This window comes from Lissotriton helveticus, chromosome 6 (assembly GCF_964261635.1).
Source record: "Lissotriton helveticus chromosome 6, aLisHel1.1, whole genome shotgun sequence".
NCBI lineage: Eukaryota > Metazoa > Chordata > Amphibia > Caudata > Salamandridae > Lissotriton > Lissotriton helveticus.
Window position 1 is genome coordinate 34169849 of NC_136067.1, and position 144179 is coordinate 34314027.

General features: G+C 45.2%; 1 protein-coding gene across 1 annotated transcript; it reads left to right on the top strand.

Annotated features, from left to right (window-relative positions):
• Positions 1-13660: 13660 nt before the first annotated feature.
• On the top strand, positions 13661-110806 carry LOC144762182 (solute carrier family 22 member 7-like). Its single transcript, XM_078647339.1, has 6 exons — positions 13661-14188; positions 27812-27915; positions 57268-57422; positions 74951-75119; positions 82744-82867; positions 110711-110806. Exons 1-6 carry the CDS (start codon positions 13667-13669, stop codon positions 110804-110806), a joined length of 1170 nt encoding a protein of 389 aa, XP_078503465.1. The 5' UTR covers positions 13661-13666.
• Positions 110807-144179: the final 33373 nt, after the last annotated feature.

Sequence of the window (144179 nt, forward strand, 5' to 3'; positions counted from 1 at the left end):
CCCATGCTCTCCACCCCAGCTCTGAATCTCTTGCTCGCCTTTGCGACAAACACTCTGAATTTGCTGAGTAGGCTAACAGAGAGCTCTCATTCCTCGGCAGAGAGGCCTGGGCACGCCGTTTCGGTGAGGGCAACCGGCCAGTAAAACCCTGGCCAACCTTCCCTGTCCTCCTCGTGCCACATCCTTCATCACGGCCCTCCAGAATGGCGGCCCCACTCGAACTACCTCCCCTGAGGAAATTCAGGCGCAATTTATGGAGTACTACACGCAACTTTATACTGTGGGCTCCACCCCCTCGCGCAAGGTCTTTAACCAATATTTCGACACCCTCGAGCTATTATGGCTCGAAAACAATCATCGTGAGTTCCTTGACAAGCCCTTCTCTAGAGAGGAAATACTTGCAGCTATCAATAGTGTGCCCGGCGACAAGGCCCCTAGTTCGGACGGTCTCCCCGTTTCATTCTACAAGACTTTGTCCCCTCTTTTGGTACCGCACCTGGCCGCTACGTATAATGATTCTTTCTAGAGTGATCTCCTCCCACCATCGCTCCGTGAGGCTATGTTAACGCTTCTCCTCAAGCCGGACAAACCCCCTAAATGCCGTGACTCCTACCGCCCCCCTGTCCCTTATTAATACGCACAACAAAATCTTAGCAAAGATACTCGCCTTGTGCCTTCTTCTTCTCATGCCACTCATTGCCCTCCCTGATCAGTCTGGCTTCATTCCCGGACGCGCCACTTCACACAATCTTTGGACCATTTTTTCCATCCTCCATCAAATTAATCCAGCACTCCTCGCAGTGGCGGTTCTTCTTGACGCTACCAAGGCCTTTGATACCCTGGAGTGGCCCTTCCTATTCTTTCTCTTCCCACGTCTTGGCCTTAGCCCTGTATTCATACGCAAAATACTACTCCTATACATTCACATCACCGCCTGTCTTTACATTAATGGACAAATATCTGATCCCGTTCCTAATAGGCGTGGCACCCGCCAGGGGTGCTCGCTCTCGCCCATGCACTTTGCCATCACAGTGGAGCCCCTCGAGGCCAGACTTTGACAACACCATACTCAGAGGGGCATTGGCTTTGAAGCCTGAGCCCTCTTAGTTTCCATATACGCGGACAATATAACTTTATATGTCTGTCATCCCCAAGAAAATCTCAGCCCCCTGGTGCGCGAGATCATACGGTTCGGTGGATACTCTGGTTTCCAGGTGAACTGGAGTAAGTCAGTCCTCTTTCCTCTTACTGACGCCACTACGCACTTCAACCTGGACTACCCGTTCGTCTGGGCGTCTGGTCCCACTCGCTATTTGGGTATTTGGCTTAGCAAGGAGGTGGATGAACTTTGGAGGGCTAACTTTGGTCGTGGGGTGGACTGGCTTGAGTCCAAGATACACCACTGGAACCAGCTTCCCCTATTGTTGGTCAGTCGTAGAGCCATTGCAAAGATGGTGGTCCTTCCGAAATTCCTGTATCTCTTCCTGAACGTCCCTGTTCCCCTAACTTGCCACTTTCTTTGTAGGATCCGCTCGCTGATCATCTTTCTAACCTGGGCTGGTAGACAACCCAGGATCGTGTATTTTACCCTCCCGATGTCATGTGGTGGCCTGGGTGCCCCTAGCTTAAAACTTCATGCATTATGTGTTCAGGCCAGGTTCTTGCACTTCTAGATCCATCCCACTCCTTTCCAGCTGCATGTGGCAGTTGAAGCTGATCTTGCAGCCCCGTGGCCGCTTGACACCGCCCTGTTTGCCCCAGACAAACTCCCACTCACTGAAATAGACACAGTCGAGACCTTGCGCTGGGCCTGGGATGGACTACGCTGACTGTCCGGTGCTTTAATGCTATCGTCAAACAAGATGCCGATTGTTCGGCATCCTGCCTTCCCTCCTCTCCAGCCCTCCGGTATTGCTAAACATGCCACCCGCCTAGGTCTGACAACTTTAGCAGACCTCTACACGGGGGACATGTTCTATTGTCCCGCTACCGTCTCTGGTCCCATGGATACTTTACTCTTTTATCAGCTCCGGGCCATCTGTAGGGAGCTGCATCCCACGTTCCCTCAGCCTCCCCCCTCAATGACCACTCTTGACTTCCTATACTTATCTCCCACTCCTCGGAAGTTGGTTACCAAACTCTATGGTCTCATGCTGTCAGCCACCTCCATCTCCACAGACCCCGCTCGTGTGGCATGGGGTGGGGACCTTGGTGTGGATATTTTCCAGGCTGATTGGCTTTACCGCTGCAACCAAACAAAGTGATTATCTCCGGACTACCGCCTGCGCCACATACATTTTAAATATCTGCTCAGGCTTTATCGCACCCCCGTTCAGCTACACAAATTAGGACTCATCCCCAGTGACAGATGCCTGCACTGTTCTGCTTCTGCTGCAGACTTCTCTCATCTTGCTTGGTTATGTCCAAAGGTCTCCGACTTCTGGTGGGAGGTCTGTACTGCAATATCCGAGATCACCTCCTCTTCGGTTCAGCCCGACCCTCTGCTCTGCCTCTTAGGCTTTGTCAAGTATTGCCCAGACGCCTCCTGCCTCTTGATTGCCATGCTGCTCGTCTTTGCGTGGCATAGGGTATCCATGTGTTGGGGTCGCAAACCTGTGCCTAAGTTCGCCCAACGGCTTGAGGATGCATCGTGATGCCAGACCCTATTATCTGAATTCTGGGACCTTATGCCTACGAGATCTCACCCACTTAACATTTGGGGCCCCTAGTGACATACCTTCATGCTCGTTCACCTCAGAGCCAGACTGCCTCTCCCACGCTCCCCGCTGGCACTCCACCCGGGGCGGCCACCAGCGTAGGTCAGTAGCCGCCCCTTTCCGTGTCCTTACTCCTCTGCGGTCAGGCCTGCTCCCTCTCCTGCAGTTCCCACTCCTACAATGGTTTATTGCCCAGCTGTGCCCACGTAGTGTCTGTGTAAGATGTTGCTCTATGCTGGTCTGTTTTATTGGCCTTCTTTTCTATCCGCAAACGTACTTCTCTATACGGTGCTCTGATTTGATGCAAGAATATATTATATCTATGCAATTTTGTCAATAAAGGTTTTTGAAAATAAAAATATATATATATATATAGTCGCATGCAACATCTTTAATAAATCCAGTTCCAGCAAATTCTCACCACAATATGACGTTAACAAAAACGGCGAGTCTACAGGGTATGGTCCAATTGTCAAGGAAAGGGGCTTGGAGATGGGGCTAACAACCGGTACACCTGAGAAACTTACCGAAACATTGTTCTGACCAGACAGAGACGCTCCCGGGACCAGGTAATGGAAAACAGAGCTATTCATAGCACCTGTATTGACTAGAAATTTCTCAGTGTAACCTTGTAGATCGGCAGTAACATATGGTCCTTGCTGATCTAAAGGCACCGGAACTGGTCCCTTGCTCTGTCCCTGGCTGTCCGAGTTGTGTGAAAGTCCAGTCACACCATCCATGTCACAGTCTTCATGATAGTACTGGTGTACCCCTGCTCCATCTAAATAATTCCCACTCTGTTTATTTCCTCCTGTACTGTCTCTGTGCATGTCTCCTCGTCCCTCTACAGCCACTGCTCCTGAAACCTCTGCCTCTCTCATTTTCTCCTCTCGACTGCAATTCCGGGCACTCGCTCCTCCAATGTCCCTCCTTTCTAGAGTATGCGCACTGATTATGTCCTAGCGGCTCTCCTTGTGCATCCCCTCTACCAGATCTAGGGCCTCGGGGACCCAAACCTGAACCACGTCCTTTAACTCCTCCTCTAGCGATCTGCTGTAATAAAACTCTTGTCTTCAAATCTTTTACTTTCTTCTCAACTTTCTCCTTATTCTCCTTCTCCCTATGTTAATAGTACTGAGCCATACTCAAAACCACTGATGGGGTGGACATCATCCATGTACTCTCTGCCGCTTGTAATCGTGCTGCAATCTCTGGTAACAAATTTGTGACAAATCTATTTACAAATAGTCGAACTCCCCCTTCCTGTGCCGAATCTTGACCATCAAAGTCTAAAAACACCCCTTTAAACCTTGTAAAAAAAAATCAGAGACACTCTCATCCTTCTTCTGTCGACATGCCGTCAACTTATCCCAATCTACTTTTTTAGGCGGGATAAGGGAGTGCATGTAAGTGATGACCCGCCCCAGCAATGCTAGTATTTCTGCTCTAGGCTTCTCTCCAGGTTTGCACTCTTTGTCCCATTCTCTAAGCTCAGTCCATGTTCCACCCAATTCTACTGCGTGATCCTGATCATGTACTTGTCTCCAGACATCAACCGGCAGCAACAGTCCGAAGAACAACTCTATGTCTGCCAACGTCATCACAGTGGAAGAGGCTGCTTCCGTCAACTCCTTATAGCACGCTGTCTGATTCATTCTTGGATCTGGCAATTGACTCCTCAGTGAAAGCACCTCACTCCTCTTCCAAGGAGTGTAAACCCACTGCTCTTGAAACCGAGCGTCAACTCGCTGTCTAATGACCGCATTTGTGCTATCTCACAATTCTGGGACCTCAGGATGATAGATGGGGTGCACCTCTCTCATGGGGTGCTGGGTCCCCAGTAGCGGGACTTTCTGATGTAAATGACCTCTATAACCTACTAGTGTTGTTACATTACTAAATACTAACCCTGGGCAAAGCACTACGCTACGCTCGCGTAGTTTGCGAAGTTTGCGCAACTTCGCACTACGCGAGCTGCACGTAGCACAGTACGACCGCTCGTGATGAGAAACTACCCGTTCGCGTTGAGAAAGCTGCCGCTCGAAGAAAAAAATCTACTCGAGCGGCAGAAAACTCCAGCTCGCACTGTGCAAGATGCCGTTTTCAATGATTGCACAGTGCCGGATGCTTGTTCGCACTGTGCAATCATTGAAAATGCATCTTGCACAGTGCGAACATGCTACTACGCAGCTCGCGTAGTGCTACGTGAAGTTTGCGTAGTGCGAAGTGCACTTTGCGTCGCGCTACTTTGCGAACTACGACCACCCTTACTAAATACTTCATTCGGAGCCATGTCTGTCATGTACACTCTATCTCGTATGTCATAAATAACCTGCGGTGCTACTCCTGCCCAACACTGTTCCCACAGCACAATCAAAGTATTCGACATGTGCTTCACAGCAAGTTGCTTTATGAAGGGCTCATAATCTTTCATCACACTCCAGATATCTTTGGCACCTTAAATCGGGTGCCGAATCGACTGAGCTGCCTGGTTTGCTACAACCTGCCTCTGCTCAAGACCTACCGCATTAACACTTTCCTCATGGGGTCTTGCATTACTGATCGATGATTATCTATATGTCCACATGCCGGAGTCGGCGTCACTGACTGAAGTGAAGCGCTTGCAGAAGATGAAGCAAAAGCAGGGCTAGGTCCCCCACTATAATGTTAAAAAAGGAGGTGTAAGTGAAGGGGAAGTGGGCAAAGTGGTAGCAGTTCCCTGTTGCGGAGGGGGGGGGTCAGAGCAGGAATGTCCTGCAGATCGGCAAAAACAGCCCCTCTTTCTGGGGTAGCGGAGACAGGGACCGTGGGGTATATTCGCTGTGGGACATATGGCAGCGGCGGGTGGGAGTCTAAAATATCCTCAATCAGTTCATCCCTTTCTTCTCTAGCAACGTAACTTTTATTAGCTTGGAACCGGAACCTCCTATCTTCACATTCAATTCCTTTCTCTGTCTTTGCCCAGTCATTAGCGACTGCCTTCTGTGTAATGGTGTGCGTGTCTTTTCTCCTAGCCACCTTCTCCTCCCACAAGCGTTGTTGTCTCGCTTCTTTCTGCCACACCCTCAAGGAGTCAAACAAAGACTGCCCACTCCGCCTAGAAAACATTTTCTCTTGCAAGTAATTTATTTTTTGTTCATCAAAGGAACCGGTAAGTGGCCCCTGCAACTCAATATTGTCTTTAATATACTTGTGCCATAATGTATTAAGCATAATAGGGACACTTCCATGTTTAACATAGATATCGAAACTCGGAGTGCCCTCCGGAGGCGTGGCTGGCTCTCTTCCAACCGCGCGTCTGTAGTGCCGCAGCAGCTTCCAAAACACCTAAGTTTACTACAACAAGGCATTCTATAACATACGAACAACACAGACAATTAAAACATTGATAAAAACAATAACAATTGGTTTTAAATCGAAATTAATTGTTCGGAAGCCCCAAACGCCTCTCACATATGTACTTGCCACATCCGCCTCTTCATGCACACCTGCCTCCGATCCACATCACCCAGCACACACCATGTCAACACTCAAGTATCAATTCCTAAAATCATACTTATTCCAATAAGGCATGCAAATTACAAGGGGTCCTCGGACCTACCAAGTACCAAACCAAGACGGTATACCTCACCAAGACACAGCCCGTCTACTCGTGTCGTTCAAGTTGGGCATCTCAGAAACTGCACCCAAGACAGTCCAGCGACTGTACCAAGACAAGAGAACAGGCCTCAGCCCCCGACCTTTTAGCGAGTTCAATTTCCAGTTGGCCTGACGGAGAACCTGCGCGGCCCTGGACCTTTTAGCGAGTCCAGTTTCCTGTTGGTCCGGCAGGCTTCTCACATGCGCTCCGTGTCTCTCAAGGGTCCCCAAACCCACCAAAACCAGGAGACAGCCCACCAGCTGATGCCAAACCAAGGCATGGTTCATTAACTCGTGTCAAACAAGGCACGCCCCTTCAGCCTGTGTCAAACAAGGCACGGCTCGTCAGCCCGTGTCAAACAAGGCACGAACTATAGGCTCGTGTCAAACAAGGCTGGCTCCCTTTTCCCTGAACCAAGTCACTCACCTGGTGCACGCAGGTCACAGGTTGTTCTCGACTGTCGTCTCTCCAGCCCAAACAGACAGCTCCAAAGTTTCGCCTTGAGGAATCCGGCCAAGGGCCACTAGCCGGGGATCCGCCTGATCGGGAAGGCAGAGCAGCTGAAAGAACCAAACTCGGTCTTGTACATGGGGACCCCGGTCTGCCTGTCCGACCAAGTACCACCCCAGCCCCTACAATATGATTACAGATAAGGGGGCCCTAATAGCGGAGTCCCCGTTCGGCTGCCATCTGAAGGACGTGGCAATTATAGGGCCACGTGGGTAATCACCGCCTACTATGCCTTCCCAAAGAAGAGTCGGTCCGACAGTGGAGAAGATACAACAAACATTTATTAGCTTATATCTCTATAGAGGAGCCCCATCAGAACCTCACCCTAAGGAGAGCATCGAGAGGACTGCCTCCCCACCATTAGGTAATACAGGATAAACCCCTTGAGGGACTTCGGCCTCGCCCACAATGGAAAACTACCAGCCTGAGCCGGACACGAACGAAGGAGGCACAGAGAGATGGGTCTGCACCTGCCGGTGGGTCGTGTTATCAGCGTCTTCCTTATGTGAGAACATCATGAAGTGTATCCTTAGGAATGAATAACAGTTGTACTTCTTATTAGCAAGTGCAGATGCAACCTTGGACATGGCAGAGAAAATATAACAAAATGAATGGTTCTGCTGAAGCAAGCACTTTCATTACTAGGCCAAACATGAATCAAACGCAAACTGGCAGTGATTACGAAATCCAAAATGGAGATGCTCTAGTCATACAAGCCATTCTGCTTTATACAGGTTATAATCGACCACAAACACAACCCTCGGTGTGTGTAATATAGCCACACACGGCTAACTATAAGTAACATACGGCCACATTCATCATTGTTGCCGTTTGCGATTTCTTAATAGCGAAAATTAAGGAACCGCAATTAAGAAATCGCGAACGGCTATGCATTAAGAATTCGCAATTAAGGAATCCCTTCCCATTGATTCCTATGGGCCTAGAGGCCCATAGGAATCAATGGGAAGTCATTCTCAATTTGCGATTGGCAATTTGCGAATCGCAAATTGAGAATACAATTTCAAGAGTGCAGGGGGGTCCAAAAGACTCCCCCCTGCACCCCTGAAATATAACTTTAAGTGCATTTTTCACACAGACATGCCCCAAGGGCATGTGTGTGTTTAAAATGAAACTTTCAAATGTGCAGTTTTGTGCATTTTTGAAAGTTTTCGCAAATTACCATGAAGGTCAACTTCATGGTAATTTACCTCTCCCTATTTGCGAATTAGCAAATTAAAAATGATCATGTATTGCATTTAAGAAATCTAAAATTGCGATTTCTTAAATGCAATCGCAATTTTAGAAATCGCAACATGATTGCGATTCCTAAAATTGCGAAAAACATGATGCATCCCAATTTTGTCAATTGCATTCGCAAACGGCCAAAAATTGGGATTCGCACCGTTTGCGAATGCAATTGACAATGATGCATGTGGGCAATAATTCACTGCATCAGGAGAAAGGAAATTTTAAAACCATCAGCAGTCAGCGTACACTGTCTGCCCTCACTTTTCTGTACTCAATGAGGGTTCAGAGGCAGCGTGCACTGTCTGCCCTCACAGAGGGGCAAGAGGCATCACGCCCCTGCTGCCTGCATCTTTGTGCCCTCACTGAAGGGGGCCAGAGGTAGTGTGCACTGTCTGCCTTCATTTCTCTGCCCTCACTGAGGGGCAAGAGGCAGTGTGAAATGTCTGCCCTCACTGACAGGCCTTAGGCAGTGTGCACTGTCTGCCCTCACTTCTCTGCCCTCACTGAGGGGCCATAGGCAGTGTGCATTGTCTCCCCTCACTTCTCTGCTCTCATTGAGGGGTCGGAGGCAGCGTGCACTTTCTGTGCTCACCCTTCTGACCTCACTGAGGGGCCAGAGGCAGCATAAACTGTCTGTCCTCACTTCTCTACCCTCACTGAGGGGTCAGAGGTTGCATACACTGTCTGCCCTCATTTCTATGCCCTCGCTGAGGGAGTCAGAGGCAGCGTGCACTGCCTGCCTTCATTCTCTGCCTTCGCTGAGGGGTAAGAGGAAGTGTGCACTGTCCACCCTCACTTCTCTTCCCTCGCTGAGGGGTCAAAGGCAGTGTGCACTGTCTGCCCTCACTTTTCTGTCCTTACAGAGGGGCCACAGACAAAGTGCTCTGTCTGCCCTCATTGTCTGCCCTTGTTGAGGGGTCAGTGGCAGCGTGGATGGTCTGTCCTCACGTCTCGGCTCTCACTGAGGGGCCAGAGGCAGTGTGCACTGTCTGCCCTCAGTGAGGGGTGAGGGGCTGCGTGGGCTGTCTGTCTTCACTTCTCTGCCCTCACAGAGGGGCCATAGGGTGTGCTCACTGTCTGCCCTCACTTCTCTGCCCTCACTGAGGGGTCAGAGGGGCTGTGTGCACTGTCTGCCCTCACTGAGGGGTCAGGGGCAGCATGCACTGTCTGCCCTCACTTCTCTGCCCTCGCAGAGGGGTCGGAAGCAGCGTGCACTGTCTGTCCTCACTTCTCTGCCCTCACCGAGGGGTCAGAGGCAGCGTGCACTGTCTGCCCTCACTTCTCTGCCCTCACTGAGGGGTCTGAGGCTGTGTGCACTGTCTGCCCTCACTTCTATGCCCTCGCTGAGGGGTCAGAGGCTTTGTGCACTGTCTGCCCTCACTTCTCTGCCCTCACTGAGGGGTCAGCGGCAGCGTGCACTGTCTGCCCTCACTTCTCTGCCCTCGCTGAGGGGTCAGAGGCAGTGTGCACTGTCTGCCCACACTTCTCTGCCCTCGCTGAGGGGTCAGCGGCAGTGTGCACTGTCTGCCCTCACTTCTATGCCCTCGCTGAGGGGTCAGGGGCTGTGTGCACTGTCTGCCCTCACTTCTCTGACCTCACTGAGCGGTCAGAGGCAGTGTGCACTGTCTGCCCACACTTCTCTGCCCTCGCTGAGGGGTCAGAGGCAGCGTGCACTGTCTGCCCTCACTTCTCTGCCCTCGCTGAGGGGTCAGGGGCTGTGTGCACTGTCTGCCCTCACTTCTCTGCCCTCACTGAGGGGTCGGAGGCTGTGTGCACTGTCTGCCCTCCCATCTCTGCCTTCACTGTGGGGTCAGCGGCAGTGTGCACTGTCTGCCCACACTTCTCTGCCCTCGCTGAGGGGTCAGCGGCAGTGTGCACTGTCTGCCCTCACTTCTATGCCCTCGCTGAGGGGTCAGGGGCTGTGTGCCCTGTCTGCCCTCACTTCTCTGACCTCACTGAGCGGTCAGAGGCAGTGTGCACTGTCTGCCCACACTTCTCTGCCCTCGCTGAGGGGTCAGCGGCAGTGTGCACTGTCTGCCCTCACTTCTATGCCCTCGCTGAGGGGTCAGGGGCTGTGTGCACTGTCTGCCCTCACTTCTCTGACCTCACTGAGCGGTCAGAGGCTGTGTGCACTGTCTGCCCTCACTTCTCTGCCCTCGCTGAGGGGTCAGAGGCAGCGTGCACTGTCTGCCCTCACTTCTCTGCCCTCGCTGAGGGGTCAGGGGCTGTGTGCACTGTCTGCCCTCACTTCTCTGCCCTCACTGAGGGGTCGGAGGCTGTGTGCACTGTCTGCCCTCCCATCTCTGCCTTCACTGTGGGGTCAGCGGCAGTGTGCACTGTCTGCCCTCACTTCTCTCACCTCGCTGACGGGTCGGAGGCAATTTAACAGCCGTTAAATTCCTGCGTTAAGGCAGAGGTAGCGCAAATAATTTTATCGCTACACCTCGTTGTAAATATCGCAATATTTATCCATGGAGTGTTTGGAGGCACTCCTACTTTGCATCTCATTAGCAATGCAAAATTAGGCGTGCTGGGAACGGGCACTAAATCAGCAAATGTGCAGATTTTGGCAGCGCTCGGTATGAGGCTTGGTCTGGGCGACAACCGTTCGTACTGGTCCGAGTCCATCACGTTGACCTACGCGCCTGTGTCTATTGGGGCTTGCACCGATGTTCCATCGGCCTTGATGTTGCACATCGAGGGCGGACACGTCTTTCGTCCTGGCCTTCCTACAAAGGATATGACGAACGTGTTGTTGTCGTCTTCGTAGTAGGTGACAGCTCCTTGGTCCGGGGGTGCTCCAGGGTCATCGTGTTCTTCGAGCATGGGGTGTTGTAGGGTCGTTGATCACCCTCTGGGTGCGCCTCCTAGTGGGCGACCTCTGCCACTGCAGCATACAATGGTGTAGTGATTGGCCTTGCCACATTTTGAGCAGGTTTGTCCTCTCGCTGTCTTGTTCTCTGTGGTGGAACCCACAGTGCCCACACTTGGCAGCAGGCCGACTTCTGGTGCCTCGCTTCTGGCTTGGGGCGGGTCGCCTCTGTACAAATTCTACTGTCTCCTCTTTGACCCGGACTGTCTTCTGCATCGGCCCCTTCTGTGTGTTACAAAGTTGGATGGTTTCCAATTCATCGGCCCGCTTGTCTGACAGTTCGTGAGAGCGGACTCGGGCCAGGATTTCGTCCATAGCATTTTGCGCCGCAGCGCAACGGACTTGCATCCCTGAATGATTTGCGCCCTTATCTTTTTGGTTCAATCGATGCCCGTGCATGCCAACTTCCGGAGGCAGGCGTAGAACATAGCTACTGTTTCCGCCTCAGTTTGCCTGACCCAGTTTGAAGTTCTCGTAATCCGGGTTCATCTGGGGGAGAAGTATCTGTTGAGGGCTGCAATGGTGGCGTCATACTTGTGGGCCGTTCTTGTGTCGGGCAGCGTCTCAAACAGCTTGTAGAGCTCGTCCCCTCTGAAGTGCTTTAGCAGGGAGCACTTCACCGTCCCGTCTGTCTCTCTGGTCCCTGTAAAATAGTGATTGAGGTGGCCCACCAAAGCTTCCATCTGGGCTCAACTGTGGCAGGGTCAGCAAGCAGGCTGCAAGGGGGTATTGGCGTCACTGACACAAGTGAGTGTGGCGCCACTGGTGCTGGGACCTGTGGTTGTGGAGGACCTCCCATGGTGTGATGGGTCTGATCTTTTCTGGATGTGGTGGCATCACTCAGTGCTGATGGTGGGATGGCCTTGTACTTCCATTCACCTGGGATGCTGCACCCTCTGTCTTTGTGTGCCAGGAGCGAGCGCCTTGTGAGCCTTGAGACTGGCCTTGCTCCTCTTGTTTCCTGCTGCCGTCTCCTCGCCGAGTGCTGGGCTGTCCTGTAGTACATCCTTCCTGTTTGTGCACTGACTTTGCTTGGAGTGGTTTCTTTTTTTTCCCTTTCACTCTTCTCTCCTGCTGTCTCAGGGCGTCACTGAGGCCTCTTGTGCAAGTTCCGTGGCACGCTGGGTTGTTACAGACATTGGAGTGGGTTTAGGTGAAGGAGTGCACAGACAGAACAGAGCGACAGCAGAAGGAGTACAATAGCCAAAGTGGGAGAGATGTATGATGGTACACTGCGTGCTTTTACAACGCGTACAGTTACAGCGCAGGTTTTACAACGCAAGTCGTTACAACGACTTGCGCTGGGGGGCACTGGATAGTGAATAGGTTAATTTACTATTCCAACTCCAGTCCCCGTGGATAGTAGGGAAGGTGTTGGATAGTGAATTAAACTATTACCTATCCTAGAGCGCCCATCCAGCGATAGTCTTTGTAATGACTTTCGTTGTTAAACCTGCGTCGTAACGGTACTTCGTTGTAAAAGTTCCGTTGTAAAGGACGTTCCCCAAGTGGGAGCCGCTCATGTGCGTGCCCTTGAGATGTCTTACGGCTGGGAGATGGTGAGCAGGCTATTGGTCAGCAAGACGTCAGCAGAGGGCGGACACAACACTTGCAGCCCTGGCTAGGCAAAAGGACACCTGGCAGCAAGGTGTAGTAGCCCAGAGGTCGCATGTTGTGCTAGACCCTTGCTGAAATGGGTAATTTGCTCAGAGTGCTGTCTTGGGCTGCTTTAATGACCAAACTGAATCTACAGACAATTTAGCAATACTGATGTGTTATACTTGGAACATTTTGAACTGTGTTGTTAGATCATGTTATGTGAATAACACTGTAGCCATTTTGCACCATTAAAGACACCTGTGTTAGTTACCACAAGGGAAGGTTGGGTGCATGCTAGCAGCCGGGGAGCTTGCGGGGCACTCGCTCGTCTGGGAGGGGTTTAAGCAGAGAGAGCTAGGCTGAGCCATACATGTGGGGGAACACCCTCTGGCCAGCGGAGTCCTTCGGAGGAGCCGGCCTTTTATACCACAGCTTCCATGAACTACTCAGATATGTACAGCACCAAGTGAATCCAAGCCACAAATTCCAGCAAAAAAGGTGAATTAAAAAAACTATAGGGGTGCTGATTGCATGGTGTGCATAGTGCGGCCTAAGTTGACATAGGTTGCTCTGTTGTTGTCAAGACCAAGTCACCCTCTATCACCTGAAGGTTTTTAACTCAGCGTTGGCCAGCAGGGGCGGCCTTAGGCATGCGCAAGCCGTGCACCTGCACAGGGCCATCAAGCCAATATATATCCTTAATATAATAATCCTCTGAGGATGGATACATATTTGCGTGGCAGCCCCTGGCAGGGATTTGGCGGCCTCCGGCTCTGTTCCACTTCCAAACTCCCCGATCCCCCCCCTCTTCACTGGCCTCCACGCTCCACCCCGCCCGGAACCTCTCTTCCCGGGCCCCCTACCTACGCTCCTTGCCCAGGGCCACCATGAGCCTAGAGCCGCCCCTGTGGCCAGAGTGACCTCTGTCTGCTGCCCGTTCCTGGCCAGCTCCCTCCTTCCACAATTGTCTCTGAATCTTGTGTGGTTTGGTCTGTAATGAGTAGCTCTTTGAGCATGTGACCTTTCACCTCTCGTTCCAGGAAACACTGCTCTTTGCTCCACAGTGTGGTGCTACTCAGGATGAATTTTGATGACCTCCTCCAAGACGCGGGGGGCTTTGGAAGGTTCCAGGTTCTCATTTTGCTCCTCGTGGCCCTCGGACGGACCAGCCTCCCTCTCCACCTCCTGCTGAACAACTTCCTAGCGGTGGTTCCTTCCCACCGGTGTGTCCTCCAGAACCAGGGTGAGTTTGGGAACCTTACGGAGGAGGAGCTGCTCCTCATCAGCATCCCCAGGGAGCCTGATGGGGCCCTCAGCTCCTGCAAGATGTACAGAGAGCCCCAGTGGCACCTGCTGGAGAACTCTTCCTGGGGCCCACCCAATAACTACACCTGGGGGACACCCAGCAACTACACCTGGGGGATACCAAACAACTCCACCTGGGGGACACCCAGCAACTACACCTGGGGGTCACCAAACAAGTCCACCTGGGGGACACCAAACAACTCCACCTGGGGACCACCCAACGCCACCTCCCTGCAGAGCTGCCAGCGTGGCTGGGAATACGACCACTCACAGTTCACTTCTACCATAGCTACCCAGGTAAGAGCTGATGACATTCCTTATAAATGTAAAAACAAATGCAAAAACAACAATGCAGAACAATGTCATATATTCACCCCAGTACAGAGATCTGGGCCTAAATCCATCGTTTTGTTTACTCACCATGCCATTTCAGTTTGGACCCAGCCATATGTAAATCAGTCTTGACCCTGCGCCCAATGGGAATAGTCCAGCCCGAACTGCCAGGTCAGGTCCTACCTGGACTGGAAACCAGCATCCTAGGACCGGTTTCAGGCTTTCAGCCATCATCAGCCAGGATAGCTTGACTCTAGTGGCTTTCTTATAAATAGGCTGAGGGGGGCCTTGAGTGAAATATCAAAAGTATCAATGCATTATTGTATAAAAATGACAACCAATGTACGAATGAATAGGGTACACGGTCCAGGAGGCCAGAGTGAGATTTTATGGGCGTTGGACAAAAAGGTAAAGTTTTAAAGGCACAATGAGGAAACCCAAGTGTGCCAATACACGAGAGCCTCTGAGACTATCGTGAACGGGGAACATCCATTACGACGCAGTGTTTACACCGCACTACCATTACAATGCTGGTTTTACAACGCAAGTCGTCACCACGACTTGCGCTGGAGGGCGCTCTAGACTAAGGAATAGTAGATTTACTATTCCAACACCTTCCCTACTGTACGTAGGCTGGTGTTGGAATAGTAAATCTTACTATTCCTAAGTCTAGCACCCTAGAGCGCAAGTCGTGGTAACGACTTGCGTTGTAAAACCAGCGTTGTAATGGTAGTGCGGTGTAAACACCGCGTTGTATTGACATACAACCTCGTGATTAGCAATAGCGAAAGTACCCTTCAAGGAGTGAAACTTTGCTAAGATTAGCGGGGCTCGCTCCCTGGGTGTCAGAGTATACTCTAGGGAGCAAAAATCACAATGAGATAGTGGCCCTATAACTGAGTGGCTGGGATTCACATTCATACTATGAGCCTGTGTTCCAAGGAGTGAGCTCTGACCCAAAGAGAGTGCTTGAAGATGCTAGAAGTCCATACTCTGGAGATGTGAGCCAGAGCTAAAGCTTTGGAGGATTGGGCTACTTGTTAGTTCTCTGGAAGAGCATATCCTGGAGGTGTGCTCTAGCAGTTAATACTCGGGAGCAGTGTGCTTTCTGTTTGTACTCTAGCGGTGTAGACAAGTAACACAGCAGTTAATACTCAGAAGGATGCACTAGTCGTCAATAATCTTGAGGACTGTGCTGGCAGTTAGTACTCACGAGGAATTCCCTGGATGTTAATAGCACAGAAGTGTGCAGTAGTACTTATTACTTGGAATGAGTGTGATAATTTTTGTTATCGAAGATATGCTAACTTGGTAACCTGCACTTTTAGTCAATACTGTGGAGGAATGTACTAGAATTTGAAAGTGTGGAGGAGTGTGCTAGTATTTCACATTATAGAGGAAAGCGAGTGTAGTTAGTACAGGGGACGCGTCTGCTAGTTCTTAACACTGCACATAATTAATACTCTGGAGGAGTGCAATAGTTTTTATTATTTCAAAGGAAAGTGACTGTAATTAATACAGGGGAGGCATATTGTGCATGTAATAATTCTATGGAGGAGTCCGCTAGTATTTACTATTACAGAGGAAATTGACTGTAGTTAATACAGGGAAAGAACATGCTACTTCTTAATATTCTGCACGTGAGCACGAAATTAGTACTCTGGAGGTGTGATCTAGTATTTCAAATTATAGAGAAAAGTGAATGTAGTTATTACAGGGTATGCATCTGCTAGTTCTTAATACTCTGTAAGTGAGCAAATAATTAAAACACTGGAGGAGTGCGCTAGTATTTATTATTACAGAATAAAGCGACTGAAGTTAATACAGGGAAAGTCTGTTCTACTCCGTAATACTTTGTAAGTGCATGGAATTAATACTCTGGAGGGGTGTGCTAGGGTCTATTATTACAGAGGAAAGCAACTGTAGTTAATGCCGGGGAGGTGTGTGCAAGTTATTAATACTCTGTAAGTGAGCACATAATTAAAGCACTGGAGGCGTGTGCTAGTATTTAATATTACAGAGGAAAGCAACTGAGGATAATAACGTGGAGGCATATACTAGCTATTAATACTTTGCAATGTGCACGTAACTAATACTCTGGAGGAGTACACTAGCATTTAATATTACAAGTAGAAGCGACTGTCGTTAATACAATGGCAGGGTAAGCTAGACCTTAATACTCTGTAAGTGTGCATGTAATTAATAATCTGGAGGAATACTTTAGTATTTAATATTAAATAGTAAAATGATTGTAGGTAATACAGGGAAAGCTTTGTAAGTGTGCACGTAATTAATACTCCGGAGGAATGTGCTAGTATTTAATATTACAGAGGAAAGCGACTGTAGTTTATACACGGAGAGAGTATGCTAGTCCTATACTCAGTTAGTGTGCATTTAATTAGTACTCTAGAGGAGAGCATTCACATTTAATATTACTGAGGAATGTCACTGTAGTTAATACTGGGAAGCGTATGATAGTTCTCAGGACTCTGTAAGTGTCTATGTAATTAATACTCTCTCAGAGTGCGTTAGTATTTAATATTACATATGAAAGCGACTGCAGTTAATACAGGGGAGGCGGATGCTACTTTTAAAAACTCTGTAAGTGTGCACATAATTAATACTCTGGAAAAGTGCACAAGTATTTATTAAAAGGCATATGATATTTTTTAAATACTCTGTAAGTCTATATGTAATTAATACTCTAGAGGAGTCTACTACTATTTCAAATTACAGAGGAAAGCGACTGTAGTTAATACAGGAGAGGCAAATGATCATTCTTAATACTTTATAAGTGTGCACGTAATTAATACTCTAGAGGAGTGCACTAGTATTTGATACTATAGAGGAAAGCTACTGTAGTAAATACAGGGGAAGCATAAGCTATTTCATAATACTCTGTAAATGTGCACACAATTATTACTCTGTTATGTTATGTTATGTTATGTTATTTAATCTTTTGTATAGCGCACGGCGACTCAAAAAGAGTATCCCGGCGCTTTTTGGTAAAGGAGTGCTGCATCATAATAACATAACACGTTTAAAAGGGGACAGAACAGTGAAAACCTAAAAAGCAGACCAAATAACGTCTACTGAGTAAAAAGCCACGTCTTAAGATCCTTTCTAAAAGCAAGTAAGCTGGTTGCTCCCCGCAGCGAAAGCGGCAAGGAGTTCCACAGCTGTGGTGCAAGTAAACCGAAGGAGCGGCCACCCGAGCGGGCTTTCTTCACTCGCGGGACAACCGCCAGGAGCAGAGACTCAGACCTCAAGGAGCGAGTTGGCTGATAAAAAGTCATTCTCTTTTGCAGATATTTTGCTCCCATCGCATGAAGGGCCTTGTAAGCCAAGGTCAGAGCCTTAAAGGCAATCCGTTTCCGGACTGGAAGCCAGTGCAATGTCTTCAACAACTCCCTTGCACTAGCCCGCCTATTTAAGCCAAAAATAGCTCTTGCGGCCGCATTCTGTACCACTTGGAGCCGCTGCAACAGGTATTCTGGTAGGCCCAAGTAGAGAATGTTGGAGTAATCCAACCTGGACCCAATCAGAGCCTGTACCGTCAGCCTCCTGTGCTCCTCGGACAACAGGGGGAGAAACCTCCGCAGCATCCTGAGGAGGCCAAAGCAGGTGCCTGACACCCCTAAAATCTGAGATTTTAAAGAAAGCCCATTGTCCATCTTGACCCCCAGGTTCTTGGCCGTCTTGGAGGAGCAAGTCGGAGGAAACATGTCAATGGGCCACCAGTCCTGCCAATTGGGCTCGGTATCACACCCAAAAAAAGAGTACCTCAGATTTCTCGGAATTGCACTTGAGGCTGTTTAGTTGGAACCAATGAAAAACAGCCCCAAGGCAATCCCGGATACTCTCCCCGTCAAAGTCTCCTCCTCTCTTACATGAGAAGAGGAGCTGGGTATCGTCCGCGTAGGATACGATCCGAGCCCCGAACGACTCCGCCAACGCCGCCAAAGGGGTCATAAAGATATTAAATAGGGTCGGGCTCAAAATCGAGCCCTGAGGGACCCCGACTCCCAGCGGCGGCATCACGGCGGAATCTGGCGAGGCCCAGACCGTTTGCCGGCGGCCAGCTAGAAAGGAGGAAAACCAGCTGAACACCGTCCCCCGCACACCTATCTCAAAAAGTCTTTCGAGAAGGCGATCATGGGGGACGGTGTCGAAAGCCGCCGACAAGTCCAACATCACCAGCATGGCTTTGCCCCCCGAGTCCAGAACACCTTTGACAGTCTCTGAAACCTCAAGGAGCGCAGTCTCTGTGCTGAGATGGGGACGAAAACCCGACTGGGTGGCATGCAGGATCTCGTTGGTCTCAAGAAAATTGGAAAGCACCACTTGAACATGTTTTTCCAAGATCTTGGTGAGAGCCGGCAACAAGGAAATAGGCCTATAGCTGACAGGGGCCTTCGGGTCCAATCCTGGTTTCTTAAGCAGTGGAATCACCATAGCCTGCTTCCAGGCTGACGGGACCAATCCCTGGCTCAACGAAAGATTAAATAACGGATTCGCCAGCGGATTGATCACCTCTGCCAGTTTCGCCAGAATTTTAGCCGGGCATAGGTCCAAAGGCGAACCAGATTTAAGATTACCCATGAGGGCTAAAGAGGCAGAGGGAGAGATCGGAGGAAACACGGCCAACGTCGGACCTGGCAAGGCTAGTGGAGACAAAATGGCCTCAAAGTTGGTCAAGCCCATAGTCACTGCCGGAGGAAAGGAGTCTTGAATAAGTTGGATCTTGCTCGTAAAGAAATCAGCGAGATCCACAGCCCAGGAATCAGACGGCTTTTCACCCGAGGTGTTGGATCGGGGGGAGATAAATTCTCTCACAATGGAGAAAATCTCCTTGCAGGAATTGGCAGTATGCATGAGTGCTCTTGCATTCAATATTACACAAGTGACTGTAGCTACTACCACATGAGAGAAGTATCCTAGTTCTTAATACTCTGTAAGTGTGCAAGTAATTAATACCCTGGAGGAGTGTGCTAGTATTTAATACTACACAGGAAAGTAACTAGTTAATGCAGGGGAGGCATACACTAGTTCTTAATACTTGGTAACTGTGCATGTAATTAATACTCTGGAGGAGTACGCTAATATTTCATAATACAGAGGAAAGCAACTGTGGTTAAAACAGGGGAGACGTATGCTAGTTTTTAATACTCTATGAGTATGCACAGGATTAATACTCTAGAGGAGTGCTCTTGTATTTAATATTATAGACAAAAGTGACTGTTGTTACTACAGGTAAAGCATATGATAGTCCCTAATACCCTGCAAGTGCATGTAATTAATACTCTGGAGGAGTACGCTAATATTTCATAATACAGAGGAAAGCAACTGTGGTTAAAACAGGGGAGACGTATGCTAGTTTTTAATACTCTATGAGTATGCACAGGATTAATACTCTAGAGGAGTGCTCTTGTATTTAATATTATAGACGAAAGTGACTGTTGTTACTACAGGGAAAGCATATGATAGTCCCTAATACCCTGCAAGTGCATGTAATTAATACTATGGAGGGGTATGCTAGTATCTATTATTACAGAGAAAATCGACTGTAGTTAATGCAGTGGAGGTGTGATAGTATCTATTATTATAGAGAAAACCAACAGTAGTTAATGCAGGGGAGGTGTGTCCTATTTCTTAATACTCTGTAAGTGTGTACTTAATTAATACTCTGGAGGGGTGCACTAGTATTTAATATTGCAATGAAAAGTGACTGTAATTAATAAAGGAGAGGTATATACTAGTTCCTAGTACTATGTAAATGTGGATGTAATTAATGTATTGGAGGAGTGTGCTAGGACTTAAAATTACAGATGAAAGTGACTGTAGGTAATACAGCAGAGCTGTATACTAATTCCAAATACTCTGTAAGTGTGTACCTAATTAATACTCTGGTGGAGTGTGCTACTATTTAATATTACAGAGGAAATTGACTGTAGTCAATACAGGGAAAGAGTATGCTACTTCTATAATCAGCAAGTGTGCACATGATTAATACTCTGGAAGTGTGCGCTAGTATTTGATATTACAGAGGAAAGTGACTGTAGTTAATACAGGGGAAGTGTATGCTAGTTCTTAATACTCTTCAAGTGTGCATGCAATGAATACTGTGGAGGACTGCCCTACTATTTAATATTACAGAGTAAAGCAGCTACAGTTAATTCAGTTCTTAATATTCTGTAAGTGTACACTTAATTTATACTAGTGTGCTAGTATTTAATACTACAGAGGAAAGCAAATGTTGAGGGGGGTTATGCTTGTTCTTAATACTCGGTAAGTGTGCATATAATTAATACTCTGGAGGAGTTCATTAGTATTTATTATTACAGATGAAAGTGACTGTAGTTAATACAGTGGAGGCGAATCCTAGTTCTTAATACTGTATAAGTTTGAATGAAATTAAGACTCAAGAGGAGTGCGCTATTTTTTTAAATTACAGAGAAAAGTGAATGGTGTTAATACAGGGGAGGCGTATGCTGGTTCTTAATACTCGATAAATATGTACGCAATTAATATTCTGGAGGTGTGCACTAGTATTTAATTCTACAGATGAAATAAAGTGTAAATAATACAGGTGAGGCATATGCTAGTTCTTCAAACTATGTAAGTGTGCACACAATTAATACTCTGGGGAGAGAGCTACTATTGAGAAAAAGAAGAAAGCAGCAGTAGTTAATACAGGGGAGGACTTTGCTAGTTCTTAAAATTCTAAGTCTGCACATAATTAATATCTGTAGGAGTGCACTACTATTTAATATTACAGATGAAAGTTAAGACAGGGGAGGATTATACTAGTTCTTAGTGCTCTGTAAGTGTGCCCTTAATACTCTGGAGGAGTGCTCTAGGTAATATTACAAATGAAAGCAACTGTAGTTAATACAGGGGAGGCGTATGATAGGTCTTAATACTCTGTAAGTCTGTATTTAATTAGTGCTCGGGAGGAGTCTGCTAGTATTTAATACTACAGAGGAAAGCGACTGTCGTTAATACAAGGGAGGCGTATGTTAGTTCATAATACTCTGTAAGTGTACACAGAATTAATACTCTGGAAGAGTGTGTTAGTATTTAACATTACAAAGGAAAAAGGCTATAGTTAACACAGGGGATGTGTATGCCAGTTCTTAATACTCTGTTAGTGTACATGCAATTAACACTCTGGAGGAGTGTGCTAGTATTTAATATTACAGAGTAAAGTGACTGTAGTTTAATACAGGGGAAGTGTAGGCTAGTTCATAATACTCTTTAAGTGGGCACAAAATGAATACTCTGGCGGTGTGCACTAACATTTCATATTTTAGAGGAAAGTGACTGTAGTTAATACAGGGGAGGAAATGATAGTTCTTAAATCTGTAAGTGTGCAGGTAATTTGTACACTTTAGGAGTCTACTAGTATTCAATATAACAAAGGGAAGCAACTCTAGTTAATACAGGGGAGGGGTAAGCTCGTTCTTAGTACTCTGTAAATGTGAACTTAATTAATACTCTAGAGTAGTGTGCTTGTATTTAATATTACAGTCGAAAGCAACTGTAGCTAATACAGGGAGGTGTGCGGTAGTTCTTAATAGTTTGTCTGTACATAACTAATACTCTGGAGGTGTGCATGTAGTTAATACTCTGGAGGAGTGTGCTAGTATTTAATATTACAGACAAAAGCGACTGTAGTTTATACAGGGCAGGCGTATACCAGTTCTTAGTACTCGGTAAGTGTGCATTTAATTAATGCTAGCGAGGAGTGCTCTAGTGTTTAACAGTACAGACGAAAGTGACTAGTTAGTAGAAGTGAGCCGTATGATAGTTCTTAATACTCTGTAACTGTGTATCTAATTAAGACCCTGGAGGAGTGAGATAGTATTTAATATTACAGACAAAAGCGACTGTAGTTAATACATGTGAGACGGATGCTAGATTTTAATACGCTGTAGGTGTGTATGTAAAGAAGATTCTGGAGGAGTGCAATAGTATTTCATATTACAGTGGAAAGCGACTATAGTTAATACAGGAGAGAGGTATGCTAGTTCTTAGCACACTGTAAGTGGGCATTTAATTACAACTCTGAAAGAGTGTGCTAGTATTTAGTATTACAGACAAAAGTAGCTTTATTTAATACAGGGGAGGCCTATGCTTATTCTTAATACTCTGTAAGTATGCATGTAAGTAATACTCTGGTGGAGTGTACTAGTATTTAATATTACAGCGGAAATTGATTGTAGTTAATACGGGGGAGCCGCATGCTAATTCTTAATACTCTGTAAGGGATGTATGTCGTTACAACGCATGCTTTTACAACGCATGCCATTACGACGCAACTTCTACGACGCAAGTCGTTACAACGACTTGCGTTGGGGGGTGCTGGATAGTGAATAGTTTAATTTACTATTCCAACTCCAGTCCCCGTGGATAGTAGGGAAGGTGTTGGATAGTAATTAAACTATTCCCTATCCTAGAGCGCCCTCCAGCGCAATGCGTTGTAATAACTGCGTTGTAAAAGTTGTGTCGTAATGGTAGTTCATAGTAAAAGTTGCGTTGTAATGGATGTTTCCCCTCTGTAAGTGTGCAAGTAAACAATACTCTGGAGGAGTGATGCAGTATTTAAGTTTACAGATGAACGCGATTGGCATCTTAAGTGCCCTGCCTAGCACTGCCTAACTGGCATCAGCAGAAAGCCCCCCCTCTCTCCCCCCCGTCCTCACACTCGGCTCTGGATGGGGTTTTGAAATATTAAATGGTAATAAATCACCTTTATTACCATTTTATTTTTCCCTATCTGGGGAAAATATTGGTTAGTGGGGTGGCACTCCTCCACCTTAAGGGCGGAGCTGCCCCTGGCAGGGGAAACAGGATGCAAACAAATGCCCTGTGGAAGGGGTGGAGGCACAGAGGGGCTACGGAGGCTGCAGCATGGCAGCACACGGGAGAAAGCAGGAGAACCGGATACTACATTTACAGGATACAGGGACATAGGGGCATATGTAGGTAGCCATTTGCGATTCGCAAAGGCCGAAATTCGGCGAATTTCGGCGTTTGTGAATCGCAAACGGCGTTTTGATATGTAGGTGCATATTAGCATAATAAGGAATCGCAAAAATTGCGATTCCTTATTTTGCTCAAGCATTTAAGGAATCGCAATTTTGCGATTCCTTAAATGCTATGTAGGAGTCAATTAAAAAATGTGATTCAGGCTTAATGAATCACAAAATACCACCTACTCCAAGTAGATGGTATTTTGCGATTTCCTTTAAAAATGCATTTTTTTTTAAAGTTCAAAGTGCCATGTGGCGCACAGACATGCCCTTAGGGCATGTATGTGCGCCACATGTACTTACAGGCACATTCCAGGGGTGCAACAGGTGTCCTTTGGACACCCTGGCACCCTTGGAATTGCGATTCTCAAATTGCGATTTTCTCATAGAAAATAGCAATTTGAGAATGTATCCCCATTCATTCCTATGGGCCTCCTGGCCCATAGGAATTAATGGGACACTCATTCCTTAATTGCGATTCGCAATTTGCTAATCGCAATTAAGGAATATTAGGTAATCGCAAAAAAATTGCGAATTATTACCTGCATTTCATTTTGCAATTCTCAAATAGCGATTCCTTAAAAATCGCTATTTCAGAATCGCAAAATGGAGACTACCTACATATGCCCCATAGAGTAGGAAGTAGGAACGTAGTAGATGTAGTGGATACAGAGGGGCTACAGAGGGGTTGAGGGGCAGACAAAAGGGCTGCACACAGGGGCTCTAGGGCGGTAGTACACAGAAGAGCTGTTGGGCACAAAGAGGGGAAGTGGCGGCACACAGAAGGTAAGCGAGGGCACACAGATGGTAAGCAAGGGCACACAGAGGGGCTTGTGGATTGTTGTGGCCACAAGGATAGGCTGCAGGGAGAGTGGGAGGCACACAGAGACACGGTGTTGGCAGGGCAAGGGCTACATGGGGAACCTGGCACACACAGGTGCTGCTGGGGGACTGGTGGCTCAAACAAAGAATGCAGAAGGAGAAGTGACCTCAGAGTGTCTGCAGGGGATGGGGGCACACCTGCCATCACAGAACACACCAAGACACTGACCATCATAAGCTATCACACTCACCATCATACACCAACCAACATGTATCCACACAGCACACGCCTTAAATGACTACACAACCAATATCATACATCAAAACGTCTATATCGTACGTCGCAACCACCGTCCTATTCCAATACATCCTCTACCATGCCACACACACACTCACCATCATATAAGCAACATCAAACACCAACATACCCACCTTCATATGACCACATGACCAATATTACACCCTAACAAATCTAACACCATGTCATCTGTCCACTCAGGCACCAACATAAACAAAACTGTGTTTTTTGCAATTTTCACCCCGAGTGGGCTGGGTATGCTCAGACATGAGTCCCAGGCTCTCCACACCACTGGAGTCAAGCTATCCAGGCTGATGAAGGCTGATAGCCAGAAACCGGTCCTTGGATGCTTGATTCCGATCTGGGAAAGACATGGCTTGGTAGTTCGGACTGGACTGTTCCCATGAGGCACAGGGTCAGAGCTGATTTGCATATAGCCAGTGTCTAACCCAGGGTGGTGTGGAGTGCAAAAAAACGATGGATTTAGGCCCAGATCCTTGTACTGGGATGAATGTATGACATTGTTCTACATTCTGTCCATCAACTGTGTTTTTTGCAATTTTCACCCCGAGTGGGCTGGGTATGCTCAGACGTGAGTCCCAGGCTCTCCACACCACTGGAGTCAAGCTATCCAGGCTGATGAAGGCTGATAGCCAGAAACCGGTCCTTGGATGCTTGATTCCGGTCTGGGAAAGACATGGCTTGGTAGTTCGGACTGGACTGTTCCCATGAGGCACAGGGTCAGAGCTGATTTGCATATAGCCAGTGTCTAACCCAGGGTGGTGTGGAGTGCAAAAAACGATGGATTTAGGCCCAGATCCTTGTACTCGGATGAATGTATGACATTGTTCTACATTCTGTCCATCAACTGTGTTTTTTGCAATTTTCACCCCGAGTGGGCTGGGTATGCTCAGACGTGAGTCCCAGGCTCTCCACACCACTGGAGTCAAGCTATCCAGGCTGATGAAGGCTGATAGCCAGAAACCGGTCCTTGGATGCTTGATTCCGGTCTGGGAAAGACATGGCTTGGTAGTTTGGACTGGACTGTTCCCATGAGGCACAGGGTCAGAGCTGATTTGCATATAGCCAGTTTCTAACCCAGGGTGGCGTGGAGTGCAAAAAAACGATGTATTTAGGCCTAGATCCTTGTACTGGGATGAATGTATGACATTGTTCTACATTCTGTCCATCAACTGTGTTTTTTGCAATTTTTACCAACATATTCTAATACATCTTTCTCCAGGCTTACACATACAACCAACATCATAATCCAAACACACCAGGCACGGCCGGCACAAGTAACAGCAGTGGGGCAGTGTGGGTGGGGGGCGGAAGTGGCCAAACAACGGGATAGGGAACGTAAAATAAAAAAAGAAATCAAAACACCTTGCGCTCACTGCATTGCCCAGTCGGAGATGTGACAAGTGCAAGGTAAGTGGTTTAATCTAATTATTTATTTTACTTTCTCTATCGCTTCATCTGTCCACTCATCGCCCCACCCGTGCCCCACCCCAATGCTGTTACCTGTGCCAGCCACTCCTGAAACACACCCACCATCATACTTCCATCAATTTCACCTAAAAAAGAGATTCATGAAATTCCCCCAAAAAACTGAAGTTGAAAGATAGTTAAATTTGACTCAAGTGGTAACCATCGTTTTGCCAATAAAACTGGGGGGCATATTACCAACAAGTAGCGATAATTATCGCTAAATAGGCTTAGCGACGATTTTGTTATCGCTGCCTATCGCTGGATATGTTAGCGGAGAAAACATGCTATTAGCAACATTTTTCTCCATTGTGCTAAAATATCCAGCGATAGCGGCGAAATGCGTGAATATCGCTGAGAATACAGCGATATTCACGCATTAGCGACAAAATGCTCTTAGCCATGTTATCCACCTCCCATTAGATAACATGGCTAAGAACTGGTCTGAGTAGGCGTTGGTTTTTGGCGATAGCGGGAATATTTCCATCGCTACGCCTGCCTTGCTAAAAGCGATAGCGACGTTAGCGACTGCTTTCAGTCGCTAACAGGTTGGGTACGCCCACTTTGCATGTCATTAGCGATAAATATCACTAACATGCAAAGCGGGCCCCAAACCGCTCGCTATCGCCTAAAAGCCGTCGCTAACATCAGTTAGCGACAGCTTGCTAATAGAGCGATAGAATTATCGCCGCTTAGCAGCCGAAAACGGCCGCTAAACCGGCGATATTTACCTATCGCCACCCTTGGTAATATGCTCCTAGAAGTGAAAGGTTAAAGTACTACCTTGTGATTATTTTTGAAGGTATAGTGTTTTTACTTTTCCATTAAAGATTTCCTGCATTAGGACATCTCTTAAGGGGTCTTCAGCTGCGTGTAGTACGTTGTAAGCCCATCTAATTACATTTGCCAGATATGTAGAATAGACAATAGAAAGGCTGAATTTGAAATAAAGCGCTTGAACAGGAATTGCATGTGTGGTATCCTGGTTAGGATGCCATGTCCCTTTCTCAATAACCTGTCTTGCTGCTCAGCCTATGTGGATGAATGGTGAAATGTTGGAGTGTGTGAGGTAATATAGAATGTGTGGGATGCAGGTGGCTTTAATGATTATATGATTTAACCTGATAATTCATCAAAAAACCATCTTTAATCAGCACAACTCGGCTACAGTCTATCATATTACAGCTTGACTAAATGAAATTATCTTCCGGAGAAGCTTCCCTTAAATACATTTAAAACTGACCATTTACCTATGGGAATATATTCGAGGGCATAGGATAAAATACGGGGTATCTTTGCCCGAAAGGGCCCGCTGTGTAGATTTCAAGGCAGACAGGAGTGTTTGTGTGGAAATCCATTGAATCCTCTCCATCAGTGCCCTCACACATGAGATGTGGTACCAGGGGGTCTATACTCTTGTACTCATAGAACATCCAGTGGAGAAGTGTGGCTCAATGGTTAGAGCGGCAGACCCTGATGCAGAGGTCTGGCCCGGGACCAGGGTTCAATTCCCGCCTCGGCGGGTCTTGGGCTCAATTTCCTCGGACCTGATAATTCTCGCCTCGGTGCCTATTCCAATCATGGGTCCCACTCTGCAACTCTGGGCAATAGCTTGCTTAATCTCCACAACGGCCCCCACAGCGCTGGGATGCCTGGCCTCCACCTTGGGGGTGCCCAGGAGTGGACACCTCAGAGGAACAGGCCAGGAAGGGTTCCACAGCGGTATGTGTACAGCGCCAGGACACCCATGGGTATTAGTGTGCTTTACAAGTACAAATTACATCCGTGGAAATGGGAGGTGGTGGGACACCCTGCAGCTGCTACTAAGCATGAATAGCTGGCATGAGGGGCCCAACCAATGCAGAGCAATGAGGGGCACTTGGAACTAATCAGCCGCAGTAGAGGAATCCATCGCTGACATTGGCTCCTGCCTTTCTCTTTCAGTGGGACCTCGTGTGCGAGCAGAAGTGGCTCAATAAGGCCTCATCCACCTTCTTCTTCATCGGGGTCACCGTGGGGGGCATTCTGAATGGATACCTGTCCGATAGGTACAGTATATATTAAAAGTTTCCATAATGTGTGTGTTTCCCTCCCTGCGGTTAATTTCTGGCCCAATACTAAATGTATGCTGCAGATAGTGCACATTGTGGTGTTGTCATCTGGCAACTCCGCTGGTCGGGTGTCAGGATGGCGTGGCTGATTGCGGCCGATAGAATAAAAGCACGGGGTCACATGCATATTGCTGGCATGCCCCTGTCCGGGTCTCCGACTGACGTCACCTCGGACAGGGGAGTATTTATTAATTAGGCAACTCGTGGTGCCGGAAAAAAACATTTCCCCAGATAGTCACAGGGGTATGCAGAGAGTTCACATGGGACAACTCTCTCTGTTATGCTATGTTATGTTATGTTAAATTAATTTATATAGCGCACGTACACCAAACGGTTTCATGGCGCTCAAGAACAAGAGAGGAGCTGCGACTGTGATGCATTTGGCTTACAGATATGCCTGATATACGGATATACTGATATACGGATACTACAGTCCCCGTGGATAGTAGGGAAGGTTTTGGATAGTGAATTAAACTATTCCCTATCCTACAGCGCCCTCCAGTGCAAGTCGTTGTAATGACTTGCGTTGTAAATCCTGCGTTGTAAAGGTACTGCGTGGTAAAAGTTGCGTCATAAAGGATGTTTCCCATGCCTGAGTTTACAGAAAGGTTTTAAGTTTAAGTTCTAAGGATTATCCCACGTTTTGGTCGCTCCTGTTACGTCACAGGAGCGACACAACATTCCTCCCCAAAATAAAAGAACAATACCATAACCACAAAACCAAAACTCCCACTGATATCAAATTACAGTCTCACAGCTGTAATGAATATTCTAGTCCACACAGGAGATGGATGAAGACACAAGGAAAATTACAGTCTCAACACATACTTGCACAGGCCACTAGTCACCTTACTCGAACCACTATCAGGTCCACTCACACCACATGATCTCTCAGCCTGATGGATGGTGTTGGATTTCTGCTTAGACCATACCAGGTACAGGTGGCCCAGCTGGACAGTGACTCAGGAACAGGATCCGATGAGTTTGCTGCTGGCCTGTCCGATTCAGGTCCATCACCAGGCTGACACCCAGATGCACAACTCGCCACTGATTCCCAGTCTGGCCATTCTTCATACCAGCTCCTCTCCGACAGATCCACACTGGAGGCCTCATCAGTGTCCTCCCTCTGATGGTGGCAAAGCTGATGAAATCTCTTGAAGGCTGAAACATGCTGCGTGAGGACTTTCGATCCCCTCTGAGCAGAAACTTTGGTGCCATGAAAAATGATGGTCCAAGGATACCGTTCAAAAAATAACCAGAATTTGCTGTCAGGGCACCAATCTTGAATGAGCACTTCATCTCCCCCTTGCAGATCAGACACCCGGTCTTGTCGTCGATGACTAACCTGATCATTTGACTTTTACCGGCGACCATATACTTCTGACTCGCTAACAGGATCAAGCACCCATGTCGAAGGAGGAGGAATGGTGTCCTTCACCACTCGGCCCATAGACAAGTGTATGGGGGCGTTCCCCATGGCAGAATGAGGAGTTTGTCGATATTCTCATTAGAAAGCATATATTGAGAGCTCCATGGACGGTTGACTGGCCGAGGCAATTTAAATGACCTTGTTCAAAGTTTGCATAAATTGTTCAGCCTCGCCATTAGCCTGACACCACCTCGGAGTGATCATTTTGTGATTGATCCCCAAAGAGAGTGTGGAATTAACAGTTTGTGGTTGGTCATCAGGGTGAAAGTGTTCCCATACTTATAGAGGTGAAAGTGGCGACAACCCCAATGAATGGCAATGGCCTCTTTCTCAATCTGAGAATACCTCTGTTCGGTGCTGGTTAAGGAGTGACTCACAAACGCGACTGGGATCCACTCCTTATACTCATTTGATTGTTGCATCAACACGGCTCCCAGCCCCTTCAGGTCAGCATCAACAGCAATTGTGGTGTACTTTCGAGGGTCAAAGTAAGCCACAGTAGTTTTGGAGGACAGGGCATCTTTACTGGCTTGAAAGGCAGCATCCTGCTCTGGCTCCATGACCAAAGTACCGATGTCTTGGTCAATTTGCGGAGTGGCTGAGTCAGGGTGGTAAGGTCTCTTATAAACTGGCCACTATATAATTGACAATGCCCAAGAAGCTTCTAACCTCAGTCACAGAAGCTGGGGCAGGCGCCTACTTGATTTCTTTAACCTTTTCAGGGTCTGGAGTTACTCCCTCTGATGGAAATACATATCCAAAGAAGTGTAATTTTTGCTGCAGGAACTCACACTTGTCGCAATGAAGGGTCAGGCCAGATTCTTTAATTCTCTGCAGGCTTTTTGCAGTCGGATGTCATGCTCAGGCACAGTTTTGGCGTATATTAAAATGTCATCGCTAACATTGAGGGCACCAGGGAGGTTCACTGGAGATGCCAAAGCTCAGTGACTTGTAGTGTCGCAATCCCACTAGCATAGAAAACGTGGTGATATACCTTGATTCCTTATCTAGAACCAGCTGGTGATTGCCCGACCGTAGCTCTAACTTTTAAAACCAACTGGCTCCACTGAGTTCACCAATCAGATCATAGATGGTTGGTGTTAAATGTCTCTTTCTATTAATCGCGACCTTGGCCATACACATGTCCACACATATCCTCACCTCTCCTTGCTGTTTTGTTTTTCGGGTCATCACAATCAGCGATACACACAGAGTTGGCCCCGTTACTTTCTCGATAATGCCTGCTCTCTCAAGTTTGTCTAACTCCTTCTCAACAAGGGGCTTTAGATGAAACACAATCCATTGATGGCGGAGAGCGATTGGCTTTACTGATGAATCAATATGCAAATGTATCTCTTTGCTCTTCAGGCATCCTATTTCATAGAAGACAGTCGGAAATTTGTTCAAAATTTGAGTAATGGCATCTTGATGTATGTCTAACGAAAATGTCACAATGCCATGCTCTTTAGCCGTCCTGCAGCATCCCCTGACATTCTTCTGCCACATTGATATGAGAATGTATCCACTGCGAACCATAGTTTATGGTGGTTTTAAATTTGCCTCGCTTTTTCAGAGACCGGTCTTGGTCGTAGGCAAACACCTTGATCGCCGCTGGTGCAGCTCTGCGATGGGTCTCATGGTGTTGAAAACCTTGGCCGACACGCTGTTGATGGTCGGCCCGTGTCTACCACAGCCATGGTTGAGTGATTTCCACCCTGTGCTTTGCATTGGGGCAGACGCCGTGTCGTCTGAGCAGCAGTGTCGATGGAGAAAAGCGAGTGAATCGTGGGCTCTTTGACTTCAACATCGTCCATGTCACTGTTCCTTTACTTTACTTCAGCAATAGCATCGATAGTGGTTCGCAGCCCTCTCTCCTTTCCTGAGCGACACATCCTTGCAAAATGATTCATCTTGCCGCACCCTGCGCATTTCTTTCCTTTCGCAGGGCATTCAGACAGGTGATGACTGTTTCCTCCACTATACCCAACGGTGAGTGACTTGACACCCTCTCTTCTTTTGTGCTTGGTAGTGGGGTTTGGGGACACAATGTTAACTGGTTCTGTTTCACCGGGGTTTGTAGGGCAGCGTTTATATGAGCGGCACAGGCTCTGGAAAGTTCTTTCGTTCTGCCCAGTGTGAGTATGTCTGCTGAGGATTTCCTAGATTTCTTGAGGATGCACTCCAGTAATTTTGCTGATGCACATCCCTGAATAATCTGCCCTCTGATTACTTCACTGTCATCGTTAAAACCGTATATGATAGCCAACTCTTTCAGGTGCACATAAAACACATCTATGGATTCCTCAGCCTGCTATCTCGCTTGTCAAAACCTGAATCGCTCGTAGTCCTGGTTCGCCATAGGCTCCGAATGCATAGTGAGCGCAACTATGAGGGTGAAGTGTGTTTTGGGGGCTGCCTCATTAAGAGACTTCGATACCTTGTAGATGTCCTTTCCATCCAAGTGTAGAATCAGCGCTCCTTTCTGGGATGTTTTCAACTTTCGCCGCTTCAAAGAAGAGTAGCACTCGCTCCACCCATTCTTTTCACTTAGGAGCCCGCGCTGTTGGAGCCTCTTCCGCAATGAATGGTTCCACTGCTAGAATATTCGCCTTAGCTTAGCTGTGGTGTTGGGGACAATCTGAAGTGTCTTATTACTCTTCACCACCAGATACAGCCTCTCCACCAGTCCTCTGCCATCTTCCAACACTCCTATCAGGGGGTCAGGGTCGCATTCCCCTACTTCACTAGTTTGTCACTTGCAAAACACCCCCCGCAGGGGTCCTGTCAGCTCACCTTTGCCCACTTCTGCCTGGCATTCACTTTTATTCAGCAGGGGTGGGGAGGGGGCTTTCCACCCATTTGCAGGCCCACTTTGGGCCATTTCCACCAGCACACAGTGCTCCAGCCTAGTTTGATGGCCCACCGTTGTGTTGAGGCTTCTTTTCAGCATCGTGGGAGACGTGCGCTGCACTGGGACGCCAGTCACTTGGCACAGCACATCACCGCACACTTCTCCCTCCTTGTGCACCGCGGTCATGCAGTACCAGGGCAGTGAGAACACAATCCCATCCAGTCGTCGCGTGTGGCAGCCCGGGATCAGACGCTTCCCGGGCACACACACAGCCGCACCTAAGCACTTCACAGGTCTTTAAAAGACCATTTGCATATTAATGTAGAATTGTTGTTGTCGCACCCCTTCTAAGAGCCCCTGCAGCTCCACTCTGACTATTGCTTAAAGATTCAGCCCCCCCTGAAATTGTTTTTATCCCCCCGCCCCCGAAACTTGGCTCTAGTTGCGCCTCTGCCTGAACTCAGAATTTAATAACACATCCTTCAGTGAAGATGGTTTTTAAATTCTAAGTTTGGAAATAGCAAATGTTTTTTTAAAGTGTTTGGTATTTTATGGCTTATACTTAATAAATATACTTTTTTGCCTTTTTTATTATCCTTTGCTGGATGCGACTTCATGATTTTCTTAAGCACACAATGCTAGTTATCTTGATTTAGACCAGGCCCCTACTCAGATAGGCCACACCCCTTTGAGAAATTTGCCACGCCCCTTTTAGAGCACCCCCAGTTTTTTTTCCCACTTAAAGCCCTGCACAGGAGCAACACAACACACAGCAGTGTCTGCTCAACAAGGCATTCCAGCCACTTTCCAGTGAATGGCAACTGCTGGTTTGCCAGAGTAGATACAAGGAGACAGTACATGAGCAATCTTCACAGTGTCTGCACTTCTTCGAAGTGGCTCTCTTGCCAGCCTACTCAACCCACATCAAATGGAAAGTGCCAGGGATCTTTTGGAGCTTTACATCGTCAATAACTACATATGAAGCGGCTTCCATATCTTGTAGATACTTAGCGACTCTGACTGGTTGTCCAAACCTCTGAGAGAGGTTCATTCACTCCCATCATGCCTTGCACATCTGTGATGGAGCCCTTCAATCTTTTAAAGACCCCTCGATATAAAATGCCTATTGTTTGCATTCACACATATTGTACGTTTGGGTTTTTCCAAGAAGCTCCTTTTTTTTTTTTTTTTTTAGTTCAGAAAAAGTTTATTAGGACAAAAGAATTACAACAATGTGCAGAATATAAAAAACAATGAAGGCAGTAGGTTCATATACAGTGTAACAAGTGGGTTTAGAAAATAAACAGAGTATAAACATACCAAATAAGAAATGCAAATACAGTCAAAAATGACGATAACATAAGCAATATTGTACAAAAGAAGGTATAAATAGGAATATAAATTAACACAAAGGAAGTCATGGCAGTTTAGTAACTTCTAGCTGCAGAGGTCTAGGGGTAGTAGAGCATTTAGCATGAGCGTCAATGAATAAAATGACCGGAGCCCATAAATCAGAGCACTTGGATGGCAAATGTGATGGATATACAAATGTAGTGTCTATCCTTGATCAGACAGAAATTTTTGCCGATGGATTGAGGGAACTGAAAGTGTCAACTAGCACAAGTGGTAGCAGCGGGTCAACATTCGTCGCACATTCCCATCATAGATGAGGGAATAAAAGTCTTTCTAAATATTACAAGAAAGTAGAGAGAGAACAGTAATTGTGGAAGAATGGTGGGATTTATGACATTACAACGCATGCTTTTACATCGCATGCTTTTACAACGCGTTTTTTACAACGCATACCATCACAACGCATAGTGCTTTTAGGCGCTGGATAGTGAATTGTTTAATTTACTATTCCAACTCCAGTCCCCGTGGATAGTAGGGAAGGTGTTGGATAGTACATTAAACCTATTCCCTATCCTAGAGCGCCCCCTAGCGCAATGCGTTGTAATGGTTTGCGTTGTAAAAGTTGCGTTGTAAAGGCACTGCGTGGTAAAAGTTGCATTGTAAAGGTTGTTTACCAGAATGGTGCCATAGCATCTCCTAGATTTAGCTCTAAATACAATGCAAGCCCCAGGGTCACCACTATGGACTAGAAACAACAAAAGAGGTTGGAGCTCATGACCAGAAAGTTCCAAAAGTAGTAAAAGAATATTGGAGGAATAGAAATCTTCAAGTGTCAATGCAAGTATTACGGGAGCACAGTAGAACTACGGGGCCTAATACATAGTAGTCAAGAACCCATAGTTCATTATAGCAGGCTGTGGTACACCTTGGTATCGTTATCTCCTGAAGGCAGAACTCTCACAGTAACTTTTCCTCTTTACAATCTTAGGCAATAAGAATAAAACAAAGTGATTTATTTAGACTACATGTTTTTCTGCTCCCCCATGTAAGCTGCACAATTTAGTTGGAAGTCCTGATTACGTTTCCAGCAGGTATCAACATTTGTAGTGTTCTGTAGGTGAGTGACATACATATATATATATGTATTACCTACTGGCGGTCGCCAGTAGGTATATATAGTTAGGATTTTTTCTCTATGGGTTTTTTGAAAATTCTATGTCTAATAACTTTGGCGTTTGTGGACGGAATTGGCTGAAATTTTCAGGAAAATGGCACATTTTGTTTCTGAGCAGCCCTTGAAAATTTGGGGGGGTTCGTCCAGTGGGGGCCGAGAAAAAAGGGGGGTCCCAAAACGTGTTTTTAACATTGAGTTTTCCATAGGGCGGTTGGCCTCACTTTTAGCCCGAACGGCTGAATGGATTTGCACGAAACTTGGCAAAATTGTAGGGACTGGTAGCCCGATGTGCCTTTTGTAGGTCTCAATATATGTGCTCCAGTGGATTTTGAGAAATTAACGTTTAAAAAAAGATATATATCTGTAACAGCGGACCGGGCAGCGGCCCAGGACGCGTACTTTTCGCGCAACGGAGCTTTGTGAAGCGAAGCTGATTGGTTCTCTGGCGTCTGTCAACATTCCAAACAGTCCGTAGCGGCCGCCATCTTGTCTCTCGGTAGGATCGAGAGACAAGAGGAGGCCAAAGCGAAGGGGCAAATGACCATAAGGGGGAATAGTAGATCCTCGCTGACCCCCTAGGTTTGATGTGGAGGTTTTAAAAGGGCCCCGCGGGGCAAAAAAAAATAATAATAATAATAATCGAACGGCTGAATGGATTTGCACGAAACTTGGCAAAATTGTAGGGACTGGTAGCCCGATGTGCCTTTGCTAGGTCTCAATATATGTGCTTCAGTGGATTTTGAGAAATTAACGTTCAAAAAAAGATATATATCTGTAACAGCGCACCGCTTCGCGTACTTTTCGCGTTACGGAGCTTTGCGAAGCGAAGCTGATTGGCTCTCCGGTGTCTGTAAACATTCCAAACAGTACGTAGCGGCCGCCATCTTGTCTCTCGGTAGGATCGAGAGACAAGAGGAGGCCAAAGCGAAGGGGCAAATGACCATAAGGGGGCATAGTAGATCCTCGCTGACCCCCTAGGTTTGATGTGGAGGTTTTAAAAGGGCCCCGCGGGGCAAAAAAAAAAAATAATAATAATAATCGAACGGCTGAATGGATTTGCACGAAACTTGGTAAAATATTAGGGACTGGTAGCCCGATGTGCCTTTGCTATGTCTCAATATATGTGCTTCAGTGCATTTTGAGAAATTAACGTTCAAAAACAAGATATATATCTGTAACAGCGCTCCGCTTCGCGGAGATAAAATTATATCTGTATTACCTAGCTGTTGCTAACACCAGTTAGCGACGGCTAGTAGGAGATAGCGACCATCTTGGGTCCCACTTTGCATGTGAGTGATATTTATCATTAATGACATGCAAAGTGGGCATGCCAAGATGTTAGCGACTGGAAACAGTCGCTAACATCGCTATCTCCTATTATCAACTTTTGGAAATATTCGAGATAAGCGCGAATATCTCCAAAAAGTAACAGCTGCCCTGAGCAGTTCTTAGCCATGTTATCCAATGGGAGGTGGATAACATGGCTAAGAGCATTAGCTCGGTAATGCATGAATATCGCTGAGTTGTCAGCGATATTAATGCATTGCGGTCGTTTTTTATCGTATTTGCGATAAACCTTGATAATAGCAAGGTTTATCTGCGATAATTTCTGACGGTAAAAAAATCTTTGCAATGCATCGTTAGGGATAAATATCGCTTAACTTTGGTAATATGCCCCAACGTCTGTTAACGTTCGATTCGAAGGAAATCAGGAATTGTTGAAAAACATTGTGTGCGCCATCTTGTCTTTTTTCAAATGCCACACTTTTGTCGTGCACGGCAGCCATTTTAGATGCCTTGACCAGACCCACTCTGTGCACGCTGTCGATCCTTAGCATGGCTCCCCACCCTCGCAAGCATCTCACCCAGGCAGTGGTCACCCCCGCTCTCTGTCTTATGCATGGGTAATAAACCTCCCCCCATCTGCGCTGCTCTTCCCTGAGAATCACACCCTGTGCCCGCCCGACACCTCCCTTTCGCCCTATTCACTACCGCACCCTCTGACACTCCTTTTCCTCTGTGTCCGATTGTCCAGGCCGGTCCTAGGCTATCAGCTAGCCCTGCAGATGTAGTTTATGGCCACAGCTGTAAAGAATCACCCCTCTTCAAAGGAGTTATAGTAGATCAAGGCCCACACTCGATGAGATCCGTCACAGCAGAAGCGTTGCTATTATCTGAAAACCATCCTGTATTGTGATTGGGGAGGGGACCGAGCGTGAAGCGGAAGATTCCAGGGATGACTCTTTGTACATCAAAGTTTTTACAATTATGTGTCACATTAAAAATATATAGCACTCCGACAAAGTAGTAAGATTATAAAACTTTAATAATTTATAAATATATACAAGAAAACAAAAATAGTAATAACATATAAACATTTTTAGGGAAAAACAACGAAGTAGCGGTCGGCTGTGCGAATAGTCCCAACGCAGCACAACGTCCAGATTTCCGGCGTGGGGCGTCGCGGGGGGTGGGTCATCAGTAGCAAACTGTTGTGCGAATAGTTCCAAGGCAGCAGAACGCGCCGAAATCTAGATGACACCAAAGTGATGTCTAGTAAGTTGCCACCCAGCAAATAACGGCGTGGGGCGTCGCGGGGGGTGGGTCATCAGTAGCAAACTGTTGTGCGAATAGTTCCAAGGCAGCAGAACGATGGCACCAAGGTGATGTCTAGTAAGTTGCCGCACTGGTTTTGGTATCCTACAATGCTGCTCCGAATAACGGCGTGGGGCGCCCCGGGGGAGGCGGCGTGAACGGGCCTCTCCAGGTGGAGTCTCATCTGTTTTAGTGGGGCGCCCCTTTACCGTTTCAGTTGCCATTCCGTCCGCTTTTGGTCCACTGTGTCAAAATCCGCCATTCAGCTGAGTTGCGCCCACTCTTGCGGTGCAGCGATAGGCGGCTGCCACAGGACTCTCAAAATGGCGGCAGGCTCTTTCCTTTTTGGGCGTGGTCCACTGAAATGGCCCTGGGACACCTTGGAAATCGGACGCTTGTCTGCTAGGTCTTGGACCCCATTCTCGAAAGCGTCCCCTCCGCCTTGAGAATTCATCAAAAGTTTTGGGGGCCCCGACTCCTGCAGGCTTCTGGTGGGGAGCGGCTGCCATGATTGCTCGCGGAATGACCACGACGGAGCTACGAGATGGTGGTGCTCTCATGCTGACGCCAGTTTAGTCTGAAACATCCAGAAACAAGGTGGGGCTTTCATCGTTTGGGGGAAAAAAAAAGTTTTCATCCAATGAAAAGTGTTGTTTTTAGGTCATATGATCAAGCCTTCCATCATTAGGAAACCAAAAGTAAAATGAACCAATGAAAAGTTTTATAAACAAGTCACATGACCTGTTATGCGGCATAGGGTATAAAATGCGGAGAAAATACGTTGGCACGTGAGGCGGCGTCAGTAGCGGACCGATGTGCGAATAGGCCGAAGGCAATACAACGCGCCAAGATCCGGATGGCACCGAGGTGGTGTCCAGCAAGTTGCAGCACTGGCGTGGCCATCCTACAATGCTGAAAGTCGGCGTGGGGCGCCCCGTTGGCCTGTGAGTTTGCGTCAGTAGCGGACCGATGTGCGAATAGGCCGAAGGCAGCACAACGCGCCAAGATCCGGATGGCACCGAGGTGGTGTCTAGTAAGTTGTCGCACTTCTGTGGCCATCCTACAATGTTGAAAGTCGGCGTGGGGCGCCCCGTTGGCCTGTGAGATGGCGTCAGTAGCGGACCGATGTGCGAATGGGGCCAAAGGCAGCGCAACAATATTTTCTGACTGACACCACAAGGCGCTGAGATGCCAAGATCCGGATGGCACCGAGGTGATGTCTAAGTTGCGGACTGATGTGCGAATGGGGCCAAAGGCAGCGTAACAATATTTTTTGTATGGAAGATACCACTAGGCGTTGAGATGCCAAGATTCGGATGGCACTGAGGTGATGTCTAGCAAGTTGCTGTACTGGTGTGGTCATCCTACAATGCTGAAACTCGGCGTGGGTCGCCCCATTAGCCTGTGAGATGGCGTCAGTAGCGGACCGATGTGCGAATAGGCCGAAGGCAGCACAACGCGCCAAGATCCGGATGTCACCGTGGTGGTTTCATAGTTGAGAGGCACTTCATCTGCAGTGGGGCGCCGAGATCCGGATGGCACCGAGGTGATGTCTAGCAAGTTGCTGTACTGGTGTGGTCATCCTACAATGCTGAAACTCGGCGTGGGTCGCCCCATTAGCCTGTGAGATGGCGTCAGTAGCGGACCGATGTGCGAATAGGCCGAAGGCAGCACAACGCGCCAAGATCCGGATGTCACCGTGGTGGTTTCATAGTTGAGAGGCACTTCATCTGCAGTGGGGCGCCGAGATCCGGATGGCACCGAGGTGATGTCTAGCAAGTTGCTGTACTGGTGTGGTTATTCTACAATGCTGAAACTCGGCGTGGGGCGCCCCATTAGCCTGTGAGATGGCGTCAGTAGCGGACCGATGTGCGAATGGGGCCAAAGGCAGCGCAACAATATTTTCTGAAGAGAAGACACCAAAAGGTGCTGACATTCCAAGATCCGGATGGCACCGAGGGGGTGTCTAGCAAGCTATGCAGTTGAGTTGTGTGCGCACTTGCGGCGAATAGGTCGAAGGCAGCATAACAATGTTTTCTGAATAGGAGACACCACAAGGCGTTGAGATTCGGTTACCACCGAGGTGATGTCTAGCAAGTTGCCGCACTGGTGTGGCCATCCTACAATACTGCTCCGAATAACGGCGTGGGGTGCCCGAAGGGGGGGGGAGCCGGCGTGAATGGGCCTTCCTAGGTGGAGGCTCGTCTGCTGTAGTGGGGCGCCCCTTTACCGTTTCAGTTGCCATTCAGCTGAGTTTCGGCTGCTCTTGATGCTACAGCGACAGGCGGCTGCAAGAGGACTCTCAAAATGGCGGCCTGTTCTTTGGATTTGGGCCTGGTCCACTAAAATGGCCCTGGGACACCTTAGAACTCGGACGCTCGATTTTTTTTTCCTTTCCTGTACATGCAAAAAAAGGTAAATGCCCGGTACGTTACACGCTTCATCTGCCACGATGAACTCTCCAGAGGAACCGAAAAAAAATATAGTTGTGGTAACTATACCATGCATCGTCATATGGAGAGGTGGCACCAATTAATTATAGTGCTGCATAAAAGAGAGATTTGGAGGAGAACCCCTGACCTGCTAGTACATTCATCAAAGAAGTGGCACTGAGAGCTTCAGAGGCAAGGGAAACGGTCCCAAATATTTAGAAGAACTTTGGAAAGATTAAAATGACATGTTTAGATTGTGGCAAATTAATTTCATGTGGACAGATGAGTGTTACTCTAATAAATACAGCATATGAACATCATCATAGTCGATGGTTGGTAGAGACATTTTGACTATATCCTGGACCTGCCCGTCCTCGCCCAAAATGGCGCCGGAATAAATGGGACTCGTAACTCCTTGTTGTGTACTGGTTGCAGAACCTTGAAATCACGAGATACGTATGCAGTTTTGAAGCACATGGCGGGCGGGGACGAGAATTGATTGAATATTTCGACATCCCTATTGATATTAAGTTCTGATGTGTTATTGATTACTGTACTGTTGAAAGTTCGAATTAACGTCACCCATGGTACTTGCCCGCAAATGTATATCTAGATAATTTTATTGTAACTGGCCCTGTCGTATTTTAATTATAAAATGTACGTCCACCGATTCCGTAACTGTTAGACACCTTAGTTCTTGCAACCTAATGGCCCGCCCGTTACGTTCCTCTACAGTGTAAATGTCTATTCATCATATACGATTACAGTTTGCTCTGTGGCAGGCCCACGTGGTTATAGGCTCGTATTTGTATAATGAAATTTTCACAATAAAGGTTTTTAAAAGAAAACATGATAGTAGTATATACATTGGTAAAGTTTTTAATAATAGTGACTGTTTTAGAATCATTAAAAGGCAAGTGAAATAAAGCAGACCAATTACATGAAGGGTAAAAGGTATAATACGAAGGAACGCAGTAAAGATAAATGGTCAAGGGCTGTTGTGTTTTCTACTCCTGCAACATAAAGTGATCGATAAGAATCTGATATTCAGGCGTATCGGCGACTAAGACAGCAGGCCGACCCTCTTTTGCTCAACGGCTCCGTCATGGGACGAAGAAACGCTCTTTTTCTCGAAAAAAGAATATATTTTACTTGCAGGACAGTTGTAAAATTTCCGGGAAAGTACATTAGCCTGGAACATTATAACATATATTTAAGAAAAAATAATGTTCGGAAGTAATGAAAAGCGTAATTTTTAGGTCATATGACCAAGCCTTTCATCATTACAATAAGAAAAGTAAAATGAACCAATGAAAAGTTTTATTAACAAGTCACATGACTTGTTATGCTTACGTTACGCGCTGCGCGCCCCGGATGACTTCCGGATGCGCTAACGCGGCGCGTCATATGACGCATTACGCGACAACGCAGGTACAGAATATAGTCAAAATGTCTCCACCAACCAGCGGTCGGAACACAACCCCTTTCAGCAGGCTAAATACTTCTGTTAAATGACAACAGAAGGGACAGGCAACAAGAACCATCAGTCAAAGAGGGGAGGGCTAGTTCTTCTCTACCGGGTTACATTGGGGCGCTACCGGAACTGATCGAATTGGTAGTCTACAGTGTTTCTGGATGTTTCAGACTGAAGCTGGGGTTAGCATGAGAGCAGCACCATTTCGTAGCTCCGTCGTGGTCATTCCGCAACCAATCATGGCAGCCGTTCTTTATCGTTATTTTGGGCGGGGTGGGTGGCGGAGCCGAGCTGTTTTGCAGCCATCATTGTGTGGAGTTCAGTTCATCTCACTAGTTTTGTATTTGTCATGAGGGGTTGTTCCTAATGTTTCTATTTTAGCGAGGTCAAAAAGAGATCCCATTAGTGGCCTACTGATTTTGCTCGATTCGTTTTCTTTTTTTTTACACGATTTTTCGTTATCTGCAAAGACTAAACAGAGTATTGCGACTCTGTGTTTGTTTGTAAATAGAGAATGAACCAAAGAGAACTAATTCTAAAACAGTAAATACTTGGATAACAATCAATCAAATGGAGAGAGAAGCAGGCACGACGGATTACAATGGGGGCAAAGGCCTGCGTTAACTACCTTTCACTATCTGCAAAGAGAGAGTACTCCTAATAGAAATGAGGGGGGGGGGGCACCATTCAAAGCAGATCAGTGTGCATAAACACGAAAATGTTTTCACTTACCACGTACTTGACATTCGACAGCTTATGATATTTGCTATTAAAAAACCATTGAAATTCACTGAAAAAAACATAGGTTATAGACCATATATAGTTAGGAATTAGCATTTACAAAACCTTGAAAATTCACTGAAAAAACCATAGGTTATAGACCATATATAGTTAGGAATTAGCATTTAAAAAACCTTATTTTACTCACACAAAACCATTGAAATTCCATATATAGTTAGTTGCACTAACTATATATCGCGCACCCGCAATCCACTGCTGATCATGTCACATATTACATCATTCATGACATGGTCAGTGACATCACTGATGACATCACTGATGACATCTCAAATGACATCACTGATGACATCACTGATGACATCTCATTTGACATCATTCTTGTGCTAATACGATAAACCTCTTCAGACTCTAATATAACCTTAGATACACTCAGTGTATACAGACACTCACACACTGCCACTCATCCATGGAGTTACTCACACACCCAGTCAGTCATGCAAAGAAACAATCTCACCTCCATTTCTTCAACTATACAGTTAAACACACCTTACTTATTGAAACATATACTAACACATATTTACTCTCTTATACAATCCCTGATACAAGTTCACAATGATCGATACAACTACTCACTCATTCAGTGGCTCTCATGCACAGTTATTTATATATGCCAACTCTCACATGTACTGTGTTTTACATATGTACTTACTATGACATGTAGCATTGAGATATCCATTCACTCATCAATACACTCATGCACACAGTCAACTGCCCATGTAGCTGTTTCCACATGCACTCTTGAACTCATACACCTAGTGAATAAACTGCTCACACATCTATGCATAGAGTCACACACCTTCTAGCCACCCCTACACAAACTCAATCTCCCATAGAAATACTTGGGCAACCAATTAATAACACATATAGCCTCTCGTATAGCTAATGATCAACACATGCAGCAGTTTACAGAACAACAGACATAATGATGCACAAATTAAGACAGTTTAGTCACTAACCCATGCATTCAGTGAGACACATTTAATCACTCACTCATACAGTCAGTCACGCACCTACTAAATCCTTCATCCAGACACTTATACATCCACTCATTCTTCAATATGTAAAACATATTTAAACTTTACAAAAACACACAGACACTAGATGATGTCATCAGTGATGTCATTTGAGATGTCATCAGTGATGTCATTTGAGATGTCATCAGTGATGTCACTGACCATGTCATGAATGATGTAATATGTGACATGATCAGCAGTGGATTGCGGGTGCGCGATATATAGTTAGTGCAACTAACTATATATGGAATTTCAATGGTTTTGTGTGAGTAAAATAAGGTTTTTTAAATGCTAATTCCTAACTATATATGGTCTATAACCTATGGTTTTTTCAGTGAATATATATATATATATGTCACTCACCTACAGAACACTATATATATATAAAAACAGAATGCATGAGAGCTGCTTAAAGCATCGTGGGACCTGCTCCTTTCCCTCCTGCAGACATTGAATACTCCTCCCAGCAGTCTCTGCCACTGGGACCAGACCCTCTTTCTGTTTTTCCGCCTCCGCCAGCCATATCTACCCGCGCCAACTACCGCATCGCTGGACTTGCTCCTTTCCCTCCCACAAACACAGACCACAACTCCAGGCAACCTCTGCCACTGGGAGGAGATCCGCTGCCTGCGTTCACTGGCCATATCTTCCATCGCTGACTTCTAACTCACGGGACACATGCGGCTGTGCCCCTACAACTGAGACATAGGCCACTAGGCCACTAGTCTCTTCTCCCCTGCCTCATCCCCTGCCCATCTCTCCACCATGCCTGATACCGCCCCTGTGGATGTCCACCCCTTCTCCCCTAGCGCCCTGACTTCCTCCAGCATGGAGACTGCAGCGCATCCCCGCAGCAGATGCATGCAGAGGACTCGCCATGCACGTGCGTGTGCCACGCTCAGTGCCAGGAGTCCAACCCCTACGGACTGCCACCGCTTCACCTTGGATGAAGTTCGAGCCCTGAACCCCCAATAGCAGGACAACAGCAACTCCACCCATACCTCACCCAGGACCACCGAAGGTCCTTTCTCCAGCTGGAACTGCTGCTTTACCTGCATCACCGACGATACCACCCACGCCATGCCCATCAGCCACACTACGTCAAACGCACCCACCTCAAGGCTGCTGACTACACCTCCAGAGAGATATACTTCCTGCTGATCATGCATGCTCACTCGGAAAACATGATACAGAAATCTGGGACACCATCATGAGCCATGCCCCGGTCTACAGTTGATGCAGCGCTACTCCAGAAATGTTTTCTAAAACCATATCACCTTTCCCTGAAGTACCAAATCATACATTACTCATCAGTGGGGCCCATAACACTGCGAGTTACTTACAAACACTTTCATCCTACTTCATTGATCGTTGTGATTCAAAGGAGAGCTGCTGGATCATAGCGGAGTGTCTAAATCAAAACTAAATATTTATACTACATACACCTGCAGTTTAAAGAATTTTTACCATGGTTTTTATTAACAAGACATTTTATTCAGACACACCACCAATATAGTCGATGAATCTGCTAGTAAAAAATTAGGCTTAGGAAAATAAAAGACCAGCTTAATTCTCCATTTATCTAAGTTTTTATTCAAAGCAAAGTTTAGCATGTCAAGCATTTTATTCACTTTATTTATTTATTTATTTAAATTAATCTTCAAGAAGGAATTTTTTTTATCATAGACAGTTATATTCATTTAATTCAGAAATTTATTTAGATTTAAGAATACAAGTATTAGCAAAAGACAGATAGTTCCCAAAATTCATTTTCTCCTAACTTCCCTAACTAATAACCTCAACTAAAGCTCAGCCTCACTCAAAGAAATAAAACATTTATTCAAGAGTTCTTACATCTCAGGAAAATCAGCATTCCGACAGCATCTCAGGAGGAAATCGAAAGAGAGTTTTTTCTTAAGGAAAATCATGACTTTTTATACCCTTTTCACTAACTTTATCTATCTACAAAAGTAACTGTCTGCACAAACTCAAGTACTGATTGGACAATTTGAGGGTGGATGAGCATCACCTCATCATCCTAATATTCAATTTCTGTAGCATCAGCTGAATTTAAAGAGCCCTTTGTTTGAGAAAGTCTTTGGCCTAGTCACATACTCAACTAGTTACTACAGGTTCTTTTCCCACAATCAGTAACTCAAATGTTCATTCTGTTGGCAGTCATCAGGACTTCGAGGGTAAGCCGTCCTTGAACTGCTTTCGGTCAGGCACAGGCAGCTCACATTCAATCTCGGCTTCAACCACGCGTGCACAGTATCTTTCACTGTCGCAGTAATCAAAAGCCTCCATTTTTTAGGTAGGCCTCATGAGCCAGAATGGCAACTATCATAGAAACAAACTCAAATAAATGTTAATTATTGAAATATATCCCTTCTGTTTACCTCCCCCCATACTAAGGGTTCCCCTGTTAGTTGTTACCTAGCAAATAAGCAATACATATGCATGACATACTCAACTAACTCCATGTTTTTGCCACAAAATACAGAAACAGAAAGCACATTTATGCCGCTTTAGATTAATTTAAAGCCTCTGCATTAATAAACAACATGACGACATTACTAAATTAGTCAGTTATAGTTTTCCATGCAAGCAGATTAATATTTCCACTGTATTTGTGTTTGCATTTTATACTACGTTGATTAGTTTTTCAAACCACGCAATTAATAAAAGTTACAGTTATGAGGAAATTACTTCACGAGGGGTATACAACATTTTGCTTCTTCACCTCGCTCTATCAACTCCCTCCTTTGGTGATCTTATCACCAAATATCTCCCGAAATTTTGCAAATTTTATCCAAACATGTTTAAAATTCTTCAGATTAGTATGGTTTATACTCTAGTATCTTCTTCTCTAGTTTCTTTAAAGATCTTTTCTTGAAATTCCTCCATTTCTATATCACAGTTTTCTTTTTCTCTTCCTAGTTTTTCTTGAATCGCTTTCTTTATTGACTTTGTAGCATTCTTTCTTTTTCTCTATATGCAGCATAATCTTAGCATCTAAAACACTAATACTATTATTGTTACTGGGATTAGTATTTTACCTATAACTGAACTACCTATTTCTTGAAACCAATGTTTAACTGCTGAAAGACTTTTACCAAGACGTTCAAAAACACCATCAACTTCCAGTGGTTATATTTCCTTATGCAATTCTGTTATGTTTGTAATGTACTTTTCAATATTTTGAGTTTTGTCTGGAATGTAAGTGCAACAGTGTTGTACCTTCAAAATTCCATAAACTCCTCCTTCTTTTGCCAATATTATATCAAGAGCAAGACGATTTTGCATCACCATAGCTCTCATAGCAACCATTTCAGTATTTACCATTAAGAATCCACCGGCTGTGTCTGTTGACAAACGATTTAATATTGTTGACAATCTTTGAATTCGGTTTGCATTAAAAGATATTCCCACTGCTGGTATCAATGCTCCAAAAATGTCACCTATTATCTCAATGACACTCTCTCTTTTTCTACGACTTAAAGGTTTACCTATCTCATAAATTCCATTAGTACCTCTATCTACATGAAAGATTTTAGGAAAGACCAGACCCACGTAGCATGTCCCATACCAATGGTCCGGTAACCTATAGTAAGCTTTGTTCCCACATATAAAGTATATAACAGGGAAAACTGGATCTTTTCCACCTTTAAATCCCCAACCCCCTATTATTCTATAGGTATCTTTATATTGATTCGCTCCCACAAAATAATTGTCATACACAGTGTTGTCTCTTCTAATACAGAATTTCCCTAACAATGGAGTGTCTATATTTATGGCTATGTTCACATTTCTGTCATCAAGATTTTCATCTTTAAATTCCCAATATTTGGATTTCTCATGTTTCACTTTTTCACTACGTTTATAAGCAATTCTTCTCTCTTCAATCATATCCAAAAATGCTTTTTCCTCACTTCTCATTGTACAAGTCAAATTATTTTTGAAAGAATATTCGTGGCTCAATTCATCCATTTCTAAAAAGAATTCCCCCATCACTTTAGCAGGCTTTACTTTATTCATGGCATTAATTACTTTCAACTTTACGAATACATCATCTGAATTTGAATAGTAATACTCTAATTTTCCTGTTTGATTAAACAAACTTGCAATTACACTACACATGACACCATATGTAAGTGGAAGATGGTGGTCCGTCACCCCTTCTGAAACAGATGCAGGTAATTTCACGCACACATAACAGTCACTAGCATCTCCATGGTCTTAACATATTCAGATAACAATCTTGAAAACGTATTTTTAGTGTAGTCACTGATGGACCTATCTTGATGCATTTCTGGTCTATATACATGCTGTTTGTTAGACTTTGATTCAACATTTCATTCATTTGAACTCACATTATGTTTCAACTTCACTAAGTTATCCTGGAAAGGAATGACAATTGCTAAAATTATCCATATCAATATTAATAGTCCAGTACATATTAAACACATTCTACACCATTTTCTAAAGATAGAACATTTCGTTTTATGGTTATTGCTAGACATTTTTTTTATTTCAAACAGTTTTTTCTTTACAATTCTCTTAGACCTTTTGTCATCTATAGGTTTTCACCTTTCACTTACAATATTCTCCTTATATCAGGATTTAAGGTTTTGTCTTACCTTGTACCTTTGATCAATTATCACTTTTCTCAGTGATTCAGTCTTTTACTCACTTTTATCATCTGACTTTGGGCAGTATAAGTTCTCTTGGCTACTGTTTACTTCTTCAATAGGAGGTAGAATGATATACGACCATTCAGGTGACTTGTATTTTTGATTTGGTCTTCTCACTCTTTTTGGCCTTTGAACTACTCCTGTTCTTTTTCCCAACGACTCCTTTTGACTAGTTATTTCATTTACTCGATCTTCTCATTTTCTCGCTTTGTTAACCAGTTTAAATCTCAGTCCATCAGTCTCTTTAGGCCAATTATCTCCTTTACGAACTCTTTTTGTCTTAGGCTCCGTGGTGTTATGCTCCACTCTCCAAGCCCTTTTTCTTGAACTCTTTCTCAATGGAGTCTCATCTGCACTGTCGTCAGTTTCACTTTCAGTCTCTTCAACAGTTTTATATATGACAAACTTTATAATGTCTTTTTCTTTTTCAAGATCAGTTTTCTCTTTTGACAGTTCTTTCACTCTGTTAGGAACATCTCCGTAGCTGGTACTTGGAATCTCATCCTTATTGTGAGTTATTTCCTCTTTTCCAGTGTCAGGATTTTGGTTCCTACTTTCAGAGCTTTCAGACTGTTCTCCAGTATGTTCTTGATCACCAGTTGTATCTCCACATTGCTCAGTGTCCTTACTGGTGTCAGTCTCTACCAAATCTCGATCTTCAGATTGACCTTCAGAATTCGGTATTTCGACAATATCTCCTTCTCCTTCAGACGCAGAGCTAGCATCCGATACTTCCAGATGTCGTCGTTCTTGACGAGCGTCAGTATCTGGATTTCTCTTCGGTTCACCTTCAGAATCCAAATAAGTTGTGCTTTCACCTTCCTCGGTTGGATTCTCAGGTTTAGGCACATGGATAGTGTGGCTTGCATGCATGGAACTACCGGTCTATGATCGTCAAGACAAATAAAAGATGAGGAGACATAGAAAGCAGGGTTAATGCAAACCTTCATTCATTGATACAAAGTGAATCCCATCAGCCCACCACAGTGGAGGAACATCTTCACTTGGGAATGGTTCAAGTTCAAGTTCAAGTTTATTATGTTTTGGAACTCCGAAGAGGTCCACATAAAAAGATCATACTGTGAATTATACATGCATAAACAAATAAAAAACAGCAAATTATCGACAAAAAACAGAATATTCAATATAACCCAATTAATAGTATCCTCTAGTAAATATCTAAGAAACATTTGAAAAAGTTAAAAATACAAAAACAAAACATTTCATTAGGAGGATTATGTAAAGCAATTAAAAAGGAGTTGGCTGTATGAATATTCAATTTTAAACAAATATGTCTTAACCATTTACTATTAGATGGGCGAAGTGCAGGACATATAAAAAGGACATGAATAAAGTCCTGAGTAGACACATTACAAAAATGACAAATTGCTGAGCAATGATACCACCTAGCCTTAAGTTTGTTGAGCGGGAGTAAATCATGCCTCAAGATCAGCCAAAAACGCCGTATAGCATGAGGAAGATTCCAAGATACATATGGTTGCTTACATTTTAATACATAGGTGTCAGTGAGTGGAGATATTCCCTTCTTTGCAAGGATAGACTCCCTGTCCAGCCTGTTTCAGAAGTGATTTTAACTGTAAGGCAGACAGGGTAAAAAGAGTATTCTCCTCCAATTGTAAGAGCATAACAGCCCTTCTGAAATTCTTCACAATGGAGGAGAAATCTCTAAAAGTGCCCAACAATTCGGACTTCATTAGATGTCTTAAAGTCCCCACTTCCCCTCTAGCCAAACTTGCTACCCAACGCACTAACCCTGCCAAACCCTGCGCCCAGCTACTCCGGTAACCATATTCAAGTCGTAAAGATGCCACTGTAAAGGAGGTATTAATAGAGGCCAGGAACCGTAGGATTTTTCCTTCTGTGGTGTGTAAAAAACCCCATTGTCCTATATCCAATATCTCAATCCCATACAAAAGGGATGATGGGATTTTTGCCCTAAAAACCTCTAACATGTGAGGGAAATGTCTTCTTCCTGTGGCTGTATACAAGGCACTCAAGCTTTTGCCTTGTGAGAGGGCCTTCGGAGAGTTATTATCAATGTGGGCCTTGTCACTTAGATTAGCGGATATTATTTTCCCCAGGAAGACATAGGACTCAACCACCTCAAGCCTCTGACCTCCTACAGACCAACCAAAATTCTCATATTTTGTTTTTTTCCTCCCTGAGATACACATAATTTGACTTTTAGCTATGTTTATCTTTAGATGGTGAATTTCAGAAAAACATATAAAGCCTGTAGACGATTATTTAACCCACTTGGGGTTAGATCTACTATGAGAATATCGTCTGCGTATAACAAACAGGAAATTGGGGATCCCCCCAATAAAGGCACAATACCAGCACAATCAGATAAAGATGTAGGAAGGTCAGAGATATATAAAGAAAAAAGCAAAGGCGCCAACAGACATCCCTGCTTTAATCCATTGATGGAGGGAATAGTACTGGAAAGCCCTCTTTCCCCCCCTTGAAGGACTTGGCACCATGTGTCTGAATGGAGTGCCTTAACCAGATCTAATAGGAGGGGAGGCATACCTAGAGCGGCTAGTTTTCTCCACAGTAACGGCCGATCCACTTTATCAAATGCCGTGGAGAAATCTATAAATGCCGCATAAACTCTTCCTCCACGGGTCCTTACATATTTATCAGAGATTATCTGTAGTGCAGTAAGGTTGTCCAGGGTGCCATGTTCTTTACGAAAACCTGTCTGATTTAAAGGCAAAATATGGTTCCTCTCAACCCAATCGTTAATGGAATATAGGAGACATTTGGAAAAAACTTTGCCAATTGCATCAAGAAGGGCAATTTGCCGATAATTCTTAGGGTCATTTCTATCACCCTTCTTGAACAATGGTACCAATATGCTCCCTTTCGAAGACGAGGGGACAGATTTATTCAGGAAACAAAACTTAAATATGGAAAATAAAATTTTACTCCAGGAAACAGGGTCCTGCTTCAGGACAGATATGGGGAGCTCATCTGGCCCCATTGCCCCTGATAGGCAAAGTTCTTTTATCGCTATTTCAATAGTTCTCTCGGATGGGAAATCTATTGAAAAATCGCTATCAGGATAGGATAGCGGAGTCTCAGATACTGGTTCATTGCTGGCGTATTAATTTAAAATATAAGAAGTCTAGATTTGCTCTGGAATAGGAATGGAACGGGAAATGACTCTAGTTCCACAACCTTCTCCAATTATCGACCAGAAAAGTCTAACATGCCCTTTTACTGCGGCCTCACGCAATTTGATCCAAAAGGAATACTTTTTCTCTTTTTTCATTTGTATCTTAGCCCTTCGTCTCCTTCTTTTTAAAATGGCTATTTTCCGATATCTTTCAGGAGATCCTGATAAATATTGTTCCCTCACCAGTCTGTTTATTTCCTTATTTAAAAGGATAATTGATCTAGGGGGTAAGGACCTTTTTATAATAGAGTTGGAATTTCTAGCGACTGAGGTGACCTCCTTCAAGAAGCCTTCAAAGGAGGACAACTCAGCCCCTGACCAATTGTGAAGATTTTTTTGTGTTCTCTCTAAAACATGATCTAGACCCCTCATGGCCTTAGAATTCCAATGACATCTTCCAGTTTTAGCGTCAAAATTAACCTGATCACCATTAAAAGACCAGGGATTAGTAGGGGGCAGAGATATAAAGAGGCTTAGAGAAAGAATCTTATGATCACTATAAGCAGACTGTGAGACCACTAAATCCTTTAGGAGAGAAAAGATGCAATAATCAACGATTATATAATCTATAATCGATTCACTATGAGTGGATGTATGCGTGAAGGATGCAGGAGTATCGGAGGAAAGTCTTCCATTAACTACTATTACCTCAGTTTCAGATAATTCCTGCAGGAGCAATTTCCCTCTCTTATTAGTTCTGATTTTTTCTGGAAAGAGAGCTTGGGGGATCTGGAAACTTTCTTCTTTAGGTTTATTTCTAAATAAATCCAAGCTTAGATTGGAAACTTTGCAGTTGAAATCGCCTAGTAAGATTACATGAGGGGACGGGATTTGATCCTTAATTTGCTTAATGAAGGCAAAAACAAGTTTTAACACTTCACTAAAGCAATCATCAGGGGGGATATAGGCATTTATTAGTACCAGGGGGTGTTTCTTTTCCATATTATCAAGACTAAATAGTGTCACCGCCTGAAAGAGATTACTCGGGTCTAAGTGGTGAGAATAATTCCACTTAATTCGGTTAGATAGCAAACATGCAATTCCACCTTTAGCGTGACCCCTCTTGGTAGCCACTGCCCCTCCCTCTAGGACAATATAATCCCTCCCCACAGTCATATTATTCACACACCATGTTTCTTGAATACAAATCACATTGGCCCCCAAAGAATGTAGATATTGCATTTTTTCCGGGCAATTATTGAAACCAGCAGCATTCCAAGAAATAATCTTTAAACTATTGCTAAAGATGAGAGAATAATTTAGGATTGTCCGAAGTTTTACCTGATAAGGCGCCGGGTAACCAATTCCACTGCTGACTATCAACTACTTTATCTCCATAAGGGGATAGAGAGGAAGGAGATATATGTGTTACGAGGCGTTTAGATTTAGAGAGGGAGATCTTTAAGTCCTCAAAGGAAAATGGAAGACCAGCTTGTCTCGAACCTAGAGACCTCTGATCAAATGCATCAACTCTGCCAGAGGGAAAAAAGGGCATCACATCAATCCCTCGGCTCTGAAAACTCTCTGCCTGCTTCAAAATCAGCTTCACAATGAGTTTAGAATAAAACCTTACCCTGGTATAGGAACTTGTCTCAGCCTTCAAAATTGATACTAAATCAATATCACTGATTTGGATTAATTTCAAACTCTCCATCTCTTTGAAACACTTGAGCAACCAAGATCTATTCATTATTAACTCAGAATCAAAGAGCGGGAAAAAATCCAACGACAGTGTGTCAGTGATATCTTCCATTACGGATCCCGAAAGTTTATTAAGGCATACTGCCTTGTTTACGGATGTCAAAAAGGGAGGGGCGATTGGATTAAGAGTTGATATAGGTTCAGGAATAGTTTTCACTATCTTCACCAACGGAAAAGTGATTGTGGACTTCCCAAGTCCGATAGTGGGGCTATCAGGATTGTGTGTCATACAATTGGAAATGGTATCTTTATACTCAACAGACGAAGGAAGAACAACATCACTTAAAATATTGGAGCCCTGCTTACAATTATCAACATCAGTCCCAGCCGTAGCTGGAAAAGGAATATTATCATCCTTCTTAACATATTGCTCTAATACCTCATCAAAAATTATTTGTCTCTGTCTCTTTTTTTTGATTCGACGTAAAGGTTTCCTTTTTTTCCCTCTACATTTTTTTGGCTTTTCTACTGTTTCCTTTTCCCCCTTATCTTTAATCTCTTGGGCGAAGATAGGAAAAAATTCTTTGACAGGATTGGAAACAACTGCTTCATCATTATCCTCTACAACTTCAAGAGCCAGATTCACAATACAGTTATGTGCAGTGGAATTAGGGGCAGATAGAAACCCAATCGATGTAACCTCGTTTCTGCTGGAAGCAGACGAGGGATTCTTAACTAAGTTACAGGGTAATTCCATTTGCTCCAATTCTGATGGCACATCTCTTTCAGTTTTAGGCCCTAGTAAATCCTCCTGGGGAGCTTTACCCGGCAGCTTTACCAAGGACTTATTTAATAGGGCCTTTAATATCTGGGTTACTGAGTCTAGAACACAATCATTACTGCCCACAAATTTACCCAAAAGCAGTAATATGGAAGACAACAAATGTTCCAAAGCAATCAGAGACTCAGAAATAGGTTTGTCAGGATTTTCTGGGCGATGGAAAATAGATGGATGGATACCAGATATATCCAACTCTGGGGTTTGTGAGATGTTATGCTGTGAGGAAATGTCTTGAGAAGCAATTGAGGGAGAACTAGAATAGAGCCGAAGACCCGAAGGAATAGAACCAAGCGGTGTTTTCGAACCCTCAAATACTTTCAATGATCCATCCATGGGATAACGCCCACAAAGTTCCAAATCGATATCCAACATTTGGGAATCTTCGTTTCCTGCCTCCCTTTCCGGGTGTTCTCCTATTAATTCTTGAGACAAATTAGCCTCACGAATAATCAGAGTATTTAGATGTTGTACACTTTCAGTTTTAGGAGAGGGACATTTAGTAATGGAAGAAACTTTAAAGATTTTCACATTAGTTTCTGCACAGGGCTGTGAGATCATATCCAATTTATTTTCAGTTAGTGGACCCTCCAGGGCCTGCTTAGGAACCCCTCCTGGAGAAATCACTTCATCCATCTCCTGGGGATTGGTTGTATCTTTCGATTTCTCCCACAATTGAAATAACTGACTCTGTCCCTTTAATTGTAGATTTTGAATCTCCTTATTTTTTAGAGGATTAGACCTAGTTTTTGCACAGGATCTTCCGATCACAAGTCTCCCTGAACGAAGTTTTTCAGCAGTCATGATTAAAATTATAATAATAATAAAATATCAACTGTAATCTATGATATACAAATAATACAGCAAATATATACGATTGTATCCAAAATTAGAGAGGCCCATATATGAAGGTCCAGGCTTGCCAACAAGGAGATGTAATCATCAGTTAACAAATAAAAAGGGATGGGCCCAGCCCAGCCTACTTCGGCCTCTGAGGGCCTAAGAGGGCACGCCCTTTGCCCGGGCTTCGCTCCGCGCTTCGTCCCGCGCGCGTCCTGCTCCAGGCAAATCCAGGCAAAGAGATGGACTGTTCGGTTCACAGTGTTCTCAGCAGCACAGGTAGGCAAAGTGGAAACTTGGGAATGGTTGTATACTGAATGACTGTTGTAGCCCACACCTATCCAGGGGGACAGCTACATTACAGTCATTGCCAGTTATTGATCCAACCACTATTATATTTTTCTCAGTGGTGCTGATGATTTGCAGTGCAAAATAGTGTAAAGAAAAAGTGCAAAAAAGTTAAGATTGACTACTAAGACACAAAAGACTTTAATAAACACTATCTTAGTGTCAAGATTAAAACCAGATACTGATAGTTTGAAAGAATAACTATCTTGAGCAATAGAGAAAAATTGGCCTACATGTTTCAGCCATACAAGTGTCTTTCACCAGGCTTTCTTCAGGACCAGATGTAAACTATGCTACTGCAAATATTTGTGAAAAACTGTGCACAAAATATAAATTTTAAACACTTAATATTTGGTATGATACACCCTTCCAGAGCATGTGGTTCAAAGTAGAATATTGCTTTTGGTGTTCACAGGAGGTGTAATTCCTTTCTTACAAAATAATTTAGAAGTGATTAGCATTAAACCGGATTCACAGAATTCAAATCAATCATAGTCTTGACAAAAATAATGTCGAAATATAGACAATATCCTACCCTAATAAGTGGCAAAAAATGGGAATACTCCATTTATAAATAATTAATTTAGAAGTAATCATAAGTACTCACCCAACTTTATGTGGGAGTACGCCTCACCTCACCTGGCATCTTCTCAGTTGACGAGGCCCCGCTCTGTAACGTGGGTAGACAGAACAGTCACACAGGAGTAGCATCCCCCTATGTACCATCTCCCAACTTATATACAAATAAAAGCAACCTTGTGACTGAAAATGCCCGCTGACCATAGCAGTATTTACAGACCCCACACACATAGTACATCAATTGAAAGGAAGACAAAACAAGGAACGATAAGTTCTCAAATGCGTTCCTCTTCTTCTACTCGTGAAAAGCTATATCTATATCAACACTGTCCTACTTCGTACCCGAGCATCTCAGATGCTTTACCTGAAATTTCAACCAGTACACAAGATGATTGGTTGGCACTGTTGATTTTAAAGAAAGCTCATTCCTGCACCACCATTCATGAAATAGTGATGGCTGAATATTTACGTGGCAAGTGTGCACCAACTGGATTGATTGTCACAAATACTCCCAGGCTTTTCTTGACTGACAAAGAATTTTTACGAGATTGGTCATTGATCGCGTGGAGATGTACACGCGATTGGCTCATCTTAATCATAAGCACTGCCAAAAGGGTGGCAGATGCTATCCTCATTGAGATACAGGTATTCGAGGGACAAATTAAAGCTACCATCTCTAACACCCTCTATAAAAAGAATTTGGATGAGACCAATAAGTCCAATAAAGAATACAAAGACAATATCCTTTTGACCAAAATTGAGAAATTCAGGAAAGACCTTGCCCGGTTTTCACTGGTTAAGGTTTATCCATATACTAGTGACAACTATACAGCACTTGAGTACAACAGGAAAGGCAAGCGGTGCGGCTCCAACTATTCCACCTCAGGTTCCGAACAGGGCTCTAGTGACTCTGACACATCAAGCTCGAGCACCTACCAAAACAGAGGTAGAGGCCAACAAAATAGTCTCTTCCACGTGGAATCTTGACACTCTGTTACCGCCAGAACATGTTGTGGGATAGGCTCAGACATCGACTAACTTCAGGAGCGAGATTGAGAGGCATGGAGAGATCCTCATGCCTTTTCAGGTGTAAGAGGGGCCTAGTCTTGCTTAGATTTTTTGTGATTTTAATTCAACTTACTTGAAGATTTGGAGTGCGATGATGATCGACCTCGAGATCAACTCCTGTGAGCTAGACCAGAAAAGGAACCAAGACCAATTATTGGGACTGGAATAGTCAGGATGTGGAGTCTTCCAATGTTTGGCAACATATAGCTTCTTCTTGAAGTCTCGTATGGCATCTAGGGTTCATCGACACACAATCACTGCTGGCCTTAGCCATGACTTGATCCAAAGCACCTCAGGTAAACATGGTGAGGATTTTTCACAGATATTTGTTAGGGAAAGTCCTTACAAGATTCACACCTTATTATCTTTGGCGGTGACATGTCTGTTGCACACTGTAAACTGTGATAGAAAAATGGTCTTGAAGAGACAAGAGGTAGCTCTAGACCCGCATTTGGTGGCGTGGAAAGAAAGGAACTGACGTCAGCATGTCGAAGTGGCACCGATATGGGCTCTGCACATAATTTCAGGAGTCGAAGGGCATCAGGGCAGAGCTGCATGGTTCCACTTACCGGCACACGGAGGTACTGCTCAAAAAATTGCAGATTTAATCTGACGATTGGGGAACATTCAAAAGATGAGGAATCTCCAAGTCTTTATCGGAATTAACACTTATGTAAACATTGCAGACTCTAATAAAACTGTTCGCTCCACGTTGAGACACCATGCACATGTACTTAAATGTTGAGCAACTGTTTCAAAAGAGAAGGAATGTTGGGGAAAACAAAGCAAGAGAGCATTTCCAGTTCTCCATTTGCTAGGTTACTGGTGGAAGTGTTATTTAAAGTGATGGGAGAAGTGGCAATAAAAGAGAAATGCATAATCACTAGCTATGGGGTAATGAATGCCTGTAGAAGACTGGGGGTTATTACAGGCACACCTTTATCTTTCTCCATGCAGGTATGGCCGGCGAACGATACTCTTTGTAAACTATGTACAGACAGTGGTGTTCTCGATGATTGCCGCTGCATCCGTCAATTACCCCATGTTTGCAGTGTTCCGGTCTCTTTCTGGGATACCTTTTTCTGGAATTGCCATCATCACATTTTCAATAGGTAAGTGTAGTGGGGAATGGATGTATGTTGTTAGCATGCATGCTTTTACAACGCATGCCTTTACCACGCAACGTTTACAACGCAAGTCGTTACAACGACTTGCTTCGGGGGGCGCTGGATAGTGAATAGTTTAATTTACTATTCCAACTCCAGTCCCCGTGGATAGTAGGGAAGGTGTTGGATAGTAAATTAAACTATTCCCTATCCTAGAGCGCCCCCCAGCGCAAGTCGTTGTAACGATTTGCGTTGTAAAAGTTGCGTGGTAAAGGTAGTTCGTTGTAAAAGTTGCGTTGTAAACGCTGTTCACCGCGGGGAATGCAAGCAGAACATTTTTGTTTACTAAAATTCAGTTTTTCTCATCACAGTCTTTACACAATTGAAGGCAAGAACCACACTGAGAGCTCTCTGGGAACTTCCCAGCGTATCTATTAAGCGTTGTAGAGACCCAAGCTTCAAACAGACAGTATTTATGAAGGGCAGTACTCTGTTGTTGTCTGACACAGAATCTTTTTTCAAAGGGGACATTTAAGACCCCAATTGCCCAAGCGTCATGACTATGTCATGGTCACCGGGATCAATAACTTAAATGACACTAGTTTTTGATGGTTGGTCTACAAAGGCAAATTGGGTGTTCCTGCGGTTTTGAAAACAATCATTGACCGCCATGGATTTGACCCACTGGATGGGATAAAGAGAATCTCTTGATTCTTTTAATCAGGATAGCCCTCACCAGAGTTATCTTAAGACTCTGATGACCAACAATTAGGGTCTCAATTGTGTGTGTGTGGCTCAATGGTTAGAGCGGCAGACCCTGATGCAGAGGTCTGGCCCGGGACCAGGGTTCAATTCCCGCCTCGGCGGCTCTTGGACTCAATTTCCCCGGACCTGATTATTCTCGCCTCGGTGCCTAGTCTAATCATGGGTCCCACTCTGCAACTCTGGGCAATAGCTTGCTTAATCTCTACAACGGCCCCAACAGCGCTGGGATGCAGGCTTCACCTTGGGGGTGCCCAGGAGTGGACATTTCACAGGAAAGCCAGGATGGGTTCCACAGCGTTATGAATACAGTGCTACGAGACCTCTGGGTAGAAGTGCGCTATATAAAAATACAAACACAAACACAATCTCACATGGTGGCAGCCACATGGTCCAATGTAAATCCAATTTGCAGACAGGCCAGGTCTTCTGGAGGACTGAATTCCAGTGTTGCCAGCCGTTGGTACTTCATCAATACAAGGATGTAGTAGTGACATGCCTAAGAGTCCAGGTTGCTTTAGAAGTTTACATTGTTCTTTCTTACCCTTTTGTAAGTACTCTTATTTGTTGAACAAGCCTTTCTATGCAAACATCTGTAGCTTTTGGTATGTTGAGGAAATTTGAGAGAACACAGAGGTGTTGTGAATTCCTATCCTTGATGATACAACTGCCACTGTAAAAAAAGGAACTAACCCACCCATTCTCAGTGTAGGAAAATTATAATTATGGGGCATATTACCAACAACTAGCGATAATTATCGCTATGTTGGTTTAGCGGCGATATTTTTATCGCCGAGCTGCGGCGATTTTTATCGCTTAGGAACCTTGCTATTATCAAGGTATATCTCATAAGCGATAAAAATCGGCCACAATACATGAATATCGCTGAAAAGTCAGCGATATTCATGCATTACCGAGCTAATGCTCTTAGCCATGTTATCCACCTACCATTCGATAACATGGCTAAGAACTGCTCAGGGGCAGGTGTTAGCTTTTGGAGATATTTGCGCTTAGCGCGAATATCTCCAAAAGTTGGTAATAGGAGATAGCGATGTTAGCGACTGTTTCCAGTCGCTAACATCTTGGCACGCCCACTTTGCATGTCATTAGTGATAAATATCACTGACATGCAAAGCGGGGCCCAAGATGGTCGCTATCTCCTACTAGCTGTCGCTAACTGGTGTTGGATGCAGATGAACACAACATGGTGTTGCACTGCTGATGTAAAAGTCATGAGGGCCAATTTAAAGACCATAAAAACCCTGAAACATCTGTCAGAATCACAGACAGTCAAATGAAAAGAGTGATGGTACAAGATAAGCCCTGGGGATACTGTTGGATCTGGCCTGAAAGAGGGTTCTCCTCGTAAGTCCCTACTTCCACTACCTTCTATTGAAGCGCATTGTCGTACCAGTGGTTCACCATGTCCCGTGCTGGACTTTCTCCCTTTCGCCCTTTTTGACTCTAGTAACTTTATAATGGTAATTTGTGAATAGCAATGGTCTTACTCTTTAGTGGGTGGCCGCACATCTCTCCTTAAACCCTCTTCCCTTCCCTTCACCCATACCCTTTAGTAAGTATAAACCATTTTCCAGGTTCTCCTCCCTGTCCCCCTACATTTACTACTAAAATGTATAGTTATGTGTGCCAAGATTGCAGCACAGAAAAAGGACAGGTGGAACCTCCACACATAGGTGTGTGAGTAGCAGTTTGTAGCACATTAGCATTAGGGATGGCCGGAATTGACAGAGTTTCATTCAGTGAAATTTAGTACAATTATATTAAAATTCATTGAATTCTGTGAAGGAGCAGAGTGGGGGGCGTAGCCAAGCCGTCGGCCAAACTGGCCGCACGGCATTGAAGGTCCGCCGGCGATACTACCGCCACATTGAATATCCCCCGTTTACCATGAAATACCCACGGTGAGGTCGACGGCGCCAGACCCGTGAACGCATACCAATCCAAATGATTCCACCCATTGGAAGATCGCAGCCTGAGAGATCGAGACTTCCGACCTGGGAAGCCACGGGTGAAATTTAGAAAATGGCGGCCTGGACCCGAGAGCGGAGAGCGAGTCCTGCAGTTTCTATGAGACCTGGCGGTGGAGCTGCCATGTGGTGAGTGCACCGGGCACAACTCTCCATCCCTCACGCTATACCGATCTCAGTACGGCTGAGCAGCAATTCGTTTTATAATTCGCCACCCGAAAAGTGAGCGCCCCCCATACAGTGCTGGGCTGTATGGGGACAGGGCCCGCGGAGCCGTACGAAAGCTATTTCATTACCAGAACGGGCTCACTGAGTGGGATTGACAGGAAATATACATCGCCCGCGCCCGGGTTACCCCCCACCTCCCGCTGCCAGTTTCGTTGGCGGCCCGCCGGCCCTGTGCCTTCAGTAAAGCTGGGATTTTGCTGATCTGCATGCCCTCCATCGCGGCCTTGGTGTCTGCATTTGGTTCGTGCCACTCTCCATCCATCCCTAGCGGACCAGACCCTGACACTACAGCTCTAGATTGCATTGTACGGCAGCACTCCTGCCTCCAGCCTGGCCTCTGCAACAACACCATTCAGGCTTGTAACGGTCTCTTTTGGCTCTCCGTGCTGCGACAGCCCACGCAGTAATTGTGTGCTCTTCCTGTTCCTCACAATCACTGAACCCTCTCACACGCTTGGTCTGCATTCCTCTCCCTCCGTAACGACCCTGTGTCTCCTGTAGACCTGCCTTTGAGTGATTACGCCTAGTGGTGACCCGTTCTCTGTCCTCCTCCGGAGACCCTCCCTCCCTGGCCCACTGTCTCCTGGCTTGCCGAGCAGCATGGGCCGCAAAGACCCAAAGCCAAGGACTCTCCCATTTGAGAAACTAGCGGAGACGGCCCCGGAAACAGGTGCTGATCTGGCTGAGGGCGGGCAGGATGCGCTGCCCACTGGAGACCCCAAAGGTCAAGACAACTCGTTGCTTCGAGAGATGAGGGCGGGTTTCAAGGCCTTGGATGGTAGGTTTAATGCACAAGGCAAGAACCTTGTAGACCTAGGTGTTCAAATCCAGGTGCATGATCGACGGCTCGATGTCGTCGAAGCCCGCATATCTGACATTGAAGATGGCACAGCGCTGTCACTCAAGAGGTTGGAGAGAGTAGAGCGTATCGTAAAAGATGTGGCGATGTAAAACAAGGACTTGGAGGCGCGCAGTAGACGGAACAATCTACGCATCTGGGAGGTTCCGGAATCCACAGCCACGGGTCGTATGGACACCTTTGTCGAATCAATGCTGGCTGATCTGTTTCGTAGGGCCTCCTTCACTCCGGGCTTTGTGGTGGAGCGCGCTCATCGCACTCTGGGCCCCCGACCCAACCCAGGCTGCCATCCTAGGCCCATCATCGCCTGGGTCATGAACTTTAGGAACCGGGACACCGCGCTTCGTCTAGCCCGTGAAAAAGGCAACACCATCTGGCAAGGCTCCAAACTGTCCCTATATCCTGACTTCACCATAATGGTCCAGAAGGCCCGTCGCAAGTTTAATGGTGCAAAGGCGACGCTCTGGAATCTCGGCCTCGGTATGGCATGCTGTACCCGGCAAGACTGCGTGGGAGATCAATGGTAAAGTCTGCATCTTTGACAGCCTTACAGAGGTTTTGGAATTCTGTTGCACGCATAAAAACAACGTTCAGACGGTTGCAGATGGCGCTGGACCCTCCCTATCACAGAACTGCTCAGAGGCTAGCATGGAACTTTTCTCTGGGTCTGGTCGCAGCTGACCATATCGAGACCCTGCCCCTTTCTTTGTTGCCTATTGCCATGAGTGAACTTGGGGTATTTCTTCATTACATTCACCGTTCTATATCGCTGGTGAGCGGACGCGCGTTGCCTCCCCCCCATTGGTGTATACCATGGTTTCTCCCTTTGGTTCCTGGAAGTACAGTCGCTGGGTTATTCACATTCTCTAACTATCACGATTGGTACTCCTTGTATATTTGATAATGTTGGTTTTGCCTTACTTGTCAGGTTGTAAGGTTGGTTGGTGGGAGGGGGGGTGATTGCAATTGATAAGATGCACTTGGTTCATCACATGTTTGATCACAGTCACAATTCCTATTGAAATGTTGTAAAATGTTTTTTGTGTCCTTGATCTGACTCCTACATGGCCTGCCTAGGTAATGTTAGTGGACCCTCAGACCTATCTCTGGTGTCGTGGAATGTCCGAGGCCTCAATGACAATTGCAAGAAACTCCAAGTCCTTCACTATCTCCTACGTCATAACATTGACATTGCCTTCCGGCAAGAGCCCATTTGCCTGCTTCGACCCCTCGCGCTTCGCTGCTACCTGGGGAGCTCATAGATATTTTACCAACTTCAGTAACTACTCCAGTGGCACTGCGGTCTTTATACATAGGAGGATCCTTTTTAGCCCACTCACGATTGTGCGCGACAGAGAGGGCAGATAAACCATCGTTGCTGGGGGATTGACGGGACATGAGGTGGGCTTAGTGTGCGTCTACGGCCCAAATACTGACTCCCCTGACGTTTTCCCCTCTCTACTTGCTCAGCTTTTAAAACTGGGCCAGACGGCTATTATACTGAGAGGAGATTTTAACATTATTCCCGACTTGTCCCTTGACAGCATCTCCATTGCCCCAGACTCCAAACCCTGCACATGACGAGCGTTACAGTCCTTATGCGAAAAACTATCCCTGTTGGATGTATGGCGCGCGCGTAACCCTACCCTCACAGCATACACTCATTACTCAGGGTATCACAACACCTCGACCAGAATTGACTATTGTCTATAATCCCCTAATGTATTCAACTGTTGCCACGCGATTCAGACCCTCCCGCGTACCTATTCAGACCACTCCCCGATAGTACTCACACTGAAGATACCCCACCCAGAAAGATTTGAGAGGCAGTGGCGCTTCCCGAACCCTGCGTTAGAAGATGACTTGTTTTAACAAGAACTCCGCGAGGCCATTGAAGACTACTTTACCATAAATACTGGCACTGTTGATACTATGGTTGTTGTCTGCGACAGTTTCAAGGTGTACATACTGGGGGTCTGTATTTCTAAAAAAGCTGAGGTACTTCGCGACTTGCGCAGCACGTTGTCTAAGTTGGAAAGCGAACTTGCTGATTTAGACGCTACTTTCGTCCAGGTACCCAGCCCCGACACTGATCAGGCCCGTCTGGGCCTGCTTTCGGAATATAGAGAAACTGCAGACCGTGAGATTCTGTACATGGGCAAATATCACACTGCGAAACAGTATGGTGAGGGTGAGAGACCGGGAAGGGTTTTGGCGTAATTGCTCAGACCCCCATATACTAAAGCCTACATTACCGAGCTACGTCACTTTCAGGCACCACTGAGATTAGGGATGAATTTCTGTCATATTTAAAAATATTATACACCTCCAGAAAAGGGTCTGACCACGCTGCCCTGGAATCCTACTTATCCGAGATAGAGTTGGTCTACCTCGAGAAGGATATGCAGGACTTCCTAGCTGAACCCATCTCTGAAAACAATGTATTAGGGGCTATTGTCTCCCTGCGGTCGTCCTCTTCCCCAGGGCTACAAGGGTTCTCGGGCGACTTTTGCAAGGCTTTTAAAGACTTGCTAGCCAGGCAACTCATAGAAGTATATGCAGAGGCTCTAGAGAGGCAGATCCTACCGCCTACCCTTTGTGAAGCAGTCATTATTCTTCTCCCAATACCTGGCAAAGATCCGCAGCTCTGCGGCTCCTATAGGCTCTTGTCTTTATTAAACTTAGATTATAAGATTCTCGGCCGAAATTATTGCTGGGCGTCTATCTCAATTAAAGGAATTTATTATCTCCCCTGCACAACTGGCTTTATTCCCCACCGCTCCACCTCATTAAAACCTCAGAACACTTTTTTCAGTGCTGCACAGGATCAACCCGGATACACCAGCGGCCGCAATTCTGCTTGACACGGAAAAGGATTTTGATTCGCTAAAGTGGCCCTTTTTCATGTCAATCATGCGCCGCATGGGAATGCCGATGGGCTTCATGGCCACCACAGCGCTACATTACCTCCTTCCAACTGCTCGCCTTCAGTTAAACGGTGCGCTCTTGCAACCCTTCTCACTCTCGCGGGGCACAAGGCAAGGCAGCCCGCTGTCACCCTTGCTTTTCATCCTCACTATGGTTCCCTTAATTAGGCACTTTCATGGACAACATCTGCAGAGAGGCTTACAATTCCATACAGGCCCCCTCCTAGTCTCCTTATACGCTGACGACACTATCCTGTATGTCTGCGAGCCACAAATCAACTTAGATCCCCTCATACGCGAGATACTTTGCTTTGGCCAGCACTCTGGCCTGGGCATCAATTGGCACACGTACGTAATTTTTCCCCTCACGCGCAGCACGTCCCCCTGGGAGCTAGAGTTCCCTCTAGAATGGTGTGCTGACCCTGCTAAATATTTGGCATATATGTACACCTAGATACAGAAATGATAGTGCGCCTCAATTACGGGCAAGCGATTTCCGCACTGGAGACACAAATAGACAAATGGCTGAAGTTGCCGCTATCAGTAGCAGGTAGGGTAGCCATAATCAAGATGGTTGTGCTACCCAAATTCCTATACCTCTTCAACAATATCCCCATCCCCTCCCACATAGTTTGTTTGCGACGCTCAGATCACACTTGATATGATTAGTATGGGGAAATACACGGGCCCGAGTGCGCTGGCAAGTGCTATTCCTCCCCTATGATCGAGGTGGCTACAGAGTACCCAATTTCCATTTATATTATATAATAGCACAGTGCAGCTACGCCTACGCTTGGTACCACCCTGACGCTAGGATTCTGTAGCTTCGCCCAGAAGCAGACCTCGTCCTCCCTGAGCGTCTGTCCACCGTCCTCCCCAAAGGCCTCCCCAGAGACCCTAACGATATCCCAACAGTCTATACAACAAGTTGGGCTAGGGAAAAGCTATGGCGAGTTACACGCACAGCCCTTTTATATTCCACAGCCCTTCCACTCCCCAATGCTGGTTGGCTACCACTTACAGGCGAGATTGTGCCATGCACTCTAACCAAATTCACGATCACGAAGGCCGGGGACCTGTTCCTGGATGGCCATGCCTATATGGGAAGTGATGACACCCGCTTCCCTGACGCCGCATTCATGGAACGGTTTATGCTCCGGTGACTCCAATCAGCGCTACGTGCCACAATACCCTGTTTTACCATAGACCCCGACTCGTTCACCCCCTTGTCTCTGGTCATTGAGAGTGAGCTTGGCACCCATCTCATATCAAAACTTTACCACGCCTGCACGAAGCTTGTTCCTGTCGATGACGAAAAGATACGAAGGGATTGGGAGGGGGACCTGGGTGGCCCGATCACAGATGACCAATGGACCGCATGCTGCGCTCTCACTAAGACATCTCCCTAAACAGCCGACAGAAACTTCTACATTTTAACCCATTGGCTGCTTCCGTCGGCCATTGGCCGACGGCAGCACTACCTCGCTGGTGCTGCCGTCGGCCAATGGCCGACGCGACCGCGCCCGTTTTTTAAAACGGCCGCACTGCCGCAAAAAAGCGGAAGCAGCCAACAGGTTAAGTCCCTACGCAGGGTTTACAGCACACCTCCCAAAGTACACAAACTAGATCCATCAAGACCCCACAGTTGCCGCAAATGAGGATCGCCATTGGCTGACTTTGCACACTTAGCATGGACTTGCCCTCGACTGCAGCCATACTGGAAGGCGGTTCATAGCGAGCTGGGTGACATTATCAACATACCACTTGACCCTATCCCCGAGATCGCACTCTTAGGCTACATGGTCAACTTTCCCAAAAAGATCCGGAAAGTTTATTTTTGACTAAGAGGGAAGTGGCAATACATTGGCGCCATAAGACAGTCCCTACTGTACAGAGCTGGCTGGGAAGTCTGGTTATTTGTAACACTGGTATCGATTTGTAGTCTTGAGAAGTGTGGCTCAATGGTTAGAGCGGCAGACCCTGATGTAGACGTCTGGCCCGGGACCAGGGTTCAATTCCAGCCTCGGTGGGTCCTGGGCTCAATTTCTCCGGACCTGATAATTCTCGCCTCGGTACCTATTCTAATCATGGGTCCCACTCTGTGACTCTGGGCAATAGCTTACTTAATCTCCACAACGGCCCCAACAGTGCTGGGATGCCTGGCTTCACCTTGGGGGTGCCCAGGAGTGGAAATCTCACAGGGAAAAGCCAGGAAGGGTTCCACAGTGGTATGAGTACAACGCCAGGACACAACAGCTGGGGTAAATGTAAATGTAAATGTGGGATACTTGTAAAGCGCACTGTTACTCTACCCGAGTGTCCTGGCGCTGTGTGCTATACAAGTACGATATTTCATTTCATTTCATGACTGTTCTGTCTTCATCCAGGCCTAGGGACATTTGGGGCCCGCTGAAAACTTATCTCACATCAAGTCGAAACGACACAACCACACAGCTAGAACAAGGCATAGTGCCAACTGGGGTGGGTTGAAGACCCACGCCACTCACCGTACTACTGACATAGCTGCTTGCTAGATGTATCGGAGTGCTGTCATCTTTGAATCCACACACGCATTGTGCCAAGTCCTGACTACAGTCTTCATATAGCATGTCCAGCTGATACACCTCTTAAATGGTATGGGCAGATGATTGTTGAACAGGACATCCACCATGTATTAGTCATATTTGGTCATTGTTTTACTGTGCACTCGCAGTTTTCTGACAAATTACAGACAATGCAACTTTGTATTTTTTATAACACGTAAGACTGTGTAAGTTGATCACTGTGATGTTTCCCATGTGACAAAATGATAAATAAAGTTTATAAAAATGTTTTTTTTTTTTTTTTTAAAGGAGCAGAGTGGACACCGCAATGTGCAGTGTATACCCCTCGGTGCTCTTCCACCAGTATGTAAGGGCACGAAGGGGTATCTACTTCATTGCATACCCTTCGGTGCCCTTACATTTGTTTACAAGTACATAAAAACACAAAGGTTCAAAATTAAAGCTAAAGATACATTCACAAAAGGAATTATCGCAATTGCTGGAAGAAGTGCAGGAACTTCTAACAATTCATGCAATAGAACAAGTGCCTCACAAAGAAAGGAACAAAGGCATTTACTAAACGTACTTCCTAATTCCAAAGGTAGATGGAACACTACGTCTTATATTAGACTTAAGATTCCTAAACAAGTACAAAATGACTACGCTGCAGGAGGTGATACCTCAATTAAAAGAAGGAGATTACATGGCAACCATAGACTTAAAAGACTCTTACTTGCACATCCCTATGAACAAAAGACACAAAAACCTATTACCTTTACCGGGACTCTGCTACTAGCAAATACCACCCAGTCCGGTAGCACTGAAGACCTTAAATCAGTAAAGTCAGCCTCAAAGCCCCCCTCACCTTGACCCCACCATCGGGAGGACTCAGCGGCAGCAAACCATTGGTCGTTAGTATGCCTGGACTCTCTGCCCTACCCTGAGCCTCCCCCGGCACTTACTTGGCAGGAGACCGATCTTACTGCTCCGCCACGGAAATGTACCTCCAGCCCTTCAGTGCCGAGTCCGAGGCACTGGTGCAATCTCCTTGGATTCCTCCACCACTCTCTAGATGCGGCGAGCTCTCGGAACCAGGAAGGCTCCGTTAGCGCACCGCCCCCAACACAACAAACCAACAGCTCTCGCGCCGATAAAACAAAACTGGCGACGGGAGAGTACCGTGAAAACAGACGCCAGATAAAGGAGTGTTAACACCACTGCCTTTAGTCTCTACGATTCATACGGGTATTCTCCGGGGGTAAAAAGGAACAAAGAAAGCAGCCACCGCTGCCACCGCCAGCCGCTAACAAGACTCAAACCCTGCGCACAGGAGGGGAGGAGCTCTGTCACGATTGGCAGCTTCCGACCGTCATGTTCCCCCGGTTTTTAGGTCTCGTGACCTATCAATGCGCGCAAGCGCATTGAGGGAGCGAGAATTCAAGTGCTGAAAACAATCGTGAAACCAAGGGTTTCGTTCGTGCGGTTTTCTTTAAGTTCACGTGAATCACGTGAGCAAACAAGCACACGCATTCACGGCCGCACAGCACATCAAAGGGCTTCGCCCAGCGTGCGCTCTGCGGCTTCTCCTCCCCTAACACGCTGGCATTCACGGCCGCACAGCACATCAAAGGGCTTCGCCCAGCGTGCGCTCTGCGGCTTCTCCTCCCCTAACACGCTATCTCAGCTCTCCTGCCCCCATCCGGCTTCCCTCCGGCCACTCTCTAATTACCAACAGCCACCCAATCGCCCTACTACAGCAAGAAGGATGCACTGCATTCTACGAGACCTACTGGCAAAGCCAGTGCTTGTTTAGGAAGCCTTTATAGGCGTTCTAAAAAATTGTATACCCGCCTCTTAATTACTTAAATACTGAACGTTGGAGCAGATGTATCATCCGTTTTTTTTGTCGCAAACACTGCGATTCGCAAAAAAGCAGCATTTGCGACAAAAAAAACGGCAAATGCGATGTATGAAGAAAATTGCATAGCAAAATTAAGGAATCGCAAAATTTGCGATTCCTTAATTTTGCGCAAGCATTTAAGGAATCGCAAAAGGCGATTCCTTAAATGCTATGTAAGAAGCAATCAGGTTTTGCGATTTCACATTAAGAAATCGCAAATTACCACCAACTTGTAGTAGGTGGTAAATTGCGATTCCTTTTACAAATGGACTTTTTGGCATTTGTAAAGGTGCCATGTAGTGCTCATACATGCCCTTAGGGCATGTATGTGCGCCATATGTGCACACATGTAAATTTCAGGGGTGCAGCAGGGTGTCCTTAAAACACCCTTGAAATTATTATCAATTTGCGATTAGCAAATTGCGAATCGCTAATTGAGAATAACTTCCAATTCCTTCCTATGGGCCTCCTGGACAATAGAAATGAATGGGAAAATATTCCTTAATTGCGATTCGCAATTTGCCAATCGAAATTAAGGAATTTTAAGAAATCGCAAAAAAATGCGAATTTCAACATACATCCCTATTTGCTAATCTCAAATAGCGATTTCTAAAAAGTCGCTATTTGAGATTCCCAAATCAGGATGTTGCTACATCTGCCCTTAGCCCTGCTCATACTGAAACGTATCATTACCTCACAATGGGATAACGTGGCTTCTCTGCCCAGTAAGCAATGACAGAGAGCCCTGGTCCAGGGGGTGAAAGCCGAAGATTTAGTCCTGCGTTGAGAAGAAATAGTGAGAGGCCGCACCCGCCACCTTATAGCCCCGCATGGGACAGGCTCCTAGAAAAGATGTCTGCACCCCCCGATGGGTTCACTTCCTCCTCTCGAACGTCCACGCTAAGCCTCCCTCCTGCCCCTTTTTTACCTCTTGTCTGTCAAGATTGGTCCCATGTTGGAAAAATTAGATCTGGCCTGCACCCTTCGGTTCGGCCCATATGGCAGGGAGACTCAACTATTGCGCCCCTGAAGGACCTCAAGTCCGCTCACAACCGCCATATTTTAGCATTACCTTGTTTCCCCCTGAGGGTGTCTACTTCCCCCACGGATGTATGTCAGTACAGCGCGATCATTTTGATCGCGGTACTTGACAACGCAGTTTTCTCAACGCAAGTCTTCACAACGCAAGTCGTTACAACGACTTCCGTTGGAGGGCGCTGGATTGTGGAATAATTTAATTTTTTATTCCAACTCCAGCCCACGTAACAGTAGGGAAGGTGTTGGAATAGAAAATCAAACTATTCCTTAAGCAAGAGCGCTATCCAGCGCAAGTTGTAATAATGACTTGCGTTGTAATGACATTGTCGTAAAGGACACGCGGTGTAAACACCGCATTGTAAAGGATGTTTCCCTCCCCCACAGAATCTCAAATTACCTTGTGAGCCTCTTAGGCCACCTTACCCCCCCTAAGTTTCATCACACCTGGCTTCCTGACCTTCCTGCCAAGGTATTGTTTCCCTTCCCCCCAGTCCCTCTCACTCTCCCCCCACCTAAAGAGCCACAGTTACACTAATTCATGCACAAGTCACCCGTTGACGTTCTACTTTTTCAATGGTCCCTACACACCAACTGGACCTTTCGAAATAAGCCCAAGTCGGGTGGATCAGGTTTATTTTCTCTCCCCGAGTTTGGTTGGAGCAAATATACTAAACATATTGATTATTGAGACCTGGTAGCTTGTTTAATTTAAAAACCTTATTAAAAATGTATTTTAAAAAGAATGTATGATGTTACAACGCATACTTTTACAACAATACCTTTACAACGTATTTTTTACAACGCAACATCCATTACAACGCATTCCATTACAACGCATGCTATTACAACTAATTTTTCAAAACTACTTTTACAACGCATTCCATTACAACGCATACTACCTTTACAACGCATACCATTACAACGCATAACATTACATTGCATGTATGGTAAGTATTGGATAGTGTAGGGGTAAAAATTACTATTCTAACTCCAGGGGGTGCAAGAGTAGGGTAAGTGTTGGATAGTGTAGGGGTAAAAATTACTATTCTAACTCCAGGGGGTGCAACAGTAGGGTAAGTGTTGGATGGTAATGTTATGCGTTGTAATGGTATGCGTTGTAATGACTGCGTTGTAATGACATGCGTTGTAGTGGTATGCGTTGTAGTGTCATGCGTTGTAATGGCATGCGATGTAATGGATGTTGCATTGTAAAAGTTTCGTTGTAATGGTAGTGCGTTGTAAAAGTTGCGTTGTAAAGGTTGTTTCCCTTTTAAAAAAGACAGTTTATTTGGTGATGTGCAAACGGTAAGTATTTACTGAAAAACGAGTTCCACATATTATTGTTTGCGCATCATATAGTTTTACCATTAAAATTGCATGTCTGTGTTAATCTTGTTTAAGTTGAAACCTGAATAAAAATTGATTTAATTAAAAAAAAGACTTTGCTGATGTGCAAATGGTAATTGTTTACTGAAAAACGATTTTCACAAATTATTGTTTGTGCATTCTGTAGTTTTACCATTCAAATTGCATTTCAGTGTGAATCTTGTTTACATTGAAAACCTTAATAAAAATTGATTTACAAAAACAATAAAGCCGCATTATTTGGTGATGTGCAAATAGTAAATATTTACTGAAAAACAATTTCCACAAATTATTGTTTGTGCGTCATCTAGTTTTATCATTCAGATTGTATCATTGTGAATGTTGTGGTCATTTCAATTGAAAATGTGCCGTCTGTAAATGACAGTGTGCTTCCACACCACGCTTTGGTAATATATTAGGTACACTGTGCTCGTGGATCTATGACAGTACAACGCATACTTTTACAACGCATACCTTTACAACACTTTTTTTACAACGCAACATCCATTACTACGCATTCCATTACAACGCATACTACCTTTACAACGCATACTATTACAACGCATAACATTACATTGCATGTTTTGTAAGTATTGGATAGTGTAGGGGTACAATTTACTATTCTAACTCCAGGGGGTGCAACAGTAGGGTAAGTGTTGGATAGTGTAGGGGTAAAAATTACTATTCTAACTCCAGGGGGTGCAACAGTAGGTTAAGTGTTGGATGGTAATGGTATGCGTTGTAATGGTATGCGTTGTAATGACATGCATTGTAATGACATGCGTTGTAGTGCAATGCGTTATAGTGTCATGCGTTGTAATGGTTGCGTTGTAATGGCATGCTTTGTAATGGATGTTGCGTTGTAAAAGTTTTGTTGTAATGGTAGTGCGTTGTAAAAGTTGCATTGTAAAGGTTGTTTCCCGTGCTCGTCAAGACGCCACCGGCTACATACCACACCCTTACCACTCTCCTGCTGAATGGATGGGACTCATTTGCTGTACTTGCTCTTTTTATGATGCTTGGATTTTTCCCATTCCCAAAGACTTTACTGATGTCAATGATGACAGCACCCCTGAAACACAAACAATGCATGGTCATCATTCGCTTCACATTGTGATGCTTTTCACAAAGTTTGGGTCACAAAGTGTGGGTTACTGGGACCATGCGTGGTTGTCAGTTGCTTGAAGAAGTGATGCGATGATCTAGGGTTCAAGGGCCACTCACGACTATCGAATGCAGAATGGGGATCCAGTGGTGCCATGGTCAGGCACAGGCAGCTCTCACAAGGCATGGAGAAGAATGGAGGGGCATATTACCAACGATTAGCGATATTTATCGCTAACTAGGCTTAGCAACACATTTTTTATCGCTAAGCATCGCCGGAAAATATCGCTGAGAGAACGTGCTATTAACAACGTTTATCTCCAAAGCGATAAATTTTCCGGCGATAGCGTGAATATCGCTGAGAATGCAGCGATATTCACGCATTAGTGACAAAATGCTCTTAGCCATGTTATCCACCTCCCATTGGATAACATGGCTAAGAACTGGTCTGAGCAGGCGTTGGTTTTATGGAGATATTCGCGCTTAGCGCGAATATTTCCAACTGTACGCCTGCCTTGCTAATAGGCGATAGCGGCGTTATCGACTGCTTTCAGTCGCTAACGGGTTGGGTACGCCCACTTTGCATGTCATTAGCGATAAACATCGCTGACATGCAAAGCGGGCCCCAAACCGCTCGCTATCGCCTAAAAGCTGTCACTAACATCAGTTAGCGACAGCTTGCTAATAGGGCGATAGAATTATCGCCGCTTAGCGGCCGTAAACGGCCGCTAAATCGGTGATAATTGTCTATCGCCCCCATTGGTAATATGCCCCGGAGTGTCCTGGCTTCAGGGTCTACATGCAAGGGAGCATTCAGGTCTTCATCTTTTGACCTGTCGACTTCTTGCCTCCAGGTATTTCTTCGCCTGCACCGCACACAGGGCTAAACACTGGAGTGGGAGCCGGTTGGGAAATTAAGAAAATGCAGTGGAGAGATGCAGAAATATGGAGGGCACCTACCCGTTAACCAAAAATAGAACACCGGTAGGGCCATGGGCAGCGTCCCTGTACAAAAGAGAGATGGGTTAGCCTGGCCCTTGGGCTGGGGCACAGAAGCAGTTTAAGGCTTCACTCTCTGGCTGCAGTGTGATGTCCTGATGTGTGAACAAAACAAGCGCTCTGGAAAAAGGTGGCTGATCACAAAAATGAGGGGGCGTATTATCAAGCAGAGCGATAGGCAATTATCGCCGCATTAGCAGCCGTTTCGGCCGCTAAGCGCCGATAATTCTATCGCCCTATTAGCAAGCTGTCGCTAACTGATGTTAGCGACAGCTTTTAGGCGATAGCGAGCGGTTTGGGGCCCGCCTTGCATGTCAGCGATAATGACATGCAAAGTGGGCGTACCCAACCTGTTAGCGACTGAAAGCAGTCGATAACGTCGCTATCGCCTATTAGCAAGGCAGGCGTAAGGGATGGAAATATTTGCGCTAAGTGCGAATATCTCCAAATACTAACAGCTGCTCAGACCAGTTCTTAGCCATGTTATCCAATGGGAGGTGGATAACATAGTCTCTAATGCGTGAATATCGCTGTATTCTCAGCGATATTCACGCATTTCGCCGCTATCGCTGGATATTTTAGCACAATGGAGAAAAACGTTGCTAATAGCATGTTTTCTCCGCTAACATATCCAGCGATAGGCAGCGATAAAAAAAATTGTCGCTAAGCCTATTTAGCAATAATTATCGCTACTTGTTGGTAATATGCCCCGTGGTGAGGGAGGTCACAGGAGATTGCCTGGGGTCTTGGCAGGTCCAGCTTTCCTGATCTACTCATGGTAGACATTCATTCAGGACTATATCTCTGGCTGAAGAGCCAGACAGTGGGGAGCGTAGCTCCTAGGTTCTTCTGCAGAAGCAGAAGGGATATAGCGCTTTGTCCTAAAAGACAGCCCGCCACAGATTCATTCTTTCATCCTTGCTTTCCTTTAAATGCCGGATATTACATTCTAGAAATTGCAATATAGAATTTGTTCACAAACTCTCAATTTCCTGGAATCAGCATCCTATTGTGAAATCACTAGTTTGGTAGGTTGTGATGTAAGAGAAGCAAAGAATAAATGCATAGTCTCCTGCACAGGTAAACTAAAGCCCTTTGATAGTGAGAGCTTGGGAGGAGGATTATCCTATGATGCGGCTCTAAGGGCCAGATGTAGATAAATCTGATGTACCGACTCTAGAATACCGAATTTTACCGATTCGGTATTCTAGATTCGGTAAATCAGATGTAGGTAAAAATTCGGTAATTTTTACCGAATCTGTATGATTCGGTAATTACCGAATCGGGATTTACCGATTCGGTAATTGCCATTGATTCCTATGGGCCTACAGGCCATATAGGAATCAATGTCAATTACCAAATCGGTAAATACCGATTCGGTAATATTACCGAATTGTTAAGGGGGACAGGGTGTCACTTTGACACCCTGTTGCAACCCTGATTTTGGCTTGTTTGCCATGTGACACACATACATGCCCTTAGGGCATGTATGTGTGCCACATGGCACAGGTGTACATGCACAGATGTGCATGTTTACAGGAATTCGTTATTTACCATGAAATAGTATTTCATGGTAAATAAGGAATTCTTAAGGGCCTGGGGCACTGTTTTCAGTGCCACCTACATCTAGATTTACCGATTCGGTAAAATTACCCATTCGGTATTTTACAGAATTCTTTAAATTTTAGGCCCCCTACATTTCAATCACCGAAATCGGCCGTTACCGACCGGTATTTGGCGACCTACATCTGGCACTAGGTTCTAATGTTGAAAGAGTGACCTCTAAGAACCAATATCTGATCATTGTATTTTGTCCTGCAGCTCTCGAGTGGGTGGACTTGAAGCACCGCACTTTGGCCTGGTTCCTGGCCTCTCTGTGCTGGAGCACTGGTACCATGATTCTGTCACTGGTGGCATACCTGATCCGGGACTGGCGCTGGCTTCTCGTCGCCGTCACCTCCCCGTATATTTTGGGCATTATCAGCATATGGTGAGTGAACACCGCCAGGGCTCATGTGAGACACAGGTCCCAGGCACAACTTTTTGAGTGCAACTGGTTTGAAGCTTACTTGAAGCTAGGGGCCTCATTTTTTAGGCCTGGCGTCAGTTTAGCGCTTCCGATGCTTCACTTTTTGTGACGTATCGGCGGTGTAAAACATGCCTCCTGTTGCACACTATTTACATCTAAGCAGACGCGTCACATTGTAAAACCCTGCGCTACATTATACCTCCGTCAGGTTTAAAGTATGCAGGGGGGGCGTTCCCCCGCACAAAGCCTCGTAGAAGTGACGCAGTGAAATCTATGAGATTTCACTGCGTCACTTCTAGGACGCTGTTGTGTCAAAATCTTACGCCTGCCTCACAGCAGGCGTAAGACTGACGCAGGCCCTTTCACATGGGGCCTGCCCCATGTGAAAGGATGCATTGCTGGAGTTGCGTCACTTTTGTGACACACTCCAGCAATGCATCACTTTTGCGCCTACAGATACATCAGAAATACTGACGTATCTGTAACTCCTTGTGTCATGATGCGTCAAACTGTTAATATGATGCATCATTGGTGTCGCAAGGAGGACGCAGTGAAAAGTGACGCATCGCTGTTTTCACGCAGCGATGCGTCATTTTTCATAAATGAGGCCCTAGATGTTTTAATTCGATTATACTCATCAAACACAGCACAGGTGAGGTGTGGGGAGGGGGGGCCAACTCACAGATCCCTTCCCGGTTCAGTGCGGAGTAAGGCAGGGCTTTGTCCGTGCCCCCACACTTTATATCCTTTTTTATCAATGAGGCTGTTAACCTTTTAGATAGAGATGGGTGTGATGCCCCAAAAATCGGCAATAAAAGAGTACCCGCCCTGCTTTTTGCCAATGATACACTTTTAAGCTCAAAATCACCACAGGGACTGCAGCAGCTTTTAATTGATTTTATTACGTTTTGTAATGAGCAAGGGTTGGTGCTAAATGAAACAAAAGCTAAATATATGGGGGCATATTACCAACAAGTAGCGATAATTATCGCTAAATAGGCTTAGCGACGATTTTTTTACCGCTGCCTATCACTGGATATGTTAGCGGACAAAACATGCTATTAGCAACGTTTTTATCCATTGTGCTAAAATATCCAGCGATAGCGGCGAAATGCGTAAATATCGCTGAGAATACAACGATATTCACGCATTAGCGACGAAATGCTCTTAGCCATGTTATCCACCTCCCATTGGATAACATGGCAAAGAACTGGTCCGAGCAGGCGTTGGATTTTGGCGATAGCGGGAATATTTCCATCGCTACGCCTGCGTTGCTAATAGGCGATATCGACGTTAGCGGCTGCTTTCAGTCGCTAACAGGTTGGGTACGCCCACTTTGCATGTCATTAGCGATAAATATCGCTGACATGCAAAGCGGGCCCCAAACCGCTCGCTATCGCCTAAAAGCTGTCGCTAACATCAGTTATCGACAGCTTGCTAATAGAGCGATATCGCCGCTTAGCGGCCGTTCGGCGATAATTGCCTATCGCCACCCTTGGTAATATGCCCCATGATTTTTAGAAAAGGAATGGTTAAGCCCAACAAAAGACCTGTGTTAGATGGAAATATTAACTACGACGCCTTTGATTATTTGGGCATCCGCCTGACCCCAACAATAAATTGGATGGCACATATTGAAAAGGTGAAGATGCAACTTATACATCAGACTGCCAACATTTCCAAAATTCACAGGAAAACTTTATCAAGACAACTTGCATCGGCCCTGGAAATGTATAATACTAAATTATTAGGGGGTGCCCTTTATGGGGATGAACTCTGGGGTACAGGTTTGATAAATTGTCTTCAATTGAAAATCGCTTTCTTAGATCTTTGGTAGATCTACGTGTAAGTGTGCCCTCATACTTGGATCTTGCGCAAAGGTAGTTGGCACATAAAGTAAGCTATACACTCCTGATGTTCGGGTACCGATTGTGGACTGTGGATGAACTTCTACCATACTGGGAGCCTCTCTCGGAGCTACTAAAGTCCCATCGATTACCTCAATCCCCTGGTTTAGGGCATTAAAAGAGTTACCAGGGAGGCATGGGCTGATGGGGTTCTGGTTTGATCCAGAAAGTTTGGTATCTGTTTTGAGAATTAAGTTGAAGAAAATGTTTTGGGAATCAACATGTTTGCAAGTTTTGACAAAATCTGAGGATCATTTGACTAATGATTTTCTCAATTTTAAATGTGTCCCCTATTTTGAGGACACATTAGATGCAATTGTCCCTCCTCTGGCCTGGAAATTATGTCTCCAGTTTCGGTACAAAACCATATCCACTAAACTCTTTTGTAAACAAGCATTTACAATGCAATAGGTCTCGCACCATTAAAGTTTGAGTTATTGGCATTGTGTATGACAATGCGTTGCATACATTTTTTAGCAAACTTTGAATTGGTGCGCAGTGAGAGTGTGTGCAAGAGTATGCTGTTCTTGAAAGCAGTGTGGTAGAGAGTGCAGGAATTTGGGTGACCTGAGCAATGTGGATGATGCACCTCACGCACGGGGCTGACGCAGTTATTATTCACACAGCTCTGATGGTGCACCTTAGGCACGGGCTCACAGCTGTTATTATTCACACAGCACTGATGATGCACCTCACGCACAAGGCTGACGCAGTTATTATTTACACAGCTCTGATGATGCACCTCATGCACGGGCTCACAGCTGTTATTATTCACACAGCTCTGATGATGCACCTTAGGCACGGGCTCACAGCTGTTATTATTCACACAGCTCTGATGATGCACCTCACGCACAGGGCTGACACAGTTATCATTCACACAGCTCTGATGATGCACCTTAGGCACGGGCTCACAGCTGTTATTATTCACACAGCTCTGATGATGCACCTCACGCACAGGGCTGACGCAGTTATCATTCACACAGCTCTGATGATGCACCTTAGGCACGGGCTCACAGCTGTTATTATTCACACAGCTCTGATGATGCACCTCACGCATGGGGCTGACGCAGGTATATTTACACAGCTCTAATGCACCTTAGGCACGGACTTAGAGCTGTTATTATTCACACAGCTCTGATGATGCACCTCACGCATGGGGCTGACGCAGTTATATTTACACAGCTCTGATGCACCTTAGGCACGGGCTCACAGCTGTTATTATTCACACAGCTCTGATGATGCACCTCACGCATGGGGCTGACGCAGTTATATTTACACAGCTCTAATGCACCTTAGGCACAGACTTAGAGCTGTTATTATTCACACAGCTCTGATGATGCACCTTAGGCACCGGCTCACAGCTGTTATTATTCACACAGCTCCGATGATGCGCCTCATGCACGGGGCTGATGCAGTTATCATTCACACAGCTCTGATGATGCACCTTAGGCACGGGCTCACAGCTGTTATTATTCACACAGCTCTGATGATGCACCTCACGCACGGGGCTGACGCAGTTATTATTTACACAGCACTGATGCACCTTAGGCACGGGCTTACAGCTGCTATTATTCACACAGCTCTGATGATGCACCACAGGCACGGCCTCACAGCTGTTATTATTCACACAGCTCTGATGATGCACCTCACGCACGGGGCTGACGCAGTTATCATTCACACAGCTCTGATGATGCACCTTAGGCACGGGCTCACAGCTGTTATTATTCACACAGCTCTGATGATGCACCTCACGCACGGGGCTGAGGCAGTTATTATTTACACAGCTCTGATGCACCTTAGGCACGGGCTTACAGCTTTTATTATTCACACAGTTCTGATGATGCACCACCGGCACGGGCTCACAGCTGTTATTATTCACACAGCTCTGATGATGCACCTCACACACGGGGCTGACGCAGTTATTATTCACACAGCTCTGATGATGCACCTTAGGCAGGGGCTCAAAGCTGTTATTATTCACACAGCTCTGATGATGCACCTCACGCACGGGGCTGATGCTGTTATTATTTACACAGCTCTGATGCACCTTAGGCACGGGCTCACAGCTGGTATTATTCACACAGCTCTGATGATGCACCTCACGCACGGGGCTGACACAGTTATCATTCACACAGCTCTGATGATGCACCTTAGGCACGGGCTCCCAGCTGTTATTATTCACACACCTCTGATGATGCACCTCACGCGCGGGGCTGATGCAGTTATTATTTACACAGCTCTGATGCACCTTAGGCACGGGCTCCCAGCTGCTATTATTCACACAGCTCTGATGATGCACCACAGGCACGGCCTCACAGCTGTTATTATTCACACAGCTCTGATGATGCACCTCACGCACGGGGCTGACGCAGTTATCATTCACACAGCTCTGATGATGCACCTTAGGCACGGGCTCACAGCTGTTATTATTCACACAGCTCTGATGATGCACCTCACGCACGGGGCTGACGCAGTTATTATTTACACAGCTCTGATGCACCTTAGGCACAGGCTTACAGCTTTTATTATTCACACAGTTCTGATGATGCACCACCGGCACGGGCTCACAGCTGTTATTATTCACACAGCTCTGATGATGCACCTCACACACGGGGCTGACGCAGTTATTATTTACACAGCTCTGATGATGCACCTTAGGCAGGGGCTCAAAGCTGTTATTATTCACACAGCTCTGATGATGCACCTCACGCACGGGGCTGATGCTGTTATTATTTACACAGCTCTGATGCACCTTAGGCACGGGCTCACAGCTGGTATTATTCACACAGCTCTGATGATGCACCTCACGCATGGGGCTGACACAGTTATCATTCACACAGCTCTGATGATGCACCTTAGGCATGGGCTCCCAGCTGTTATTATTCACACAGCTCTGATGATGCACCTCCAGCACGGGCTCACAGCTGTTATTATTCACACAGCTCTGATGATGCACCTCACGCACGGGGCTGACGCAGTTATCATTCACACAGCTCTGATGATGCACCTCAGGCACGGGGCTGACGCAGTTATTATTCACACAGCTCTGATGATGCACCTCAGGCACGGGCTGACGCAGTTATTATTCACACAACTCTGATGATGCACCTCGGGCATGGGCTCACAGCTGTTATTATTCACACAGCTCTGATGATGCACCTCAGGCACGGGGCTGACACTGTTATTATTCACACAGCTCTGATGATGCACCTTAGGCACGGGCTCACAGCTGTTATTATTCACACAGCTCCGATGATGCACCTCCGGCACGGGCTCACAGCTGTTATTATTCACACAGCTCTGATGATGCACCTCACGCACGGGGCTGACGCAGTTGTTATTCACACAGCTCTGATGATGCACCTCAGGCATGGGCTCACAGCTGTTATTATTCACACAGGTCTGATGATGCACCTCACGCACGGGGCTGATGCAGTTATTGTTCACACAGCTCTGATGATGCACCTTAGGCACGGGCTCACAGCTGTTACAGTGCTTCCTTCTTTTTACTGGGGGCAACCTGGCTCTGTGTTGGTGTGGGTGTGACTAGCCGGCCTGAATCGGAGCGCGTTTTTACGCATCCCGCGTGAGACACGTACTCGGGAGCCTACTTGGGAGATGGTACTTGGGAGATGGTACGAAGTGAGTGTAAGAGTCGTACCAGGCAGGTGCGACTCGTAGGGCGGTGCACTTACAGTGCCCGCGCCGCCTGGCGTACGCTCAGTGACCCAGGGCGCAGGCGAGGCTGAGAGGCTGTGCGAGTCGTGATGGGGTGAGACGCGCACACTTCAGGACTTCAGGGGGCACAAAGGGCGGTGCGGCCCATCAGGTGCGGGAGATGTAGCCAGGCAAAGGCTGCTGAGAAAGAGAGCAGTCATCGGCACGCGGCGGAGATGCCGTTGCCGTGAGCGTGCGCGCGACCAAATCCACGCGTGGCCAGCTCTTGTCGCTCCCTCTCCCATTCACAATGCTGGGCGCATGGCCAGCTTTTGTCAGGTTTGTCGGCTGAAACGATTGCTATAGTTCTCTGGCGAGAACGCGCTTCGCGCGTCTCTAGCCGAGACCTAAAAATGGAGTAAGGATGTTGTCACTGATGATCTTTGTCCTGCCTGGAATGCAAGTCCTGAATCTATTGTGCATTTGTTATTTTGTTTGCCCGAACTATAAATCTCTCACGGAAAAATGGATAATACCACTCTGTAAACTAGTTGGAACCGCCCACTATCTGGAGGTGTTAAGTATTTTGAGTACAGTCACATGCTGAGTTGTGGTCTTTGGTTTGTCCAGATATTTGTATGCACAGTGGCTAAAACGAACAAAATGCACTTTATGATGGGCCTGGCTAAAAATGTTTATGTATTGTAGACTAAGCGCACACCAAGCACTTTATGATGAAATTATTAATTATAACTAACAGCCTGATTCATGTACAGGCCGTTTTGTGTGGCCCTAATAGCGAATCATAGCGACTCGCTATTGAGGACACGCAAAACGGCATTCATGTAGGAATTGCTAATTAAATAGCGATTCCTACATGTTCTTTATTTGCGAGTAGCAATTTGCTACTCGCAAAAACTCCCCATTCATTCCTATGGGCCAAGAGGCCCATAGGAATGAATGGGGAGTATCCCTTATTTGCGAGTAGCAATTTGCTACTCGCAAATAAGATAGCGATTTTAAGGGTGCCAGGGGTGTCCAAAGGACACCCTGTAGCACCCCTAAAAAGCACATTTGAACAGGTGTTGCGCACACACATGTCCAAAGGACATGTGTGTGTGCAACATGCAACTTAGAAAAATGCTTTTAAAAGCATTTCTCTGAGTTTTTGCTATTTACCGAGAGGTCTGACCTCTCGGTAAATAGCGGCCCCAAAAGTGCTACATCGCAATTTCTTGATGTGTCATGAATAGCATTTGAGGAATCTCTAATAGAGATTCCTTAAATGCTATTCCTCGCATATTTGCGACTTCTTAAATAGCGATTTTTGCATTTGGGATCATGAATACCAAATGCAAAAATCGCACTCGCAAAGGGCCAGATTCTCAGAATCTGGCCCTTTTGCGAGCGCTATTGGCTACATGAATCAGGCTGTAAGTGTTTTCATATGAAATGTTTGTATCTATGCTATCTATCTGTCCCTCTTTTATTGTATAATGGATGTGCTGTGTACTTTTATGTTCCCTTGTGATCGAAATAAAGTGAAGATGCTGAAGCTTACGTCAAGTCTATCACTTGTCTGTCACCTTCTACCATTGGAGTCCCAAGCTGACCCCCACTAATGCATTTCTGCCGTGGTCTGAATCTGTCACTTTGGCCAGTCTTTGCTACTATCTTGGCCATCATCTTTGGAGGCGTACTCCTGGTGTGGTAGGCAGTACTGTCTCACTCATGGAAATTAGCCCCCTTTGATTTAACGATTGGTTCAATGCTTCTGCTGTTCCCTATTCCTCAAGCCCACTGTTGTTGCCTCATGATGATTGGCTCTCTTACCACTTGCTCTGTGATGTCTCTATCACAAACATATTCCTCTTTCTATGTTAGATGGTGAACTCTTAAAACCCAACTTTATGACTGCGCTTGTCATTTTCCAGATCTTTCATTCATCTTCTGCTCTCTCAGATCAGAAACTGATGATATGTACTTATTCTTGTGCCTCAGACTCCACTTTTCCCACACAGGTGGCTTCCAGAGTCTGCGAGGTGGCTGTTGGCCAAAGGCAAAGTGAAGAAAGCTCAAGCCGCCCTGGATCGATGCGCTTCAACAAACGGCCAGGCGCAGCTGTCCTCCAGTATAAACACTGAGGTGAGAGGATGTGATCACTTCTCACCTGGGAGACAGTGGAGGCTGCCAACATAAGGGGCATAAGGTTCTTGTTTCTTAATGTGACCGAAGGCAAAATACTTCGAGGGCTGAATATCCTAAATCATATGGGGCCTTTCTGCTTCTCATGTCATCACTCTGGTCATCCCAGTTTATTGTTTTACACAGGGGACTCCCATCACAAGTAGGCCTAAGGAAATTGCTTAGCAGGATCACAATCTTCTTTCATTAGATTTGCATAATTTGTGTATTTCCACTTTTTTTTCGAAACACATATGCTTTTTGCTTAGGGATCTGAAAGCTGGGTGATTGGCGCAGACGCGTGTACTGCGTTAGCAATGTTCAAGACTTGACCTTAGTACCTGTATGGGCAATACATTGAGCTGGCATCTCAGACGACCTTTGTGAGTGAGGGTACGACTCACATACAGTTTTCACACTGAGGACTACGCACCCATGATATGCTTAAAACACCAACATTTTACATGGATTTTGCATGTTTTCCATAGAAAAATAATTGCAGTTTTGCTCAAGCCTAGAATAGTTGTCCTCTACATGGTTTTGGTTGGTGACTCTACTCTTCTTTGGGCGGTGCAGGCCTTCTCACATTAGCAATCCTTTCATCATGGATGACTACTGTCCACATGACTAGTCTATGACATTCTTAACTGTTGGTGGCAGCCAAACAGTAGTTATGGGGTACAGGTCATTACACAACTGCACAGAAGTGTAGATATGCCATCTGAATTTCTTCTGAGTGTACAAGGAGCACGAGGCAGTGTTTTTGTTTGGATACATGTGCAGAAGGTACCCTAGTTAGTAGGGTCCTTCATAGGTTAATGAGACTCAGATGTTTACTGTCTCCCAACTGTGATGCTACTAGCTTCCCCCAGTGCCCTGTTACATATATACACAGAAAGCTAAGCCTATATGTCTGGTTTTGGATTCACATCTTCTTCAGTGAGCAGAAAAGTTGGTACCCTAGTTAGTAGGGTCCTTCATAGGTTAATGATACTCAGATGTTTACCGTCTCCCAACTGTGATGCTACTAGCTTCCCCCAGTGCCCTGCTACATATATCCACACACAGCCAAGCCTATATGTCTGGTTTTGGATTCACATCCTCTTCAGTGAGCACAAAAGTTATGGGCGCCTTGCCACCTCAATTTACCAGCCATCCGATGGGTGAGCCCACTTGCCAGGGTTCAAACATTTAACTTGCCAATCAGAGCATATTCCCCAAGTGAACGCTCAGCTCATTGAGGCAACTAGACTGCGGATATGACAATGTGCCTGTGATCGATGGTCGCTATGGGACCATTCCATGGCAACCATCTATCAAAGGTACACTGTCTCATCCGACATGAAAGATGCTTGTTCTGGTGATTAAGGGGCATATGTAGGTAGGCGTTTGCGATTCACAAACGCCCAAATTCGGCGAAATGTGCAATTCCTTAAATGCGATTGCAAAATAAGGAATCGCAAATTTTGCGATTCCTGGTTTTGCACCACATTTTGCTTAATACATACCATTTAGCAAATTCGCATTCGCAAAGGCCAACATTCTGCGAATTTCGGTCTTTGCGAATGCAAATTTGCTTGATACATATGGCCCAAAGTGATGCTATAGTTAGATAAAAATGTCAGTTAAAAAATACTATTTTAAATTATAAAAAAAATAAAAACAATGAAATCGACCTGTTATAGTTAACTGAAGTAACTATACCTTGCACACTTGCCATGTACAGTGATGGTATTAATGTTGTAATTTCAGATATTCTCAGTGATTTTATCAATCATATCATAGGAAATGTATAAGTGATATAATATGTGAGGTCATAAGCAGTGCCTAGCTATAATGTCTCTGTAACCTTTGTTCCTATCAGGGAATGTCTAGTTTTTTTTAACGTGAAGTAAGATTTAATTACCATACCTAACTATGCCAATCCCCTTCCACGCACGGCCCTTGACCTTTGACCGTGAGCAGCAGGGAGAAGGCACATCTTAAAGATTTTGGGGGCCCTGGACCAAACATAGGGGTCGATTAGGATGGTGGTGAATTCGCATCCTCCGGTCCGGTGGAAGCCACCACCAGCCCGGAGGATGCGGATTCACCGCCGCGGTCCCTGTAAACACCACCCGCCAGATTAGGATGGCGGTGGGATCAGCGGCGGACGGCAGGTACGTCCGCTGCTGATCCGCGGGGTGTAGCCTGCTATTTGGTGGCGGTGTCTGCAAGACACCACCAGCCAAATTAGGAAGCATGTGTAAACATGCTTTTCCGCGGCGGTATTTCCGCCGTTGAAAAGCATGTGGACCTTTGCTTCTGGGGGGCCCTTGCGGGCCCCCAGGGTGAAGGAGGGGTGGCGGTCACATCCTAATTGGCAAGGAGGGAACGCCGCTGCCCTTGCGGACGGTCCCTCCACCTCGGAGGTGGCGTACGGACGCAAGTCCGTCCGCCATCCTAATCGGCCCCATATTTTGGGCGCCGCTGTTTGGAACAGCATTTATAATCTTATTTCAGCTTTTGCATGCACTCTTTGGCCAGGTCACTGACAGGGCACAGGCACACTCATCCAGATTCGAAAGGGGTTGCATATAATATTCAGGGATAGTGATGTATGTTTTCAGTATTGTAACACAGCAGTAGCTCACTAACATTACCGAAAATAATCTCTTTCTCATATGTGAAGTGATGTTTTAAAAGAAACTTTTTTATGGATGTTGCATAAAACATAAACACAACATTTCTCTGCAAAATGTCTGTAATAGATTCTCACACATCATCCACATTAAAATTTCTGAAAGGAAAAGGTATTTAAAACAATGTGATAAAGAATTATTCAAGGTCATCAGGGCAAGCCTCTGTAAAACAGAGATGGCTCTATCAGGGGCCCCCTGAAAAGACTGGGTCCCTGGGCAAGAGCCCACTTTGCCTCTGCCTTAAAATACCTCTGGTGGGGAGTTGATCACAGGACCTGGCCTGCTGTCAGACCCTGCACCCAAACCCCATTGGTGCAAGAACCTCCCTCAGGCTGCAACCCCCCTACCACTCCCCCGGCCGCCTCCATGGTCACGCAAAACCGAAGGACACCCACCCAACTTTTCTTTGTTCCACTGTAACCTTATAGCCCGCCGTAGAGGGCTACACCAGCTATTAAAGGCCCTCTCTAGCGTTAAAGGCCCCGAGCTGAAGGCGAGGGCCTTTAACAAGGGAGAGGGACTTTAATAGCGGTATAGCCCATCTACGAAGGGCTATAAGGCTATTAGAACATTCTGTCACGAGAGGACAGAATGTTCTAACAAAAAAAACAAAGCCTTTTGGGAGCGCGAGGGGATTGGAATCACCTCAGGGTCCCTGAAGCCTTTGTTCACAGCCTGAGCTGTGAACAAAGAAACACTGGAATGTTGGAGCTCCGGGCTTATACCAGCCATTATAACCCCGGAGCACTCCATTGTTTTCAATGGAGCTCCTAACATTCCAATGTTCTCATAGTACTTGAACGATTTTTCACATGGGCTGCACTGAATATTGCAAGTCTGCTTTGGCGTAAAAAATACCCTGCTTCCATGCTTTGGACAAATGACTAGAATGAGTACAAATTCTGCAACAAGCACCCAGTACGTAGTGGATTACTACTACTTTTTTGAGGATGTCCTGCACAATTAGGTTGATGCGATGCACGAAACACAGGACTCTGAAGTATCCTCTATCAGCCATGACAATATTACTGCTAATGTTAGTGGCAACAAATCCAGTGCTAAACCTTCTGGGTTGAAGCCATTTATAGACTTTGTTATCAAATTCTTCCAAGATCCTGGCAGCTGTATGCTTTCTGTCCATGGAAACATTGCAACTATTGCATGTCACTGAATGCCTCAAATGGATGTATGACGTTACAACACACACTTTTACAACGCATACCTTTACAACACATTTTTTACAACGCAACATCCATTACAACGCATTCCATTACAACGCATGCCATTACAACGAAATTTTAAAAACTACATTTACAACGCATTCCATTACAACGCATAATACCTTTACAACGCATACCATTACAACGCATACCATTACATCGCATGTTTGGTAAGTATTGGATAGTGTAGGGGTAAAAATTACTATTCTAACTCCAGGGGGTGCAACCGTAGGGTAAGTGTTGGATAGTGTAAGGGTAAAAATTACTATTCTAACTCCAGGGGGTGCAACAGTAGGGTAAGTGTTGGATAGTGTAGGGGTAAAAATTACTATTCTAACTCAAGGGAGTGCAACAGTAGGGTAAGTGTTGGATGGTAATGTTATGCGTTGTAATGGTATGCGTTGTAATGACTGAGTTGTAATGACATTCGTTGTAGTGGTGTGCGTTGTAGTGTCATGCGTTGTAATGGTTGCGTTGTAATTGCATACGTTGTAATGGATGTTGCATTGTAAAAGTTTTGTTGTAATGGTAGTGCGTTGTAAATGTTGCGGTGTAAAGGTTGTTTCCCCCCCAAATAGCAACATCAGTGGAGGGATCAGCAGCTACCCTTTGCTACATTTCTCTGGAAGGAGATCCGGTGAGCAGTGATGCACATTTAATCTGTTGCTTGGCAGCTGGTCCGCGTCTCGAGCGACAGATGGGCAAAACAGGACTCTCCTTCACCAGAACAAAGGCATTCCGAGATGTGCTCCTGAATTGGCCTGAGGGTAAAGAAGTCCTTTACTGGGTTGGAGAGCTTTCTTATTGTGTCTGCAGAACCTGCTGAAGTGCAGGTAGGTGTTTTTTTTGTCTTTACCTTGGGGTGGTCTGTGACTTCGGTAGGGGTGGTGGATGCTGCAGGTATTTAGGGACTTGAAAAGATGGCAGTGTCGGTGGGCAGGGCCGGACTGGGAAAAGAAACCGGCCCTGGCAAACTGCTAAGCCGGCCCCCCTGGGCTGAGGGTGAGTGCAGCCGAGCAGTTTGCGAGAGCCGGTTTCGTCCTATTTTGTTACAGGGGGCCGATATTGCCGATCCCCGGTAACATAAATGGTCCCCAGGGGACTAAAACCAGCCCCCACCCTAGCGGCATACCGGGGAAATGCCCGGTGGCCTCTTTGGCCAGTCCGGCCCTGTCGGTGGGCTACATGACTCACAGCAGGTTGAACAGAGATTGACTTTACTTCCTTTGTGCCACTGCCAACACTAACATTTACTGGCAAATTATCAATTTCCTCAATTTGAGAGCTGTTGGGGGCCTTCCTTTTTTTCTATGTCTCTTGTGGTGAGTTTTGGTCAGGCTCCAATCCATGCCACGATCATCAAAAAGGGGCTTGGAGTAGATGGGGGAGTGCTCTTTATTTTCCTTGTGGGGACTGTGACGCTGATCTGTCCAATGGAAGAGCAGTCATAACATCTTTCTCAGAAGCAAGCTCTGCTCTTACCTCTGGGAGATCAGTTGTAGCTGTTGAGTTTCCTGGGAAGATTAACTTTGCTGCTGGGACAATTTGATTTCCAATTCACTGCTGTTGTCCACGACTGCAGCGCCGAAAGATGTCTGCTTCAGCTTTGGTGGTGCTGGTGTTGTTGATGATCCAAAGGTGATCCTTCTCCCAACTTCTTCCTGCCTAGTGGAAGGTGCAGCAGGTGCACCACATTGCTGGAAAAAGGAGGAGGATTTGATGCCGGTGGTGGCACTGGAGATAGACTTATTCTCCTCATTGGCTACTTTCTTGGTATGAATCTCCTTTGGGGCTATCTTCTTTACTTCTTGTATGGGTCAGCAGTTCGAGTAGATGCACTTAGCTGACACCAGAGTCCAGAAAGACCTCTCTTCTAAGTTACAGAGTACTCTCCATCCCAGTTAGTGAGTAACTTCTCGTGCACATGCAGGCAACAAAAAGAAGGGAGAAGGTAAGACTTGGCCATTCTTGTCAATACAATACATGTTATAAGTAATCATCACCATAAATTTAATATAAAAATAATTATTAAATAATATAAAAAAAACTGGTATTCCTCCAGCTTCATATATACAAGATAGCCCAGCACACTTTTATACATAAATATAGCAATGATATGATAAACACAAATCAAAGATTGTTCCAAGGATGAGTCGATGCTGTATTAGATTTCAAGCCTTTATTCAGTTCTTTTTAAAAACTTTTGAAACCGCCAACAGGTTTCGTCCCGTCCAGGGACTTCTTCAGGGCTGATGGTAAAATGCCGAACAAAAAATTTGAGCTGTATTTGTTCATCAGTAGTGTTGATTAGAGCGAAGAATTCCAGATATCAAAAGAGAGCGTGGTTTCTCCATTATTTTTTATAATTCCAAATATAATCCCAATTCCAATGCTCATTAAAGGCAAAGTGTCCTAATGCCGGAGTATGTGTCCATACGAGCGTCGTAGTGGCGTAAGTATTCCTCCAGCTTCCATCAGGCCACTATATGAGGATCTGGAGAGCAACAATGGAATACATTAATGAACACATAGTTGTTTTCCCTCCAGGGCCCATGGGCCCCCTATGGGTAGCGAGGGGCATCTAAAAAATGGATAACATTATTAAATATTTTGTGTCGTTCCACGCCCCAAAGGGCACCAAGTGGAGGCAGGCAACAATTGAATACATTATTTAACAGATGGTGTCCGTCCAGGGCCTATGAGGCCCCTGTGGGGGGAACTGGGAGTACACAAAATTCGAACAAATTCATCAAAACTACAAATGTGTACTACAGACTACTACAATAAGTCATAAGCACAAATACATATACGAAGAAAGATATATTAAGAAAAAAACAGAAATGAGCAAGAAGAACATGGGCTTTTTATTATCATTATGTCTAGAAAATGGGATAAAATGATGAATTATCAGAAACACCCAGCGGCTCAACAAAATTTTGGTTTGCTCACTGCATGGCGTGGCGGTACAAAAGGGGGTGGTGATGGACGGAGCATCTGAATCAATCAAACACTCACACCCAGTCAACAGATCTGGGTTTAATCCATCACCGTTCTTTAGCCCACTCTGCCACCCCAGTTCAGACATGGCCATATGCAAATCAGTCTGACCCTGTGCCTCATGGGAACAGTCCAGCCGGAACTGCTAAGCCATGCCTTCCCTGGACCGGAAACAAGCTTCCGAGGACCGGTTTCTGGCATTCCAGCCGTCTTCAGCCCGGCTTGCTTGAATCCAGTGGCAAAGTGAGCAAGGGACTCACGTCTGAGCATACCCTGCCACACTTATGGCGGCCAAAGCGGTACAAAAGGGGGGTGGTGATGGACGGAGCATCTGAACCAATCAAACACTCACACCCAGTCAAAAGATCTTGGGCCAGCAAGTGTGGATGCATGGGAAACAAACACAAAATGGCCATTACACACATGGCCAGCAAAGGAGTAGGAGGCATGGACTGAGCAAAATGACACATATTACATACACACGACAGAATGGTGGTTGCCCACATGACTCAGCAAGAAAGAGACATTGAGAACAAAGAACATGACAAACCTATCTTGCTTGGAGCACCTTCCTCCCCCCTAAAAACATTTTAGCATTGCATGCAAAGGACTGCACAAATATACATCTCTGAAATGTATCTGGGCCCATTAATGGAAGTGCCATTTAACCACCCACCACAAGTCAATCAGTAATACCAGAAAAGAAAATATATTTAGAAAATGACCCAACCACAAACAGCCCAAGGCAGCATCAACAATATAGAATGTGTGGCTACATGGTCCTGGAGTCCTGACCCCAGCCACCAACAGGTACAGGCACACAAAAATGCACTTTGTGCATGAAAATAAGGCCATCCACATGCCCCTAAAATAAAAAAAAGGAAACTACGGCACAGCAACAGTAAAACTTTTAATACATTAACAATACACTCAAGGGGTACTGTAGTGAAGAATACACCCCAACCAGTAAAACAACACAGTAACATGATTGACCAATCTATACTAAATTCACTAAAAGAACACAAGGACATTGAGAAAATATATATTACAACCTCATGCCTCCAGTATCCCAAAAAATGGCAAAAATTTGCAAACATTATCCTTTAAAAACCTTAATCCCATATGGGCCCTTAACACCAAACTCATGGCCATTCAGCAACAATTATAAAAAGAAAAGGACCTAGAAAAGGAACTAAAAGAGTGGTGCCTAACCCTGTTGGAGCGCAGCTCGAGAGTGAGCAAACACAACATGGTGACCCAAAAATATAATTTGCAAGAAGAATTTTCTTTCAAGTGTTTTCTTCAAAATGTGATTGGTGCATATATATTTCTCATTAATTCTGCAGCGTATCCTAACAGTCTGAAAGGTGAACACTGGACAAGAACTGTGAGCGGAAAAGAGAAGACTTGGGTGCTTGAGACACAGCAAGCTGCTGTTGTGTAGTTTCTACTAATCAGTAGGAACTAAGGGGCATATTAACAAGCTGAAATATCGCCGCTTACTCGGCACAATTCGCCGAGAAAGCGGCGATACTTCCAGCGCCCTATTCACAAGGGCATTGCAACGCCTGCCTCAAGCCCACTTTGCATGTCAGCAAGAAACATCGCTAATGACATGCAAAGTGGCCGTTCCCACGCCCAACCACATGTAAAATGTGGTTGGAGGTGGGAACACCCTATCACCAAGGCAGGCGTTGGGAGGAAAAGACCTGCGATAAACTCGTTTATCGCAGGTCTCCCAACGCCTGCTCTGACCAGGCGTTAGGCATTGATAACATGGGGGTGTGGATGATAAAGCTAAATCCACCCCCCCATATTATCAAGGCACACATTAGCGCGTGAAAACAACGCTTGTTTTCACGCGCTAATGTTCACTATCGCCGGCTATCTCAGGATTTACTATCGCCTATGTGTTGCGCGTTGATAATAACGCGCTAACACGGCGAAAAAATCAGGCAATAGCCGGCGATAGTGAAACGTGTGATGTGCGTTTTTTAATGCACATCTTGTTAATATGCCCCTGAGTGTTTATGGACAACATGAACTTTGGATGGTGCCCGACTGATTCAAAGGACCCCGCAGGATATGATAGCCCTTAGACCTGCTACCTCACTGTGCCACCTGGAGCCCCTCTAAGCCTAAGAGAGGAGCGAACAGTTCTGCAAACCACTTGAACATGACAGCCCTGTTCCCTCGGGACCTGTGGTGACAGACCTAGAACTTTTCGCTCACTCACTCTTTCGCTTAGTCACTCGTGCTCTTTTTGCTCAGGGAAACATACGAAGAATATATAGAGGGGCGTTTTTAATATTTATTGTACCGTAGTGATTCTTCTAAAGTGCTGCGATGATTAATAAACAGAAGCAGACAAAAGTTATTAGTAGTGTTAAAACAGTGAATAAAACAACGAGTTCCACCATCTTGTTGAGACAACTTATATATGCATACATATACAATATTAGAACATTGGAATGTTGGGAGCTCCATTGCAGATAATGGAGTGCTCCATGCTTCTACGGGACGGTAAAGGCCTGCAGAGCAACATTCGAATGTTCTACAAAGGCTTCTTGATGTTCAAGGGGATTTATATCCCCTCGAGCTTCGAGAACCCTTTGTTTAATTTGTTAGAACATTCTGCCCTCTAGTGGCAGAATGTTCTAATAGCCTTATAGCCCTTCGTAGCTGGGCTATACCGGCTATTAAAGTCCCGCTGTTTCGTTAAAGTCCCTCGCCTTCGGCTCGGGCCTTTAACGCTGGAGAGGGCCTTTAATAGCCGGTATAGCCCGCTACGGCGGGCTATAATGCTATAATATAACAATCTAGCATACTCCAACAAAGCAAGACCCTAACCTACGTGTCTAGGGTGCAGATGTATGTTTGCCAAGACACTCCTTTCTGGATGATCTAACCGTACGCCCTGGTGGGTAAGAGTGTAGGACCCCCGTCTCGGTCACAAACTGGGGCACCCCTCACCGAGATGTCAGTAAGCTGTTAGATGGGAGCCTCTGTATACAGGGTCTCCTCAAAGTCAGCAGAAGGGTCTCCTCTGATTATGCCACAAAACAAAAGGTTATATATACCGAACGGCTTCCTTGCCTTGGGCCGAGATTGTGATCAGGTTGCTATTGTTTGTGTTTCACAGATAGCTACGTTGCCATATGGACATAAGAATAGACACATTTTTATCATGCATGTGAGGGCCTTGTACTTAGTGCCAAGGCAGTGTCATAGGGGCACATGCATCAATATTGCATTTTGCGATTCCTTAATTGCGAAAAATAAGGAATCGCAATTAAGGAATTGCAAACTGCAATGCATAAAGAAATCGCTATAAAAATAGCGACTTCTTAAAATTCCTTAATTGCGATTCTCTAATTGAGAATCGCAATTAAGGAATACCTGCCCATCCATTCCTATGGGCCTAGAGGCCCATAGGAATGAATGGAAAGACATTCTTAATTTGCAATTCACCATTAGAAATTCGCAAATTAAGAATGCAATTTCAAGGATGTAGGGGTGTCCAAAGGACACCCTGTTGCACCCCTGAAATCTGCACACTCACATGCCCCAAGGGCATGTGTGTGTGTAAAATGGAACTTTGAAAAATGCACTTTAGTACATTTCTCAAAGTTTTCACAAATTACCATGAAGGTCAACTTCATGGTAATTTGCTCCCCTTATTTGCGAATTCGCAAATTTTTAAAGTTTGATGCATTGCATTTAAGGAATATCAATTTGAGATTCCTTAAATGCAATCGCAATTTAAGAAATCACAATTTTGCGATTTTTTTTAAATTGCGAAAATTAAAATGGAACTTTGAAAAATGCACTTTAGTACATTTCTCAAAGTTTTCGCAAATTACCATGAAGGTCAATTTCATGGTAATTTGCTCCCCTTATTTACGAATTCGCAAATTTTTAAAGTTTGATGCACTGCATTTAAAGAATCTCAATTTGAGATTCCTTAAATGCAATCGCAATTTAAAAAAATCCCAATTTTGCGATTTCTTAAATTGCGAAAATTACAAAAATGTTAATGCATCCCAAAAAATGGAATTGCATTCGCAAACGGCCACATTTTGCGATTCGCACCATTTGCGAATGCAATTTCCATTGATGCATGTGCCCCATAGTCTTATCATGAAGTATTTCATGTCAGCAAGGTCGTTGTTTCCAAGAAACCAGTCCAAGTGTCACAAATAAAAATTTGTGTCAAAAGTCGATGTGGCAAAGAGAAGGCAATTTTAGATAGAGACCGTGTCATGTAAAATGGCACTGACTCCTACCAGGCCTTTTGCACATTGAGCGACACCTGATATAATGAACTGCAGCAGCGAAGAAGCCAACAGCACATCACTCCTGGCACACTGAGAAGCACTACATAAGCTAACGATGGCTTCTAAGAGAATAATCTCAGGATGGGTGGTGGACAACCATGAAGTAAAAAAATAAATGGCAAACTCCTTTGGCCGGTGCATGAGTGAACCGACTACAGAGACCCCTACCTCAATGGAACACATCTCCCTTTTCCCATTTGATACAAACTATTCTAAGCATAATGTTGTGCAGATTTTTGGGAGCTAAAGTAACACATTATTACAAAACACCTAACTATAACATCACTTTAATCTTTGTTTTTTTTCCAGAGAATATATATCTCCTGTAGGTACTCATAGCAGAGGCGGCTGGCACGTATGTACACTGGTGTAGCGGGCGGGCAGGAGGGCAATTAAGTGGTGGGTGAGGGGGGGAGCAAACAAACTTACTGCCAGCAAGGGTCACCACAAGCTCTGCGCTGAACTCTGGTGGGACAGGAGTCACAGGGTTAACATTGGGAACGCCGCTTGTGGCGTTAGTGTAGGGTTGGCATTCTAGCGTTCACGCTACGTCACCACGTAGCGTGAACGGCGGCCATTTTGGGTCACGCGCGAGTAGCGCAAGTTCGGGTGCCAGAGCTGAAAGGAAGGTTGCCAGCTCGGCGCTCTCTGAATAAGTGCACTAAATTAAATAAATAGCAGTGCCATAACGTGCTGGTGTCCTGTCATCTTTGGGGGGCAGTACCACGCCTACAGTTAGTCCATCCCAGGGCAGGGCCACCCCTCTAAACCCCTGGGTCCAGGATACAGCTTCACACCAGGAGCCGGCAGAAAAGTACAGTGAGCACCATCACAGACTGTCTTATTTTAATTAGTCGAATCCTAAACTTGACTCACATACTTTGCACGCTTCATGGCCGAGTTGATTGGGATTAACACCCCAAAAAACATTTGACACCCAGCTTGGCTTGAACTGATTGGATCTTCCCCGAGACTTGTTATATATTATTCAGGCCACTGCACGGTGCACGTTACTGCTAGTACTTTGTTGTAATGTACCCTTTCGCTTGGTTGTTGTTTCTCTGTTAACCCCTTGCATGCGTGGTGAATTTTCGCGCTGTACGGGCGATTTAGAGAGTGGGCGGGTTCATGACGGCCCCCAGCCGTCATCAGCACAGGCACACCGTGACGCATGACGTCCGGGGACCGTCATCAGCATGGAAGGGGTTAAAAATACAAACGTCATCCCCAATATTTGGCACCGCTGTGCAAAAGGCCCCGTGACGTTATCAATACCGCGCATCCCACCCTTTTGCTAGTATGGGGAAAAGGAAATTAATGGAGGGGAGTGAAGGAGGGGGGGTTAGGAGAGCTGCTGCCAGGGATAATAGGGGAAAAAAGGCTGGAAGGAACCAATACCAAATACTCAAACCGACCCAAACACGAGATGGTCTTGACACCCTGCCATGTTCTTCGCTTCCACCGGCTGACTGTCCCCCTGCTGAGTCTGCTCCTTGTTCTAATGCAAACTTACTCCAAGATTCCCAGGGAACTCACTTTCTTATAAATGAATTGAGGTCGGAAATGTCATCAATGCGACTATTGATTGTAGATTTAACATCTATGGTTAAACTCCTAGTACAAAGGATACCTACCTATACTACTATGAAAAATAGTCTAAGTTGGGGCACCAGCATAGGAAGACAAATCATGATAAACTTAAATCTGGTTCTGGAAGTATTGGATTGGCTAGTAAGGCTTTCCCTGAGACTCGTTGCTGCATATCGGCAGGAACAGAAGTGATCCCCATGGACAGACCAGCTCGTTCAAACACAACGTGTGTAAAATTACGAATACCCGAAGTGCCAAGACGCCTTCAGGCATTCGCTGCGCTTTATAAAATGTAAAATCAAATCAAATCAAACACAACGTGTGTAAAATTAATTCCAGCACAACTAGTAAAAAAACGTCCCAGTTTAGTAAGAACAGGAAATTCTAGACAAAACACCCAAGAGGATAGATCTTCAGTGTCTAGACCCATTCCATCACAGGCCTCTACAATCTTTATGGTAAATGTACCCAAACATGCTAACATTAATGCCATAGAAAGTGCAGATTCCCTTATTAGAACATTGGAATGTTGGGAGCTCCATTGAAAACAATGGAGTGCTCCGGGCTTATAATGGTCGGTATAAGCCCGGAGCTCCAACATTCCAATGTTTGTTTGTTCGCAGCTCTGGCTGTGAACAAAGGCTTCAGGGAGCCTGAGGGGATTCCAATCCCCTCATGCTTCCAAAAGGCTTTGTTTTTTTTGTTAGAACATTCTGTCCTCTAGTGACAGAATGTTCTAATAGCCTTATAGCCCTTCGTAGATGGGTTATAGCGCTATTAAAGTCCCTCTCCCTTGTTAAAGGCCCTCGCCTTCTGCTTGGGGCCTTTAACGCTGGAGAGGGCCTTTAATAGCCGGTATAGCCCTCTACAGCGGGCTATAAGGCTATAGTAACAAGGCTATACACTGGATCCGTCACGTGAGGGGATGCTGTTCGATTATTCGTGAGGATATTATTAGTGCAAGAAGACTTACCTCACAAACTGACCCATTGGATTGTATTGAGCTGAAGTTCAAAGGGCAAAATCTTGCAGATAATATGCTGGCATTAGAATTCTGTACATCGTCCCCAGTTTATTCCTCAATCCAATTTAGACGCTTCCCACTTACTGATGGTTACGGATGTCTTCCTGGGCAATAACATTCCCTTCAAGCAGGGTTTTCCTCCTTGGAAGATAATGATTGACTCGAGAACATGCCCTATGAAGAACAGGAAACCCAGGGAGCTCCCTTGGTAATCATAGAATCTTCGTCCTGTATCCCCTGTAATCATATGCCATCAATCCCTACTAACAACATAGTGCCAGATAATACACTGGTAACACTATTGCCATTGCTGAAGCCAGGCATTCCTGGGGGGGCCATTGAGTGGCCCTAGTGGCAGAGGTCCAGCCTGTGGCCGCTCCACTGGACTGTCGGTGCTTTCCTGGAACATGGCCGCATTGGGTTTTAAGATTGCATCCCCCGATTGTCACTTTTTCATGTACCAACGCAACATTTGTCTCCTGCAGGAAACTTGGATGGTGGATCCCTGTTTCCAAGCATGCTACCTAAATTATAACATGGCGGCCATTAGGGGAGGGGAAAGGAAGCGCCTCAGGTGGGTTACTAATCTGGGTTCGCCAAGAATTGGGTTTTGTCGTACAGATACTAGAGTCGAATAGTAAGGACATCTTAGCAATCAGGATGAAATGGGGCCAAAATGACACCATTGACGTGTACAATGTTTACCCAAGAGGGACTAATGGTAAAAAATCTGAAGTTTTAGCGGCTCTCGATGGCTTACTAGACCAGCATTCTAGGGGCAGGAATGTACTAATAGCAGGTGACTTTATTGTGACCTTCGAGCCCCTTACAAACGAGAATTATAACCTTACTGAAGATAAAAATGACCAGTGGGAAATTCCTACACTAGATCTAGCTCCCATAAAAAAGTGGACGGATGTGGTGATCCAATTATATTCTATATGCCCGGAGAAAGGCCTATGGGTGACAAATGGCAGAACCTTATCTGATAGACATGGTTCTTGTACATTTAATAAAGGCCTTAGTACTAGTCGTATTGACTACCTATTGATTAACTTCCAACTATTGAACGTACTATGTGATATGTTGGTCGCAGAGAGGCTAGTGAGCGATCCTAATCCGCTGTGTGCAGCTTTTAACGAATCAATAAAAGAGGTAGTCAAACCCAAGCATAGAGATATTGTCACTCAGGATTTGTCTTCCTCTAATGACATGAGGAGGTTAAATTGGGCACACCTACTTGAGAACTCTGAAGCCCTAGGAAAAATTTCCATGGATATTATTAGTAAGGGTGGCGGAATGCGCAAATCTCCGCGAAATGGTAAAAAATCTCTGCGAACACCCAGAAATTCCGCAAACATGCTTTTTTACTGTTCGCAATCGCTGTTTGCGTGCTCGGGGGGGAATATCTCACGAACACGCATGTGAGAACGTGAACAAGCAAAAAAATTCCCGAAGTTGCGGAACGCAGAATTTTGGCCAATTTTGCGTTCTCCGCGTAACTCGAAATTACCCAAATTCCGTAAACGGAATTTTCCGCCCACTCCTATAAAGTGCTATATTCTCATTAGTTGTTCTCCTCTCCAACTCCGCAACCCCTGAGTCCATAATAGAATTCCATGAAGAATTCTTTAACCAACTACATACCTATTTTTCTAAACATTCTAAGACCAGAAGTACTAACTCTAGAAATACTTTAAAATGGTTTAACACCAGATGCAAGGAGGCACAAAAGTCCCTAGGGAGCGCAGTAAGAGAAGGGGACCGTGTGAAGGTACGCACGTCTAGGCAAATCTACAAGAAACATATAGCATGAGAACAGATGGTTTGGACCTTTAACACACCTGCGAGAATAGAAATTGCAAAGTGTTTTGGGATGTTGTAAAATAGGGCAGTGGTGGTCGATCGACAGAACCAATAAACCATGTAAGTCAGGATCAATGGGTTAACTACTTTAAACCACGGTATGCCTGTAACCCGGAGGATAGTGAAACAAATGAGTTCTTACATTCTTATTTTTGCGGCCCGGCTTTTAATGAGGCTGATGTTAACCTTGCATTGAGAACCCTATCAGGAGGCAAAGCACCGGGGCCTGATGGAAATCCCGGCCGATGTATATCTCTTTGATCAAGTTAAATGGAGTAAATACATTATGATACTAGCTAATGAAATCGCAAAGGGTGCACCGGTCCCGGCCTCGTGGAAAGGGGCCGAGGTAATCCCTGTTTTCAAAAAAAGGGGACAGATGTCAACCTGAAAATTATAGACCGATTAGTCTAATTGATTCCTCCCAAAAAATTATGGGCCGTCTTGTACTGAATAAGGTGCAAGACTGGGTGGAGGAGCAGGGTATTTTATCAATCCTCCAGGCGGGGTTTCGGGCACGCACAAGCACTGTTGACCAGATATTTCGCTTTACTGTGCTTCACTGGAAGACGGTGGTCATTGAGAAGGGAAGCCTATATGCTGCCTTCATAGATCTTAAGGCGGGTTTTGACCTCGTCTCCTGTGTTAACCCCTTCGATGCTGATGATGGCCCCCAGCCATCATGCATCACGGGGCTTGTGTGCTGATGACGGCTGGGGGCCGTCATAAACCCGCCCACTAGCGATTCTGCCGCACAGGCACAGAATCGTGGCCGCGCCCAAGTGGTTAAATTGTGAGCTGTAATACAAGAGCTAGGCATACCCCATGAATTACGATCACTCATAATTAGACTCCATGAGGGAAACCACGCAAGAATCAGATGGGGTAGGCAAGGACAGACTACAAACACCTTTTCCATTGAGAAAGGAGTGAAACAAGGTTGCGTAATGGCACCAACACTCTTCTCTCTGTTTATTAACGGGATTGCAAAAGTTATGGAAGCTACCCCTACTGATGCTCCAGTCCTGGCTGGTGAGAGAATACCGATCCTAATGTTTACGGATGACACGTTGATTATCGCCAAAACACCAAGCGGCCTTCAACAAGCGCTGCTGCTCTTTGAAGAGTTTTGTCATCTGCGGGGACTGGTAATCAACGTGTCAAAAACTAAGTTTATGACCTTTAGTCTGCATAGATGGATGTATGACGGTACAACGCGTGCTTTTACAACGCGTACCGTTACGACGCAGGTTTTACAACGCAAGTCGTTACAACGACTTGCGTTGGGGGGTGCTGGATAGTGAATAGTTTAATTTACTATTCCAACTCCAGTCCCCGTGGATAGTAGGGAAGGTGTTGGATAGGAAATTAAACTATTACCTATCCTAGAGCACCCTCCAGCGAAAGTCGTTGTAATGACTTTCGTTGTTAAACCTGCGTCGTAACGGTACTTCGTTGTAAAAGTTCCGTTGTAAAGGACGTTCCCCGCATAGATCATTTAGAGGAGGAGTGGTACTGAAAAATCGACCTCTAGAGCAGGTAAAAGATTTCATATATCTAGGGGTCACAATGGAGAGGGATATGAAGTGGAATAAGTAACTGGAAATGGCTGCCCTGAAGCATCGTCAACTGGCAGGAATTCAGCAAAAAGAGTTCAATACTTCTTTAACCAAACCAGTTAGTCCAGTTCTACAAGTTTATAACACAAAAGTCATGGCTTCCGTGTTATATGGAGCAGAGTTGTGGGGATTTAGGGACCTTTCCAAACTTACATTAGCGAAAAACAAGTTCCTGCGGAACATTACTAAACTCCCACCAAGCACACCAATACGTTTGCTGCTACACGACATGGGAAGGGAGTCATTGGCTGATATAGCCAGATTGTGACCCCCCCTACATTGGCGGAGAATCAGGTCATCACCAGAACTAAGAGCCTATGCACTTGGCCTGAAGGACTTAATTAGAGTAGACTGTTATCAAAAAGTCAAATGGTTGCAGGAAATCAGAATATTGCTAATCAACATTGGCATGGCTGCACTGTAGGAAAACCCAGAAAGCACCCCGTTTCCAAGGCTTTGTTAAAGGAAAGATACTGGAGTTGGGTAACGGATAACATTGTTAGAAATAGCGATACCCATAATCCCAAAGCCACGCGATTGGAAGCTATACTTCCAATTCAGAGTTGGCTCTTTGCCCGTAAGGTCATTTTCGGCAAAATGGGACATACAAACCTGTGTCTCTTGCCTAATATGCCCCGCTCACCCAGAATCTCTGGCCCACTTACTGTTTGCTTGCCCAGCGTATACGGCGCCGCACCGTAAGTGGCTTACCGCGATTTGTAGAACACTGGGAACTGGAAGCAATGAAGTGGCACTCAGACTACTACGCGCGGATGTATGATGTTACGACGCGATGTATTACATCGCGGTACATCACAACGCTTCTTCTACAACGCAAGTCGTTACCACAACTTGCGCTGTAGGGGTGCTGGACTTAGGAATAGTAAGATTTACTATTCCAACACCAGCCTACATACAGTAGGGAAGGTGTTGGAATAGTAAATCTACTATTCCTTTGCCTAGAGCGCCCTCCAGCGCAATTCGTGGGTACGACTTGCGTTGTAAAAGACACGTCGTAACGGCACTGCGGTGTAACATCTGCGTTGTAATGGATGTTCCCCCTACGCGCAGATACAACAACATCTATAGTCATTGCCTTGGCAAAGTTCTTAGGCTGGGCATGGTCTATTAGATCCCAAATCATCTCAGCTGGGTAGCGGGTATGTTAGGTGCATATGTACTGATTCCCAAATGCCCCCAACTTTTTCAGATGTTGTATCTTTTGACTTTTAATATCCATCTGCCTTAGATAATACTGGTTTATTTAATAGCGTGGTATGATAATAGGTTGATACTAATGATTTCTGTTTTCTCCCTTATAATAAGTAGCAAAAAGACACCACACTTTTAACTATTAACACGGTTTTTTATTTCCATAATGTTTCTACACTTTTAAATGTTTTAGTGTAAATTGATCTTAAGTTATTCATTAACGGTCATGTGTTTTTCTAAATTTTGTATACCTGCTTTGATGACTAATATTGTCGAATAAAGCTAATATGACAGAATATGACAGAATATGACATTGGTGGGTGGGGGCTTGCATGCATGCAGACAAGGAGACTAACAAATACAAAATAAAGTAACTTACCTTGCCTGCTGCACGTCCAATGTCCTCTTTGGACGTGCAGCTGTCGGCTACAGCGGCACCAGACTCCAGGAAGTTCCATTAATCTATCTTGGCGCTACTCTCACCAGCATGACAGCAGCGCCAGGATTGGATGGAGTGTCCTGGCTGGACGCTCTTTCAGGCTCTTTAGGCCTGTGCTTGGTCTCCACCCAGCTGTGTAAGACAGCTGAGTGGAGTTCTGCAAAGTGCACGTGTCGCTTTGTCCGGCGCAAGACAGCCAGCCAAAATGACATGCGTACTTTGGAGGTTCCATCTTGCTTCTCCAGTCCTCTATGCTGCCAATCAGCAGCAGAGGAGGACATGCCTCCACTAATTCCTGCTGAAGGCTGCTGCACTGCTAAACAAAATGGCAATTAAATCATTTTATTGACATTTTATTTTTCACATTTTGAGTTGCAGCGGGCGGGGGGGGTGACACCCCCTTACCCTCAGGAAGAAGCTGCCACTGAATTATGGTTAGGACCTAGATTCTATAGGAAAACCATTTTTTGTTTCGTAAATACCTTTTGTGGAGTTTAACGAATATTCACGAACTTTTCGAAACTAGTGTGACACTCACTTCTGTTTGGAAACTTTTAGGGTGATTCGTCAAGCGCAGGCCGAGAAAAGGTGAGGTCCCAAAATGCGTTTTCCCCATGCAATTTCCTATACGGATTTTGAACACAACTACAGCCTGAACATCTTAATGGAATTACATCAAATTTGGCAGGTAGATAGATCTTGGTACAGAAAGATCTTTTTAAGTAATTTGTTGTATACCTGTTCAGTAGTTTTGAAGTTATTAAAGAAAAAGATTTATGTATATCTAGAGCCTCAGAGGGTCTGCGGATTCAACAGATCTCATGCTGAGGTCTGATTGGTTGCCACTAAAACCAGGGAGTAGTGGCAGCCATCTTGGGATTCAAGATTCGTCTTGAGTCCCGTAAAAAACACAAGGTGACAGGGTAGGAATACTCTGACTCCATATACCTGGTGGTGGGGTCCCACAGGGACCTTGCCGGGGGTCAAATATATATATATATTTTAAAGTTTGCTACAAATTTGAAGAGAGTACTCAGCAAAATAAAAAAATAAAAATAAGAGCAGTCGCACTGGTTTTATTTTTAGCCCTGGGTGGGCAAGGCCTCGTGGGGAATTGAAGTTATTGTACTACTGAGGAGGGTGGCACACTTGGCCCCCCTCCTGGGCCGATTTCGACCCTAGGGACCACATTCCACAGCCAATTTTGAAAAAGGGGAGGGAGTCACGCCACCCCCCTCTCAGGCTGGTTTGGGCCCAGGGGACCTCAGATGCTTTTGGAGCCGGGGTAGGGGTCTGCGTCGACGCCCTCCTGGGCTCATTTCAACCAGGGACCCCATCACCAGGGGCCCGGCCGCTTTTGAAAACAGGGAGGGAGGCTTCACACCACCCTCCCTGGTCCACTTGGCTCCAGGGACCTCATGCTCCAGGGCCCGGCCATTCATTCTATAGTGAGGTGGCCACGCAGCCCTCCTACTGAAGCCATTAATTGGCCCTGGGGTCCCTATCCCCCAAAGCCAGCTCCAGCTATCTCCTAGGGTGCCCACTTGAGGACATAGTGGTTTACCTGCCACATTGGTGTGGACACTGAAATCTGTAGGTGCTCTTTCAAAGCTTTTGCCAAACAATAGCAAACACTAAGGGGGCGATTCCAATTAGGGAAAAACCGCTCCGAATAGCCGTTCGGAGCGTTTTTCCCATACAAATCGTACCCTGCAATGTCCCCGGTACATACAACAAAGTACGATTCGTACCAGGAGCCGTACTCCATACGAGTCGTACAGAGACCGTACGACTCTAATCTCCGTACGATTCTCCCTCGAAACCCGCTGTTCGCGACATCTGTACGATTCGCGGCTGGTTTTTACGACCCAGCAAGACCCTGCAATCATGGGGTGTACGCACCGTACCCCATGTACGATGGGTGTACGCACCGTACTCCATGCACGATGGGTACACCCATCGTACATGGGGTACGGTGCGTACACCCATAGTACATGGGGTACGGTGCGTACACCCATCGTACATGGGGTACGGTGCGTACACCCATCGTACCTGGGGCACGGTGCGTACACCCATCGTACATGGGGTACGGTGCGTACACCCCATGATCGCAGGGGTACGCACCGTACCCCTGCGATCATGGGGGGTACGGACCGTACGGTGTGTATGTGTTTGTGTGCTTTTCCGTATGACTCGCCCTTACCTGACGTGGACTGTACGATTCGTGTCCTCATACCCCGGTCCGGATCGTACTCGTCGTGTCGTACGGCATGTGTACGAGTCGTATGGCATGTGTACGAGTCGTACGGTTCACGGTTTGAGCCTTGCAATACGTACGGATCGCGACGATTCAGACGGATTCACGGAATACGGATCGTACTACGCGACTCGGACGGACGGGTACGATTTGTACGGAGAGGGCTCCGGATACAAATCGTACGGACAATTTTTTTCCCAAATCGGAATCGACCCCTAAGTCTGCTTCCAGGGGCAGTAGCATGAAAAATGCTCCTGCGTGCTGGGAGCAAACTTGTCATTTGTTTCCCTGGCTGCACTGAAGTGGGCCGGTAAACGGATGAAAATAATGCTCTTGACTGCAGGGAGCAACATTTTTAGCTGTTCCATGAGGGTGAGAGCAGTGCCGGCTCCAGCTGGAGGCGGAAAGCCAGCTGGGGCCACCGGTGACTTGTAGCTCTCCCCATGACCCCCAACAATAATATAGTGGGTTCCAGGGCATCTACCTTTTATTGGCTGGTTTCCAGGGAATTGGGTCCCCTGGGCCAATATTGGCCAAGGGAGGATGCCGGGTGCCCCCACCTCCTTGAGTGCTGTGCTGGGCCTTGGGGAATGGGGTCCCTGGGGCTGAAATCTGTCTGGGGAAGTCGGCCACGTGCCCCATTAGTAATTTTCTGGGCCCTAGGGAATGGGGTCTCAAGAGCCGATATTGGCCCTGTTAGGGGAGCTTCAAGCCACCCCCCTTTATAATATGGCTGGCCCCAGGAAATGGGGTCTCTGGGACCAAAAGTGTGGTGGGTTGCGTCCCCCCTCCCCATTTGTAATTTGTTGGGCCCCGGGAGATGGGTCCCTAGGGTCGTAATCAGTCATGCAAGGGGGGCTGCGTGCGAAGGTGGCCATGTAGATGTTGAAGAGAGCGGGCTCAGGGAAGAAATCTGGGGCACTCCGCAGCTGATCTCTGTAGATTCTGAGAGGAACGGAGGTAATCTGACTCACTGTGCCCTGCGGGTGAGGAAGGAGTGGATCCAGTCCAGTGCCTTGTTTTGGATGCCGGAGTCATGGAGTCTGGTGCACTGGGAGACGGCGTCAAAAGCGGCCAAAAGCTCCAGTAGGAGGAGGCCTGCAGTCTCACCTCGGTTGAGGAGTGAGTGGATGTTGTCATTGGCAGCGAAAAGTGCGGCGAGGAGTGTGGTTCTGTGCTGTGGTTGCTTCCGAAGCAGGATTGGGAGGAATCTAGAAAGTGGTTTACTTCAATGAACTCGGAGAATTGTACGCTGATGCATATATACTACTAACACATCCATCCACTCACCGACACAGCCAATCACACACTCAGTCCCACATTTAGCCCCTCACAGACACACTCACTAACCCATACAGCCACTGACTCACCCACTCACTCATCCATGCAGGCAGTCACACACCACCTCATCTACCCACAGAGACACTCATACACCTATACAGGTGCTCATACAACCAATCAATCACCATACAGCCACTCACGTACCAACTCGCCAACCCACATAGCCAGTTAGTCACCAACTAACAGACTGATACAGACATTCATGCAACCTAGTCACTCACTCATACATTCACTGAGACACCTAATCCCTCACTTATACAGTCAGTCAGGCACCCACTGAATCATCTCTATAGGCACTCATTCACCCACTTATTCATCAATACGCCTTGGTAAATATTATGTAACACCCATAAACTCTTTAAAAACATTCTGTAAAGATTTAAGGAGTCTTCATTAAGTTCAAATAGTAGTTTATTAACAGCATCTTCAGCTGAGATCAACGCTCACCAGTTACTTCTTCAAATTGACATGCTGCCCTAGGTCAGCACTGACCTCACTACATTCTATATTCCCACTGCTACAGGTCAGCTATGACCTTGTTACATTCCATGCTCCCAGCATTACATGTCCTTACATATCTTCCCCTTAACACATTCAAATAGAAACAAAGATTAAACATACCAATAATAAAATACATCTTAATATATTAATGCAATAGGATTACATCTAAACAAAAGTAATGCTTTAACAATGTGTAATTGCAATTGAAATCAAATGCTATTGACACATCAAAAAATACATACATATTAATGACACATCAGAAGTACAATTCTAGACTTTACATATATCACCCATACTTTTAGTAGCACCATTCTCCAGGATCACCACACTTCACTTTGCATGAAGTAGAATATTTACTTTCACCCTTGCAAACTAACCCTTTTTTTCACGACTACCCAATCTCCTGGTCTTACATTACTCCGATTCACACCTTTCCTTTCATTAAAATATAGCATGTTTTTCTTCTGTGCCCTCAAGACACACCTTTGAATTTCTTCACGATCTACTTCAACCTTCGTTGCTACTCCCCTCAGCCATACAGGGCACTCTTTTAATCCTGGGTTCCTTCCTTTTAAGTATACAAATGGAGAAACACCTGTTACAGAATGGGAACTTGTTCTATGGGGGAACATCCTTTTCAATGCAGATGTTACCCCGCAGTGCTTTTACGACGCGTCCTTTACAACGCAAGTCGTAACCACGACTTGCGCTGGAGGGCGCTAAAGGATAAAGAATAGTATATTTACTATTCCAACACCTTCCCTACTATCCATGGGGACTGGTGTTAGAATAGTGAATTATACTATTCACTATCCGCGCCCCCCCAAAGCAAGTCGTGGTAACGGCTTGCATTGTTAAAGACGCGTTGTAAAAGCACGCGTTGAAACGGTACGCGTTGTACCGTCATACATCCGTTCTATGTGCCCACATCATTTTCTTTAATTCCCTTTTCCACTGAAGATGATTGGCAAGAGACAGTTGTATATTGTCCATCACTAACTGGTTAACCCTCTCAACCAACCCATTGGCTTGAGGTCAGAAGAGAACCACCTTCTCATGCACAATTGCCATGCCGGAAAGATAATTTGCCATTTCCCTAGACACAAATTGCACTCCATTATCCGACACAATTTTCTTTGAAAAACCTCCTCCACAAAGACTTCCTCTAAGAACTCGATGAGATTTGAGCTGTTCACTTTATCAACATCTTTGATAATAAACCATTTACTATGGTAATCCACTAGGATTAGAATGAATTTACTCTTAGATCCTTACTTGGACACAGGTCCTAAAAATGCGATGGCCAATTTTACCCAAGGTCTTTCAGGGAAACTCATGACATCTAATGGAGGCTGTCTAACAACTTTGGGCTTGTCACTGTTAGCACACATTGAGCAATTGCTCACTTTTTCTTCCACGTCTCGATCAACCCCCTGCCACCAAAATGACTGTCTAACCTTTCTTTTCACAATTCCTCGTCCAAGATGTCCCTCATGGACGATATCAAGAATTCTGGTTCGAATACTTTTGGGAGGGACAAACTGATTTCTTCTCATTAACCTGCCATCAACTATGCTCAGTTCTTCTTTGACCTCAAAATACTCACGTAACTCACCACTCATTCCATCACTTTCCTCCCAAACATGTACAATTATTGTTTCAAATTCTTGCATTCCAACATCATTCTCTCGTGCGGCCATACTCTCATCAGGAGCTATAGCCAATTCTCCATTAGCAAGTATTCCAGCTCTGAAAATCACTTCAGCAACTGCGTCATCAGTGTCCACATCCACTGGCAGCCTTGATAGAAAATCTGCCACAACATTCTCGCTACCCTTCACAAACTCTATCTCAAAGTTCTAATCCATTACTGACAACAACCATCTTGTGATACGAGGTGTAACATTTCCTTCTAAACCTCTCCCACCTTTAAAAATATACGTCAATGGTTTGTTGTATGGTCATAGCTTGAAGGGAATCCCCCACTCATAAAACCTGAAACGATTAATTCCCCAACAGCAGGCTAGGGCCTCTCTTTCAATCACTGAATATGTGATCTCTGCACCTTGCAATCTTCTGGATGCAAAACCAATTATATTTTCAATACCATCTTTGACGTGTGTCAACACCGCACCAACCCCAACCTTACTAGCATTGGCTATGATATGTTTTGGCTGTCACATCAAAATGCCCCAATGTAGGAGCATGGTTAATACTCTTTTTAATATGTAAAAATACATCTACACACTCTCCACTACATACAAACTCAACACCTTCCTAAAATAATCTTCTTAAAGGTTCTACAATTTCCGTAAATTCACTCGCAAATTTGGCACAGTACTCTGCTAGTCCTAAGAACGATTTCAATTTCTCCTTAGTCTGTTGTCTGGATGCATTTTCAATTGCTGCCACTATGCTTTGTTTTGGACTTATACTCTTGGCATTGATTGTATGTTCTAGATACGTCACCTCTGTTTTTCTAATTTGACACTTTTTTTATAGTCAAACCATGTTTCCGCAACCTCATCATTACCTCTTCAAACAACTTATCATGTTCAGAAACATTTTCTCCCACAATAGGTATGTCATCCTGGAACCACAATACATGTTTTAAATCTCCAAATATAGTTTTCATTATCCTCTGGTTGACCGCAGAGGCCGAGACTAAGCCAAACGGCATTCTCTTGTATGGAAACGCTCCCAAGGGAGTAACAAAGGATGTTAAGTGTCTAGATTGTGTCTGCAAATCCACCTGATGATAAGTGGAAGACATATCTAGGACACTGAACACCACCCCCACCTTCCATTGTCAACATTTCTGAGATGTTAGGGAGTGGTTGTCTGTTCACTCAAATACATTTATTCAGGTCACGTAGATCAATACATAAACGAACCTTCCATTCAGCCTTGGGTGCCACCACAATTGGGGCCAACCATTCGGAAGCCTCGATTGGTTCAATGATTTGCTGCTCCAATAGTTTATCCAGTTCTTCTTTCTAAAGTTCTCTCATGACATTAGGAACATTTCTTACTCTATGTACCACAGGTTTTACTCCTTCTTTTAATATGATCTTATGTGAGAACCCCTTCAATAACCCCAAATTATCAGAGAGTACTTCAGGGTATTTCTTGATAAGATTATCATGACCATCTACGTTCCCTTCTTTCACTACATCTTGTGGCATTGGGATTAATAAATGTGCCTGGTGACGCCACCCCAGTAAGTTTGAACCATAATCAGTAATATACACTCCACCATACACCTCACTTCCCTTGAACAAAATTGTTAGCCATTTCATCCCTAGGATCTCTATTTTCTTTCCAGCATATCCGACAGCTTTTATGTCAGATTCACACAATGAATGATTATCAGAAAATTTCCAATTATTTTCATACGTTCCCTTAGAAACCAAGGTTAAGAGACTTCCAGATTCAACTAAAACTCATAGAGACACTCCACCCAAGAGTACATGACAGTGAGGTTTCTCTAATTTGTCAGTGCTCTCTAGTTTTACACCAGATTCGCTCACATTTTTCATCACCTTTCCACTCAGCGCCTTCCCATCCACAGTGGAAATTATTTCAACTGTTGAAATTAATTCTTGAATGTCTTCACAACAATCAGCTGACTGCTGATCAACCTGTTGAACTCTTCTAGCATCTCTGAACACTATCTTGGTTCTACACTTCTTTGCAAGGTAACCTCTTTTCTACAAACAGTATTTCTAGCAGCACATCTTGCACTAGATGCGATATGTCCTGTAGCACCACAACGAAAAAAAATTACATCTCTCCAATCTCCATTCTTTTGCTTAATTGTAATTTTACCCTTAGGATTCCCTTCACTTAATTTTTACATCACATTTCCCGTTTTCTTGTATTTTACTCACTTCACCAATAACAGCTTCCTTCTTCTCACTTCCTACATTATCCATTTCCTTCAACCATATCGCTGTATGCTCCATCCCTTTGGCAATCTGGATGGTTTCTTCCAAATTGGAATCTTTTATCAACAACCTTTCTTTAATTCTTTTGTTATTCGTACATCTGACTATCTGATCTCTAATAAAAGAGTAAGTCAAATGTTCAAATCGACACAACAATGCCAAACCCCTCAATGTTGCAACATAAGATGCTATGTCTTCTTCTTATCTTTGTACCCTAGAGAAAAACGTATGCCGTTCCAATACTAAATTAGTTGTAGGAGTGAACTGAATATCTAACATTTGTATAGACACATCATACATGTTATTAGGTCGTCCATCACCCATACCCAAAGACACTTCAGGTAGCTCTTCATAAATTCTTCTCCCTTCAATGACTAAATGGTGAAGTAAAATTGTTTGCCTCCTGAGGGGCCCATAAAGATCACCACCGATGGCCAATAAATATGTAATAAATAATTTCTTCCATTGTTTCCACGGCACAGGTGGATCGCCAGGGGAGGATAAGAAAGGTGAAGACAAAGACATAGACTGATCTCCCAATCTTGTAATGTAATCAACACAATAAACTAAAAAAAATATTTAAAATAACAATCCAACATTACAAATTGATATAATAAACAAAACAATTGTGAACACAATCGTTGTGAAGTCTTGTCTTCTTTTCTTCCTTTTGTTTTTGTCCTCTGTTGTAATGCAGTTTTACTTTAAGCTCAAGGTGCAGTTTCCTTCAATGCTCCAAGTGTTGTTAGCAACCTCCTTTCCTCTAATGACAGAGGTCACCACATGAAATAAGCAAATGGAGAACTGTTGCTCTTCCAACAGTTCAGACGTCACCAGAAGACACAGACAAGAAGCAGGTTCGCCGCTGAGGTAAGAGGTATGGAAGTTCAAATGTTTATTTATTTATGTGGACAAACAGTTTCAGGAGTCTGACTCATGCCAATAGACACGCCGATTGTCAGACTTATGCTTCAAAAGCTTTTGGCTCATGCTTTCCAGTAGCTCTTGATGAGGCTTAACGCGCCCGATGCGTATGTGCCACATACAGGCAATTACCTTGCGCTCTTCAGCTGCTCGTGCTAACATGCGCTGATACGTACACGAGCCACTTGACTCATGACAGCTTGCGCTGCTCGTGCTTATGGTCACTCGCAAGAGCTTGTAATTAAATAATGTTCTGAGTCGGTTATGTGCTGAAAGCGGGAAAAAAGTTTCATACAGCAGGCGATTAATCGCATTCCACATAGCAGCCGAATCTTTTCTTTTTCCCAGAACTACGAGTAAAATCTCCTTGTTTCCTCGGAATTAAACCTCTTCTCGAGAATTTAACAACAAGAAACTTGCCTGACTGGTTAAATTCTTGTTCCAGGGGAGAAGATGCCATCCGTCTGTCCCCTGCACAGGTTGTAGAAGTCCTTCAACTCGTCCCCAGTGTAAAGATTTAAGGAGTCTTCATTAAGTTCAATTAGTAGTTTATTAACAGCATCTTCAGCTGAGCTCAACGCTCACCAGCTACTTATTCAAATTGACATTCTGTCCTAGGTCAGCATTGACCTCACTACATTGAATATACCCACTGCTACAGGTCAGCTGTGACGTCGTTACATTCCATGCTCCTAGCATTACATGTCCTTACACACTCACTGGATGATGTCATCAGTGATGTCGTCAGTGATGTAATTTGAGATGTCATCAGTGATGTCACTGACCATCATCAGCAGTGGATTGCGGGTGCGCGAGTTATAGTGAGTACAACTAACTATAACAGGGGAATTTCAATGGTTTTGTATGAGTAAAATGTCCAGCTAACTATAACTGGTGTGAAACCTATGTTTTTTTCAGTGAATTTCTAAGGTTTTTTAAATGCTAATTCCTAACTATAACATGTGTGAAACCTATGGTTTTTTCAGTGAAAAAAAAAAAAATATATATATATATATATATATATATATATATATACACACACACACACACACACATTGAGAAAGTCAAAGGTTAAGGTAAATTTATGCTTAGTTTTGCTTATAAAACTTGGGTTCATTTTTCTTATAATACCTTACCATATACTTTAAAAAAAAGAAAAACATCTACCATTCACTAAAAATCAATGCACAGTTGAAGTGAAATTATGGTTACAGAGCAAAACATAAAAACCACTGAAATTTAGCAGTTGTGGATAGGTAGACTAACCATAACTTGTGTGCCCCGTCATGCACTGCTTATGACCCCACCTATTAAATCACATTAAAGATGACCTCACTGACTACATCATTCATGATACTGCTGTTAACATTACTTTGTGAAACCTAAAAATTATAAAAATAAAATAAGAAAAAAGAAGTCTATGACTGTGTGCAGCATTGCATGACTGCTTGAAGAGGACTGGGTACAGGGATTGCCCATAGGTCCAGCCCTTTGGCTAACACCCACTGTGCACCGCTCTGTGCTGTGGAGGAGGCTTGAGGAAAGAGGAAGCGCACTCAAGGAGAGGGAATCTGTATATTTAGACAGCTACAGGGCCAGCGTAACTTACTGAACCCAAGGGCTTGACCCATCTGTGGTGATCTCATGTCCATCACATTCCAGTATTACATCACTGGAATGTAGAATGTACCTTGTGGGTTTCTAGTGTAAATGTAAATGTAAATGTAGTATACTTGTAAAGCGCACAGCTGCCCCAGCAACGGGGCGTCCCGGCGCTGTATAACTCTGGGGAACCCGTCCTGGCTTTCCCTGTGGGATGGTCCCTTGCTGGGAGTCCCCAAGGTGGAGCCAGGCATCCCCGGAATTGGTGGGGCCGTTGTGGAGATTAGGCAAGCTAATGCCCAGAGTTGCCGAGTGGAACCCCTGATTAGAGTAAGCACCGAAGCGAGAATTATCGAGTCCGCTGACCAAGGTCCACGACCCTGCCGCGTCGGGAATTGAACCCTGGTCCCAGGCTGACTTCTGCTCTCAGGCCTGCCGCCTCTAACCAGTGAGCCACACTACTCCACTATGTTAGACAGTTACTTTGAGACTGCTGGAGCTGTGGCTAATAAACTCGGTACATGAAGTATTTCTCGCTACAGACCTTCTATACATTATACTTTATTACAATTTGGCGACGATTTAGCCACAGCCAAGGTTCCACGTGAGAAGAATCTCAACTTTTAAAGAAAAAAGACTGGGAAGATAATTTCATTCGTGTTGGGAAGAATACAGGCCTGTATATTTTTTAATTAAGACTTTGGCATAGCAGCTTTTGAACTGTAGTCTTATTGATGGTATGAAAAAAGAAACTGAATTATTGCGTTGTCTTTCATTAGAAAATACTATTTACTTATGAGGGAAATGCATGTTAGTTGTTGATGCCTGTCCACGCTCATTATCGCCAGATTGAGACTTTTGGATACATCAATATAAATCTAACAGATTTTAAACATTTTAAGCACCCCTCGTGAGGACCGCGCATCAAGCTGAGCATGAACTATTGATAGTCCTCAAGAAAAACGCACTTGGAGCTGCACATCACATTATTAAAAGTGCACGAGAGCAGCGCGTGTTGAGCTGAGGCCTAATTGATTCAAGTGCGCACGAGCAGCGCGTGTTGAGCTGAGGCCTAATTCAAACCTCAATACTGTACGGCGCGTAACCAGCGCAGGACTTAACAGCACAAACGCACAGTGTGTGTATTTATTTCCCATGTTTTTTCCCAAATCGTAATTAAAGATACAGATTTTTTTTTTAAAAAGAGAAAAAACATTTCTTTACCTTCAAGTGAGCCAGCCGATCCCTCGGATTCTCGTTTCGCTTGTCCATCAAGGTTTTGTTTCACAAGTGTCACGTGTTAGCTGTGACTAGAACGCTAACTGATGTGATGAAGATTTCCAGGAAGTGTGTTAGGATTCATGTCCAGTCCCCTTTCTTTGGCCATGCACTGCCTATCACATGTCTTACCTGAGTGACGATTTAAGCTGTGCACGCCCCTTTTCTGGTGCTTGGTATCTTTTCCCGGGTTAGGTTCCAGGTCCTGGGTGTGTTTTTCTCCGTCCTGCCTTGCTTAGCTTTGGTGCCTGTAGGCTCTGAATGAACCTTCTTGATTCCTTCCCTCCCCTTGATTTTCTGTATTGAGGCTCTGTTCGGGTGGGTCCCATTCCTTTTTGCTGCCCCCCCCTTTTTTCTCCCGTGCCTTTTGTGCTTTCAGTCTTGTTTTTCCCGAGGGTCCCGTTTGCCATTTTTGTTGTACTCAAGAGATAGTACTCCATCGAGTACGGGGGGTTTCTGGGGCTCCAGTACCCTTGGACTGTTAATCCGTTTGGAGACAGAGACCGAGTCCGGCTGGACTACCAGAGCCGACTTGTGGACGATCCCGGACTGCGCACGGCTGTGTGTAGTCTCTGTAGCTACAGCTTCCGCATCTTTTCCTTCCGCTTGACGTCGTTAGGTGGAGTTTGGGCGCTCTCGGCGTCTAAGGATTCCGGACCGAATCAGAAGAAGAGAGTGCTTCGGTTGCGGTGTTTCCTCGGAGTCCCTGCAGTATCATACGAAAACGTTTGTTCTATGGCTCCAAAGAAGGGGTTTTTTAATGTCATTTCAGACTTTTTCCCCCTAATGGTATAGAAGGAGAAGGGTTGGGAATAGTATTTGTAGAACCATCCTTCTGGATTGCCCCCCCTCCCCCTTCCTTTGTTATTGGACTAAGAGAGCAATCTACATAGGACCACTGCCCTCACTGGATTACCTGCACTTCACATTCTGGTAAGATTTTCTATGTGTGATGGGTATGGCATGGTCATGGTAGAGAGTGGGAGGGGTCTGCTGTATTTGAGTACGGGTTATTGATGTTGTGCCTTGTTTTTATAGGTGCAGATACGTGGTGGGTCTAGGAGACGTAGAAGTGGTTCTCTTGTTCTTCTCCCTTGCCTCTCGTTTGTTCCCCTTTCCCACCCTCTCCCGGTGTTCATCTGCTTACTCATTGTGTTTCAGTCAGTGAGTGGCATATGGGCAGGGGAAGCGGATTGGGCCATACGTCGTTCCCGCAGTGTGGTGGGCACCGAAGTGGAAACTAACAGAATACCAAGCCCAAGAACATATACACTGCCCGGACCAGTATGGACAAACTGCTTAATCCCACGGGTGGGGCGGCCAGTCCTCCTACTATGCAGGATTTAATGGGTGTGATCACTGCATTACAATCTCAGGTGCAGGATTTACAACAGGAGCTGGGTGCTGCAAAGACTAGAGGACAGGCACAGTCCAGGGGTCATGGTACCGTTTTGCAGCCTGCAACCTTTCAGTATGAAAGAGGAGCAGGACAGGGTTCTAGTACGGGAGGGACTCCTATTGCAGTAACAGTGAACTCTCCGGTTCCTGTTCCTTTGGCAGCCCCAGAAAGGTTTTCAGGGGATAGTGAAAAATTTAGTATCTTCATGAATCAGTGCCAGTTGCACTTTATGTGTAGGCCTAATGCGTTTCCTGATGATTCAGCGAAAGTCGCGTTTATCATTTCTTGCTTGGCTGGCACAGCTGCCCTGTGGGCTATTCCCCTGGTGGACGACGACGATCGGGTATTGAATAATTACTCTGCATTCAGAGAGTTAATGCGAGGATTGTTTGCGAAACACGCGTTTATGCAGGCCAGTGATGCTGAACTGTTGAAACTGCGGCAGGGCAGACAGGACCTGTTGACATATATATCCACGTTTAACAGGCTGGTATCGGAGACTCAGTGGCCAATGGCAAAAAGAACTTCATTGTTTTACCAGGGGCTATGCGAAGACCTTAAAGATGTTGTGTCTCAGGTAGTCGATCCTCCTGATGATTGGGCTGCTTTCATTGACCTAGTGGTCAAATTGAACCATAGGTTGTCAGAACGACGTGGAGAACGTAATCGTTTTCAGTCCACACGTGGGGGGTTTAGTAGTAAGCCTGATGTCAAACCGGTGGTGGAACATAAGACAGGGCCGGAACCTATGGAAATAGGGGGTACAAGGGGTAGTTTGTCCCTTGAGGAAAAGAAACGCAGAAGGGAGAGATGAATTTGTGTTTGTATTGTGGTCAGTGAAGACATTACGCTAGAGAGTGTCCGGTGAAGCCTTCTGTTGCTTCATATCCAAAGAAGGTGGCTTTGATACACCGTGAAGGAGCTCCTTCCTATTTGGACGAGGTGTTATCTAACGGAGTGCAGGGGGCAGTGGAAAGGGTGCCTCGACATTTCATCATTTCAGCTGTTCTGATGTTTAACACAGACAACCGAGTGCCTGTGTCAGTATTATTAGATTCTGGCGCTACAGGGAATTTTATCGATATATCGCTAGCTGAGAAACTGTTGATACCCTGTGTCTATAAGGAACAGCCCGAGCCAGTGAGGGCTATAGACGGGACTGAGCTAACCTCTGGGTCCATTACTCGTCGAACAGAACCTTTGTGTCTGTTGTGCGAGAATGGGCATTCTGAGACTGTGTGTTTCGATTTGATCGATTCCCCTTCCTTTGGGTTGGTGTTGGGGGTTCCATGGCTGGAAGAGCACAACCCCAAAATAGATTGGGTTCGGCGGTTGGTGACCTTAGACTCCGCACATTGCCTGAAGAGTTGTTATCGGGAAGCCACAGACTGGGTATCCCCTTTGACATGTGCAGTAAGCGATATGGGAATGTTGCCCTCTTGTTATTCCGACTTTCGGGACGTATTCGATGAGGGTCAGGCAGTGGGGCTCCCCCCTCATCGCTCGTTCGATTGTAAGATAGATTTGGTGCCTGGCGCCACCTTACCATGCTGTCGCATTTATGCGCTGTCAGAACCGGAGGAATTACACCTGAAAGAATATTTGGATGACATGTTGAGGAAGGGCTACATTCGCCGGTCCTGTTCACCGGTCTCCTCTGCCATCTTTTTCATTCCGAAAAAGGAGGGAACATTACGGGCTTGTGTGGATTATAGGGCATTGAATAAAGCTACAGTGAAGAACAAATACCCTCTACCGTTGATCCCAGTGTTATTGGACCAGTTGCGTAAGGCTACGGTGTTCACAAAGTTGGACTTACAGGGCGCATATCACCTTATTCGAGTGCGCCCCGGTGATGAATGGAAAACTGCTTTCAAAACAAAATATGGCTTGTACGAGTATTGCGTGATGCCATTTGGCTTGTGCAATGCACCTGCAGCCTTTCAGTTTTCCATTAATGAGGTGCTCCGTGATCATCTAGATATGAGTGTCATCGTCTATCTAGATGATATATTGATCTACTCGGAGACCAACGCTGAACACCGTAAGCATGTCGTTCAGGTTTTGCAGAAATTACAGGACCATCATTTGTATGCAAAGCTTGAGAAGTGCCAATTCAGTACCCCTAAAGTGGAGTTCCTGGGCTTTATCATATCGGACGGAGGGATACAGATGGACCCACGAAAAATCGAGTCTATTGTCACTTGGCCAGTACCATCGTCGGCCAAGGACATACAGGTTCTCCTTGGGTTCGCCAATTTTTATAGGCGCTTCATATCCCACTTTTCTGACATCGTTGTGCCTATGACATGACTGTTGAGCAAAGGGGTTTCTTTTGTCTGGTCTCCTGTAGCTCAGAAAGCCTTCCAGCAGTTGCTTAAGAGGTTTACGTCTGCACCCGTACTGGTGCATCCTGATCCTGCCCTGCCATTATTTGTTGAGACAGATGCTTCGTTGTGTGCAATTGGAGGGGTCCTGTCCCAGAGGGATAGCGAGACCGGGTTTTTGCACCCCATTGCCTAATTCTCGAAGACTCTACTGCCTGCGGAATGTAATTATACGGTGGCCGAAAGGGAGTTGCTGGCCATCAAGCTCTCTTTGAGGAATGGAGGCATTATTTATGGGGTGCGAGACATACCATCACGATCTATACTGACCACAAGAATTTAGAATTCTTTTGATCCGCTAGGGCTTTGACACCACGTCAGATGCGATGGGTTCTTTTTTTTAACAAATATGATTTCGTGATAACATATCGGCCCGCAGCGCAGCAAGTGAAGTCAGATGCTCTCTCCCGTATACACATAGATTCTAGGGGGACGGGCCAGTGGAAGGAAGTACGGGCTATGATTGATAGTGCCCGTATAGTGGGGGTAACATCGACGGAGGAGTTTACCTCTTCCGTGAAAGACCGTTTGAGAGTGCTTGATCTGGCTCCCTGGTTGTCGTTACCGAAGGTGGAGATTCGGGACGGGTTGTTGTATCATGGTGATTGCCTGTTTGTGCCTCCTGTGTTGCGGGAGTTGGTCTTGCAGTGGTGCCACTCGTCTGCACTGGTGGCACATCCAGGGGTGCCGAAGACCAAGGAGATGTGTTTGAGGTGGTTTTGGTGGGATACACTGGTTCAGGATGTTCAAGGGTTTGTAGCTGCATGTCCGGTTTGTGCCACCAGTAAGCCTACGCATTGCAAACCATCTGGGCTGTTGCATCCATTAGAGGTGCCTCCGGCTCCTTGGCACACAATCAGCATGGACTTTGTGACTGATCTTCCGCCTGTTACCGGGTATACGGCCATTTTCGTGGTGGTGGATTTATTTACGAAAATGGCGCATTTTATACCTTTGCCTAAGATCCCCACTGCCAGGGAAATGGCTCGGGTGTTTATGTCCTCGGTGGTGAAGTTGCATGGGTTGCCGTTGGTGGTGGTGTCCGATAGAGGGGCACAGTTCGTGTCGCACTTTTGGACGGAACTATGTTCTATACTGAAGGTGGAGATACGGTTGTCATCGGCTTATCATCCCCAGTCTGATGGGCACACCGAACGCACTAATCAAACGATGGAACAATATCTTCGCTGCCTGATAGTCTCTCTTTCCTGTGATTGGGTGAATGCCCTCCCGCTTGCCGAGTTTGCATATAACAACAGTTGTCACTCAGCTCTGGGTATGACTCCTTTCTTTTGTTCATTGGGATATCACCCAAGGGCATTGGCCATTCAGCCCACAGGACATGTGCCAGCCATTGATAAGGTGTGCGACTCTCTGACTCATATATGGGGTGTAGCAAGGGCTAATCTGCAGGAGGCAAAGATCAGTATGAAAGCGCAGGCCGACAAGCATAGGGCTCCAGCTCCCCTGTATAAGGTGGGTGGGCGAGTGTGGTTGTCTACCCGTAATCTCAGGATACCAGGATCCCGTAAACTACAGCCACGGTACATAGGCCCTTTTTCAATTATGAAGGTGATCAATCCAGTAGCACTGAAACTTGAACTGCCCAATGAGTATCGGGTCCATCCAGTGTTCCATACATCCTTGTTAAAGCCCTATGTTTTGTCGGATCAGGTGTTGCCGCCTCCTCCTCCCTTGTTAGTGGAGGGGCAAGAGGAGTACGAGGTGCATGCTGTACTGGATTCGCGGCGTAGGAGGGGCCGTTTGTTTTATTTGGTGGACTGGAAGGGGCACCCCCCTGAGGATAGGACGTGGGAACCGGCAGGGGGGGTGCATGCTCCCAGGTTGGTTAGCTTGTTCCATCGACAGCATCCCTCCAAGCCCCGACCTGTAGGGAGGGCCATTGGGGGGAGGTACTGTTAGGATTCATGTCCAGTCCCCTTTCTTTGGCCATGCACTGCCCATCACATGTCTTACCTGAGTGACGATTTAAGCTGTGCACGCCCCTTTTCTGGTGCTTGGTATCTTTTCCCGGGTTAGGTTCCAGGTCCTGGGTGTGTTTTTCTCCGTCCTGCCTTGCTTAGCTTTGGTGCCTGTAGGCTCTGAATGAACCTTCTTGATTCCTTCCCTCCCCTTGATTTTCTGTATTGAGGCTCTGTTCGGGTGGGTCCCATTCCTTTTTGCTGCCCCCCCCTTTTTTCTCCCGTGCCTTTTGTGCTTTCAGTCTTGTTTTTCCCGAGGGTCCCGTTTGCCATTTTTGTTGTACTCAAGAGATAGTACTCCGTCGAGTACGGGGGGTTTCTGGGGCTCCAGTACCCTTGGACTGTTAATCCGTTTGGAGAACGAGACCGAGTCCGGCTGGACTACCAGAGCCGACTTGTGGACGATCCCGGACTGCGCACGGCTGTGTGTAGTCTCTGTAGCTACAGCTTCCGCATCTTTTCCTTCCGCTTGACGTCGTTAGGTGGAGTTTGGGCGCTCTCGGCGTCTAAGGATTCCGGACCGAATCAGAAGAAGAGAGTGCTTCGGTTGCGGTGTTTCCTCGGAGTCCCTGCAGTATCATACGAAAACTTTTGTTCTATGGCTCCAAAGAAGGGTTTTTTTAATGTCATTTCAGACTTTTTCCCCCTAATGGTATAGAAGGAGAAGGGTTGGGAATAGTATTTGTAGAACCATCCTTCTGGATTGCCCCCCCTCCCCCTCCTTTTGTTATTGGACTAAGAGAGCAATCTACATAGGACCACTGCCCTCACTGGATTACCTGCACTTGACATTCTGGTAAGATTTTATTTTTTTATTTTTTTTTTATTTTATTGAGATGATTCAAGTATTTAAATTAGTTACATTACATACATTATTGCATATATCAATTCATCAGACAGTCATTATACAATAAAAATAAATATTCAGAAGGATATTAAAATCAGGGTACTTAAACAAGGGGGGATAATAAGACAAAATTAGAAGAGAACAAGATATACATATGAACCAGACCATCTTATAAATTATTTTTTCATCTTATCAATGTCTAGATTCCCTCCATTTTCTAACTGGAGCCCAGATATTCTTACCAAATTCACATTTTTTCCTCCCCTTTAACTCATAAAGGCATTCTTCAATGTTATGCATTCCCAAAAACCTTGAGAGCCATTGTTGGAAGGTGGGTGGATAAGGATCTTTCCATCCCGCTGAAATTAAGAGACGTAATATAGCTACAGAGATGAAGACAAGAGCTTCCGCACCACCATCTGCCTTCATCTTCCCGTCGATGCCCACTAAATCCACCGTTGGGGATAGAACGATGTTTTGTTCTAGCAGCCCCTCTAAAAATAGATGTATCTCTTTAATGATTGGTGTCAAGCTCGGGCAATTATAAAGCATATGGAGTAAATCTGCCGGTCCCGTATTACACCTAGGGCATCTATCATTATCTCTCACTCCCCAGGCAAACAGCTTTGACGGAGTAAAATACAGGTTAAAAAGGGTCTTATATTGTTGAGCCCTTAGGTTTGAGGAGCGAAATATCTTTTTATTTAATACTATGGCGAGATCAAGGTCAACATCTGGGTCCCCTAATTTGTGAGCTAAAGTGGTTTCGATCTTATCCATATCATCATCTAACTCCTGCAGAAGGTTACAATAGCAAATTTTGATTTTACTACCTCCATTTTTCAGATATTCGACTAATGTATGGCTCGCCAGAGAAGATAGCCTAGGCCTGAGTGATCTGATTGTTTGGGCCAATTGTGCATAAAGTAACCATTGACTAGATGGGAGCCCAAATTTATGTTGCAATGTGTTAAAATCAATAATCTCGTCACCTAATACAACATCGCCTAGACACTTAATTCCCTTCTCCCTCCAAAATCGGCTATTACTATTTTGGCCTAGATGCGCAAAGGTATTAGATTTCCATATATCTATATTTGAATGAATTTTTGGGATCTTTAAATATTTCCCCACAGACTTCCAAATTCCCCATACAGCCATCAAAATCTTGTATCTCTTATAAAATCTCCTTTCAACCTCACGCATCAACAATCCCACTGCCTTCCTACCAACTAAGAGCTCGTAGACAGTGGGGATTGTTTGAATATCCGGTGGAGGTTCTACTATTCCATCATCCTGTTTAAACAATATATTCATTTGAACTAACAAACATGTCCAATGATATAACCTAGTATTGGGCATAGCCAGGCCACCCCTCACAAGTGGTAGAGACAAACGTGCCATCGACCTTCTGACTCTCCCATACTGCCAAATTAATCGGATAAATGTTCCTTCAATCTTCCTAATTGTCCCCTCCTCCAGCAACAGTGGTATAGAGCGGAAGAGGTAGAGCAACTTAGGGAACATGGTCATTTTAATAACATTTACCCTACCGATCAATGACAAATGTAGCACATCAATCCTCCTACGCTCCCTCTCAATTGACTCCAACAGTGGGTAGTAATTGTCAAAAATAATCTTGTTGACATTGGCATTTACTCTTACCCCTAGGTATACTGCTGAGTCCACATATCTATGATCTAGTTTAATGATGTTATTTGTGCAGATGACCTGTGTCTTTTCCTCGTTTAAGCGGTATCTTGACTGTGCACCAAGATCCTTAGCCAGTTGACTAATCTCCACCATTGCTCGTTGGGGAGCAGTTGTAATGATTGCCAAATCGTCGGCATATGCCAAACTTTTGGTAGTAAAACTATTGAGTTTCACCGGGCTGATCTGTTCGGACATCAGTATTTTTTGGATCAGGGGGTCTATATACAGTGAGAATAGTATCAGGGAGCATGGGCAACCTTGTTGGGTACCTCTTTTGATTATTATTTTGTCAGAACTTTGCCCCATGACCATAACCCTTGCAACCGGATCGCTGTACATAGCCTTAATTGCCTTCAAGCTCTTCTTACCAAACCCCCTACCTACAAAGATCCCCCATAAGCACTCCCATGTCACACGATCGAATGCTTTCTCAGCATCTAGAAGGATCATGGCCATATCCTCCCCCCTGGCAGCATAGGCATCGAACAGAGCTTTAGCTCGTCTTATATGATCTGTAGTGTCACGACCTGGCACAAACCCATGCTGCCAGGGGGAGACCAACCGACCTATAATCCTTCCCAACCTTATAGCCCATATCTTAGAGTATAGTTTTGTATCAGAATTGATAAGGGAGATCGGACGATAGGAGCCTGGATTATTTTTAGGTTTTCCTTTTTTTGTGAAATACGACAATGTTTGTCTCTTTCCACGTTTCGGGGATTAGCCCTGAACACACTATCCCGTTAAATAAATCCAGCAAAATTGGGGCAATTTCTTCCTCTAGACACTTATACAACTCCAGTGGGATGCCGTTAGGTCCTGCTGCTTTGCCAGCAGCTAGTTCCTGAAGCGCTGTCTTTACCTCCATTAAAGTCAAGTCAGATTCCAACATTCTGGTAAGATTTTCTATGTGTGATGGGTATGGCATGGTCATGGTAGAGAGTGGGAGGGGTCTGCTGTATTTGAGTACGGGTTATTGATGTTGTGCCTTGTTTTTATAGGTGCAGATACGTGGTGGGTCTAGGAGACGTAGAAGTGGTTCTCTTGTTCTTCTCCCTTGTCTCTCGTTTGTTCCCCTTTCCCACCCTCTCCCGGTGTTCATCTGCTTACTCATTGTGTTTCAGTCAGTGAGTGGCATATGGGCAGGGGAAGCGGATTGGGCCATACGTCGTTCCCGCAGTGTGGTGGGCACCGAAGTGGAAACTAACAAAGTGGTGCATTAAAGGAGAGAACAACTAGAACGCTAACTTTACTTTTGGTAAAAGCATTACAGGAAGCTACTAGTTTGTATTAAAATGTCTATCCAGGAAGTGGTACATTCAAGGAAAGAACAACTAGAACGTTACCTTTGCTATTGGTTAAAGCATTATAGGAAGCTACTAATTTGTATCAAAATGTCTATGCAGCTTATTTTAGATTCATAAAAAAAACTGTTTTATTTCAAGTAAGGAATTTAAAAAAAAAGGTGAGGATTTACTAACCCGTGGAATATGTAATTGAACAAGAAGAATTATATACCATCTAACAGAGGTGCACGCAGTCCAAAGTAATAATCCACTGAAGACAGTTATATACACAGTTTGAACTATCAAACCATTTCTGAAGAATATGCACATCCGTGATGTGCACATGTGATTAGAAGTGACTATTGTTTTCACATTACAACTTCTGTTTATATGACACTCAGACTGCTATTTTTTTTCCAAGAAAGTAACTAGTTTAAAATAATATTTGTCTACATTTAAGTGTCATGGCAACTATGCAGAATGTATGTGCTCCACCCCCATTTCTTCAGACTCCTGGAGAACCTCCCGTACCTTGGAGAAATTGGTACAGAGCTTTTACAAAGTATTTAGGAGCCATTGGTGGTAATAGGTATCGACCAGAACGTAAAAGGTGTTTATTAGAACACAATTTAGGTTTCGAAAGCCATTCTATTTATGACCATCTCCCACTGTATATCATTCTGCATGATCAAGAAGATTTAGATGAGTTTGAATTAGCTGTAAAAAGATTCAAAAAACAGTTTGATGTACAACCAAGTTTGATTGTTAACAGACATAAGTTCTTTACTAAGGAGCAGTTGCAAAATGAATCTATAGATACTTGTGTTGCTGTGTTACGTATGTTAGCTGCAGAATGTGAATTTGAACATTTCACAGATCAACTTATACGTGACTAGATAGTAGTAAGTTATTGGGATAAAAAATTACAGGAAAAACTTCTTACATTGAGAAATCCCAATCTCATAGAAACAATTGATATAGTAAAGGGTATTGAGGTTTCATGCAAAGCACTTAAAGAACTCACTCGCAAGGAAAATAGTGGTGTGTCTGTGGTGAATGAAAACACAGTTTCTAAGCAAAACAATAGTTTTTTAAAATATTCTAAAAAAAAAAGGGTACAAAAATATTTCATTTTAATAGAAAAACATTTGTTTTAGGTGTGGTTATTCAAACCATGGACCAAATGGTTGACCTTGCCCTGCGAGAAATGTAAAATGTAAGTTATGTAACAAGATAGGGCATTTTGCTAAAGTTTGTCAGACACCCAGGGACAAAGTTAATTCTATTCCTGGTGGAGATCTGTGAGACAGCTCGGATGAAGATCAAAATGGTTTGAGAGGAATTAGAGATATGATTGTGGTTGTACAGGATGATGAATCTGATTGTGTAGATCCTTGCGAACACATCGAAGTAGATGGAAAAGATTTAAGACTCCTGATTGATTCTGGAGCTAGAATGACAATGATAACTGATGAACTATTTGATGAAGTATGGGGAAAACGGATGTTATTTCCTCCAGACAGGAATCCGGTAATGCATGATGGAAGGAACATTTCATTGTCTGGGTATTTTGAGTGTCAACTCGAGTTTAAAGGTCGTACCATTTTTGGAAAGGTATATGTTGCTAAGAAAGGACTAAATATTCTTGGATGGTATCACAAAGGTCTTTTTGGGATGACTCTTAGACCTGGCAGAGATATTGAAGTTTCTTTAGTAACTGATTGTGAGGAAGCCAAGGGGCCATTCGAGAAACATGAAAACAGTACCAAGTGGGTTGACAAGTTTCCTACGGTATTTGGTAGCAAATTTGGAAAAATCAAGGGATTCAAGCACAAAATTAAGGTACAAGATGATGTTATACCTGTAAAACATAAATTGAGGAATGTGCCTTTAAGCGTACACCAAGACTTAGCAGATATTCTTAAAAAAATGTGTGATGAAGGTGTGATAGAACCTATTGAGTCATCTTTATGGTTAAGTCCATTGATTATCGCTAGGAAGAAGAATGGGCAATTAAGAGTGTGTGTAGGCTTCAGAAGTCTCAATGAGGTTGTTTGGGACGTCTCTCACCCATTACCTAGGATATATGACATCATTAGTACATTCTCAGGTGCTGTTTTTTCAAAAATTGACGTATCATCTGTCTAATATCAGATAGTGCTTGAAGAGTCATCACAACATCTTACAGCTTTTGTTTCCCCAATGGGTTCCTAACAATTTAAACGGATGCCTTCCGGCCTTGCGTCGGTGGCAGCTGTTTTTCAACATGTGTTAGAGAATGTATTGGAAGGAATTGAAGTGGTGGTAACCTTCCAAGATGATATTTTGATAGCAGGAGAAAATGTATCCATTCATGACAAGCACATGTGTACAGTTTTAGAAAGATTACAAAAGTTTGGTGTTGTAGCAAATCGTGGGAAGTGTACATTTGTAAAAAAAATACAATAGAGTATCTGGGTCACATAATCTCTGAAAAAGGAATTGAACCTAGACCTGGATTGGTTGATGCTATAGTCAAAGCTCCTACCCCCAAAACTAAGGAAAATGTGGCTTTATTTTTAGGACTTTGTGAATTTTATTCGAAGTTCATTCATAATTTCTCAGCTAAAACTGTTATGCTGAGAGAATTATTGAAGAAAAAGAAACAATTTGCATAGGAACAAAATTGTCAAGATGAGTTTGAGGGTTTGAAAAAATAAATTATTTCAGCTGGTTTCCTTGCACCATTCGATCCCTCACAAGAATGTATCATTACGGTTGATGCTAGTAATGACGGATTGGGTGCCACTATTGCACAGATGAAGGGGAAAATTGAAGTGACAATTGGTTTTGCTTCTAGATCCTTGAGGTCTAATGAAAACATTTTCTCTGTCATTGAAAAAGAGCTTTTGGGTTGTTGTTGGGCAGTTGAAAGATTAAAATGTTTTATTTGGGGAAGAAAATTTGTTCTTCAGACTGACCACAAACCATTAGTCAGTATTTTGAGTGGTACAACTATTAAAGACCACACTCCAAGAATAGCAAGATTAAGTTCTAAACTCTTACAATATAATTTCACTGTTGAACACATCCCAGGTGGATAAAATATAAGAGCAGATTACTTATCTCGCTCACCTTTAAGTTTTACTAATTACCCAGAAAACTATGAAGAAAATTATGAAGAATGTTTAATTGCGAGTATTGATGTTTGTCATGTCACTACTTCTACTGAACATGAGTGGATTTCTGAATCCTTAAAGGATGTGGAATTAGAAAGTGTAAGGAAGTATGTTATGAATGGTTGGCCTAAAGACAAATCTTTACCTCAGGATTTGCAACCTTATTTTAAAGTAGCATATGAATTGTCAATTGAAGAGAAAGGGATGTTTGTATGGGGAGACAAATGTATTCCACCTGTTTCTTTGAAGGACAGGGTCATTATGTATGGTCAGGAGGAACATTTAGGCCAGACCATTACTAAAAGGAAAATCAGAGATAGTGATTGGTGGCCTGGGATGGATTCTGCCATTATTGCCAGTGTTTGGGAATGTGTTGTTTGTGCCTCTAGTGATGAAGGTCTTAAAAAGGAGGAGGTTCCCCTTCAGCCTGTTGAATTACCAGAATCTGTTTGGTCCAAGCTTGCCAGAGATTTCATAGGTCCTTTTGGTGTTCTTCCATGGAAGTTAAGATTTGCTATCGTGGTTGTTAATTATTATAGTAAATGGTGGGAAGTAAAATTTGTAGAAGAGCAAAACACAGCTGGTGTCATCAAGTTTTTACAACATTTATTTTTAAGAGAGAGTTTTCCCAAAGAAATGGTTTCGGACAATGGTGTCCAATTTATTTCAAAAGAAATGAAAAGTTTTCTTGACAACAACGCCATCAAACACAAGTGTGTTGCTTTATATCATCCACAAGCAAACGGTCTAGATGAAAAAATGAATCGCACACTAGTAGAGTGCATACAGTGGGCTATTCAGAACAAGTTTGATATCTGCAAAGCTGTTGAAGAAAAGCTGTGGTCACATAGATGTTGTCCAAATGCTGTTTCTGGTTTCTCACCATTTGAAATTCTGCGAGGACGCTCACCTGCTTCTAGGTAGTGTCCTGCATGGTTACAAGAGTGTCAGAATAAAAGTGATCCAATGTTAAATGTAGACAAAGTTGTGAGACCCAAAGTGGAAATACTTCAGGCTAAAATGAAAAGTCATTATGACACTTTGCACAGAGTGAAATCTATTGAAAGAGACCTGTGTGTAGGAGATTGGGTTTGTGTCAAAGATCTCAATCATGTTCCTAAAGGAATGTCGAAACTCAATCCCCCTGTCAGAATTAAGGTTGTAACCAGGAATGCAGTGAGAACTAGCAGAAACGAACGGTGTATTAAGGGAAGAGTGGTAAAGGTGCATCCTCATGATGCTCCATCTCATGATCCTTGTGTTCCATTTAATTCGCCTTTGCATCCTCGTGTTGTTCCTCCTTCATCTTCCTCTTTTGATATTGATGTTTCTGAGTCCAGACGTCCTTTTCATCCAGTACCTTAACAAAGAAGTAGTAGACGAAACATTGTTAAACCTTGGAGGTTTCATGATTGATATTTTGCTCTGTTTATTTATGTATATTGCTGTATAATTAATTTAATTGATATGTTTATGCAACATCTTTTCCTTTACTTTTTGTTCTGTTTTATTTATTGTAAAAGAAGGGAGATATTGTGGTGATCTCATGTCCATCACATTCCAGTAGTACATTACTAGAATGTAGAATGTACTATGTGGGTTTCTAGTATAGAGATTCAATATTAGACAGTTACTTTGAGACTACTGGAGCTGTGGCTAACAAACTCAGTATATGAAGTATTACACTTCATTACACAATCCTAACGCTCAAGTTAGTGTTACGGTCTTAATGTGTCAATGAACTAGGATTTTTCGGGAATCATCACAGATAGCAAAGTGGATATGAGAGCAGGATGATAGGCAACAGGCAACCCAACACAATCCCAGTAAAACCGAAGAAAAGAGCTCTGTAACCCACTGGACTGAAAACGTGTTGACACAGACAGCCCAAGGGTAGGGCATACGCTGGGAAACAAGGCAGGACCACCTCAGATGACCTCATCAAAGCCTCTGTCCATAGTCTGGGTTTGTTTCTGGGTTCTTGCCAGTTCCTGGAAGGCTTGGCCCATTAAGGTGCCCTTCACGCAAATACTGTACAGATCTTCCCGGGTAGCCAGTTTTTTTCCATGCTCTTTTCTGTCCAGTGAGGATAAGGAGTGTTGTCCACAGCATGGGGCTTGTCCCCAGTCCTTTGGAAAGCCAGCAATCAACAAGGTGATACCTCTGCAAATCTCACTCAGCATTGGTATGCAAAGGTGCCTAGAAGTCCATGATAGTAAAAAAAATCCATGGCCCAGATGGCTAGTAATTATCCTTCTTTGGAGGCCCAAGCAGGAAGTCTGAAACAAATAACATGTTGGTGTTTTCAAAGTTGGAATCTTCCTCATGTCAAGAGTAGGTTAACTGAGAACCTCTGCCAGCTTATTTGCTTTAAGTACAAATAAAAACTGGTGTTACCACCAAAAATAGACCTGGTGGAATCAGTAGCTAATCACACTCACTAGAAACTGCAAATCATCCCAGAACTATTATTTAGAATATGTAGTTATAAATAAGTGGAGAAGATAATAGAAGCAGCAGTTATAGGAAAACCCTGATAAAATCCTGGAGAAAAGACAAAACCTGTTGGTAACCTGTTGCAGTGAGTCTGGGTATGTGCGCTTTGGCTACGGAAGAAGTTTATTAAAATAGTTTGACTGTTAATGGATTACGGCATACCTGTGACATGCCCGCCCTGCAGAGTAAGAAACAGATTTACCCATTCGTCAGACTGAAATCAGTGAACACAGAGCTGCAGATGCATGTCTACAACCAGATCTAAATCCAACTAAGAACTAAACGTAGGTCTGTCTTCTTGTTATACGTCTTTGCTCTCAGGTTCTCTGCAAGATCTCGGAAGACGAGAATACAGGAAAGAATTACTCGTTCATAGACTTGTTTAGGACTCCAGTACTGAGGAAGATCTCCATCTGTACAGGGTTTGTGTGGTAAGGACATGTTTTAAAAAATTTGATCTTCCTTTGCTTATTGTTCCAGCAGCGTATTCCAGATGATTGCTTGTCGTATCTCTTGTAGGTTTGGCGTTTCATTCTCCTATTACGGAATCAGCCTTAACATTGCAGGCTTTGGGCTGGACCTATATATAACCCAGTTCATCTACGGAGCCATTGAAATACCATTCAGACTGGGCTTATTAATCTTCCTGACCAAGGGTGGACGACGGCATGCTCAGGCCTGGACTCTGCTGATTTCTGGATTCTTCATAGGAATAAATACCATTGTTCCACCTTGTAAGTTTCTTTCAAGAGCACACTTTTGATAAAGAATCCCTTTTTTAAATTATTTTTATGGACATTTATTATACAGTGTCAAATACATAACAATAAAGGCATCAGGAATTCCATGCAAAAGCCAAGAGTCCTCCACATTTCTATGAATTGAATTTAGCAGACTAGTGGTGGGACAACAAACTCCTAGATAAGACTAGTCCTAGTTACTTTTTAAAATACTCTTGAATATTATGATGTCATCCTTCAATCTATGGAACAAATTTGCCGTAGAGGACAAATTAAAAGAAAAATTGATTCCAAAACTACTCATCTATCTTAGATGAGTATTTTGAAGCTCCACAGTATTATCTTCTTCTGTATCAACACTCCTTTACAGTGTATCACTTATCTGTTTGTGTTTTATTTATATGACAATGAGTTCAATCAATCACACCTACTTTCTTTTCATCTGCAGCAGTCATCTGAATCTGTAACACCATGCATGGTATGGACCTTCCCTCTTGACTGGGTGTGAGTGTTTGATTGGTTCAGATGCTCCGTCCATCACCACCGCCTTTTGTACCGCTTTTGGCCGCCATAAGTTGGCAGGGTATGCTCAGACGTGAGTCCCTTGCTCACTTTGCCACTGGATTCAAGCAAGCCTGGCTGAAGACGGCTGGAATGCCAGAAACCGGTCCTCTGAAGTTTGTTTCCGGTCCAGGGAAGGCATGGCTTGGTAGTTCGGGCTGGACTGTTCCCATGAGGCACAGGGTCAGACTGATTTGCATATGGCCATGTCTGGGGTGGCAGAGTGGGCTAAAGAACGGTGATGGATTAAACCCAGATCTTTTGACTGGGTGTGAGTGTTTGATTGGTTCAGATGCTCCGTCCATCACCACCCCCTTTTGTACCGCTTTGGCCGGCATAAGTGTGGCAGGGTATGCTCAGACGTGAGTCCCTCGCTCACTTTGCCACTGGGTTCAAGCAAGCCGGGCTGAAGACGGCTGGAATGCCAGAAACCGGTCCTCGGAAGCTTGTTTCCAGTCCAGGGAAGGCATGGCTTGGCAGTTCGGGCTGGACTGTTCCCATGAGGCACAGGGTCAGACTGATTTGCATATGGCCATGTCTGGGGTGGCAGAGTGGGCTAAAGAACGGTGATGGATTAAACCCAGATCTTTTGACTGGGTGTGAGTGTTTGAATGGTTCAGATGCTCCGGCCATCACCACCCCCTTTTGTACCGCACATGTTAGGTAAAAAAGCACACCATGGTTAGGTTTCTAAGCCCAAGAGAATAGTAGGCAATGTACATTTACTCTGATAATAGTAGGCACCACAGGTGTATCATGTCATTCTTTCTTATGTTTGAAGCATGTATGTTTGAGCATTTTTACCAACCTGAGACTTACAAGTTATTACGCGAGGAACCTTAGCCACCACAATTTATAAGTTATACTTGCACATGCCAATAGGAACAAGTTGCTTTCCTTTGGTAACGCTTAGCAGAAATAGCAACCATGACCTACTTCTGATGCAGGCACCCTCTCTATGGTTCCTTTGGCCATAAGAGCATGCACTTCTTGACAGAGCAAGGAGAGATGGTCCTCCGTCGATAGTCGGTGGAATGGCTGGAGCGGGTGCCACAAAGTAGAGTAGCCCCTTTGGACTATCTTTAGTACCCAACGGTTTGAGGTCAGTAACCACCAGTGGGGGAGGTGATGGCATGTCCTGCGTACCACTGGGTGCCCATGATGGTCTTAGGGTGGTCTAAAGAGGCTTAGAGGCAGCGACTGCTAGGGGACCTGACCACTGGATGCCTGTCCCATGTGGACTGTAGGAAGAGTACAAACAAAAACCGTCCAAGAGCACAAATGACCCAAGTCGCCAACATCACAGCACCCTAAAAGCACAAAAGTCAAAGGCACCCCGCCTCCAAGGGATTAGGGACAGCAAAATCACAGCTGCAGAGGCGACTCTCCCACAATGCAGCACACACACACAGCAATGGCAGCACATCCACATGGAAGACAATGTGGTACACAGTGCAACACTGCAGAACAGAGGACACAACTGGGTCTGCTTGTGCGCAGAAAATGGCCAATTACATCTGACATAGCATGAAAATGTACGTGTACAACTTCACCTATGTCTTGTAGTCCAAATGTCCATTGTCCCGCATCAAATAGTCTGCTCGTCCCAAACAGTCACAATGTACGTTGTCATGCAGTCTGTATGTAAACTTGAACAATACGTCAACATACTACTGATGTCAACACAATGTCAACGGGCAACTCCCCTTCACATTGCAGAGGGACAAAAAACACCTCCATCAGAGCAGACCAGACAACTCTACAGTGATGCTCCACACCTCCACACTTTTGACACCGATGCCCTACAACAGTTCACGGACATCTTAGGCAATCGCGCTCCAGGAGCAGGGCAGCCCAGCTGCATCCATGATATACCCAACCCCCTGCACAGCCGACACAGCTGGACGCACCCACCACCACGGCTAGCTCCCAGCAGCCCACCGAAGCACACATCGCATTCCAAGGCCAGGTGTCAGACTGCCAGAAGGGGGTGGCCGAACAGGTGAGTGTGGGGTTCTACCTCATGTTAGCCAAACTGAATCGCAAACGTGGGTGTCAAAGTCCCATCAGGGACCACCTACACTCCCCAACTGAGACCCACAAAACTGGTGACAAAAAGACATTTAGCACCGGCCTTGCGGTAGTGTTAAAGTTAGGAATACCTTTCTGCTCCCCCTTATTTTAAAATAAACACCGGTCCTGAAGAATCGACGATTGACCCGTTAGGGGCTGTAGGCGAGAAACATGTCGACAACTTGCACCATCTTGACCCTGTAGGACCATAGCCTTCAGACAGGGTCCACTTATTTTAGTTAGGTTAGTACACCCCCAGAATAAACATTTGTCCCACACAGGGCAGTACTAGACCTATTTTAACTCACTTTTCACTCTCAACTCACTGCCTTGACCAGATACCCCCACACACCCAACGGCTGTCTCTTAAAAAGATCTCAGTCAAAGAGCCCCTTTACGGTTGCCCGTCGGGCCTTGCAGAGCCAGCCCGACTTGGAGCACAGCCCAATAATGAAGCATGACATCCTTCAGAGTGGGTGAGGGCATTCAGGAGAGACCTATTCACTCCCCTCTCCTTTTCTCAGAAACTGCATACCTACTTACCTGACTACTTTCAGGAGCACGGTGTAGGACCTAATTTAAAATGCTCCCGGTTCCTCTTTTTTGTTGAATGAAGTTGATGACCCCAAGTCCATCGACGCAGAGGCCATCCAATAGTCAGTCAGACAGGGTCCATGACTTGAGCTGCACAGAGTTAGTGGCCCCGGATGCACCGCGGCCGGCACAGGCACACCGCCATGGAATGGTGACTAGCGGTGCAGTGAGATAGGGCCTCGAGAGCGGAGCGGGTCCTCGTCGATGTCAAAGGTGAATGTCGAGGAGTGTTACGGGGGACAGTGAAAGGTTTCCTCCAGGACATGATGCAGATGGCAGAAGCTGGCCGGCAGCGGCAAATGGAGGAGTGGAATGCTACAGCCTCGTTTCTGCAACAAAGTCAGTATCACCGACATGATGATGAAGACAACGCCCAGTCCATAGTCGCCACCAAAGTTCAACCAGAAAGTGTCCATGGATTTCATGGAACAGACTTAGTGGCACCGTAGCTGAAAGGGGATGCAGTCTGCGATGAGGCCAGTACTATGAGATCAAAGCAGCCATAAATAAATCAAGACTGAGTTCCCAATGTGTGACCTACTCGACCAAAGGTTAGGCCGAGGGCAGACGTCAGCAAGGGACCATAGACAGGTGTCGTTTGGATGCTATGCACAGACCTGGTAGCACCACATCGAAGGGAGTACAGTGTTATGAACTCTGCCATGAAGTGTGTACTCTGCCATTGCATAATCAAGACTCAGTTCCAAATGTGTGACCTACTTGACCGCTGTGTAGGCCTACGTCGTAGTCATCAAGGGCCCACAGACATATGTGGTTGGGATGCTATGCACAAACTTGGTGTCACCACATCGAAGGGAGTACAGTGATTTAAACTCTGCACTGGTATGCGTACTCGGCCATTGTATAATCAAGACTCAGTTCCAAATGTATGACCTACTTGACTGTAGTGTAGGCCGGAGGCATGGTAGAGTACGTCAATGTGAAAAGAGTACAGCGGCCCTGTGTCGCAGAGAACGTGATGGTCCAAGTAGGCTGCCAAGGTCGCGGGCCTCATGCTTGGTGCTTGCACTGGCACGTGGTGGGCCCTCTTTGACACACGCCAGTGTCGGCAGGTGAGCAGTGAGGCCTGGCTGCGCAGAGGCGTCCAATACGGGTTCGGGTACCAGCGGCCCGGGGTGCAGCAGGTGCACAGGATCACAGGCAACACTGCTCAAGGCGACGGCGTCAGCCTCGTGGCAGGGTGGGAGGCGACGCCCTGGCAGATACGTTGGGCATTCCGGACAAGAACCACGCCCAGGGCTATGTGCTTTTTATTCACACCCCTACGCTGGCCTGGTGTACGCCGGGCAAGCCCAATTCGCACACGCCTACAGGGGGGACGTAACAAGCTACATTTCCGAGTTCTTCCCCACTAGCTGGAGTGACATGGTTGCATCCACTGTCCACTACACTCCAAAAACCAGCAGTGCATGTAGACATGGATTTGTTTGTGGTCTGCATACTGCAGTCTGACCAGCACATCCCTGCCACACTTGCCTACTTTGCACAAGCCTGGTTCCCACCTCTGCCCACATTCTGCTATTGTGTGGCTGAGGTGCCATGCTGTTGAAGGCTCATGTACACGGCTTGCCCATGTTGCAACAGTAAGTTGTGCTGTCGTGTCTGGTGGGTGGGCATGTTGTTTGGCATGTTGCATGTGATTTTGTAACATGTGCATTGCCAGAGTTGTGAGTTGCAAGATTGTGGAGTTGAGGTGTGTGGTGTGTTCAATTGGTACTTACCAACGAGCACTGCATCCCCATGGGTGTCATCATGGAAGCGTTGGTTGATGATGGACTGTCGGAAGATGATGGAATCATGCACACTGCCTGGGTAGTTGCAGACGACATTGTTGGGTGGTCCCAGTTGGTCCACTATTGCCTGCACGTTGATGGAATGTGTGTGCTTTCTGTTGTGGTAATTGTGTGCAGTGTCGGCAGGGGGCACAAATAGGACATGTGTGCTGTTGATTGCCCCAACACATGCGGGAATCCAGCTATGTAGTGTTGTCCTTGCTTGGTCTCCAGCTGATCCTGCAAATTTTGGGGGGATGTATGGGTACTGGGGTACAAAGCTGATGATGGCATCCAGGACAGGAGTGAGCGACTTGGATTGGGCTGGCTTTGAGACTCCTCCGACTCTGGTGGTTGTTGGTTGGGAGGTACCAGGGGCCAACAGGTGCAGCACAGTCAGCAGCTTTGTCTGAGGTGGGATGTTGGTTGTCCGCTGTGTTGGTACCGTCAGCCTGTGGGCAATGATTACTTCAAGTTTTATATAGCACAAACTTGACCCAAAATCAAGTATCAGAGTGCTTTACATGAGCACAAGCTGCGTTACATGAGGACACATTCATTTTTGTTAGGCACGGGGTGTTTAAGTGATTTGCCCACAATCACAGGATGTTGAGCATCATTGCCGTGACGTGAACCCGGATCCCCGGATTTGAAGTCCACCGCCCTAACCGTTAGGCTACATCCTCTCCACAATGATGGTCAGGATACGGAGGATGGTTGTCCTGTTGGGCCAATAGTGGACAATGACATTGTGTGGTGTTGGGTCTGTGAGGCTGGTGCGTTTCCTCAAGGTCCGCTGTCTTTGTTTGCGCTGCCTCTGTGGTGGTCCAGGGGGGGTGGTCCTGGGGGTGGTGGCAGTTGGTGTTGTGGCCGTGTTGGGGCTCCGAGCTGTATGATTAGTGGCTCCATGGCATCTCTTGTTCTTCAGGTGTGGCTGTGGGCTTTCCTGCTGCTAATACGCCTTATTGCCTGTTTTGTGGTCTTATCGCAAATCTGGCTGGTCGTTGAGAATGTTGCGAAGTGGTGCTTTTGCTACTTTTTGCACGGGAACGCCTACTCTGCATCTCATTAGCGTTAGTTGCCGGTGTCATCCATGGTGATGTTTTTTGCGTCTGCTATCACGGGGAAACTGGTGATATGGTCTGTTAGCTAACCCTGGGCATAGGACTACGCTACGCTTGTGGAGCATGCGTAGTTTGCACGACTATGCACTACGCAAGTTGCACATAGCACAGTGCAAAAACATGTAGCGTAGCGGCAATTTTTTGCTTGCTCGCGGTCCTTAACGTCAAGTTGGCGACAGCGAACGAGCAAAATCAACATCCTGGCAAGACTTTTTCATCGTTCGCGATCAGCAACATCAAGTTGCCGATCGAGAGCGTGGAAAATAAACCTCTCGGCGAGATTCTCAACACAGGGAGGTCAGGTTACCCATTGAGAGTGGTCGCGCATGCTCGTGACAGCTCGCGATGAGAAACTACCAGTCAGCGGTGAGAAAGCTGCCGCTCGAGTACAATTCTACTGTAGCGGCAGAAAACAAGCGCTTGTACTGTACAAGATGCTGTTTGCAGTGATTGCATAGTGCAGACAAGCATCCAACACTGTGCAATCAGTGTGAACAGCATTTTCCTACTGCACTACGCATGTGTAGCATGTGTAGTGCAAAGTGCACTTCGCGTTGCTACGCATAGCTCTACTATGCAAACTACACCCAGGGTTAGTGTTATCACCAGCTTGTAAATGGTGCAATATATTTATCACCACTTTGGCTGCGATAACATGCCAATAACTCATCGATAAATCCTTGAGAATATGCCCCTTTGTGTAGACTCTAGGTAATACAAAGTGAAAAAAACAAAACCCAGGAATGAAGATGTGGTCTTTGTCATCAATTAGATTCAAAACCTTTTAATATTTGGTCTTCTCTTAAGATAATAAAGACCTATTCTAACTAGACGGTGCTCTAATTGGTAAATCTTTGCAGAGACACCCAACATGAAACTAAAATGTATTTGTACATTAGTCTTGATTAGAATTCTTACGCTTAACAGTAACTTTGAGTAGAAATTATCCTGTTTTACCTGCCAAACCTAACCTCAGACCTTTTTTGTATGGTTAGTTGGTCTACTGATCTACAATGCTTCGGTTGCTGTTCTTTTATATAACAAATTATTTTCTCCTTATACAAGATTTATTTGATCACTCCCACAAGACATATTCTAGATATAATTTGGAGCTCAGTCTAGGAGACTAAATATATCTCTTCCAACTATTAAACCATAGTCTGATCATTCATACAAATGCATCTGACATTTTGAAAATTTGAAAAGAACAAAAAGTTGAGTGTACCAGCCTCGTGCATATTAGAAGCTTAGCCTGGGAAAATGTATGTTGGTACAGAACTAACTAGGTGCTTGGCAAAACATTGAGAATAGAAACACAACTTGTATAATTCAGTTGATCCAGGGGTATGCCTCACATCTGAAACCCACTCTATTTTGGACAATCTGGATTATTAAGCTCAATTATAAACTAAATCCATGGCCATCATAACCTTTCCCGCCCCAGTTGCGGTTACACCTCATCTTAACGTTAACGAGGCCACCCAGAAGTACAACTCCTGCATGGATTACCTTATTGACAACTGTGCACCCGTGAAGTGCAAAGTATCCAGACAAAACCCCTCTAGGCTCTGGTTCTCAAAAGAGCTTTATGAAGAGCAAAATCTTATCAGAAAATGTGAGAAAGAATGGAAACAAGCATCATCTTGCCTAAGTATGACTAAAAAGTGTGAGAATAATACATAGACCAAATCCTGAGAGCCAAATCCTTCCATATCATGGCCCTCGTGAATTCTGCAAAGTATACACTGAATCGGCTGTTCAAGATCATTGCAGAGTCAACTAAGCCCTCTATCACTTTACTACAATCATCAGGATGCTATTCCAGGCTCAATCAGCAAATCTTTTGCCATATATCTACTCCCCATATGGACCACCTTGGTCAATTCCTTGCTCAAACTGGGCCTCTTCCCAGAATGACCAAAAATGGGTCAAATCATTCTGCTCTTGTAAAAACAGGGAAACGTCATTTACAACGCGGTGTTTACACCGCACAACCTTTTCCCCGCAGCTATTACAACGCAAGTCGTTACTACGACTTGCGCTGGATGGCGCTGTGGGATAAGGAATGTTTTAATTTTATAGTCCAACACCTTCCCTACTGTTACGGGGACTGGTGTTGGAATATGAATGTAAAAAATTCCTAAATCCGCGCCCTCCAACGCAAGTTGTTGTAACGACTTGCGTTGTAAAACCTGCGATGTCAAGTACCGCGATCTAAAAGATCGTGTTGTACTGACATACATCCATAAAAACAACCTCTCGATCCAGAGAACCTGAACAACTACCGCCCAATCTCCACACTCCCATTTTTAGGCAGTCATTAAAAATTGCATAGCGTCCCAACTAGCCTCACTCATTTGAATGAACAACCTCCTAGACACTTTCCAATCAGGTTTTCAACCAGGGACGTAGTACACAAACTGAAATCCTTCAAATAGTCCATGACTCTCTTAGAATCCTCGACTCTGGTAATACCTGCATCCTGGTCCTCCTGGATTTATCCATCGCATTCAACACTGTCAAACATCTTGACCTCCTTCGTATTCTTAAACTACGCATGGCATGTGGAGGCACTGTCTTCAACTGGTTCTGCTCTTACCTATTCAACCGCTCTCATTTTGTGAAAATGGGCAACTCGTTCCCAAGACCAATCTGTGTTCATCATGGGGATCCCGCAAGGTTCGATCCTCTCCTTAACCCTCTTCAACCTCTACCTAGAACCACTATGTGCGATTCTCTAAAACTCCGGGATTCTTTCACCTCTATGCCGACAATACTCAAAAATACCTGACAATCTCATCCCTGGAGGATGCTGCCCTTCTTTCAAATACACTCCTAAAGATTCAAAACGGGCTGCCCAACCATCATTTAAAACTCAACCCAATTAAGATTTGATCTCCTCTCCGAAAGCAAAAACTCCAGTACCAGATTGGTTGGCCAACTTTTCCACTTTTGATGGCTGCCCCGTCATTGTCACGAGTGGCAGATCACTTGGTATCAGCCTTGATAATCGTCTCAATCTTCACAGCCACATAGCAGCCCTGGCCAACAGCGCACACCACCAACTTAGACGGCTTTTAGGCATTAGTCAATTGATTCTGGAACAGGACCTCAAAACAGTGTGCAGTCACTCGTTCTCTCTAGACTAGACCATGGAATTGCCCTTCTCTAACCAATCCCAAAGTTCGCCTAGGCCCATTGAGAGCCACACTACATCCTGCATCACACTCAGGGGTCCATTAGGATGACGGGCGGACAAAGTCCGCCCGTCATCCTATCGTGGAATGGGACCGCCCGCCATTAGGGCGGGGGTCCCGTGTTTGGCATTAGGATGCGTCCGCCACAGTGGTGGCCGCATCCTGCATTCATAACATTGTGGCGGGCGGTGCACTCTGCACCGCCCACCACAATGCTATGAATGAATGCATGCATTTGCATATGCAATGCGGCAGGCACCGCACGGTGCTTACCGAACTGCATTTGCAAATGCGGGGGGTTACCACAGGTACCCCCTTTGTACACCCCCCACCCCTCCTTCACTTTGGGGGCCCGCACGGGGCCCCCAAAGTGAAGACCGCATGCCTTTCCGCCACGGAAAGGCATCACTTACACCACATCATAATATGGCTGGCGGTGTTTGTTAGACACCGCCACCATATTATTCCTTTTCAGCCCCGGTCGCAAGGGGACCGGGGCGGAAAAGCGGCGGACGGTCTTTCCGTCTGCCGCGGTCCCCCCGCCATACTAATATGGCGGGGGGATTAGGGAAACGGTGTCGGGCGGATTGCCTCCGCCAGGCCGGTGGTGGCTACCTCCAGCCAGGCGGAGGCAATCCGCCCGACAATGTAATGGGCCTCTAAGTATCAAGAACTTTGACCACATTTCCCCAGCCCTGATAACCCTCCAATGGGTCCCCACTGAAGCACGGGCCCAATATAAAATATCTTGCATTACCCACAGAGCGCCCTATTATCTAAACAAGAAACTGAAAATCTCCAGAGCAAATAGAGTTTCCAGAAATGCCCATTCCCTGCTCCTGGAACCGTCCACCTTCAGTCGAAAACGATACATGAACAATTCTTTCTCTGGTATCTCTACTAGAATCTGGAACTCTCTGCCTCCTCACTCCATCTAACCACCTGGCCAGCAACCTTCAAAAAGGACCTCAAGCTCCTCCGATCTGGCAGACATCTTGGTTAATTCACCATTGACCAGACTTAAGTAATTTCTCAATTGCGCCCTGATATGGCTTCGTGTAACTGTGCATGTCCTCTTCACAACTGTTGTAGCTGTTTGTTGTGGTAACTTTTGTACGCATCCACTGATGTAAACGTCCGAGTTTACCTGCTATTACTGTCAGCCTGTATCCTGTGTGCTGTAAAGTGCTCTGATGCCTTCGGGCCATGTCCACACTATATAAATGGCAAATAAATAAAAAAAGAAAAATGTCAATGTTCTAATACAATAAAACAGGTCAACAAAGGTACACAGTCAAAATATCGAGTCCCTGATGTCGACTTGTAGTAATATCGACTCCTAAATGTCGCAGGTAAGAAATATCGATGTTGTTTATATCGAAGTGCAAAATATCGTTTTGTATTAGTGTGTTTAATATCGAGTTAAATAATGTCGACATAAGAAATAATGATAAGTTAAAATATCGAAATGTTAAAATATCCTTGTATTATGTTTTATAAGTTGTACATTTGTAATTGTTATGATTGTTTATTTGATAGGAATTTAAACATTTATTTTAAAGCTTAAAAAAATTTTAGGAGCGGGATGTTGAGTTTATAGGGGATAAGGGTGGGGGGTGTTTTAAAAAATATAAATTTTTAAAAAATGTATTCAAATGAAATAGGAATTTGAAATTTGAAATTTCTAAATTTATTTTACATTTTAGGAGCAGGATATTGGGTTTATAGGGGATAATGGTGGGGTGTGTTTTAAAAATTAATAATTTTTAATTTAAATTTTAAATTGAATTAGGAATTTCACATTTCAAATTTCAAATTTTATTTTAAATTTTAGGAGTGGGATGTTGGGATTATAGGGGATAAGGGTGGGGAGTGTTTTAAATAATATTATATTTAAAATTTAAAATCAAATAGGAATTTGAAATTTAAAATTTCTATTTTTTTTACAGTTTACAATTTTTGTAGTGTGATGTTGGGTTTATAGGGGATAAGGGTGGGGAGTGTTTAAAACATAATAATTTTTTTAAATTTGAAATAGGAAATTTTAATTTCTAATTTCAAAATGTTATAAAATGTTTATGAGTGGGATGTTGTGTTTATATAACATTGTTTTTAGAATATAAAAAAGATTATAAAATAATTATTCATTTATTTAAAAATGAAATTGGAAAATATATAATACATTTTAAATTATTTTATAATTTTTATATTTAAATGAGAATATTAAATTAAATAGGTTCAGTGTCCAGCACCTACCCTACTTAAATGTAGATTGGAGTGGGAATAGTAAATTAATTAGGTTCAGTGTCCAGCACCTACCCTAATTAAATGTAGATTGGAGTGGGAATAGTAAATTAAATAGGTTCAGTGTCCAGCACCTACTCTAATTAAATGTAGATTGGAGTGGTAATAGTAAATTATTATGGTTTAGTGTCCAGCACCTACCCAAATGAAACGTAGATTGGAGTGGGAATAGTAAATTAAATAGCTTCAGTGTTCAGCACCTACTTCAATTAAATGTACATTGGAGTGGGAATAGTAAATTATTGTGGTTTAGTGTCCAGCACCTACCCTAATGAAAAGTAGAGTGGAGTGGGAATAGTAGATTAATTAGGTTCAGTGTCCAGCACCTACTTCAATTAAATGTAGATTGGAGTGGGAATAGTAATCTAAATAGGTTCAGTGTCCAGCACCTACCCTAATTAAGTGTAGATTGGAGTGGGAATAGTAAATTAATTAGGTTCAGTGTCCAGCACCTACTTCAATTAAATGTAGATTGGAGTGGGAATAGTAAATTGAATAGGTTCAGTGCCCAGCACCTACTCTAATTAAATGTAGATTCGAGTGGGAATAGTAAATTAAATAGGTTCAGTGTCCATCACCTACTCTATTTAAATGTAGATTGGAGTGAGAATAGTAACTTAAATAGGTTCAGTGTTCAGCACCTACCCTAATTAAATGTAGATTGGAGTGGGAATAGTAAATTAAATAGGTTCAGTGTCCAGCACCTACCCTAATTAAATTAAATGTAGATTGGAATACATCAGCCGGAAAGGGCGACCTGGTGCAGTCAGAAATCGATGACAGTGTACATCATAAAGGACACAACCATTCAACAATGAAGGCCCCATGACTTGTGCGGCACAGAGATAGTGGCCCTGGATGCACAATGTCCTGCATGGGCCTACCGCCACGGGCCGCTGACTTGCGGGCCACTGGGGCAGGGTCTAGAGTGCAGAGCAGATTTCCGTAAATGACAAAGGAACTCATCGCTGAGTGTCTCGGTGGACAGTGGAAGGTGTACCCCCAGGGCATGATGCAGAGGTAGGACCAGGCTGAAACAGTTACTATGGTGGAAATGAATGGAACAGACACATGTCGGACACAAAGTCCGGTTCAGCCAGATGAAGATGCCCAAAACCACCAGCCCATGGATTCAGACGCCACCAAGGTCCAACCAGATGGTGCCTATGACTCATTGCGCTCTCGTTAGTGGCACCAGTGCTGTTAGGGGATGCCGCCTGCGATGAGGCGTGTCCAATGGTGTGGACTCCTCCACATCTTACCCAAGATACAGTTCCACATGTGTGACCTACTGGGATGAAGGGGACGCCGGTGGATTATGTCAATGAGAAAGGAGATGAGCGGAGCCTCATTGGTGCGCTGGGGTAGGCATGACGGGTCTGGGGACCAGTGGCCCGGGGTACAGCAGGCGCACAGGCCCTGCCGCACTCGGAGCAGGACTCATGGCGGGCTGAGAGGCGCCGCCCTAGCAGACGCGTTGCCCATTCCGAATGAGAACTATGACCAGTGCAACAGGCTTTTTGTTCACACCCCTACACACGCCTGGTGTATGCGGGTCCAACCCACTATGCACGTGCTTGCAAGGGCGGACGTAACGTGTGACATTCCGCATTCTGCCCTCTGTGGTCTGTCCGGCACCTCCACGCCACACCTAGCATTGGGTAGGTTCACATTCCTTATTCATTTGCCGCTCTCGCACATGCCTGCTCCATGCCTCTCCTCAATCAATCAATCAATCAAGGAATTTGTAAAGCGCACTACATACCCATGAGGGTCTCAAGGCACTGGGGAAGGGGGGACGCCGCTACTGATCGAAGAGCCAGGTCTTGAGAAGTCTTCTTAAGGTCAGCAGGTCTTGGGTCGGTGGGGAGGGAGTTCCAGGTCTTGGCGGTGAGGTGGGAGAAGGACCGTGGCGAAGGCGTGGCTGGCTGAGCGGAGGCTGCGTGTGGGGGTGTAGAAGCGGAGTCGTTCATTGAGGTATGCTGGTCCGGGGTTGTGTAGGGCTTTGTGTGCGTGGATGAGGAGTTTGAAGGTTATCCTCTTGTTGATGGGGAGCCAGTGTAGGTCTCTCAGGTGGGGGGTGATGTGGCTGTGTCGGGGGATGTCGAGGACCAGTCGCGCCGAGGCGTTCTGGACGCGTTGCAGCCGCCTCAGGAGCTTGGTTGTTGTTCCTGCGTAGAGGGCGTTTCCGTAGTCCAGCCTGCTGGTGACGAGGGCCTGGGTGACTTTTTTCTCATTTCTTGAAAAACCTGCAGAGCATTCGGAGGGTGTTGAAGCAGGATGCGGAAACGGCATTGACCTGCTTGGTCATGGACAGGGTGGAGTCAAGGTTGCGTGCGTGGTTGGTGGGTGTGGGGGTGGTGGAGTTGAAGCTGTTGTGGATGTCGGCGATCTTGCGGTGGAAGAAGTTGGCCAGTGAGTCGCACAGGTCTTGAGAGGGGGCAATGTCGTTAGTGTTGGCGTCGGGGTTGGAGAGTTCTTTCATGATGTTGAAGAGCTCTTTGCTGTTGTGTGCGTGGTTGTCTAGGCGGTCCTTGAAGGCGGTCCTCTTGGTGGTCCTGATGAGCTGGTGGTGTCTGTGTGAGGCGCTCTTGTGGACCATGTAGCTGTTTGGTGTTCGTTCGCGGAGCCAGTTCTTTTCCAGTTTTTGGGGGGTGCGCTTGGAGGCTTGGAGGTCTTCGGTGAACCATGTAGCTTTCTTGCTGGAGTGGTTGGTGGCGGGGGTCCTGAGTGGAGCGAGTGTGTCAGCGCAGTCATTGATTCATTGTTTGAGGTTGAGGGCAG

Bases quoted from the DNA above. Each gene is read 5' to 3' on its own strand.
- LOC144762182 (XM_078647339.1), top strand. From the start codon at position 13,667: ATGAATTTTGATGACCTCCTCCAAGACGCGGGGGGCTTTGGAAGGTTC. The intron at 14,189-27,811 runs GTAAGAGCTGAT...TTTCTCTTTCAG, and splicing joins CTTCTACCATAGCTACCCAG to TGGGACCTCGTGTGCGAGCA. The intron at 57,423-74,950 runs GTAAGTGTAGTG...TTTGTCCTGCAG, and splicing joins CATCATCACATTTTCAATAG to CTCTCGAGTGGGTGGACTTG.